A 144179-nucleotide genomic window follows, 5' to 3' on the forward strand; every position below is an offset into this window, starting at 1 on the left:
TGTATGCTCTCATGATGAACTAATGGATAGGTCATTCATACCGCACCCTGGTGGTGTTTACCCGTGCAGCAGCACGTCCACCATCCGTCTCGTGTCACAGGGAGGGGCCTTGGGGACGAGGAAGCTGGTGTACGTCAACCAGCCCAGCTGCTCAGCTCATCTGATATAGTCGGCCTACTATTCACGGCTGACTTGGCAAGTTCTAGCTTGAGGAAATATTGGGCACTCGCTTAATCGTCCGAAGAATTGTGTTCCTTGTGAAGGTATAAACTTCGTTCAATAAGACAAGGTTCGATAGCTTTCCCATTCACAAATGTAGTCAGACACATTCCCCAGTTACCATCCTAATCAAAACACTTTAACACATACACCCATATGCTAGTATTGGGCCGTTCATTGCATTTTCGGGTGGGTGGGGGTGGGTGGGGGTGGGTGGGGGTGGGTGGGGTTGGGTGGGGTTGGGTGGTGGTGTATAAACATGTAATCCATTGTACTGGTAAGCTGTAAAGCTTAAGGTCAATAAAGACTTGAATTGAATATGGGAGGGTAGCGATTATTTTTTCGAATAGTTGTTTCAGAAATGACATTTGAATGACGTAATTCTTTTCCTCAGTTTTAACCCAAACCAATGATTTGGCTAGACAAAATTGATGTCCTGAGGAAAACAACCCCAAAAGGTCATTGCATGCGTGCTTTGAGGCAGTGACTGAAAAATATCCTATCAATGACTATAATCCCAAAAAACCCTACACCGAACTTAAGCAACGTGTGTGACTTCCCTCCTCAAACGTACGTGCGTAACTTAGTGCCAAACCTGACGAAACATAAGCAACTTTGTGACAACCCTTCCCAAATACGTGTATAACGATCAATGACCCTGCCCAACGGTATAAGTTTGACTTTTAGTGGTGTCCCACCCGAACGAACATCACTTAGTGGCGTCCCCACTCAAACGTAAGTAACTTCATGGCGTCCGTACCCAAACGAAAGTGACTTTTTGGTGTCCCTGCCCTGAATTTAAATAACTTAGTGGCGTCCCTACCCGAACAAAAACAACTTAGTGGCGTCCCTACCCGAAAGAGAGTAACTTAGTGGCGTCCCTACCCGAAAGAAAGTAACTTTTTGGTGTCCCTACCCTGAATGTAAATAACGTAGTGGCGTCCTTACCCGAACGAAAGTACTTTAGTGGCGCCCCTACCTGAAAAAAAGTAACTAAGAGGCGTCCCTATCCCAAAAGAGTAACTTGGTGGCGTCCCTACCCGAACGAAAATTACCTAGTGGCGTCCCTACCCGAAAGAGAGTAACATAGTGGCGCCCCTACCCGAAAGAAAGTAACTTAGTGGCGTCCCTACCCAAACGAAAGTAACTTTTTGGTATCCCTATCCTGAACGTAAATAACTTAGTGGCGTCCCTACCCGACCGAAATACTTTAGTGGCGCCCCTACCCGAAAGAAAGTAACTTAGTGGCATCCCTACCCGAAAGAAAGTAACTTAGTGGCGTCCCTACCCGAATGTAAATAACGTATTGGCGTCCCTACTCGAAGGGAAATAACTTCATGGCGTCCGTACCCAAACGAAAGTGACTTTTTGGTGTCCCTGCCCTGAATTTAAATAACTTAGTGGCGTCCCTACCCGAACAAAAACAACTTAGTGGCGTCCCTACCCGAAAGAGAGTAACTTAGTGGCGTCCCTACCCGAAAGAAAGTAACTTTTTGGTGTCCCTACCCTGAATGTAAATAACGTAGTGGCGTCCTTACCCGAACGAAAGTACTTTAGTGGCGCCCCTACCTGAAAAAAAGTAACTAAGAGGCGTCCCTATCCCAAAAGAGTAACTTGGTGGCGTCCCTACCCGAACGAAAATTACCTAGTGGCGTCCCTACCCGAAAGAGAGTAACATAGTGGCGCCCCTACCCGAAAGAAAGTAACTTAGTGGCGTCCCTACCCAAACGAAAGTAACTTTTTGGTATCCCTATCCTGAACGTAAATAACTTAGTGGCGTCCCTACCCGACCGAAATACTTTAGTGGCGCCCCTACCCGAAAGAAAGTAACTTAGTGGCATCCCTACCCGAAAGAAAGTAACTTAGTGGCGTCCCTACCCGAATGTAAATAACGTATTGGCGTCCCTACTCGAAGGGAAATAACTTAGTGGCGCCCCTACCCGAACGAAAATAACTAAGTGGCGCCCCTACCCGAAAGAAAGTAACTCAGAGGCGACCCTACCCTGAACGTAAATAACGTAGTGGCGGCCCTACCCGAACGAAAATAACTTAGTGGCGTCCCTATCCCAAAAGAGTAACTTAGTGGCGTCCCTACCCGAAAGAAAGTAACTTAATGACGTCCCTACCCTGAATGTAAATAACGTAGTGGCGTCCCTACCCGAAAGCAAGAAACTTAGTGGCGTTCCTACCCGAAAGAAAGTAACTTAGTGGCGTCCCTACCCGAAAGAAAGTTACTTAGTGGCGTCCCTACCCTGAATTAAATAACGTAGTGGCGTCCCTACCCGAACAAAATAACTTAGTGGCGCCCCTACCCGAACGAAAATAACTTAGTGGCGTCCCTACCCGTAAGAAAGTAACCTAGTGGCGTCCCTACCCTAACGAAAGTAACTTTTTGGTATCCCTACCCTGAACGTAAATAACGTAGTGGCGTCCCTACCCGAATGTAAATAACGTATTGGCGTCCCTACCCGAAGGGAAATAACTTAGTGGCGCCCCTACCCGAACGAAAATACCTTAGTGGCGCCCCTACCCGAAAGAAAGTAACTCAGAGGCGACCCTACCCTGAATGTAAATAACGTAGTGGCGGCCCTACCCGAACGAAAATAACTTAGTGGCGTCCCTATCCCAAAAGAGTAACTTAGTGGCGTCCCTACCCGAAAGAAAGTAACTTAATGACGTCCCTACCCTGAATGTAAATAACGTAGTGGCGTCCCTACCCGAAAACAAGAAACTTAGTGGCGTTCCTACCCGAAAGAAAGAAACTTAGTGGCGTCCCTACCCGAAAGAAAGTTACTTAGTGGCGTCCCTACCCTGAATGTAAATAACGTAGTGGCGTCCCTACCCGAACGAAAATAACTTAGTGGCGCCCCTACCCGAACGAAAATAACTTAGTGGCGTCCCTACCCGTAAGAAAGTAACCTAGTGGCGTCCCTACCCGTAAGAAAGTAACCTAGTGGCGTCCCTACCCGAATGAAAGTAACTTAGAGGCGTCCCTACCCCAAGAGAGTAACTTACCGTGGCGTCCCTACCCGAATGTAAATAACCTAGTGGCGTCCCTATCTAAACGAAAGTAACTTAGTGGCGTCCCTACCCGAACAAAAATTACCTAGTGGCGTCCCTACCCGAAAGAGAGTAACTTAGTAGCGCCCCTACCCGAAAGAAAGTAACTTAGTGGCGTCCTTACCCAAACGAAAGTAACTTTTTGGTATCCCTACCCTGAACGTAAATAACGTAGTGGCGTCCCTACCCGAATGTAAATAACGTATTGGCGTCCCTACCCGAAGGGAAATAACTTAGTGGCGCCCCTACCCGAACGAAAATAACTCAGAGGCGACCCTACCCTGAATGTAAATAACGTAGTGGCGGCCCTACCCGAACGAAAATAACTTAGTGGCGTCCCTATCCCAAAAGAGTAACTTAGTGGCGTCCCTACCCGAAAGAAAGTAACCTAATGACGTCCCTACCCTGAATGTAAATAACGTAGTGGCGTCCCTACCCGAAAGCAAGAAACTTAGTGGCGTTCCTACCCGAAAGAAAGAAACTTAGTGGCGTCCCTACCCTGAATGTAAATAACGTAGTGGCGTCCCTACCCGAACGAAAATAACTTAGTGGCGCCCCTACCCGAACGAAAATGACTTAGTGGCGCCCCTACCCGTAAGAAAGTAACCTAGTGGCGTCCCTACCCGTAAGAAAGTAACTTAGTGGCGTCCCTACCCGAATGAAAGTAACTTAGAGGCGTCCCTACCCCAAGAGAGTAACTTACCGTGGCGTCCCTACCCGAATGTAAATAACCTAGTGGCGTCCCTATCTAAACGAAAGTAACTTAGTGGCGTCCCTACCCGAACGAAAATTACCTAGTGGCGTCCCTACCCGAAAGAGAGTAACTTAGTGGCGCCCCTACCCGAAAGAAAGTAACTTAGTGGCGTCCTTACCCAAACGAAAGTAACCTTTTGGTATCCCTACCCTGAACGTAAATAACATAGTGGCGTCCCTACCCGAATGTAAATAACGTATTGGCGTCCCTACCCGAAGGGAAATAACTTAGTGGCGCCCCTACCCGAACGAAAGTAACTTTTTCGTATCCCTACCCTGAACGTAAATAACGTAGTGGCGTCCCTACCCGAAAGAAAGTAACTTAGTGGCGTCCTTACCCGAACGAAAGTAACTTTTTGGTATCCCTACCCTGAACGTAAGTAACGTAGTGGCGTCCCTACCCGAAGGGAAATAACTTAGTGGCGCCCCTACCCGAACGAAAGTAACTTTTTGGTATCCCTACCCTTAACGTAAATAACGTATTGGCGTCCCTACCCGAAAGAAAGTAACTTAGTGGCGTCCTTACCCAAACGAAAGTAACTTTTTGGTATCCCTACGTAAATAACGTAGTGGCGTCCCTACCCGAATGTAAATAACGTATTGGCGTCCCTACCCGAAGGGAAATAACGTAGTGGCGTCCCTACCCGAATGTAAATAACGTATTGGCGTCCCTACCCGAAGAGAAATAACTTAGTGGCGCCCCTACCCGAAAGAAAGTAACTCAGAGGCGACCCTACCCTGAATGTAAATAACGTAGTGGCGTCCCTACCCGAACGAAAATAACTTAGTGGCGTCCCTATCCCAAAAGAGTAACTTAGTGGCGTCCCTACCCGAAAGAAAGTAACTTAATGACGTCCCTTCCCTGAATGTAAATAACGTAGTGGCGTCCCTACCCGAAAGCAAGAAACTTAGTGGCGTTCCTACCCGAAAGAAAGTTACTTAGTGGCGGCCCTACCCTGAATGTAAATAACGTAGTGGCGTCCCTACCCGAACGAAAATAACTTAGTGGCGCCCCTACCCGAACGATAATAACTTAGTGGCGTCCCTACCCGTAAGAAAGTAACCTAGTGGCGTCCCTACCCGTAACAAAGTAACTTAGTGGCGTCCCTACCCGAATGAAAGTAACTTAGAGGCGTTCCTACCCGAAAGAGAGTAACTTAGTGGCGTCCCTACCCGAACGAAAATTACCTAGTGGCGTCCCTACCCGAAAGAGAGTAACTTAGTGGCGCCCCTACCCGAAAGAAAGTAACTTAGTGGCGTCCTTACCCGAACGAAAGTAACTTTTTGGTATCCCTACCCTGAACGTAAATAACGTAGTGGCGTCCCTACCCGAACGAAAATAACTTAGTGGCGTCCCTATCCCAAGAGAGTAACTTAGTGGCGTCCCTACCCGAAAGAAAGTAACTTAATGACGTCCCTACCCTGAATGTAAATAACGTAGTGGCGTCCCTACCCGAACGAAAATAACTTAGTGGCGTCCCTACCCGTAAGAAAGTTTACTTAGTGGCGTCCCTACCCGAGTGAAAGTAACTTAGAGGCGTCCCTACCCCAAGAGAGTAACTTACCGTGGCGTCCCTACCCGAATGTAAATAACCTAGTGGCGTCCCTATCTAAACGAAAGTAACTTAGTGGCGTCCCTACCCGAACGAAAATTACCTAGTGGCGTCCCTACCCGAAAGAGAGTAACTTAGTGGCGCCCCTACCCGAAAGAAAGTAACTTAGTGGCGTCCTTACCCGAAAGAAAGTAACTTAGTAGCGTCCCTAACCGACCGAAATGCTTTAGTGGCGCCCCTACCCGAAAGAAAGTAACTTAGTGGCGTCCCTACCCGAAAGAAAGTAACTTAGTGGCGTCCCTACCCGAATGTTAATAACTTAGTGGCGTCCCTACCCGAAAGAGAATAACTTAGTGGCGCCCCTACCCGAAAGAAAGTAACTTAGTGGCGTCCTTACCCAAACGAAAGTAACTTTTTGGTATCCCTACCCTGAACGTAAATAACGTAGTGGCGTCCCTACCCGACCGAAATACTTTAGTGGCGCCCCTACCCGAAGGAAAGTAACTTAGTGGCGTCCCTACCCGAAAGAAAGTAACTTAGTGGCGTCCCTACCCGAAAGAAAGTAACTTAGTGGCGCCCCTACCCGAAAGAAAGTAACTTAGTGGCGTCCCTACCCGTAAGAAAGTAACCTAGTGGCGTCCCTACCCGTAAGAAAGTAACTTAGTGGCGTCCCTACCCGAATGAAAGTAACTTAGAGGCGTCCCTACCCCAAGAGAGTAACTTACCGTGGCGTCCCTACCCGAATGTAAATAACCTAGTGGCGTCCCTATCTAAACGAAAGTAACTTAGTGGCGTCCCTACCCGAACGAAAATTACCTAGTGGCGTCCCTACCCGAAAGAGAGTAACTTAGTGGCGCCCCTACCCGAAAGAAAGTAACTTAGTGGCGTCCTTACCCGAAAGAAAGTAACTTAGTGGCGTCCCTAACCGACCGAAATGCTTTAGTGGCGCCCCTACCCGAAAGAAAGTAACTTAGTGGCGTCCCTACCCGAAAGAAAGTAACTTAGTGGCGTCCCTACCCGAATGTAAATAACTTAGTGGCGTCCCTACCCGAAAGAGAGTAACTTAGTGGCGCCCCTACCCGAAAGAAAGTAACTTAGTGGCGCCCCTACCCGAAAGAAAGTAACTTAGTGGCGTCCTTACCCAAACGAAAGTAACTTTTTGGTATCCCTATCCTGAACGTAAATAACGTAGTGGCGTCCCTACCCGACCGAAATACTTTAGTGGCGCCCCTACCCGAAAGAAAGTAACGTAGTGGCGTCCCTACCCGAACGAAAATAACTTAGTGGCGCCCCTACCCGAATGTAAATAACGTATTGGCGTCCCTACCCGAAGGGAAATAACTTAGTGGCGCCCCTACCCGAACGAAAATAACTTAGTGGCGTCCCTACCCGAAAGAAAGTAACTTAGTGGCGTCCTTACCCAAACGAAAGTAACTTTTTGGTATCCCTATCCCTACGTAAATAACGTAGTGGCGTCCCTACCCGACCGAAATACTTTAGTGGCGCCCCTACCCGAAAGAAAGTAACGTAGTGGCGTCCCTACCCGTACGAAAATAACTTAGTGGCGCCCCTACCCGAATGTAAATAACGTATTGGCGTCCCTACCCGAAGGGAAATAACTTAGTGGCGCCCCTACCCGAACGAAAATAACTTAGTGGCGTCCCTACCCGAAAGAAAGTAACTCAGAGGCGACCCTACCCTGAATGTAAATAACGTAGTGGCGTCCCTACCCGAACGAGAATAACTTAGTGGCGTCCCTACCCCAAAAGAGTAACTTAGTGGCATCCCTACCCGAAAGAAAGTAACTTAATGACGTCCCTACCCTGAATGTAAATAACGTAGTGGCGTCCCTACCCGAAAGCAAGAAACTTAGTGGCGTTCCTACCCGAACGAAAGTAACTTAGTGGCGTCCCTACCCGAATGTAAATAACGTATTGGCGTCCCTACCCGAAGGGAAATAACTTAGTGGCGCCCCTACCCGAACGAAAATAACTTAGTGGCGTCCCTACCCGAAAGAAAGTAACTTAGTGGCGTCCTTACCCAAACGAAAGTAACTTTTTGGTATCCCTATCCTGAACGTAAATAACGTAGTGGCGTCCCTACCCGACCGAAATACTTTAGTGGCGCCCCTACCCGAAAGAAAGTAACGTAGTGGCGTCCCTACCCGAACGAAAATAACTTAGTGGCGCCCCTACCCGAATGTAAATAACGTATTGGCGTCCCTACCCGAAGGGAAATAACTTAGTGGCGCCCCTACCCGAACGAAAATAACTTAGTGGCGTCCCTACCCGAAAGAAAGTAACTCAGAGGCGACCCTACCCTGAATGTAAATAACGTAGTGGCGTCCCTACCCGAACGAGAATAACTTAGTGGCGTCCCTACCCCAAAAGAGTAACTTAGTGGCGTCCCTACCCGAAAGAAAGTAACTTAATGACGTCCCTACCCTGAATGTAAATAACGTAGTGGCGTCCCTACCCGAAAGCAAGAAACTTAGTGGCGTTCCTACCCGAACGAAAGTAACTTAGTGGCGTCCCTACCCGAAAGAAAGTTACTTAGTGGCGTCCCTACCCTGAATGTAAATAACGTAGTGGCGTCCCTACCCGAACGAAAATAACTTAGTGGCGCCCCTACCTGAACGAAAATAACTTAGTGGCGTCCCTACCCGAAAGAAAGTAACTTAGTGGCGTCCCTACCCGAAAGAAGGTAAATTAGTGGCGTCCCTACCCCAAGAGAGTAACTTACCGTGGTGTCCCTATCCGAATGTAAATAACCTAGTGGCGTCCCTATCTAAACGAAAGTAATTTAGTGGCATCCCCATCCGAATGTAAATAGCTTAAAGATTGGTGGCGTCCCTACCCTGAATGTAAAAAGCTTAGTGGCGTCCCTATCTGAACAAAAGTAACTGAGAGGCGTCGAACGAAAGTAACTTAGTGGCGGATTTTCCCCAAAGAAAGTAACTTAGTGGCGTCAATACCTGCATGAAGGTAACTTTGTGGCGTCCCTACCTGAACGAAAGTAAGTAGTTGGTGGCGTCCCTACTTAATTAAAAGTGGTAGGCCTATCCGTAACATAGTGGCTGACCTATCCGAACGCAGGTTAACCGTGGTGTCAATAGTACTTATCATGTACATCAGATTTTTACAGCGGACTCACTCTAAACCCTAAATACAAGCTAAAAACGTACTTTAAGCCAGCCTCCCATACTACAAAAAAAAGAAGTAAATTCGTGAGCAGCTTGGGCTCTAGCTGTTTCATAAACCAAGCGTCGCCCTTTGTCCAACATCAATCCTGTCAAAGGAGGGTGGTTATCGCCGAGCTTCTCCCAACCGCAATATTGACTCATTGTGTTTTAGTCGCTCCAAGCTTGCATATCATTGGTTTATATATCGACACGAACACATTCCCGCGCAATATGCTTTGTACATTCCCTTGCAGATATTGCTGACACTGGATCCGCTTGTCACCCACGACAGACCACTTTCATACCGCGTCTGCAGTCAACATAGACCAATCTGTTACCTGCTTTGTCGCCTAAAACAAACACCTCTGTCAACAGATAAAGCAACATTTATATATTTCTTTTTCGAGAAATGTTTTCTTAGCACTGCATTGTGGTAATCATATTTATTGACTCAGGAAATGACGGACATAAATGTGCGTGTTTGTTCAATAACAATGAGTATATTCATAATCATATTCTAATTCGCAACATGTAATTCACAAGCTGGCCGGTTTATAAGTTGATGACTCAGCATATTTTGTAAATGATCACAGACTTGAATTCCGATTATTTAGTTACATTTCTAAACAAAATGGTTCCTCAGATTTGAATATCGTTAGCAATGAAACCAGATGTCGAAAATATACCCTACATAGTTTATTACAGATTCAGATATGTATATATTTATTTGTATGATTAATTTATTAAGCATGGGTCTAAATAAAAACATTATAATATTCAAACGGGTCGAGACTGTATAGACACTTGTTTACAACAAGTCAACAATCTCAGGGAGTGACGTCATTTGCGTGTTATACATGTAGAACATCTGAATAAATTATCCCAGATTTTAGTGCACCGTGACCTGCTTAGCTTTGCGTAGGGCCAAATGCAGTTGCGTCGCGCCGATCACTCATGATAGTGTGTTACCCATAGTCCCTTGCGCGTACAACGTGAAGTAAAGAACAATGGCGGCCATGATGGTTTTAGCTTCTCGAATCTGTACCTGACGGTTTTTCACGTATCAACATTGTCACATGCGTTTAATCAGGTAAATAACGTGATAATTTTTCATCTATCGACTTATGGAGTGTATTAGATGTCAATAGGCACCTATGGCACCTTTCCTGTGACGCGTTAACTTACTGTGAAATTATTTGAACATATTTTTGCAAATTTTGCCTTTGAGAGGACCCACTCTGCGAAAATGTTTGTGGAATATGCATTTGTGAACGGATTTTAATCGAATTTGCGCCAAATTAATCCCTGATTTTTAATTCACCTTCTAGACCAACCTCGGGAGTGGATTGGAACAGACGAGGCACGTGATTGGAAAGGAATTTCTGCTCATTTCGCTTCATTGTTCAGTCTGCAGACGACGCCATGATGGAGCTCGTGTGCGATCCAAGATGAGCAAGGTACGACAGGGTGAATGTTGCTTGCTTGTGTCCCTCTTATTCATTTATGTTTTAGCTACCTATGTGTGTCGAAATTCATTTGTTTTGCTACCAGTTAGCACCAGGATTAGGCGTGACGCGACAAACTGCTTACTTGGCGGTGGTCGGCCATGATGAATTTTGACTTCGTCTGCAATGCTCTTCCAAGATGTGATTGTTTACTACTTTATTTTGGCGTTTTGGTGGATATTATGCTCATATTTGATTACTTCAATGTCTGTTTTCAACGTTACAGCGATTTTGGTTTTCTTGCCAGGGACTTCAGTTGAGAAATCTGGATTTAAACAAGCCTACCCCACCAAGGAATATTTCTGATATTTGTGGAGGGAATCATTGTTTACAACATATATTTGATCAAAATGTATCATAATTGATCGTGTTTCATGTTTATTTTACCTTCCAAGGCTTCACAGACACTGTGACTTTCAAATGACCTTGGTAGTTTTCATTTCTAAATGGGACCCATTTTTGCAAATTTTGACTTTGTTTGGAGTTAGACAGTATTGCTCTGCAATTCTCATTCTCCCCTCTTCATCAAACCTGTTAACTTTGTGTTTTTATATGAAACAGTCCTTTAGGATGTTTGTTAACAGCTTTGCAACAATATTGTATGGGTTTAGTGTAGAAAACATGCAGTATTGTTGCATATATTGTATTGTCTTGCAAATTTGATGATATTCTGTTGTTTTCAAATGTTGTATTAATGTACCTCTAACATCTCTGTTCACTAAATGTTAATAAGTATGTGTGCACACCTTCTGAGAGCATTTACAGGCATAAGTAAAACATATATACCCTCTCCACTTATTACTTGCAACTTTGAAATAGTTATAATGACGATCATATGTGACCCTTTGGTACATACGTGTAGGTGTCTTCATTACACTTGTAATGCTTTAAAGTGTTTGAAAACTCAACGCAGCACACTGTACAGTGTGTACATTAAGCTATGTACTAAATAGCAGCAGAAAACTATAATTTGATCTGCAACTTTATACCTGTTTTAGATAGACTGTTGTGATATCATTAATCAGTGCACCTGTTCTTCACCATAAGTTCATGTTTTGTTTGTGTGTTTTTGTGTGGGATGGGCCATTCAGAAGGACTAATGTCAAATATGCCACTCTACAGAATGTCAACAAAATACCATTTACAAAAGAGACATTATTTGTCCCATTTGTAGCACATTGAGGATAATAGTGATTTGACACCTTCAGAATCTGATCATGCAGACCTAAATGGCAGCTGTTTTGATAGTGGTGAAATGGTTTTACTTGTAAATACTTAATTATGTCTTTGTTTACTTAGATTCACTGATATGATAGTAAAAAATATCCATTGCTGATACATTTGCTGATCTAGCTTTAGAAAATCTGTATATGTGTTCTATGTCTACACATCTAGTGTCCTATTTACTAAAAAGTAAAAATCTTATTTATATGCTTAACTGCAAAGTTTTAAACATAGGAAGATGGTCATAAATCTGTATGTGCTAAACATGGTAAAGTGGCAACTGTTGAACTAAAAATGAGTACCATCAATGCACATATGCATTGGTTATTGCTATTTTCAACATAGGGGTTGTGTAATTTAACACAATGCTATATAATATTGAGATATCTGCAATTTTAGCTTTACCTTGAAAAAGGTTAAAATTATTATAGCCACAGTTATGGTGGACATACAATTGATCAATACAATTTGGATAACATCCAAGTGATTTCTAATGAAAGGATTAGTATGGCAAAAGAGAAAATAGTTCTAGATAAGAACTATTATGTGTAACAATAACGGCAGTTTACTGTACATTCTATATTTTCATATGTCATGTGGTAATTGTATGCATACACTACTTGAGTGGCACATTGATAAGCAGTGTATGTGATATTGTGCTTTGAACTAATTTTGAATGTCTTTGGCAAGAATGCCACAACTTATCAGAGATCTTGTCATTTACAATACAGTCCCATGGCCTTAATTGTCTTCTCAATCATATTATACAATCTACTCTATTATCACATGTTCATGTCATGTTTTATTACTTACACTAACCTCACTGGAGCCTTACCTGTTAGTACAGAGTGACATAATGTGTTGTGCGATCTTTACTTCTTCCTTTGATCAAGTCTCTTTCCTTATATGTGCTATACTACGAAGAGTTTCATTGGTTAAAAGGTTTATTGTTGTCAAGAATTCATGGTACTGAACCATACAGGAGAAATCATTTTCATTGTGCTTTTTCTGTTCCTTATACACATAGGGCGATGGGGTAGCCTAGTGGTTAAAGCGTTTGCTTGTCACGCCGAAGGCCTGGGTTCTATTCTCACATGGCTACATTGTGTGAAGCCCATTTCTGATTCCCCCCAGTGTGATATTGCTGGAATATTGCTAAAAACAATGTAAACCATACTCGATCAATCCTCATACACATTGTTTGATGTTGCTTCAGGAAGCGAAAGATTTCATACCAGTAAGTAATACTATTTATATTGGTTGTAGCATAGGGGTTTTCTTCCGTGCAAATGGTGCGTTTAGTGTCTTGTTATGTTGTCAGAAGCAAGTCCGGTATTTCTCTTTGAAGTCAGTTCCAAGAGATGTAATTTAGGGAGCATATAAATAGTCATGATTTGTAAAGGTTAAATTGAGTATACAATTGTCTAGCCCTTGTATCAGCAAATAAACATTTTGTTGACCTATAGCTTACTATGAGTACCAATGACATGTTAAGAGTGAATTATGCTTTTTCTTTGCAGTTTAGTTGTAACTGGCTTAATAAGTTTTTAGTTGACATTTTGAGTATTCCAAGTCCTTTTCCCCTGTTACATTGCAGTGCATATTGTCTAGAGACTTGCTAGATATTTTCTAGAGTTTGTTGCTGAAGTTATTAGTTGCAATCTGCTTCCATATGTGTATTCTATATCAATACACATAGGGAACATATTAACCTGACCTATTTCATAAAGATGTTACACTTGAATTACATGTGCTTTACCTTAGTGTAGCCTTTTGTCAGTTTTCATTATTTAATCACAGATATTTTGCTTGAGATTGTAGAAATCTAAGGGAGATAACTCTGTCATGAACTAGATTTGGAGTTATAATTTTTTTTTATCACAAATGACTGCTTACTGTAGTTAGTGTTGCATTTGTTTTGTATGGTATTGTTGATATTTTCTCATACAAATGACTACATTTATTTTGTATTTACTCACATTTGCTTATTTTCTTGCTCTTTTCTTAAAAATCTTGGATATGATGGGGACTTTTAATTTTTCACTTGAATCATGTTCTTTCCATTGATAACAATGGTCCTGGTCAAGGTCATAAGCACTGATTTGTAAGCCCATTTCACCATATATAATTAAGCATTTCATTATTTATAGGTATTTTATCTTTATTTCTTACAATGTACCTTGTTGGGTTTTCAGTTGTCCAAATAGAATTGTCAACAGACTTAGTTTTGCAGATCTGATGCAGGTTGAGGTTGTTATGGCAGATAATTAAGAGAACATTACTCATCATAATTAAAGGTGGACCATGTAAGTTTTGCTTAAAATCATTCATTCCATACATGTAGATAATAATTCAAGAACTTTCGACTTGACCTTTTTCGGACGCCAATGAGAAAACTTGTATTGTTTAAATCGACTGTACTTTCAGTGATCAGATATATAGGTTTAGCTGGCAACTTTTTCAAACTATGTTTTCTGTTTTATTTATGCTGTTTATCCATGTTTTATTACGTTATTCGACATCATTATTACTTGCTTGAATTACTCAACTTAAAGTAACTGTGCAAACTACTAAAATATGGTAAATATTAGCAATGTTTTCATGATTTGACACTAAATATATACTTCTAGCATGTCAATAGGGCTACATTTTGGGGGTGTTTGCAAAATTGTTTCATTTGTGATGCTTGAATAAACAGCATAAGCATCTCATTTTGAAATGTTCTGCATCTCAACACATTATTATGTTTTATTTAGATTTTTTATTTCTGGGTGATTATGTAATTTTAGGAAAATATTCTCGGTGTGAATTGAAATTAGATTGCAATGGCAATTATTTTATAAACTTTTTATTTAGTGATTATTAACATTATTTGTTGAACTGAAAGAAATTATCATTAGGTTGTGAAGACTGATGTAGATATAAGATTGATCCATTTATGTTTTTTTATAACATGATTATTTTAGTATCTGTACTGAAACACTGCGAGAGCACAAATTTCATGTTTCTAATTTGTTTCAATATATTTTGCAGTATGCATTGATTAATATATTTTGTTATGAGTAAAATACTATAACATGATAAGTTTAAGTGTTTACCAGTTTACAGTTTCCTTGGTAGTTTGTGGGGTATCCACACAACCAATACCAAGAACCCTGTTAATTGCTTCCCCTGAATTTAGTTACATGATTGTAACAATTTGCTAATATATTTAAAATCATTTGTAAGCAGTATTCAATTTTTGTAGTAAGTAACAACCCATCAAATCATTACTATGTGGCAGTAGTGTGGTGACAAGGACCCCTCAACCAACATGTTTAGTTTCAAACACAGTGCTTTCATTGGCTGAGGCCTTCCAATCATGATTGCAAGGTTAATGCAGTACATTTTGTAACTTAAAATGGATGTCTTTATGCAAAATCAAATGTTCTGCTGTATCAAGCTATTTCATATTGTATTCAGTTTTTACTGTGGTTATGATGGTTATAAGATCAGGGATCAATATTGGGTGTAATTCTACAAAGATGTTGCTTTACATTCACCGATGCTGCATTGATATAAAATCCAATGCGAGAACTTCATTACACTTAGGGGTGGCGGGGTAGCCTAGTGGATAATTTGCTCACCACTCCAAAGCCCGGGTTCGAATCCCCACATGGGTACGATGTGTGAAGCCTATTTCTGGTGTCCCCCACCGTGGTATAAAACCATGTTCATATACTCACTGATTACAAATGAGTGGTTGTGAAGTACGTCATACTGATCATTTCCGTGCATATCATACCAGAACTGATCAGTTCCACGCATATCATACCAGAACTGACAATAATACCGTATATCGCTGTGTATAAGGCGACCCCACGTATAAGACGACCCCCCTGTACACGCCTTAAAAATCAACCCAAAATCCTATTCTCCGTGTATAAGGCGACCTGGAATGAAACACATCACAAGTCTGACTGATATACCGGTAGAAGATTTAACGCGCTCTTGCCGACTGTAGCGTATTTCGCACACGGACATCACAAATTAGTTAGTTAGTTACTTTGGAGATTGAATGTGCGCTTTCCGACTGATGCGTATTTCGCACACATCACAAGTGCACACACAAACCTTATATATGCAATAAAAATATGTTTATCTTGCGTTGTTTTTTTTTCTACAATGATAGGTCGCGTGTGTAACTCCGGCACACGTCGCCATTTTGTGTTTACATTTATGAAGTAATAACATATAAGAGACAATGGTGAGTAATTTAATCGCCAATTAACTATGTTGTAACTAACTAGGCTTATGTTTGCTTCACATTCAGCGTTTTTATTCCACAATCACTTGTACACACCGTCTCTAACACTTGTTAATACAACTGTAAAAACAGCGGGAATTGATTTCAGCTTCACCGGTTATCACATGTTAGGTCACATGTGCAATATGCAAATGATTACCGGTACTTCCGGCTCTCTACTCACGGATGTTGATTGTTTTACCGTGTCAGCTGGTTTGACAATCTGCATCGAGGAGAGGGTCATTTCAACTTTATTTGCAGAAATTATTAAACTTTATTCAAGGAAAAGAGATACAAATCATGTTTATGTATGGAAATAGTTATTTGAACAGTTATTTAGGACGAAATGCGAAGTTTTATTGTCAAATGCTGGGCTGGCTATCGGACGCCGGTTGACATCGCCAGTGGAAAAAAAATGTGAGATCTTCGACTCCGTGTATAAGACGACCCCCCTTCTAAGCCCCCTCATTTTAGGTACGAAAAACTCGCCTTATACACAGCGATATACGGTAATAATAATAATAATAATAACACTAATTGGGTGTGAACAACACCTTGTACATCTTTTGAGAGGCAAAGTTCCGTCTCCATGTCATGAAGAAGACATAAGGTGAAAGGCGGGTGATTTAATAAAATCACATTCTTGTGAACTAAACTGGTGCTATCATGATGACACCCTTAAGAACTTCAGATATAGGGGACTAACATGAGCCAGAGAAAGACTGAATGTAGTGGTCAGCTGCTGATATTCATGCTGATAATGAGAAGATGAGCGCTATGAGAAGCAGTGTCTGCCCTGGCTTAAATTTTCTTGGGGTCACTTGGACCCATTCATCATAAAATCAGGGGTCCCCCAAAAAATGGAGGGGTCCAGGATATAGCATCATAATATAACATAAAAAAACAGAACACAATGGTTGTGAAAAATCAGAAATCTTTTCGCAACTGCAAAATATCAACAAAGACGAAAAGTGAAGAGAAAGGTTCACATCAGGGCACATCCTGCTCTCATAACCAAGAGGTTTACGTTAAGGGACAAACAATTTCTTAAAATGGAAATTTGATATTAATGAATATCTTAACACAAAATTATCCATGTTAATGTCTAACTTAGTAAATGATCTACCAATGATTTGAAGTTTATGGAGTCAGTCAAGTTCAGTGGCTGTTCTGATGCTACTGTACTGAGTAGTGAGTTCATGTCATAACTGTGACAATTACATCAATGAGTCATGACATAATTGGCATATCAAACGTTTTTAGTAAGAGTGTGTTCAGGATCCAGCATTTCCTTGATAAATCTGGTCAACATATTTCAGGTGCTTTAAATGTTTAAACATGTCAATTACACTGATAACTGTTCTGGCAAAATGCGTTTTGCAATTCTTAATATAACTAATATAGAATGAGTTATAAACAGCTGGATAAGTCTGTTGTAAAATAACTTAATATTCAGAGTGGATGTATGATATGCATGTGATTGCTTTTACGGCCTTCTATTCAACATGGGTCACCACTGAGGATGATGCAATCAAGGGGAGAGAACTTGTAGACAGCTAGACACTTGCTTGATAAGTAACTTATGTAGTATACAGGTTAATGGTCATGTGAGAGAAAACAGCAGAATAATTTTAGTTCTATTGTTAAAAGTGTTTTCGGTTAATTACTCCATTATTGTAATTTAATCACCTAAATAGGTTAATAAATCTTCTTGCTTCAGATTGTGTTAAATTATCATGACTAAGGACAGTATCAAACCACATGTCTAACTGGATATTTTTTGGTTGCGTTTGATGGCTTGTTTGATCAGTTGTATTTGTGGACGTTTCTGATATGTGAAAGTGGAATGGCCGTTATGAACATTTCACTCATACATAGTCCATGAACCTGATAAAGCAAGATAATAGAAATGAAACTCTAAAATATGTTGGATAGTTAGAAAAGTTCTGTTTTATAGATTAAATCCTTCACCCATCTTTCTCTCGCATGTCAGTTATTATCACTACCTGAAGGTAATTTTGTTCTAATTAAATATGGTTGATATAAAGTGTGTGTTTGAAAAAATACTTTGTCTCATGGCATTCTATGATATATCTTTTACCCTTATGTTGGTATTGCATGTTTTTCAGCTGTTTCAGGTAGCTGTTAAACTCATGTCTACATTGTTTGAATCTAGTGTTCACCAGATTTCATTTCATGTCATTTTTATACTTTTGTAAAAGGTGTTGGAAATCTAGTGACACCTTATAATGGACAGATTATAATGTTCCCCTGAATATATCCTTCACATGTATATATATATATGCATATTTAAATGCATGCATACAAACATGTGGTGGATCTGTTCAGGGGAAGTAACTCTTACCTTCCCCCATGACTTTGATTTGTTCTTTGTTGGACAGACATGTTTCTTTGTCTGCTGAAAGGTTTCCTGGTCAAACAAGTTTTGAAGATGAAGATCTTGTTTCTCTGTCTAAATCTCTCAAGATTTGTAAATGGTTTTGAATGATCCTGGGTTATTTTGTTCGTATTTTCATAAAGTTTGGACTTAGAAAAATTTCGAATCATTATTTTTTAGGTAAATCTTTTAATTTTTAGTTTATTTCTCTGTGTCTTGAATTGCTTCCATTGGAAAGTAATTACTAATTCACTCAATTAGGCATTTCAGCGTTTCAGATGTCTTGGAGACATCGTTAATTTTTTTTTGTTTTAGCCCTAAATTTTAAGTTTTTGTTTTTTTTTAACCTTAAACCAAAGATTACAAATTTGTATTAAAGTAACATTATAACTGCTGGACTACTGCTTTCTTTCTCGATTTTGTTTGTTGTGCATGTGCTCTGTATAATGGACATGGAGACAGTTCGTTTCAGTGTGGACGCCGTTAAGATATCATCACGGTTTTTAGACCAGCCATGCCTCTACTGACATGTCTGCTAAGAAGTCATCACTGCTTTTAACATCCACTATATGATGCAATCGTATGATAAAGTAAATATTATTTCAGTTGTTAAAATGAAATCTTGTGTTTCATTGAGATTTACAGGCAGAACTGTTTCACTCATGTGTCATATGGGAGAATGATTGTGGGTGGTGATGCAGAATGAAATCACCTTAAAAACAGGATAATTGAATGTGGACCGATCCTATTTATATTTATTTGTGTTGTACATGGTTTCACAGTTTCAACAATATGTGTAATTTGTGATTTTGAGGATGACGCCTTTTAGAAAAATAGAGTTTTTGTTGGCTGTGGTTAATGGGGTGCCGCAGCCTTATCAGCTTTGAGAATAGTTAATGTTTCCAAACCTTCACTTTAAGAAGGGCATTAGACAAGTGACCAAGGTATCTTTTGACTCGAAGGATGTTGCATCATATTTTGAATAAGAAATAAAATTGAATTTTGGACAACATAATATCATTACAATGTTACCAAGTTTCCGTGTTTTAATGATTTTAGATGCACAGTGTCTTGAATATTGGGTCAGTATTGAGTCACTACAACATAACAGGACCTCTATTATGCAACTAGTAATAAGGATACCTGTGGTCTGTAAGTTAGCTTTGAAATCATGTTGACAGTAGGAAGTTTCATTCATTAAAAATGTTGCTTCTTGGAGAGAAATGTTATTTGTTTGTTCCTATCTTGTCTTGATTATCTATTGTAACAGGATTTTCGCTAATGTAGAGTTTGTTAATGGTGTTGTATGTCAAATTATCCATAAGGTCTTCAGAATAAGCACAGTTTTAATTTGTTGTGGCTTGATGGACTACTCACCGATAGATAGATTAGGGTTTCCATTTTACTTACTTCATTAACATTCACACAATTTATTCATTTAGTTATTTTTCAGTACATCAGTGATTATTATGAATATTTTATTTTCAGATTGGAATATCCGGTCTTACAAAATTTGAAAACCCTGTGTTTGGGTCAGGCACCTCCTCCACCACTGCCACCACTACCAACAACAACACAAGCAACAACACCAGTGCACTGACAACAACATCTTTACCACAGACAGACTACCTGAGTGATGCCAGCTACAAGCACACATTGCCTCAATTGAGTAACGACAAACTGGAGAACGACGAAGACAGTGGGTCAGGGTCAGATTCGGGGTCAAGGTCAGTTGATTTTTTGGCATGATAGTTGATGTAAATATCAGAATGTTGTAAGCTTATTGCTTTCAAACAACCTGCCTCAACATATCTTTTGGCAGAGAAGACAATTCCATGTAGTTAACAGTTTGTCTGTTATTGTTATTCAGCCAAGTGCCGAGACAATTCAGTTACCTGGCTGGGGTTTAAGCCGGGAGTTCTTTCAAAGTCCTTTGGCAGCAAATTGAAACTATGTTTTCTTCCCAAATTGCTTATTATATATATACGAAAACCTGTGAAGATCTGGGTTAGAATTGGCCTTCAGTGACTCATCCGTGTCCTATAAGGCGACTAACAGGATCGCCTGGTCAGGTTCGCTGACTTCATTGATGAATGTCATCATATCCCAATTCTGTGGATTGATGCTCATGTCAATCACTGGATTGTCTGGTCCATACTCGATTATTTACAGACCACCATCATATAACTGGAATATTGCCGACAGTGGGGTTAAACAACAAACAATAATATACGAAATCTCTGTGTATCAGCATTCCCATATATATTCAGTTCAGTAATGAAAATTGTTTTAAGCCCTTTCTTATTTTATTAACCTTGTGATCATTGAAATACAAGTACTGTGTACAAAGTTAAAACATTTGTTGTGATTATAATAACCTGAGAAATTTCAGTTTCCTATGCAGGAATTCTATCAGCTGAAATTTAGTTAGTCATTGAAGGTTTATTCCATATCTTTCAGTGGGTCAAGTTCTGGTTCAGATTCTGATTCAGGTGGATCCAAGTCTGAAAAGTCCAAGAGTTCATCAGAGTCGAGCAATCAGTCCGACAATGATCAGGAGTCTCATAGTGAAGTTAACAAGAGTGACAGTGATTCCAAATCAAGTAGCCAATCAGAGAGTGAAGATGAATCTCCAAAGAAACACGAGCTAGAGGACCATAATGAACATGATGACCATGACGACCACGACGATCACGATGATCATGATGAGGACTCGAAGGAGTCACTCGGGGACACCGATTCCCAAGATGCCAGTTCAGGCAAGAGCAGATCCAAGAAGGAGCGCTTAAAGCAGGTCAGTGCATGACTAGATAGATAAATGCTTAAGTATTGATCATACAGGTTTTATTGCTGTGAATAAGTTCCTATGTGTTCCAAGGCCAAAATTCCTGTCTGCAAAAGAATACATGTTTTCTCTTACTCTGGACTGCCTCCGTAGCCTAGTGTCTGCCCACCCAGAGAGCATGAGGTAATAAGACAAGGGCTGGTTGGCTCGGAGTCAGTATACTTTGTCTGAGTGGGATATCCATGTTTAGCTGCAACGTATCTCAGTGGGCTAGCACTATGAAACTGGCATTAATCCAGACTAGCAGGGTTAGAAATTGGCACTAGTCCTATAGTCCTTGCCAAACTGCCCAATAGTAAAGGTATCCTAAGGACTAGTAGAATTTTGACATTTTTAAAGGTTTTGCTATATGCTATCATTATAAGGACTAGTGGACTGAAACTGTTAGTTTCTACCGCTGGACTAATAAAAGCAGGAATTTGGTATTTTTTTATTCATAAATGTTATGTGAAATTGTTCTTTAAACTTCAAAATCATGCGAAAATGTAATAAGAGCTAAAGTCAATCAAATATCCCAAATTGTGAAACTATAAAATATTTATTGAGTATATTATTAATATATATGCATCATGCTGTTGCAAATACTTGATCACATTCAGGAAAGAATGAATGTTATATTGAAACAAAATGTGTCACGCCAATTTTCGTGCACCTGTTGTGGAAGATGGTCATTGCGATATCTCTAGACTAAGAATCTATTGTGTCAGACAAAATTATCATGGTTAAAAAATCAGCATACCTCAAAGTTAGATTAATCATATTTTCATATTCAATGTAACATCAAGGTGTGATCCTTGTAACAACGTTACTTCAAATAAAAGATACTGAGAAACTTGCATGTGTCATGTTAATAATAATATGTCTACGACGGTTTCCGGGTCACAGGAGCATGCACGTTCAAACGTATTTAATAATATGACAATTATATAGTCAAAGTTATGGATGATTATTGATACTATGTACTGATTTGTGTTTATTCTCAGTGTGAAAGAAGAATTATTTCCAAATTCACTGTAAATATTTATTGTCCCCCGCGGGGGATATAGTATTCACGACCGTCCGTACATACGTCTGTACGTCCGTCCGTACATCCCAGCTGTTTGTTGCCGCGATAGCTCAAGAACTAATCGCAGGATTGTCTTCATATTTGGAACTATGGTGTATATTCAGACACCGCAGACACCAGTCGTTTTTGGTGACCTTGACCCCATTTTCAAGGTCACAGCAGGCAAATCTGCTTTAGGAGTTGGAAAACGGTGTTGCTGCGATATCTCAAGAACTAAACACTGGATTGTCTTCATATTTGGAACTATGGTGTATATACAGTTAATATATTTGGAACTTTGGTGTATATACAGACTCCTTAGACACCAGTCGGTTTTGGTGACCTTGACCCCATTTTCAAGGTCACAGCAGGCAAATCTGCTTTTGGAGTTGGAAAACGGTGTAGCCGCGATATCTCAAGAACTAAACACTGGATTGTCTTCATATTTGGAACTATGGTGTATATACAGACACCGCAGACACCAGTCGGTTTTGGTGACCTTGACCCCATTTTCAAGGTCACAGCAGGCAAATCTGCTTTTGGAGTTGGAAAACGGTGTTGCCGCGATATCTCAAGAACTAATCGCTGGATTGTCTTCATATTTGGTACTATGGTGTATATACAGGCGGGGGACATTTCGTCACTTTGTGACAAATACTTGTTAACAAAAGATTATCAGCAGACAACCCCTGTCTGTGAAATCACATCCGGTGACCTTTGCACTTACTGAAAATATGAAAAATTACAGTTTCATTTCCGTTTTCCTCTCATCATATTTAACTGAAAATGACAAATGAAACACTTGTTAAATAAGAAGATTGTCACCTTTTGCCAGTTTAGAAAAATTACAGACTTTGTCCGCTTTACCTCTGTATGTTTGAAAATGTTTGAAATATTTTTTTATGATACCGTATTTTCTTGAGTATAGTGCGCACTTTTTTTCCAAAAAACACAGCTGTGTAGAAGGGGGTGCGCATTATACACGAATTATGAGTTTGGATGTTTTTTTTCCCCCATGGAAAGACATTACCGTGAGCACGAAACACCGGAAATACCATGTCAACAAATCCATACTGAAGTACGCAAAATAATTATGTAATTACACTGTCTGTCTATAAAAAGTGTTCTTTGTATTTTTGGACTTATGTTTGTAACTTACTTTATTAATTTTATTCAAAATTCCTTATAATATTGTTTTTATTAATTTCGGCGAAATCGTGTGTGAAGCGATCGGAAGATCGCACAACTCACCGTTATTAACAGCAACCACGGTCAGAATACCGCTATTGACGCCTTGAAACGAACTTTAGTTGACAGAGAATGGATACATATATCATAAATGACATACTTTGACTCGTTAAAAGTCATATTTGTTTTTGTTTGACGATTCTATGTCAACATGAAATTCTCGTGCTCACGTGATCCCGTGCGCGTGAGCCTTGACGGTGACTGGTCAGACATGTTCCATGTAAAAAATAATACCCGGGAATAGCGATCAGCTGCTTCGCTTAGGGTTATTATTATTTTAAATATGTTTAGTAAAGGCTGCATTTAATTAAGAAAATAATGGAATATATTATTCCTGATAAATAAAATAGTTTCAGATACAATTGTTGCCGATCCTTGCATTAAAAATCCTATAAAGTTATATCATTGGGTGTGTCTTGACCGAATCACCGGTCGATTCCAAGAAAACGTGTGTACAGCTGATTGCTGTTTCCGGCTTAGTTTACGAGAAAATACACAAGGTAATCTTAATCCCTAGATATAAAACAATGCCTAGCAGAACAATCAATACTATTTAAACGGTAAATAAACATGTCTGGTGATTTTTTATCTCATAATTCGAATTTGTACTGACGGGAGTTTCTCAGCACCCGTTCGTTTGCCGGACTTCGCTGAAAGGGTACGGTTTAAATTTTTTCTGCGCATAATATTCAAATTTCTTTTTTTCCAAAATATTGAACCCGCTAGAGGGGGGTGCGCATTATACATGGGTGCGCACTATACTCAAGAAAATACGGTAATGTGTATTTTTCTATCGGTAATAAGATGACACGGGTGGCCCAGTCGTCTAAGGCGCTGTGATTCGCCAGCAAGAATTGCGTCCCATGGGCACACCAGAAACCTATGATTGTGGGTTCGAATCCCGGTTCGCCCAGATTATGTTTCTAGGTTTGTCAGCACCATACCCCTGCTCGTGGGTTACACCGAAGTGGTAAACATCTGAGACCAGCATCACTTCGGGCTTTCCTCCCACATTAAGCTGACACGCCGTGATATAACTGGAATACTGTTAAAAGCGGCGTTAAACCCACCCAACTCACTCACTCACTCACTATCGGTAATAAATGTACGAAATATAGGATCATTCGTCCCATGTTTAATGACGCCTCAACTGTTTGAAATCACCCACCCCATTGCACCTCACCTCAGAAAAAACATTTCTGGTGTCCCCCACCCATGATATTTCTGGAATATTGCTTAAAGCGAAGTAAAACCATACTCAGTCGCTGGGTTTCCAGAGGCTATTATTTACAGGCCATTGGATCAGTTAGAAACGGAATCTCATAGAATTATCCTTTTGACAGTCTGAGGACTGTTTTCAAAATTGATGTTTGCTAATTTTTCAGCTATTAAAATGTCCTGTGGTTCAATGGTTTTTTTTTATGTAAATCTGATTTTTGACTGTATCTATTTCTTTATCTGTGGTATATAAACCATACGGTTCTCTTTGTTGTGTTATACTTATGTATGTTGATGTTGTGTTGTTGTTTTTCCAGGAGTTGTGGAATGAGGAGCCAGATCTGTATGGAATTCGTAGGTCTGCAAGATCCAGGAAAGAGCCTGTTCGGTACAATGCTGCCAATGCTGTAAGTTGGCTGTAATTTAACTAGATGCTAGATGGGAAACTTTCTGCAATTTTTCCATTTATTGTGTATCTAAAAAAAAAGGTTTTAGACAAGCTATGAAAGTCAGGTCCTCATAAATAATGTACAAAATTTTGAGGCCTTGTCATAAGGTAGAGCACCATTAGATTCATGTTTTAAAACAGATATTGTGGCACATTGTGCAAGTAAGCTGGCACTGTACTGGCCTACCCCTGAATTGCAGAAGTAATTGTACAATCAGTGTGACTTAAGTGTGACTTCAGTGTGCCCCACAGCTGGTTTCTCTTGTGTTGTAGAGTGACAGTGACGAGGACCACCCTCGGTCCAAGAGGAGAGGAAAGAGGAAAGGGTAGGTGTTCTTCACTCTGTAACAAGACAGGAGATAGTTAGGGGGCCCCAGGTTAGAGCGCCAGCGCTTATTGCATGTTTTGGATGGCCGGACTTTGTGACTTTGTACCCCAATGGCATCAGACATTGCTCAATATATGAGGTGGTTGGTTTGGACCAGGATCCCGTTCCACAAAGCGATCTTAGTGCTAAGTTGGTCGTAACTCCCATATTTAATCATAGGCTTACGATCAACATAGCACTAAGATCCCTTTGTGGAGCAGGACCCAGGGCTGATTATTAAACAGGCTACTTTGTTATAGCTAGGATGTAAGAACTGCAGCTTAGGAAAACATACGCTAGTGACACACTCTTGTTACCTGTCTCATCAAGTCTTGTTTGTCCTGATACATTATACATTGTTATCTTTGTTAAAACAGTGAGAACTTATCACCAGATATATTGGGTTAATAATCTTTAATAATTTTCCATCCTACGAATTATGGGTCCGGTATTTTTAGTACCTATTCTTCCATCTCGTGTCATATTCATGCCATCATGTTTGTATATTGCAGCTGTACTTTACTGGTGTATGTAGTAATTGAACACTGAATGTTGCAGATCAACTGATTGGGGTGGAAGTGATGACAGCAATGAGGCCAGCTCAGGGGACTATAAACCAAGCAAGATTAATACCAAGTAAGGAGAATTATTGTCACATTGGCAGTATGTTTGTAGGGTAACTTTCTTTTTGTTTTTTAATGATAGTAGCTAATGATTGGCCACCTGTAAAGTTTTAAATCCACGGAATATGACAACAAAAGTAGAAGCAAGATGTCTCGAATCAATGCGAATGAGTGAGCTTGAGTTGGGTTTGACACTGCTTTAAACGGTATTCCATTAATATCATGGTAGGCTTCGCACACTGTACATTGTATCCATGTCACGTGACAAGCAAATGCTTCAACCACTTGCCTCCTCCTTCCTCTCTTTTCCCACCCCCAACTGCCCCTCCCCCACCCCCCCCCAAATGAATAAGAAATAAAGCCTTCAGTCTTGTTCAATGTCTGTTAACCTCTGTTAAAGTTTACTATTGTATGATGAGGTTGATACTTGCTGTGGTGGCACATGGACGCGTGTCCATCGTACATGCCACAAATCAGGTAGAGTTATGCAACATTTGTCGTAGAGGGTAGTTGGATGGGTGACCCATGTCAGGCAGCTTTGCTCCTGGTTTCTAGGGCTTTGGTTGTGCCCTGCATTGAAACACATGTTGTGGCGTCTCTGTGGGCAAGAAATTTTGTCCAGAATATGTCTCTGTTCACACAGCGGGACGGTGGGGTAGCCTTGTGGTTAATACGTTTGCTTGTCACAGCTTGTTCGATTCCCCACATGGGTACTATGTGTGAAGCCTATATCTTGTGTTCCCCATAGTGATTTTGGGGATATTGCTAAAAGCGGTGTAAAACCATACTCACTCTGTTCACCCAGCATTGAATGGGTACCCGGTAGGATGACTATTAACCAAGTGCCTTATGAGGCATCTTGGGTTGTAAACTCCCCAGGGATGTAAAACATGAAAATCAAGTGCACATTTATCCTTTGTTTGGGGTAATAATGCAACACTTTGAGCAGCTTTAGGGCATGGATGTGGCACATTATAAATATACTCATCATTGCTGGTTTCTGGACAAACACAACTCCTTGGTACTCATTGAATCTCTCTGTAGTCGGAGAGTCCGGATCAAACCTGTGCGGAGACCACCTCGAGGCTCCAAGTCTCCACGGAAACCAACCGGCACAAGGAAGAAAAGGTTATCATCTGGGTCATCTTCTGGGAGTGAGGAAGACTCGGATGAAGACAGGCGACATGTGGCTCGGAGGGCTGTGGCCTCAAAAGTCAGGTGAGGAGATTTTTTATCCTTTGCCAATACATTTTAATGACATGTTTAAGGGGGATTTATGGAAGAAATCATCAATCAAGTTAACTTGAGTTCAGTTTTATGGGTTACTTTCAACCAGTGGTATGATGTGCACTGTTGCATGTCAAATTACTTCCTTCATAATTTTTTAAGCTGCAAGTTTTGATGAACCCAAACTTTTCATTCCGTGGTGTTTTGTGGGCTACACTCTTGTAAATTTCAATTTGATTAATTGATGTCTAGGTGCAATTTCCAGACAAATAACTCGGCTGTTCCACAGGTTGAACTTTAAGTATCCAAGACATAAGAAATCAAGTTGAAATCACCATTTGTGGAACTTCAATCAAGTTGAAATCACTTCAAGCTGTTGTTGAATTGTTATTTCTTATATGCCATAAAATGAGGTTTAATTGTGTTGGAACATTCAGCATGTTCAGCATGCTGATTCATTGTTCTGTTATTTTGGGGAATGAGACGAATAGTTTATAGTTCACCCTTGGTGGTATGTGGTTATGTGGCAAGCATCAAATCAGTATGCCCAACAGGTATCCATTTTGTTTTGCTTAACGCTGCACTCAGCAAATATTCTAGCTATATGATGGTGGCCTGTTCAAATTCTAATCTGGACCAGATAGTCTGGTGACTGACATCATAGCATGCAATGAATGAAATGTTATCACCAAGTCACCATGCCTGACCACATGATCCATTTAGTTGCTTCTTATGACAAACAATGGTTTTGGGGACCTGGAAATGTGTTTATTCGAATAAGTGTAGCTTCATTTAGGCTTACTGGCTCACACCTTGTTTTGTTGTGAATAGCTGCATGTGTATTTGTGTGGCAGACTCGATATGTATTTTCAGAGTGATTAATTGGTTTATTTTATTGGTTTATATTTTTAGGTTTACTAAGTAAATTGTTTTGCGGTTCTTATTTTAATTCAGTATTCCTTGTGTATAATTTGGTTCTCATTAGTGGGTAAATGTTTTTATCATATGTCAAATATAATGACTGCGTTAAAGAGAACAATTCTCTATAGCAGGAACAAAACCTCTCGTGTTTCCAAGCGCAAGTCAACTAAACACGTTAGGTAAGATAGTAGTAACTTTATTTGTGGACTTACTCTTGAGAATTTCTTTACTTGATGTTGTATTATGAACCAAATATATCCTTTGTGTACAGTTTTATATTCTGTCTGCTGATATATATAGTCCAGGGGAGTCTGGCATGACCTTCAGTAATCAATTTGTTTATTGACATAATCTGCTTTTTATCAAGCAGCTTTGCAAACACATCAACCTTTGTGCGTCTTTGATAGTGATTTCTTAACTGAAGACAAATTCATCTGCTTTGGCCCTTTGATGTTTTGAAATTTCACATCATATCTTATTATTTTAATGGAACAAGATGAAATATTACTGATACCAGAGATGTGCTTGTTAAACAGAGCAGGACACATGCATATCTTCCTGAAATATTTCACATATTTTGACAAATTGATCTGGTTGCCTGTAATAGTTTATACAGGTGTTTCTGTTTTCACCTTTACTGGAATCACTAATGAATACTATTGAAAGCAAACCTCGGTTGATATCTGCCGTCAAATTATTATTGAATATATCATTAATATCAATAAACAAGATAAGAGGATTGGTGCCTTTTTCCCTCTGATTTTTTCATCTGTCTTTTGTGAAATTTTGCACAAGAGCTAGACACATGATCCAATTTATATTGAATTAAATTACTACAGAAGTTCATCGATAATTGATTATCTTGAGTGAGGATCTCCATCTGATTGTTTTTGGGCTGAGAAAATTTGCTACTATGCTGCTTTCCATTTTTAGACGCCTGGCACTTAGTATTAAGATCTTTGTCAGCTTTTGTGAAGTTTTGCTTTATGTGTATGAAGATATGAAGGTGTTGCCTACAGCCTTAGAGATTTGTCTTTTTACCATTATTTGACTTCTCCTCAGAGTTAGTAGCTATTCCTGCTTGAACAAGACAATAATGTTAACTATGATAACTATTTTCTGTCGGTTTTATTCAGTTCCAATTTGTAGCAAAATTGAAGCATTGGAATTGGTTCAGAAACATAGCCTTCAAATGTTACTAGTCATGAGGACTACCGTCACTGGATATTTGCTTGTCCTTGCCACAATTTAGTAGTCTGAGGCTAGCAGACTAGCATGAATTTCAAAGGCTGTGTCTGGTGTAGTGGTGCACTGCTCTTTCCCCTAGCACAGACATCTTTATCTGCATGGCTGCAGTGATCAGCAGGAAAGTATTACAATGTGTAAATTTCAATTTTTTTATTTTTTTTTATCTCACACTTATTCATCACAAGGTTGAAACTTTTGTTGAATTAAAGTCTTCAGTTTGAAATTAAAAATGGAAGTTTCTTCAATTGTTGAATGGTTTGTTATATGTTTATTATGTTGTTGATATGTCGGTGTTTCTGTATGGTCGTTCATGTTGTAGTGATAGACACGATATGTCAAACAAACATATGTGTCTGTAGTGTGTGCTTTTTTGTTTAGTTACAAGGAAGACACCGATGCGTCGACAGATTCGGACGACATTATGGAGGTGACGACCAATGCTGTTGAAGACGCGGAAGAGGACAGTCGGGAAACCCTTGAAAAGGTCCTCGGCACAAGATTAGGTGTCAAAGGAGGTAAGGACTTCACAAATTGCAGTTAATAAACACTAAAGATTCTTGACTTTAAAACAATTACTGCTTTTATTTACAGTTCATTTGTTACACTGTTGTAAGGTTTAATTGAATTTGGTGAAAACTTTGAATGTGATGTTGGTAGTCCTGTGTAATGATGCATTTGTTGTTCAGTGTTCCAACTGACCAAAATAGTAAGAATTTCTTCTATGTTTCAACTACTGCCTGTGAGGTAATTGCTTGTGTTAAATAGTGAAGGTACACTGCTGGTGAGAAGGGATGGTGATGGGTGGTGTGAGCTTGGCAGGAGGTTTGAATGAGCGGGAGAGAGGTCATGTCCACTGGCTCATGTCATGTCATGTCATGTCATGCTCACTCATGCTGTTGTGTATTTGTTGGTAGTCGCATTGGGCTGGGGGAAATGTCATGTGCTAATGCTTGTTTCATTTTGATTGTTGCCAAATTGTCAGAAATCAGTTTGGAGTTAAACGACTTGCAATTTTGGAAATAGATTTTGACATGGAAGATGGGGTTTTGTTTTTGCTTAATGTTTGTACTGACATAAATATTGTTGAATTGTAGATGCTATCTTCCTAGCTGACACTGTTCAGTGAGAATATCCCAATTGCTGAAATGTGTGGATCTAAACTGGTGTTAGCACAAACGCGTATGATAGCTGTGAATTGGGTTGTTTTGTGTATGTTTCATAAAGCTAGCTGCCTGCATGCCAACCATTGTCATGGCAACCTTCCATCACTTGTCATTGTCCTGACCCACCTGCCTGTATTTTCATCTCCTCATGTTGCAGTTCACAGTTTCAGTGGTATATGTGCAGCTACAGACAATTGTTGCTTCGCGACTTATAACAGCAAAGTCAGCCAACTGCTGGTGTAAATGTGTATGCTATTGATAATGTTGCTGTCAGTTGATGTAGATTTCACTGCAATGTCTGCAAGCTGTACACGTACCAATGTGTGCGAATTTCATACTGTGGTGATTCATGTGCGTCACATGTTCGTAGAGCTGAGTACTTGTTCCTGCATGTCGTTCAGGAACTGTTTGTTGGGAGTAGCAAGTGGGCCTTCACTCAACAGTGAACCATATGAATCACCTTCATTGCTTTTCATGATTTCATGAATCACTCAGCTGTGTTGTACAGGAAGGTCAATAATCATGATTCAAAGAGACACGAGACAAAACATTGATAGGAACTAATGTTTTAATCCACTTGTACTGTTGATGACATATTGCAAAACCCTTTAAAATGGGTCCTTAAAGTCCTTATGATACCGTAAATGTTCTGCAATTTGGCTAGGACTATAGGACGAGTGCCAATTTCTATCACTACAAATCCATTAATGCTAAAGAAAATGAAATAGAACAACTACTTGAAACTTACAAAACCCTTAATGTGTGTAATATGTTAATCACATTAATGTTATGACAATATGTTCTCAGGCAATGACTTGTCGAAAAGTAATAAAAAAAAACAATTTGCAAAATGTTGAACATAGACATGAAAGTAAGCTGTTCAGAATCAGAATTTGCAAACTATTGTTACCAAGCAAAAATTCATGCAGTGGTGTTTGGATAAGAACCAAAACTACTGAATATTATTTTTCATACCTTGACAGGGGTAGAAACTAACAGTTATAGTCCACTAGTCCTTACAATGATAACATATAGAAAAGCCCTTAAAAATGGCAAATTTCTACTAGTCCTTATGATACCTGAACTGTTAGACAGATTGGCAAGGACTATAGGGCTGGTGCTAATTTCTAGCGCTGCCTAGATGACTAAGGGCGCCTACCTTGACTGACAATTGTACAACACAGCAATGATAGCAGTAGTGTATGAGTGTAGTAGAGTATGGGTGTATGTCGTGCTTGATGTTACGTGGCTACCGTTCACTCTTTAGCTACAGGCAGCAAGACCACAGTGTACAATATAGCCACTTGTGGTGATCCTAATGCAGGAAGCAACCCTCCCTCAGCCACAGCACTGGATCAAACTGAGGAAGGAGAAGTCAGTGATGGCACAGAGAAGGTGGTTGTCAAGGAGATGCAGTATCTCGTCAAGTGGAAGAACTGGGCACACATCCACAACACGTGGGAATCTGAGGCCAACCTCCGGGAACAGAAGGTCAACGGCATCAAGAAGCTGGAGAACTTCAAGAAGAAGAATGAGGAGATAGCAGAATGGTATAAAGCTTATTATTGCTGTGGTAACCATTGTGGAAATATATTTGATTTGTCAAAAACCTTCCATAACCTGGACTGACGGGGGTAGTTAGTATTCTGACTTTTCAAATCTCATTAAAAATATGTAGCCTATTTTTGCTCTTGTAATCGTGGCAAACATTACTGCATTAGAAACTGTAATAAAATAAGAACTTTTAAATAGAAATGTACTCATCCAGAGGACAAAGAATTGCAGTCTTGATGGACACCTTGAACACTGGGTAGATATGAGAGATTTTACACTACAGTCATTATAGAACAGGCATGCCAACATTTCAGGCGGTTGACGGCATCTCCAGAAGACATAGAGTACTTCGAGTGTCAGCAGGAGATGATGGATGATCTACAGGGGCAATACAGGCTCTGCGAGAGAATAATTGGTAGGTGCCAATAACGGTGATGTCTGTGTCTTGAGTAATATTGGTCTTGAATCAGGATGGATTTAAAATTAAAACTACCTTAAGACGAGTGTCATATAACAGATTTAATCCAATTTGTTCACTTGTTCTTTTCTTTGTTTTGACCAAAGTGCACTGTCACTAGAGACAAGCTTGTGAGATTAGGAATGTTATATATTTTTAAGTTTGATTTAGTGACTGTCCCATGTGCTACTGATAGTGATCAGGCAGTAGCCCAGTGGTCTGTGTTCACTTGTGCTTAAAACCAATCCCAGCATCAGTATCATTCGACAGCCCATTCTCGGTGTCACCATCCATGATTTTGCTGGAAAAGGCAGCACTAGTGCATCTGCTATAGTTTAAAGAACATTGCGGGGCCGTCAGGTAGCCTAGTGGTTAAAGCATTCGATCGTCATGTCGATGACCCGGGTTTGATTCCCGACATGGGTACAATGTGTGAAGCCCATTTCTGGTGTCCCCCCGCCATGATATTGCTTGAATATTGTAAAAGCGGCGTAAAACCATGCTCACTCACTCACTTAAAGAACATTTGAAGTACAGCATTGTAATTATTAACTGTCAGTTTTATGGTCATAAAGAGCTGATAATTTGTTTGTATTCTTCCAGCTCACTCTAACCAGAAGCAAGCCAATGAGCACAATGGTTTCCCCGACTATCTGTGTAAATGGCAGGGGTTGCCGTACTCAGAGTGTACATGGGAAGATGGGGAATTAGTGTCCAAGCACTTCCAGAAATTTGTAGATGAGTACCATGCAAGGAACAAGTCACAGCGTACACCCTCCAAACTTAGTAAGGTAAACAGTGCTTTTACATGCTACACTTAGTGGCTTTTTTCTTTTTGAATCTCATAAAAAATTGTGGAACTTTGTTTTTGCCCTATAAATCAATTTTGATGAAAATGTTTTGAAATGATTGAGGGTGAGATTGAAGGGTTCTCTTCACTTCTATGTTCTAGGTACTGAAAGTCCGTCCAAAATTTTTACCTTTAAAAACTCAACCCAAATATCTTGGTGGCAGCGAGCACCGAGAGCTGCGGGACTACCAGCTGGAGGGCCTCAACTGGCTCATCAATGCCTGGACCAAGTAGGTGAACCACACTACTACACCACCCACATGTCTCCTATGTGTTTACAGAATGCCCCTCATGTTGTGTTATAAGTTTGTTTGTTTGTTTGTTTGTTTGTTTGTTTTAAGCCACAGCATTATTTTCAGCTATATGCAAGCAGGCCTGTTCATGATTTAGACTCGACCAGATAATTCGATCCACGACCGCGTCATACCAAAAGACGTTAAAAGATGGTACTTGTTGTTACCTTGTCTGGCGCTCGGCATCAAGGGGCTAAAAAAGGACTGGTCGGCTCGGAGTCAGTATACTGTGTCTGAGTGGGGTATTCATGTAAAACTGCGGCATGGTATCTCAGTGAGCTAGCACTATAAATCGGCATCAGTCCGGACTAGTACAAGCAGCCACACACGCACACACACATGCATGCACGTCGCTATATAAGTGCAATAATCTTGGACGCGACGTTAAACCCCATTTCACCACCACTCTAACCCGGAACCCACATAGGGCTGTGTTGTAAGACTGGTCCCTGGTAATTTTTATCTGTTTTGAAAGAAAAATGAAATAGGAATTACCAGACCTGTAGACATTCAATACAGATACAAAATCAGTTGTCTCAAGAAGTGTGATAATAAATAAATGTTAGCAGTTGGATTAATGAAAGCATTATGGAGAGAATAATGAAATATTAAATAAGTACATGCAGATTGGGAACCTGGGTTTGTTACCATTTCTTTAATAACGTTTCATGCTGTAACTGTTTAATTTAACCTAGGTGATATGATCTACCATGGTAGAGACATCCAATTCCACAGGATCGTCATGGGAACTCCATCTTGTTTCAGAGAGAACAGTGTGATATTGGCTGATGAGATGGGGCTGGGAAAGACTATCCAGATTATTGGCTTCCTGTCCCTTCTCTTCAACAACTACCAACTTTACGGCCCCTTTATCCTGGTGGTTCCCTTGTCTACAGTGGTTGCTTGGCAACGGGAGCTCCAGAACTGGGCGCCAGAGATGAATGTTATCACCTACCTTGGTGATATCAACAGTCGAAACATGGTATGTTATTATTCATGGCTGATATAAATAGTCTAAGGATTTTGTCTGACGATGAGCTCTATGAATCTTTTCTCATTCCATAAGTTCAAATTGATGCATTGACTATTTCTGCTTGGTGTTCAGTTATAGTTAAGATGTGATTTGTCATAGTTTGAACAATGGCTGTGTGGAGAATAGGGCTGCAACAAATACACTATGAGGCGAATATGATTCGTATCACGAATATAGGGTAATGAATACGAATACTAATTCACGAATACAATAATAAGTCAGCAGTTGATGTATAATTTGTCATATTCAGTGAAACATTAACAACATAAATTATTTGACATGGTTTGTTAATTTTCTATATTACACATTTATATGCTGCACTTGTCCAGGTACTTAGTCTTAGTATCTGCTCAAATGCTACAATTACCAGTGACCAAATTCCTGTCAAATTAAATATTATAAGAGTGTTGTCTTAAAAGAAATCTATGCATATCATATGTTCTTATGGATGTTTTAGGTACAGGTAAATGCACATAATTGCATATTCATAAATATTCCATTCTTGTGGCCACAAATAACGAATTCAGTTCATGAGTGGAGAAATGGTAAAATAAGATGATACTTGTTCTTAAAGATTCGGGACTATGAATGGTACCACCCCAACAGCAAGAGGTTAAAGTTCAATGTCCTGGTCACAACATATGAAATATTGTTAAAAGACAAGGTAAGAAATATATGAACTTTTTTCCCAATGATATATATGATTGTAAATGGTAATGTGTCATGTCAGTACAAATGAAGAAAAATTAGGATCATGAGTGTGATGTGATATAAGGGAGAGAACTCTCACTGTGAAGTGCTTATAATTCTATGTTAATACATGAATCCGATGTTTGTTTTGTTTGTTGTTTAATGTCTCATTCAGCAATAAATCAGATGGTATAAGTGTAGTATTGTTGTGTGATGTAGCTATGGTAATGTGTGAAAGTGATTAGAATGTGGATTATGTCAAAAACATTTACTTGAAGCAGCAAGTTCTGTTGTCTATCACTTAAAAATCATATGCTAATACTGTGCCCATTCACATTAGGGATCACAGCTTGAAGCCAAATAAATTCATATGCTAAAAGGATTAATATTCCATTTACACTATTTGACAAGGTTTATACAGGCTTGAAGAGACCCGTGAAGATCCGGGGTAGAATAGGTCTTCAGCAACCCATGCTTGCCATAAAAGGCATTCAGTAACAACCTTGAAATATCACCAAAATAGCTTGGAAAGCCTTGAATTTGAACAAAATGACATATACTTATTTATGAAAGAATTAAAATTTAGAACTTGTTTTATTATATTTGTTGGTTGTGAAAATGAAACTTGTAAAAATGTGTGATGTTCATATTGCTTTTTAGGTCTTAGGACTAATATATATTATGCAGGATTTAAAAAATATTGTGACACTAAGGCTAATAATCCAACTTAAAAACCTTGCAAGTGACAGTTGAAAAGCCTCGGAAAGGCCTTAAATTTTAGTGTTGATATCTTTATGAACCTCGTTTTAGGGTTGTCCTGGTACTGTTTTATGTGGATACTATGTATGTGGGATATATAATATTACAGCCTCCCCAGGATGTTCTCAACGCCAGCTACATCAGGATGTTCTTTGTTAAACCAGTCTTTCTTAGGTAGTCATCAATGGGCTTTCCTCGGTGTGGACGAAGCACATCGACTGAAAAATGATGACTCCATGCTGTACAAATGTTTAAAAGACTTCGACACAAATAATCGCATCCTCATCACAGGAACACCACTCCAGAACTCTCTCAAGGAACTGTGGTCTCTCCTTCATTTCATCATGCCTGAAAAGTAAGAACCAGGGAATCAGATGGAAATATTGTCTATACTTTTGCCAATTGCATCAGTTAAACAAGTTGTTGCAGATTGTTACCAGACTACCAATAAGAAATACTTTATATTTGTTTACAGTATCAACTGATTCACATGTGACAATTGCAAAATAACACTAGTTATTGATTGAACATGTTGAAAAATAATTAATGAAGTTTTGGCAGGTAAAGAGATTGGTTTTTTCATAGTTGTTCAGCTTTTAAGTTAGGAACCACACTCACTTTTAACAAGAAACATGTTGATCATTAGCCTATTGTTTCACGATTTCCTTAGGTTTGACCGCTGGTCTGACTTTGAGTTGAAGCATTCCAAAGCTGACAAGACAGGTTTTGCAGCTCTCCATAGAGAACTCGAACCCTATCTCATACGTCGAGTGAAGAAGGATGTAGAAAAGTCGTTGCCAGCCAAAGTAAGTTTAGAAACAGTGTACTATTTGAAATTGGTTTTTGGCTCATCTGAAACTAAAAGTGCTGATTATTTACATTGAATATTACTGTGTTGGTATTTATATCGTATCTTATAGATATTACTTGCATTGTGTTCCAAAGCCTGGAGGCCCGCGGAGATCCGGGGTAGAATAGGTCTTCAGCAACCCATGCTTGCCGTAAAAGGTGACTATGCTTGCCATATAAGGCGACTATGCTTGTCGGAAAAGGCGACTAACCGGAACGGGTGGTCAGGCTCGCTGACTTGGTGGATGCATGTCATCAATACCCAATTGCGTGGATCAATGCTCATGATATTAATCACTGGATTGTCTGGTCCAGACACGATTATTTACAGACCGCCGTCATATAGCTGGAATATTGCTGAGTGCGGCGTTAAACAACAAACCAACCAACCAACCAATCCAAAGCCTGGACATCCAATATGGTTAATTTATGTTCTAAAAATATTACTCGAAGTAGTACTTGGCAATTACTACTGAACAGATAACATGAACAGACATCATGAACATCCATGATTGTTAGGGGTCATGTGCGGCCAGATGGTACAGAATCTGTGGTGGTACAGATTGTTTAGCCGTGCCAGGACCGCTGATCGTTGGGTCAAATCCGTGGGTTGGTTCATTTGTTTGCCAGCACCATACTGTGTTCCTCCACTCACTCACTCACTCAGTCCCCTATGTTTGTTTCAGGTGGAACAAATTCTGCGAGTGGAGATGTCGTCAATACAGAAGCAGTACTACAAGTGAGCAAAACCTACACAAGGTGTTGTTAAAAAATTCACCTTCAAAATATTTTGACGAAATTTCCCATTGTTGAAAAGATTTGTTATAGATGTGAGAAATTTCCACACATATAGTTTATATTCTTGTGATTACGTCCAATTTCCTGCTATAGGTTCTGTGACACTTCATTTTATTTACAGATGGATTTTGACGAAAAACTATCGAGCGCTAAGCAGAGGTCTGAAGGGAAATGTTAGCAGTTTTGTAAACATCATCATGGAGTTAAAAAAGTGCTGTAACCATGCAGAACTGACACGCCCCCCAGAGGAAGAGGTTGCCCAAGATCGGTTGATGGTGAGTAATTAAAAAAATGTCAACAATATTCCAGATATACATTTGCTCTGGAGGCCATTTTAAGTCCTAAAGTAAGATGCATGTTGGAAAATTGCTGACCTTGCAAGTATACTACTTGATAGGGATCCACCTTGACTGAAGATGACTTTGATCCTGTGGAGATTTCTAGATGATTCAGAGAATATGATTTGAAATCCATACCTTGACTTGTGCAGAGACTGTTGCGGGGGAGTGGCAAGATGCTGCTGCTGGACAAGCTGTTGACTCGGTTGAAAGAAACGGGCCATCGGGTGCTGATATTCTCCCAGATGGTCCGGATGTTGGACATCATTGCAGAGTATCTGCAGTACAAGCGCTTTCATTATCAGGTAAGTTTTCCATCACTAGAGACTATTATGACATGGATCTTCAGATCAGCTGATAATATGTAACTTGGCGGCCATCTCTTGAATGCGATCCGCAAAGTGGACTAGGGAAGCCGGTATAACAGAGTCTTAAATGGATTGTCCCATGTACAATGCTGGAGCACACTACGACCTCACAAGGCTTCTTTACTGGGTTCTTAGATTTTTTGGTAGTCGTCTTCTTAGCCATGGATTTACTCTCTGAATCCTTTGATTTGGAATTCCTGGCCATCTCCCTACGCCGATAGTCACAACACTTGTGCGGGTCGGATGGTGAAAACATCTGTCTGCCAGGCAAAGCTGGGCAAAGTGTTTCTTTGTCGTCCATCATCACTTATTAGCATAGAAAACTAGATAGTTGTAAGGTAGTGAAACCACAAAAAAACAACTCTATTCTCTGAAACGCAAGTGCGTTCGTGTGGCGATTAGAAAGATAATGTTTTGGCAGGGGTAAGTATGTAAGCTTTGGTAGGTGACAGTGCACATGATTTCAGCACAGGGCTCTATTGTTAAGGCGTGACCATTGTGATCCTGAAATGTGTTTGGGTGAATTGTTTTTTAGAAGCTGAAAATTTTATTCAGTTTTCACAAGGATTTAAAGAAGGAAGAGATAGGATCAGTATCATAAATATATAATTTATTTTAACAGTTACAATTTGTTTTCTTTGGAAGTATTTATTTTGGGAAAGAGAGACTGAAATTTCGATATATTATTTTTCAGAGACTAGATGGGTCTATACGTGGTGAACTCAGGAAACAAGCCATGGACCACTTCAACGCAGAAAACTCTCAGGTGAGGAGTGGTGGTCACCTCAAACATAGACTTTACTCAGTCATATGTACAGCTTAATGTAAAAAGAAAATTGTTTAGAGAGATAAGAATTTTTTCTGTAATTTGATGTTCGCTGGTCCGATAACCATTGTGTATTGTTCCAGGATTTCTGTTTCCTGTTGTCAACACGAGCAGGAGGGCTGGGTGTGAACCTGGCAACAGCTGATACTGTGATCATATTTGACAGCGACTGGAACCCACAGAACGATTTGCAGGCACAGGCCCGCGCCCACAGAATAGGCCAGAAGAACCAGGTGAGGGATTGCATGATACTAGGCATCGGTTGTCAACATGTGTTGAGGACAGACATGCTTTTAAAACCCTTTTTCTCTTTTACCTGACATGCCGTGGACCTTGCATAGTTTGTGACATTGAAATTAGCTTAGTGATGTTGGTTTTGCCATGTGGGTGGGTGTGGCCCAGTGGTCCAAGCTGCTTCAGTTTCTGTGCAGCCTCCACTCATCGAGTGTTTGAATTTCGGATTTGATGGTGTTGATCCTTGGTGTATCAATATCTTTGTCTATTAACTCTTTCAACACCGCAGGCCGGTTATCCGGCCAAGAAGCATCGAGTCCCCAGACACCGTAGGCCGGTTATTCGGCCAAGCCGTAGTCACGTCAAAACAGTACATATTTTTATGGACCTACCTGTGATATCATTCATTTATTAAATCTATCTCATTTCACAATGTCTGAAATACGTATTCCATTTCAATTTATCATTTTTTATCGATGAATTAAAAAATTATTCACCATTTCCCGCGATGTTATTGAAAATAAAATTCTCGGACACACATTTCGACAACGGGTCCACATCGAACATGTCAAAGACCAAAATAAAGAGGTTTTAAACAAATCTTTAAATATATTATACAAAGTAATAAATAAAATCAACAAAAATATATCTAAAAGTAATCAAACTTACATCTAAGTTATTATTTCCATCTTTTCGTGCGATCGCGTTTAATGTAAGTCAAATGACATCTCGGCTTTTGTCGCCTTGAATTCTCGGCTCGGACAGGATGTTTAATGCAAAAATATATGCATGAAAAATCTTTGTCACAGCTCGTAACCTAGCACGATACATTCACGAAGTTCCATATTTTTAATATATATCGTGATTTCCTGCTCAGAATGTTCAAAATAACACGATTTAACAAAAATCTTTCGCCAACTTGTCAAAACAGAAATAGGTAAGTGGATTTTATGAAATCTTATATTTGCCGAAAATAGTCAAGTTTTCGCTTCCTTGGTCCCTAATCTGGACGTTAACAACGTGTTAGCTTACATTTTTTATTTACAACAAACTTAAATAAGTTGTAAATTCATTATTTTAAATAATGTGAAAAACATAACTTTCATATTTATAAACCTTAGGATCAGACCTTTCAAATGGTGTATAACATGTAGTAGCAAATATATTTAACAAGCAGATATTTTCTTTGATAAATGTTGGCTTCATCTATCACACAAGAGTCTCTGGGAACTCGGTGTCCCAGCAGTAAACACTTCTGGTTGACTGGTGTTGAAAGAGTTAACTTCACCCACTTTGTAAACAAGACCTGCATGGCATTGGTCCTCCCACATGAAGCTTGACCCATGATGATCCGGGTAGAGAATAGGCAACTGGCAACTATGCTTTCATAAGAGACGACGAATGGGATCGGGTGGTCAGGCTTACTGACTTTGTTGATATATGTCAGAATAGGACTTCAGCAACCCATGCTTGCTGTAACAGGTGAATGTTTTTGTTGTAAGAGGCGACTAACAGGATCGGGCTCACTGACTTGGTTGATGCAATGTCATTGTATTGAAATTGCGTAGATTGATGCTCATGATATCAATCTCTGGACCGGATTCGATTATTTACAGACCGTCGTCATATAGCTGGATTATTGGCAAGTGCGGCATTAAACAACAACCAGATCAAGATGAGATATCATGATACTACCAAAATATTGTTCGAAAAGGGAACTCACCCTTGCATGCATTCTGTTATTTTAAGGTTAGCGTGTATCGCCTGGTCAACAAGAACAGTGTGGAGGAGACTATTGTGGAGCGTGCCAAAAAGAAGATGGTCCTTGATCATCTTGTCATCCAGAGAATGGACACCACCGGCCGAACTGTGCTCAACAAGGGAGCTGCGCCATCTAGGTAGGAACACAAGGGATTTGCTGCAGTATCTGTACAACCTAGATAGACTTGAAGTCTTACGCAGTTAGTAGATCAGGAGAGATTCCAATTGTACCCACTTGTTCAGTCTTATTTTGTGCATCCTGGGTTCAAGGTTATCCTTTTCAAGAACCTACATGTGAAGACCAGGGTTAGAATATGTCTTCAGCAACCTAGGCTTGTCATAAGTGGTGAAACAGCATCGGGTGGTCAGACTCGACATCTAAGTTGATGCATGTCATCATATCCTAATTGTGTCGAGGAATGCTCATGATTTCAATCACTGGATTATCTGGTCCAAACTTGAATATTTGCAGACAGCTTGCATATAGCTGGAATATTGCTTAACGACATGACATTTCTGAAAACGGTCACTTATAAGGAAGTTTTTGTTTAGTTGCAGTAACTCAACCCCATTCAACAAGGAGGAGCTGGCAGCCATATTGAAGTTTGGTGCAGAGGAGTTGTTCAAGGAGATGGATGAAGATGAGGAGGAACCTCAGGTATATACACATCCGGATGTCAGTGCAAACTGAGCAGCTTGATGACTTGCTTGGGTTGGGATATTAATTTCAGCGTAAATTCCACAAGATGGATGAAGCGGGTGTATGAATGTTGTTTAATGCTCAAAATCGCTGGTGATCTTGCAACATTCATACACCCTCTTCATACAACTTAGTAGAATTGTATGTGATGATTTTATTTTGAAACCTGAATACCCAGATATAGCATGAACAATTATTTTATTTTCATCTTGCTAAAGAAAAGAAAGATTCAACTTTTTTAACTTGTGCAGTTGTCAAAATGATGTTGTTGATTGTAGGTGGACATTGATGACATCCTCAACCGAGCCGAGACACACGAGACTGACACATCATCCGTAGGTGATGAACTCCTCTCACAGTTCAAGGTGGTCAGTTTTGAAACAATGGAAGAAGAACAACAACCAGATGACCCAGGTGATTAAAACACCAACACACCTGTGCTGATAGTAATTTTCATGTCTGTCCTTCTGTTACCAATCTTTGTAATCCTACCATACGTACGGTAAGGTTGAACTTGGGCCCTAGTCCCTTCACCGAATGAAAGCAGTTATACTCAAGAGAAGTCGTCACGATCCACAATATTAATCTAGATGTTAAGCTTCTCAAAGACATGAGTGGGCATTTTGGACTTTCATCCCACCTTTCAACTCACACTCCATTATAAGACCTGCAATACTTGAGGCTGCCCTCCAAAAGACATCCAACACTCCCTGATATTACTGAGTACTGTCAAAGCAGGAATAAACCAAATTCACCTACTCCCACCTGTGAAGATCCGGGGTAGAATAGGTCTTCAGCAACCCATGCTTGCCGTAACAGGCGACTATTTTAGTCATAAGAGGCGTCTAACGGGATCGGGCTCACTGACTTGTTTGATGCATGTCATTGGAGCACAATTCCGATGCTCATGATGTCAATCGCTGGATGGTCGGGGTCAGACTCGATTATGTGAAGACCGCCGTCATATAGCTGGAATATTGCTGAGTGCAGGATTAAACAAAATACTCCGTCCCTCTCCAAGACATGTGGTTGATGGTTAGCATGTTCCTGTTGGCAGGTCGGGTGTGGGACAGCATCATCCCGGAGAAGGACCGGAAGAAGGTGGAGGAGGAGGAGAGGCAGCAGCAGCTGCTTGAGCTACATCTGCCACCGCGCAGTCGCAAGACTATACAGCAGGTCAGTAGGCTGATGACAGTAGATGCACATCCTCTCTAGCTCCGAGTACTGAGAATTAAGGGGTGTAAGCTCAACCCTGTGAAAAATAATCAATTTCATGAAGTTGAAATTGGTCATGCAGTGATAGAAATTGCCACTAGTCCTTTTGTCCTTACCAAACTGCCCATCAGTTATGTTTTTTTAAGGACCAGTTGAAATTTGCGTTTTTTACAGGTTTTACTATATGTTATCATTATAAGGACTAGTGGACTACATATATTAGTTTCTATCGCTGGTGATGTTGATGTTTTGAACTGTAATTTCTAAATCATCATAGTTCCATCTTTGACATCATGATTGTTTATAACAGTAATACAATGCCCTGCTTTGTTGCAGTGGTAGGAAGTAGATGTTTTAGTGTCGCCTAAAATGGCAGAAATTTTACCACTTTTTTTACCTTTCCATTAGACAAGCTAGGAGGTTCATCCAAATTTCTGTCCCGTCGTTGAGGATACTTATGAAATAGGAAAAGGCTACTACTGGTTTGATTAGTGGAAGACATTGACACTTTTATCAAGTGTTGACCCAGGTCATTCCTTTGGCTGTTGCAGCTGCAGATGGAGTATGATTCTGATGGAGAGAAGAAAAAACGGAAGAAGCGTGAGGTCGAGGAATCGGAGGGCAGTGATGAGGATGAAGATGAGGACAAACCCAGACGGAGAGGAAGACCTCGCACTGTCAACAAGGATGCTGTGAAGGGATTTACTGATGCAGAAATTAGGAGATTTGTTAAAAGCTTTAAGAAGTTCGGAGATCCCTTAACAAGGTAACAAGAGAAATTGTTAGTAACATTGTAGTTTACACTTTGATGCTGCCCTGCTTTCAAAGAATGTGCAACATTGTCAGTCTGATGGCCATTGGACATGTGTTCAGTATGGGTAGCCAGTTTTAAACATGATGCCACTTTTGATGCTATAATCATTTTTGATGTTCTTCAGAAATATATTTATACAATATCATAATATGACAGCATCATTAAACAAAGGTTGATTTTGTTTTTAGAATAACAATTGTTAAAAAGTTGTCACTGATTTTGGATAAGAGGACTAATTAGTGAACATGTCTTGATGATATGAATTATGCTTTTATGCTTTGTGAATACAAATTATTCATAACATTGTCTCACTGTTACTGTCTTCAGACTGGATGCCATTGCCTGTGATGGAGAATTGCAAGAAAAGTCTGAGGCTGACTTGAAACGTTTGGCGGAGATGTTGATCAAACACTGCAGTGAAACAATTGAGGAGAGCAAGAACAAGCAGGCTGAGGAGACACAACCTGAAGGTGAGGCTTGGACACAATCATCTCGCAGAAATATTGCTTTGTTTTTATCTCTTTAAGTATCCTACATCTAAAAGCTGTAGAGTACTGATATTTATATTTTCCTTGGTTGTTTTTTGTATGTATGTAGTACATAGTCTGTGAACTAGAGTATACTGAAGACTGGTATTGCAGGTGGCAAGAAGGCTCACAGCCGTGGGCCAACATTCAAGCTGTCCGGAGTGATGGTCAACTGCAACTCCCTGGTCAAGGCGCAGCAGGAGTTGGAGCCCCTGGCTAAGGAAGTACCTGCTGAGAAAGCAGAGAGGAAGAGGTAAGCTCAGACTTTCTTTGATAATTACAAAATCATGAATATTATGAAAGATGGAGATAACAGCTTTGGTTGAATGGGCTTGCCTGTATATGATTAATTAACAGATTAGTACTATGGGTTATGTGTAATTATCGTTTTTGAAATTTTTTGACAGAATTGATCCCCAGTACCCATGATTGTCTTAACAGTGGACCAAACTTGGAATCAGGATTTCACTGTGCATGCAGTGGTAGAAACTGGCATGTTTTGTCCACTAGTCCTTACAATGATAACTTATAGCAAGACCCTTAGAAATGGCAAATTTCTTCTAGTCCTTATGATACCTTAACTATTGGGCAGTTTGGCAAGGACTCGACTAGTGCCAATTTCTGATGCTGTGCATGGCCACTGATAGTGTGGAATGATGTTTGCTATCATCCACTTGTTTTTCACCAACTTGAATATTTACATGCCTCCACCATTGTGGCTGTATTGCCGACTGCTGGATGAAGACAACTGACACCCACTCCTGTAGTTACCCCTCTGTGAAGCCAATGTAGGCTGCTAGCCCGAGATGAGGACTGAGCATGAGATGGGGATGCTCTCTCAGTGAGTCGTGTTCCCGTGTTGCAGGTATCAGATGGACATGTATGTAAAGAAGGTGCACTGGGATTGCCTGTGGGACATTGAGGATGACTCCAACCTGTTGAAGGGGGTCTACGAATATGGCATGGGCAGCTGGGAGGCCATCAAGATGGACCCCGAACTCTCGCTCCATCAAAAGGTATGCCACAGTTCTACTGATGATATGAACATTGGATTTGGTACAGGAAGAACCTGTGCCTACCTGCTTCTTGGCATATTGTTGGTGCTGTAGAATGTTTTCCTGCCATGTCTTTGAGTATCATTTTAATCGAAGCTTTGGTGTCACATGCTTGATAAGGTTATGGCAGCTGTGCCAAAATGTTGCATTGAATAAAGAAGTTGAAGTCAACTTTATTTTTTTCCTTCATTTGTTACAAGCCAATTCACACTGATCCATTGACAACCGCCTCCATGGTCTAGTGGATAGAGCATCTGCTGGAGAGTGGAAGGTTGGTGGTTCAATCCCCGGCCTCGTCAAACCAAAAGACATTAAATGATGGTATTTGATGTTTCTCTGCCTGGCGCTCGGCATAAGGGGATAAAAACTGACTGGTCAGCTCAGCGTTTGTACACTGCGGCATAGCATCACTATAGAGCCGATACTGGTTTCAGACTAGTACTAGCTGCCACACCCAATTGCACATCCGTCGCAATATAAGTGCAATTATGATGAACTATGCATTAAACCCTGTTACACCTCGCCTCCCCTGATCCATGAAACAGGGTTATATTGTACTGCATGGAGCATGAACTGAGCGAGAGGTTAGTGCATTAAGATAACATACAACACTATAAGTGGTATTTCTGTAATTTGTGGCGGTTGATGATTGTATGGTAAAAGATCAAGGCTATTTATTGGTGTGTTTATGTTCCAGATTCTTCCTGGTGAAGACATGAAACCACAGGGCAAGCACCTCCAGACGAGAGTTGAGTACCTGCTGAAGATACTGAAGAAGAAGACGGAGAAGAACAATATTATTGTAAGAGTTACAGTACATTTGTCTTCTTTTCATTTCTGTTATTAGACCTTAATTCGTTTCAGACTACAGAATCTGTTTCTCAGGTCAATATCAATTACGGGGTGGTGGGGTAACCTAGTGGTAAAAGCGTTTGCTCGTCATGTTGAAGGCCCAGGTCCGATTCCCCACATGGGTACAATGTGTGACGCCCATATCCCTTTGTCCACTGACGTGATATTGCTAAAAGCGCCATAAAACCTCACTCACTCACTCACTCACTGTTATGATACTCTTCGTTAGGAAAATGTCTTGGTACAAGAACTTCTTTATGTACGATTTGGTATTTATGACAGTTCATGCATAATACTCTTCGTTTTCTTCCATTTGAATTCTTAGTAGTCTAGTTTGTTCAATGATTTATGTATAAGTAGTTATTCAGTTCACTCAATGGAGGTTCAAGAACTGAAATTGTATCATGCAGTAGAAATAAGTAAGCAGTGAAACAAATTTCACATTCCAGCCAACAAAAGCAAAAACAAAAACATCCAAACGTCAAAGGAAACCCAAATCAAAACCTGAAATCATAGAAAATGACTTCAGCAGCTCAGATGAGAACTCCATGAAGTCATCAGTTAAAGCTTTGAAGGAAGAGATGAATGACAGCATCCCTGCAAGTCCCAGGAAGGCCCACAAGGGCTCGGAGGAGAAGGAGGTCAAGCAGGTGAAGCAGGAGGCTGAGGGGGATGTCAAGAACGAGGAGGAAGACGATGATGAAGAGGTTGAGGAGGGGGAGATTAAGAAGAAGAAGAAGAAAGTCAAGAAAGAGAAAAAGGAAAAGAAAGAGAAAAAGGAAAAAAAGAAAAAGGATAAAGATAAGGAAAACCTGGAGCGACATGACCGCGAGAAGTCTGAGGACAAGAAGGAGGAGAAGAAGAGTAAGAATAAGAAGGTACTGGTTATGATAGAACAAATATCTTGGAGGCAAGAATTGTTGTCATTGACAAATTTCTTTGTGAGAGATTGAAGGCATTTGGTCATGTTGGTTGTTTTGAAATTGAAGTATATAATACATTGTAAAAATTACACTTCTCAATCATAAAAGTAAAATAAAAAATGCCTGTGTTACACAAGAGCAAGGGTCTTTTCTTAATCTTGTATGCGTAATGAAGTTTCGAAAGTGTCGAGTTTTGACTGAAAGTCACCTGTTAGTCTTTAGTGTTGATGCAGAAAATATTTGAATATCAATGCTGACACATAACATACTCTTTGTAAGCGTCTTTGTTGACACTTTACACTGTTGACTGCAGATGAGCTACATTTCCGTGAACAGTGTTATTATTTATTTGAATACAACCATGTAGGCCAAGGAGACATTTGTAGTCCAACTCTAGAATATGTGTTTGTTTTCTTTGCTGTTTGCAGAAGAATAAAGATGGGGCGGGGCCTATGCACTTCACTGCCAACTCGGAACCTATCTCTGTCTCACAAGATGAGTCGGGCCTAGAGCTCACAAAGGAAATCTTCGCTCAGGTTTGTATTCCAGATTTCAGGGAGAATATCAAGACATGTTTATTCAGAGAACAGCACCAAATGCTGCATTGTATGAACAGGACATTAGTACAGGAGGCTATCAAACAAGAAAATAATTTTGCCCATTACTGCAGCCAGTATTTGAGTACTGAATGAATTAATATAAACAAAACCTGATTACAGTGTAGGGACACAGTCTGTTGATTTGCTCACCAAGGAGTGCAGTTTGTAGAGTGGCATTTGGGGGTCAAAATGGTCTATGGATTGAGTCCAGCTCACGTGCTGTTTGTCCTCGGTGTTTTCAGTGTAAGGAGAAGATGCGACCGGTGAAGCGAGCCCTGAAGGAGTTGGACAACCCCGAGGAAGGCTTGTCCGAGAAGGAGCAGATCATGCATATGCGGCAATGCTTGCTGAAGATCGGGGACCAGATCAGCAAGTGTCTCGTCAACATGAGCAACCCAGAGATCATCAAGCAGTGGAGGAAGTAAGTTATCTGGGGGCAAGTGGGGGTACAGGGCCATGATTTGCTGTGGAGAGTTGTCCCTTGGGCACACCAGAAACCTGTGAGACGCCGTGATATAACTGGAATAATGTTAAAAGCGGCTTTAAACCAAACATACTCCCTTACTGGTGGCAAGTACATTTCAATTTTCAACTGGATCAAAGAAATATGTTTCCTTATGTGCATGTCTTGATGACTGAGTTATGCTGACCGCCTCCGTGGTCTAGTGGTAGAGCATCTGCCCGGAGAGTGGAAGGTCCAGGGGTCAATCCCTGGCCGCGTCATACCAAAAGACATTAAAAGATGGTACTAGTTGTTACCCTGTCTGGCGCTCAGCATTAAGGGGCTAAAACAAGGACTGGTCGGCTCGGAGTCAGTATACTGTGTGTGATTGGGGTATTCATGTTAAACAGCTGCATAGTATCTCAGTGGGTTAGCACTATAAATCTGCATCAGTCCGGACTAGTACAAGCAGCCACACACACACATGTGCATGCACATCGCTATATAAGTGCAATAATCTTGGACGCGATGTTAAACCCCATTTCACCTCACCTAACCTGAGTTATGCCATTTCAACATGTTTGTACATGAATGTAGTTCCAATCTCAAACATCTTCACGTTTTTTCAGCAATCTTTGGATTTTTGTGTCAAAGTTCACCGAGCTGGATCCCATCAAACTCCACAAACTTTACAAACATGCTGTCAAGAAGCGAGATGGCAACAAGGACACTGTGCCTGCAACAGACGAAGTGAGTGTTGTACGCTATTGATAGTACTACTTTGGACTCTCCAGCCATGTAGGTGCACAGTGCAGCTAGCATCAGTGACACCAGCAAGGAAGAGCATTTGGTTTTGGGAGACACTTTATGAAACGCCTTTCTAAGAATGTTTAAGGTTTATTAACACTTATTTTGGCTCTATTTGTAAATAAACAAGAATTATTCAGAAATATAGTCAGTTTCAACTGGAGACGAGGCCTACCATTCAGTATGAAATATGTGGGAGCATGAGGTTGGATTTAAATATTGTCATTGTAAAGCGGTGACTAGATCTGCATGTGATGTATTCCAGTTCCACCCTGAGAGTTCCAACTCAAATCTGTCTCAGTCATCCCTTGGAAACAGCCACAAGTCCAGTTCCAAGCGGCCGTTTGAGAAGCTTGGGGAAGCGGGAAAGAGAGATCAACCTCCATCTAAAAAATCCCATAGCTCAGAACAAAAAGACAAGAATAAGGACAGGTAACCATAACTTTAAAGAGATAGAAAATTCCAAGTAATGTGATTACAGGTTACTATTGATGACAAATGTGAACAACTTGATGAATCGACTGTTCATACTCACATCTGTAGGAGCCGTACTGTAAGATACAGTGCTTACCAAAGTATGGTCTGCTAGTGATATATTCCCACCTCACCCAGAGTTAAGCTCCATAAGAGATTTACGTTCTCTATGACTGTCTTTATATTGACAGCGTTGTACATAATGGCCCGAAGCACGGCAGCAGCAGTAGTTCCAGTCACACGTCATCATTCCGCAATACTTTCAGCAGTGTGAAGGAGTCCTCACGTGTAGAGAGTGGCAACTCGAGTCCCGCTGACAGGTGGCAGCATGCTAGTCCATTAGCTCGAGCAGAGGATGTCCCCAGAAACAGGTGAGTCTGGACATGGCGCCTATCGTCTTGCTGTCACACCTATCTACCTGCTTTACTCGAGAAAGCTTACATAAGGACTAGTTCTGGTCCGTGTGGAGTTCCAGGTTAGAAATGGTCTTCAGCAACCCTTGCTTGTTAGCTAACCGGGTCCAAAGGACCAAGGTGAGCTTATCCCATGCGTGGCGTCCGTCGTCTGTATGTCACATTGTCAGCAATTTATTCAAATGACTTTTTCTGAACCACTAATTGGAAATTAACAAAATTTGACTGGAAGCATCCCTAGGTGGTGGGGATTCAAAATTGTACAAATGGTGGTGCTGACCCTCCAAGGGGCTGAGGGGTGGGGCCAAATAGGAGTAATTTGGCTATATTGCTTTAAGCGACTTTTTCTCAGGAACTACAGGATGGACATCAATCATATTTGGTAGGAAGTATTCTCAGGTGATTGGAAATCACAATTGTAAAACGGGGGGGGGGGGGGGGGGGGGGGGGCTGCACTTGACTTGGACACAGTAAAGATCCCCACCGTACAACCACATGTACAATTGCTGAGTATAATGAGAGGAATGCACATATGCTACCAGGAATGGCCCTTCTATTCATCTGTCTGGCACTCCCAAGAGAGTTAGAACCTTAACCATAACATGCAAACCAATATTATCCCCACCCTATAATAAACAAATACATTGTATACATTTGTTTGTTATGAAGAGAATAATATATTTATGCCAATAGGATTCGCCTAGGGTCCAGCCTTGCCTCTGGAAACTTAGATCATGGATCATAACATGGAAACAGTTCAGATCTTTATGCAACATTTGTATCTTGAGTTATATTGCTGTCAGATTCATGCTGTCAGATGTGAATCCACCCATTTTAATAGTCAAAATTACTAAATATTTGCAGTATTATATACATGTACAATGTATATGTATATTTTGAGCGATACAGGCCCTTTGGGTCTCTTGTTGTAAGAGGCATCTTGCAGGATCGGGTGATCAGGCTTGTTGACTTGGTTGATGCATGTCATTGCATCCAAATTGCGTAGATCAATGCTCGATAGATCAATCGTAAATGATGTCAGTCACTGGATTGTCTGGTCTAGATATCAGGTCCAAGTTTGTGTAAGAAAAAATACATGTATTACCCTTGCTCTCACTCCAGAAATACTCGAAGTCAGACACTCGTTTCATAAAATCGGTATGACACGTTTGCTCGTATGATGATCTCAATAACCTCATGAGTCGTGTGAGCTGCAGGGCAATGTGGCTCTATTTATTGAGTCTTTGACTAGCATGTTTCAAACATAAATATGATACATGTGTAAGTCTGGAAGAAGATTGGCAACTGCAGTGTTAGTGATGCTGTGATTGGGTACATATATCAGTGGTTGGAATATTAATCTCTGTGGCTTTATTCACACTTTGAACCTTGACCGTCCTCACAGTTACATGATTTTTGACAGGTACAATGAAGGCAGCGCGAGTTCATACAACCGTTACAATGAACTTCATCGTCCGCATCACAGCAATGACAGTAAACAAGATGCATATCACAGGTAACATTTTCAGTTGTGTCAAACAAGTTACAGAACACCCACAACTGGAAGGCCATGTTTTGCAAAACCCAACATCCATGACAGATTAAATATAGTCATAACAGAAAATCAGTGTTCTTCAGCCTCTTTTGAGTGGTATACTGAACAAAAACTGTTAGGAATCATAAATATTTTTGGAGATTTGCTTTTGTAGTGAAGGCACAATTTCATGACAATATCTAAAAAATATCCAGAATCCATGACTTTTTGTTTGTTCCTTGTACACATATTAAATCTTAAATGCCATTATTGTTTTCTTCTATCTGAAATTAGGGTGTAATAATTTACTATCATATTTCGTATAACCAGCAAATTTCCTCGGGGACCGGTAACTTTCTGGTCAAATGGCTGCATGGAATAAAATGATGTTGCAGACTGTAGCATTATACGCTCACTCATCCAGTACAGCCACATCTTCAGATGCTGTGATTAACTGGAATAAACCCATCTCACTCCACATCCTAGGCTGACATATGGCGGATATTTCTCTGACACAATAACTGCCTGGTTTACATTGTAGTTGTCTGACTTCAGGTACAATAATGACCGGCACTCAAGCAGTGGGCGGAGCAGTCATCAAGGGGGATCAGGGTACCACCGTCATGAATGGGGGGGAGGAGGAGGCGGCGGCGGCGGCGATGGTCGCCAGTCCAACTACCGCTCAGACCACCACCGCAATGACCACTATCGTCCAGAATACGGCCACCACTACAGAGAACATGATGGTCACTACCAGAGACAAGGGGATGACTGGGGGACAAGGTCAGTTCAGCATTCCAGCCATATAAATTTATTTCTTTAAAGACTAGTCCAGAGGACTGGTGGAAATCTCATTTTGCTTTTCCTCACAATGTGTGGCTTGTCCTGCTTGAATGAGACAAATTATTTTACGATATTTACATCTATCAGTTTTATTCAGTTGGTTCCAAGTTATAGCCCTCAAATGCTACTTGTCGTTGAGGACTACCATCATTAGATTTTTACTTGTTCACAGCACAGTCTAGTAGTGCAGGGCTTTTATCCCTTTCATTTATTTTTGTATTTACCCATATATCTTGGGTTCTTCTCTAGTTGTAGTTATAAGAACAGAGTTCATCCATCAGCTTCTCAGTGGGAAAATGTTTCTCAAAAACTATTGAAGGTAGAGAAATGAGAAATTTTACACACCGATGTTACTGGTCATGATCTCAAATGAGTACGAAAATTGGTGTCTTAAATTCACACTTTACAGAGGTAGGGCCCTTGCTCCTTACTGGGCTGGGCTCCTTGCTTTTCAACTTGGCACTCGCTGCGTGAAATGGGGACATGTTTTCTCAGCAACTACTGAAGTTACATGAATGAAAATTTGCATGCTTATCTAAGAGATCGTTGTCAAGACTTAGTTTGAAAATTGTGCCATAAATTATACTTTTCCAGAGTTACATCCGTTGCTACATGTTTTTAGATGCACAGTTAAGGCCCTGGATGAAGGTTTTTCTATTTAGTACATAGTGTCTGCAATGTGGAAAGTAAAATCAGATTTTCTCATGACAAAAAGCCATCCCAGTGCTTGTCTCTTCTTAAGGATATATAGGACTCTTGTTTTATAGTAAACATTAACTTCCATGTGCCCTATAGCGGGGGGTAGTGATGACGCAGTTTTCTTGTTTGTAGTGTCCTTATACATTGATTTCGAAAATGCCAAGCAATGTATGACTTTTCATACCTGTCTACTCAAATTCTTTTTGTATGAGTTTTGATGTTTCTTCCCTACCTAGATTATTAGATGTTATTGGAAGTTATAAGATCACATGGTGATTGTACCAGCTATTGGCACCGACACAGTGTGTGTGTGTCAGAAGGTTTGGAAATATTTTTTCAAAGACCGACAGCTAGTAGCAAAATTACACATGAGCCTTGAATAAATTGAGTAAAAATAAGATATGCCCCAAACCACAGCTACCGTGTCCATTGAGACACCATTCTTTTAGGGCAAACACTGATGTATAAAATGTTGAACATGAGTTATTGAGTTTCAATAACAAGATGACTAATTTTTACAAGTGCTGAGATGTTATGGAGGCTCGCTACCAGCAGACTATTGATTTATCTTCTCCAATAGACCTTCAAGGTGTAGGTAGTTCGTAGCTTCTTCCACTCGTTGAAACCATGGCTGTTTTATCCTCCAGAGCGGCCTGGTCAATCAACAACCTTTTGTTACTAATGAGGTGAGATGTATCAGGATTACTTTAGTTATACTACCAAGCCTTTTGTTTCTAAACCTTGGAGCAAGGTTTTATTCACATGGGATTTTATGGATTTTGCTTTCATACATAGGGCTGAGATTTAAATTTTAAATGTTAAAAATCAGTAAACTCATTCTGTAGTGTCTCTTCTGCAAATTGTGTATTTAATCACTTTTAATCTGTCATATTGTTGGGTAATACCCAAGTTCCTACAGCCCTAAGTATGGAAATATCCGATTTTTGTCTTTGGTTTACCCTGTTTTGTTCAGAGGGCCTGGACTTGTGTGTATGGCAGGGAATATGGTGGAATGGTTGCTTTTGTTATCGTTGTAAGAATATCATAAATATGTTAAAATTCACAAATTTGTCATAACCTCATTAAAATGTCTCTGATCATAAGATCAGTGGTAAGCTGTGGAGGAATTTATGGTTACAGGGTTTTTAATACTGTGAATAAGGATAATGTGTAACAGTCTTTTTGTGGAGTAATACATACTTATGTGCTTGTTAATACACAAAATGTAAAATCCGAGCCAATGTTTCCTGGAGAGTAGGACCCAATACAGTTCCCTCAAATGTTTTCCTATGTTTCAGGAAGCGCAAGAGTGATGAGCATTCTGATCGACGTTCTCACAAAGACCCACGGCTTGACCAGAACCGTTCTTCCACCTCAGTGCACACTGAATCTAGTCAGTCCAAGCACTGATACTGGCTGTTGCTAGTAGATCTGACTCACAGAGCTGACTCAAGGACAGAGAACTCCGTGAGGAATGCCCTATGTCTTGTGCTATGTGAGCTCAATATGGGTTTCCCACACAGGGTGCTTCCATGGTCGGGATCATTTTCTACCACATACATTCCTGCGGCCATCATGAGAGAAAGCTGATGTCACTTCCTTGGAGGGTTTAAATGTTGATTGGTGTGGTAAATGCTGCCTTATATACAGAAACCAGTGAGAATGTGTCGTGCCTGTGTGTCGTGGGACTTGAGTTTGGCAGTGTCTTGACACCCGTGCTGTCCTCTCAGCAGCCAAGTATTCCTTGCTTCAGACTTGTGGACAATGTGTAGCAATTCAGCATCCAAAGATCTTCCAGTATTTTACTGATCACCTTTTCAAGAATGTCCATAATATACGAAGATCTGTTTAGAATCAGTCCCACACAGCATCTTCATTTGAATGTTCCCATGTTTGTGTTTTCCGAAGCCAGTACAGGGACTGTTGAAAGCTCAGAAGTTCTTAACACTGCCCATACTTGTATATTGAAACATAGATTTGACATGTCTCACGTCTCATGCCTACCTGTTCATGGAATGAGTCAGCTGCCATGCAGTAGGGGTGTCATTGATTGGAATGTTTAGTATCAATATATTGAGTCAAGCATCGCAATCAAAGTGTCTAGTATCCCTATCTTGCAGTGATCTTGGAACTTGAGTAAAAGGTCCTTAGATATGGTGAAACCTCAGTGGCCTGCACACCCTGCCTTCTAGACAATCTGGTTTGGAAAGTCTATTAGAATCCAAAGGAACAAGACACCCTATCAGTGATTTGGTCTTCTGGAACTGTGTTCATCCGCGAGGCTTCACTGTACCTGAGACAGATACACTAATGCATCTCTGTCCAGTTGTAATATGAGCTCACACACAGGACATTAACTGTTCTTCCGTTCTGTCGCCATGGCACTTAGATCCTGCATCAACGTGACATGGTGAGGGCTGCAGTCTAGCTCTTCCTTTGCTTGTAGTAGCTGGTCAGAAAGAAATGTTTTTTTCACTTTGCCAAAAAGCGCTTTATAGTGTTAAGTGTTACAAAGGCCAGAGATTGTTTCCAGACTTGTGCTGCAGATTCCTCACAAGAGAAATATTTCTCCCAGTTCACTTTTTTTTGTTAAAACATGTCAAGCAATGTGGTAAATCTTAAGATCCTAAAATAACTGATGAAACCAATATCAAAGATGTATTTTGCCTTTATGAGAAGTTATTGTATTCTCTTTTTATCTGAGGTCAAAAATGTAACTGCTGAGAAACAAGTCGTCATCACCTTTGTTGGTCTCAAGAGACTTCTTAAATTGTTTGAAAGATGGTGTTATTTTCAGGCACAAGCTAAGAACCAAGAAGTACATGTAGAATTCTTAACTTCAGAACTTGAATCAGATCTATCAACTTTCACGTCTAATTTTATTGTATCAATTACATCTGAGAGAAAACTATTTCACAGTTGTTTGACATACACTTGACCCCTAAGTCATGTTGTTTGCACTTCATTTTGGAGGGAGTTTGGGCTTCACAAACGTGCAGCTTGTGTTTCAGGAACTCATTTGCTGGACATATGTATAAGTTTGTTTTTATTTTTAGCTCACCTGATAGAAAGTCAAATGAGCTAATGTCTGGCCTGCTTGTCTGGTGTCAAGCATAAGTCATCTGGCTTCAACATCTTGTAAAAACAACCTATATTGTAAAAGCTATTTATGGCCATTTTTTTCCAAAATGTAATGAAATTTGGCAATTTTTTAGTTAGTTGGGGAGTCAACACTACAGTCTCCTTATGATAAATATTGTTCAAATATTGACTTTTGTTAGTTTTTTCTCATGCCAAAGTATTTAAATATCAACACTGAAATCAACTTTTGTTGAGTGTCTCTCTTTGTTGACATTTATGTGTCCAGGTGAGCTACAGTGCTGTGACACTATTTTTGTATTTGATGATTTGCAGGATAAGGCAGTGGTATTTAATGTAAGAGAATGTTCTGTTGGAAGGGAAAAACAATGTAGATAAAGGAGATTTATTTTTTTGAAGTTTTGGTCACACGGAAGATGAACGCTTGTCTTTCAGGCGCAATGGCTTTGTACAGATGTAGCACAGCATGACACAATGTGGACACATTGTTGCTGGTTGATTCACAGCAGCATGTGTAACAGCTTGTCAGGCTAGCTGAATAATTATCACTTGGAGCACTTCAGTAAAATGTTGAGCAATACATAGAGTGAGCACCCAGAACCATTGCATTTGAACATGGGATACGTCGGGTGGGAAGATTGAACAGTTACATCTCAGGGTGTTGGTCATTATCCGTAGTAACCGTTGCTGCACATGAGTCAACATTCAACAGTCTTTTGAATATAATGAAGACCTGGTTCTACAGTCTGTTCCTCGAGATATGTGTATGTCTTGTTACAAGAACTGTCTGAATCTCGTCTTGCATCACAATGACATTGAAGATATTCTTCCTATTTACATATGTGTAGCACATCATATCATTGTCTATGCAAAGCGCATATTTCCATCATCATCGTCGTCATCGTCATCGTCATCGTCACCGTCACCCGCCATTACCACCCATGCTCATGGCATTACTTAACTGTGGCCTCACAGGATGCAGTTCTTTAGTTGCCCTTTCTGTTTTGGTTACTGATACAATTAATGGAGTTAGATGTTAATGATTGTGTATCCAGTGTTAGGATACGAGGAACATGTTAGACAAGGCTAACATGGACTGAGAGTTATGATGTTACTACATGGGTAATTCAAATGATAGGTTAAGGTCAAATATTAGATCTTTCACAGATAATGTGTTGGAATATGTTCAAATGTTTGTTACCATGGTGACTGTTGATAGTGCTCAGGCAGTACCAACACAGGTATCAGGTTGATCCTGAAGACTGTACAGATGTACAAATGGCTTAATTTATGATCAGAGCACATTTACTCTTTTTCGAAGTAATTTTACCATGAAATGCATATCCATGAAGCAACCATTCCAAGTCATCTTCCAAGGCAAGGGAGTTAACGACTGTAAAACTCTAGTGGAAACTGGAGGTTTATATTCGGTTAATTCCCTTGCATCTGGAAGATGATTCCAAGTAAGTTCAAGTATTTTAATCCATGATCATCCCCATGTTTCCATGCATTTACCCAACACACCATGAATCATTTCCTGAATTTCACAGGCTTCATACATTGACATTGTTTGCGTCATTGTTGATCACATTGTCTTTCTCTGTACAATTTCAGTTGTTAAGTATTTGGTTTCTATATTTGATTTTGTTGACATCAGTTCCACTGTATGTTCAAATGCCTAAGAGTGAATTATGTTTGTGTATGAGGAAAGAAATGTGATAATGTATTGTGTGCTGTACAGTGTGTTAAATGACACAAAACTATCTGTAAATTGTATGTATGTATATAGTGTAAAATATGCAAAGTAATGAAAATAAAATTGTGAATTTTGTCCCTCTATTGTCTTCTGTATAGATGTTTGTTTCACAGTGGCTTCAAAGTTTATTCTTGGTATAGATTCAGGTTTGTTTTCATAAACGAAGGGATATATGGTATGATCGTGACATTCCAGGCTATCCTTCTAAAACAAAACACACAAAACCAGATTTTTGGCATGGAAAGTAACCGATTTACTGCACATCTGAACACTTGGTGAGTTATGCCACATTGGAAACAGGAAGGACCAGGGTCCTGAGAACTTGATATATCATCTGTCCACTATTTGTGTTTCTGGCTGGCACCTCTTGCTCATGGACGGGTACAGGTACGTTGGGTGGGGACTGTTACCCCCCCACCCCCCCCCCCCCCCCCCCCCCCTCCCCGGCTGCTGCTAGCTCATCTTCCCGAGGCAAAGAGAGTTAACTGAATGTATTATTCCAGTTTCCACCATTGCCGAACTAGGCCTTAATTTCTGGTCAATTAGATTCCACCTCTCATATCACTTGCATTTGCTTTATACTAAATGATGGCCCCCCAGTGAAGACGATCTGATCGATACCGTATTTTCTTGAGTATAGTGCGCACCCATGTATAATGCGCACCCCCCTCTAGCGGGTTCAATATTTTGGAAAAAAAGAAATTTGAATATTATGCGCAGAAAAAATTTACACCGTACCCTTTCAGCGAAGTCCGGCAAACGAACGGGTGCTGAGAAACTTCGTCAGTACAAATTCGAAATTTGAGATAAAAAATCACCAGACATGTTTATTTACCGTTTAAATAGTATTTATTGTTCTGCTAGGCATTGTTTTATATCTAGGGATTAAGATTACCTTGTGTATTTTCTCGTAAACTAAGCCGGAAACAGCAATCAGCTGTACACACGTTTTCTTGGAATCGACCGGTGATTCGGTCAAGACACACCCAGTGATATAACTTTATAGGATTTTTAATGCAAGGATCGGCAACAATTGTATCTGAAACTATTTTATTTATCAGGAATAATATATTCCATTATTTTCTTAATTATATGCAGCCTTTACTAAACATATTTAAAATAATAATAACCCTAAGCGAAGCAGCTGATCGCTATTCCCGGGTATTATTTTTTACATGGAACATGTCTGACCAGTCACCGTCAAGGCTCACGCGCACGTGAGCACGTGAGCGCGAGAATTTCATGTTGACATAGAATCGTCAAACATAAACAAATATGACTTTTAACGAGTCAAAGTATGTCATTTATGATATATGTATCCATTCTCTGTCAACTAAAGTTCGTTTCAAGGCGTCAATAGCGGTATTCTGACCGTGGTTGCAGTTAATAACGGTGAGTTGTGCGATCTTCCGATCGCTTCACACACGATTTCGCCGAAATTAATAAAAACAATATTATAAGGAATTTTGAATAAAATTAATGAAGTAAGTTACAAACATGTCCAGAAATACAAAGAACACTTTTTATAGACAGACAGTGTAATTACATAATTATTTTGCGTACTTCAGTATGGATTTGTTGACATGGTATTTCCGGTGTTTCGTGCTCACGGTACGTAATGTCTTTCCATGGGAGGAAAAAACATCCAAACTCATAATTCGTGTATAATGCGCACCCCCTTCTACACAGCTGATCAAGATTTAACTTGTAATAAAATGGGACTTATTTCGCGAAGTGCATCAAATCATTTGGAAAATATCTGTTGACACTATGTTAATGGAACACATGCTTTGACTAATCCCGCAATTGACCACATTCTGCATGGCAGTTTACGAACCAGATGTCGATTTGTTACCTGATTTTGATTGGACTAAGCATAGATTTGTTAGTCCAGCCAAAATATAACGCCATAATTCCAGCCCACTTCGGTTAAGGATGAAAACTGGACATTCATAGTCAGTTAACTCCCTTGCCTGGGAAGATGATGCAACATGGTATGAACACTTGCTGTTGAGGTTTTTGCTACAAGTGATGGAGATAGCTGACCACATCATTACCTTGCCACTGTCAAGGTTTTTAATCTCCTGAATGCACTTGGTGGCAAAATGTTCATGGCAGCGCACCCTGGTTCGATCTTGCAGAAATCGTTGCTCATTGCTGAACCAAGCAGTTCTCCATCACTGGTTAGGTCTTCTTCTGTATGCTTGACACCACTGGCGTGGCAATTGACAATGTTGGTGCGTTAAGACAACTCGGAGGCCGATCTCAAAGGCTGCTGATTTTGTGTACTCGTATCCAAGTGACTTAGTCCTATGAAGCAGTCCCGGACTCGTTGGATACCTTGGCTTCGGCCAACTGTGGTTCTGCAGCTTCCAAACGTGCGATGTAACGTTCTGTTGTGCTGCGGTCAGTCATGGTTTAGCAGCTGCTAACAACCTGTTGGAAACCCCTTATTTTTCTTGGCATATGCTTAATGTACATGTGCATCGATCCTGTTTTTCTGATCTTTTACATTACAGGTAGATTATGCATTTGGTCGTTGCTGCATTTTGATGATTCCAACGACGTTATTAATTTGCTTCCAGAAGACCTGTCCATGCTTCATATATTGTTTATGTGGTGATGTCTTTCGTACATGTATAACCGTGTCACCCAGTTTCTCTATGGGGTTTGTAAGTACAAGGAGTTGCACACAGTCAGTTCAGTCTGCTGGACATGTATAACCGTGTCTCCCAGTTTCTCTATGGGGTTTGTAAGTTCAAGGAGTTGCACACAGTCAGTTCAGTCTGCTGTACATGTATAACCGTGTCACCCAGTTTCTCTGTGGGGTTTGTAAGTTCAAGGAGTTGCACACAGTCAGTTCAGTCTGCTGGACATGTATAACCGTGTCTCTCAGTTTCTCTATGGGGTTTGTAAGTTCAAGGAGTTGCACACAGTCAGTTCAGTCTGCTGTACATGTATAACCGTGTCTCCCAGTTTCTCTGTGGGGTTTGTGAGTTCATGGAGTTGCACACAGTCAGTTCAGTCTGCTGGACATGTATAACCGTGTCACCCAGTTTCTCTATGGGGTTTGTAAGTTCAAGGAGTTGCACACAGTCAGTTCAGTCTGCTGTGCATGTTGCTGAATGCGGCATTTAACAACAAACTGTGTAATGTATATGAGCTAGTAGGTGTAGAAATAGAAATAGAAAACTCAAATTGAAATATTTATGATTTTTACATCCAGGGATTTGTAGTTGAACCACTAAGTGCAGTTTTGTAGTCAAGAGGAAAGTATTTGTCCAAAAACAAACAATGGAACATTCTATAAAGAACAGTTCTTAATGTCCTTTGCAAGTCCAGGTACCTAACAAGGGAGATAATTCATCCTTGTGACCACTGGGAAGTGCAAAGGTCATGATTGTGTATTTCCTGTTTCAGCCCTGGACCATGTGTCCTGATTGACTGGAGGAACCCATGGAAGAGTTGTTGGTTAGAGGAGTGCTGACTTCAACACAGACTTGCACAAGTCTCTAAGGCAATAATTATTGGTTTAAATCATAATTTCTATTTTATATAAATAATAAGAACAAGTTGTTCCTATAAAAGACTTGTGTACTGTCTGCTTATGAAGACTTGCAAATTATTAAGATAGAATTACTACACATCCATGGACTTAGCCTTGCTCCAAGGCAGTACGCTGAATGATAACTTCAACAGTGGTGACCACTACATTAGTCACTCCTACATGTCACACTTTGTGACATTGTCCCTTGTTTGGATCCCCTATCTTGAACAGGACATTACTCATGGAGACAATATCTAGTCAGGAAATGTCATTGAATTAATTTTCAGTCATGAGAATTTGCATATGGAAACATTTTCAAAAAAAACCCATCCAACCAGTTCAACATCAAGTTATTTTCAAACTTAGAAGAAGTACAGTTTTGAAAATTGCAAGTGAATTTAATGTTTCAGACTAATTACATGTACGTCAAATTACCATTAGTTCAGTGAGTAACCATACAGTGTCCTGTTTAATTATGAACTTTCATCATTGGTCTCTCATAATTACTAGCTAAACAAAACAGGTTACACTGGCATGGTTGGAGGATGGTTATATCAATGTTGATGGATTTCATACTTTGTTAAATTTTGAAGACAAGTTGTGTATACACAAGTTCAGCAAGTGACTGTGGAATTTATATATATTTTAATTTAAATTTTTACTAAATTCCTAGGCAGGTCGAGATCAAACTCAACCAAGTCTGGTTTCCTTGATTTCACAACTCCAACACTTGACCATAGATGTCAATTGCTAAGTTAGGAGGAGATGCTTTGTTACACAATGGTTTTGCTCAGTGATATGATCTGCATTATTTGTCCTCAAGATCATCTACCCCGACCCCTCAGCCCCCCGACTACCCTCGGCCCTCCCTTCCTTCACTGCTTCAAGCCCTTGGAGCAGTACATCAGAGGACCGTGGGACCTAGGCTAACCCTTGGTCTATGAAAATGTTTCTTTAAAAAAAAAATTCTGTGTGTGTGTGTGTGTTCCACAGTCATGGCGCAGGACTGGGAGATCTCACAGAGCAACATGGACATTGGATATGCAGGAATATGTGGTGCCATTTCTTATAAATAAATTGCAAATATGATGGAAAATAAAAACCAAAATCAAACCTCGAAAAGAAAACCATAAGTGTTCAAATACAATACGATATCAGGAAAATAACTAGCTTACATTCCATTTGAAATCTTGATGTCAGGTTTTAAACTCTTCCATATTTTATTAAAAGATGGGTGAATTTATATGTCCTAAAATTATTTTTCTCTGTTTGCTAGTCACGTGTTGGTTATTAGTCATCAGCTGTCACCATGTGGTGTGACCCAGGGTCAAGAACAGCAGGAGCCTGTAAATGGAATGTACTCTGGTGACTTCACACATCACAATCTCAAACCCAAGCAAATGGTACACACAGTTCCAGGGTGATAGTCATACTGTTACCATTACATCTAAGGGCAGTGCTACTACCACGGTTGGGACTAACAAGACTCGTTTGACTCCTACTGTGTTTGAAATGTTGTACATTTGTGATTTTCAAGGGTAAGGTGTCTATGATACCCATCAGCAATTGTGTATTATGCAAAAATAATTCTAATTTTAAAAATATTAAATCAAATTATATTTTGAAACAATAAAAGCATGTAGAAGTATTCTTTGAGTGCTGAATATTGCTGACTTAATATTTTCTATTGAAAATCAAACTGAGAAGTGTAGTTTCTTTTGCCCCCAAAATAATAATAATAATAATAATAATTATAATAGTGGTGGTGGTGGTGATGATGATGATGATGTGAGGTGAGGTGATATTGGGTTTCAGGTCGTGTCCAAGATTATTGCTCTTATATAGCGACGTGCATGCACATGTGTGTGTTTGTGTGTGTGGCTGCTTGTACTAGTCCGAACTGATGCCGATTTATAGTGCTAGCTCACTGAGATACCATGCCGCAGTTTAACATGAATACCCCACTCAGACACAGTATACTGACTCCGAGCCGACCAGTCCTTGTTTTAGCCCCTTAAAGCCGAGCGCCAGACAGGGCAACAACAAGTACCATCTTTTAACGTCTTTTGGTATGACGCGGCCAGGGATGATGATGATGATGATGATGATGATGATGATGATGATGATTTGTACAGCACGGAATCCAACCTTAAGCATGCTCAAAGCCCTAACATTCTTACTGGGTGTGCACACAATCTCCTTTCTCAGCTCCCTGGGGAGTGTACAACTCTAACTGCCTTGAGCTGTGCTAGATACAATAACATCTCAACCTTCTGGGATGATCCTGGGTCCAGTCAGACCACCTCAGGGATCAGGTTGTCGGATCCTTGTTTTCATGTATTGACCTTGTCAGGGGTAATTATTTGTAGCATTTGTGATCCCAGTATTGATACTGCCCACATAATTCAGATGCAGTATATTTGTTGTATCCTTAATAACTGACCGCCTCCGTGGTCTAGTGGTAGAGCGTCCGCCCGGAGAGGTTCGGGGTTCGATCCCCGGCCGCGTCATACCAAAAGACGTTAAAAGATGGTACTTGTTGTTGCCCTGTCTGGCGCTCGTCTTTAAGGGGCTAAAACAAGGACTGGTCGGCTCGGAGTCAGTATACTGTGTCTGAGTGGGGTATTCTTGTTAAACTGCGGCATGGTATCTCAGTGAGCTAGCACTATAAATCGGCATCAGTCCGGACTAGTACAAGCAGCCACACACACACGCACAGACATGCATGCACGTCGCTATATAAGTGCAATAATCTTGGACGCGACGTTAAACCCAATTTCACCTCAGCTCCTTTAATAACTCAATATTGTATACTAGTATTCATTTTGGCCCCAAGTTCAGTCTTTGATCTAATTTTGTCCCACTTCTCAACCAGTCATGTATGCATTTGTGTAATGTAATGTACAAGGTGTTAATGAAGTCAGGATATACAGTAAAGTATGGTTATTATAACAAACCCAAAGGGACCACTTTAACCGCTCGGCTACCTTTGTTTGTTTGTTTGTTTAACACCGCACTCATAAATATTTCGGGTATATGATGGCGGTCTGTAAATAATCGAGTCTGGACCAGACAATCCAGTGATTGATATCATGAGCATCGATCAACGCAATTTGAATACGATGACATGCATCAACCATGTCAGCGAGCCTGATCACCTGATCCCGTTAGTCGCCTCTTACGACAAGGATGGGTTGCTGAGGATCTATTCTACCCCGCCCTTCACGGGTATCAACATGAACCTCTACTAAAAGTAATATGTGATTGTTTTAGCTTAAGCTATTTTACCAGCCTGTCCATTGTACTTCATGACCCTCCCCAAGGACGCAAAAATTGGGGGATTCTGTACAAAGATTAGATATTGGTTTCAGCTACAGGTACAAAACTAGATATATTTGTATTTCTAAAAACTATTTAGAAATATGAGTCTCTCTATTTAAAGAATAACATCTGGAAAAAATGTGATTTTTGTGGCGGATGATTTCTTTTTTTTCCAGTCAGAGGCATAATTGTTTTATTCAAGAATTTTCAGCCACAATGTTTTTTGGTGATAAAATCAGAGCCCTCCCCACCCCGAAGATGAAATGGTAGGTCCCTTAGATACCCTCCCCACCCCGAAGATGAAATGGTAGGTCCCTCAGATACCTTCCCCACCCCGAAGACCAAATGGTAGGTCCCTTAGATAACCCTCCCCACCCCGAAGATCAAATGGTAGGTCCCTTAGATACCCACCCCCCGCCTGCCCAGCACCCCCTTCGTCGAATAAAGGGGATGCTCAGTTATAAAGTAACATCGTGTGTTTTCTGTGTGTGAAATAATTTTGTTTCTGTGTTGAAAGTTCTGTGGACTAAGGGAAAATTATCGTGTCAGACTTTGAATGTACGTTTGTATTGTATAATACACTGACAAAATAACATTCTGCCAGATGAAGTTAGATGAACTTTGGAGTTTAATCATTTCCAATCATATTTTCATTCCCTTAAGTATCTGCATGTATGGCCTTGGAAATATACCCGTACAGTTAGCAATGTGTTGTACGATCTCAGGGACGGGACGTAAACAGCAGGCATGTTTAGCTTCGCGTTATAAACCTACTGGCTGTTTGTGTAACTCGATATGGAGCTATTGAAATTGTGGTAACACCTCGCAGGAGGGCTTACAATCATTGTAAACCCTTGATAGAACAAAAACTACGAACAGCCTACGAGACGCACGTGCAGATTTCGTGCCATAGCGAGACGCACGTGCAGATTTCGCACCGTTGCGAAACCCACGTGCTGAGGTCACCGGTTTCATTGAACCGAGTTCACGACTGCAGGCGATATTTCATCTCCGATACAGGTTATACATTTGAGAGTTTTTATTACAGTTATTTAATTAAAAACGTTGTCTGTGCGATGAGTCGGTTTATAAGTTGGACAAACGATGTCTCCTCGAGATTACTAAAGATTGTGAACCCTCACATTCGGGAACGTTCCCTCATGTGAGGGTTTACAATCTCTAGTTATCCCTCGGAGATATGGTTTCTCCTACACTTATCTCCCTTTGTAACTTCCCGCCTCCTTGGACCCTGTGTGGAGTCTTTCCAGACAAAGCGAACACTACACGTGGCTGCTGTCCTTGCATCATGTCCTTTTTATCAGTTTCAGGATAAAAGGGATTTTATGAAAATATCGTGTATTATCACAATTAATACGAAATATCACCTGAAATATCTAAGTTAGTAGACTTGTTTGTTGCTTTTGTTTGAAAATGTCCGTGAAGCGTTATGGATCGAGGACACCAGAGTGAAAGTTATGGACTGGTTGTACTAAATGTGACTGGAGCTATGTTCAAGCATACTTACCTGGTACGGGAGGTTACCGTGATCCGCAAGGCGGTCCTCCCAGGGCGAGGCCTTTCCATTGCACCTCGGTTTGGCTGACCCCTGCGATCACCCCAAATGCGGGTGACTCGAGTACGTAATTTATATGTGTGGGGGTCTGCGTTCGCGCTAACCCCTGTTAAACAATCGAAAAATAGAACTTTTTATCTTACACTTACAATGAGGACTACTTACTGTTTATTTCCTTGATATTTGGTCGTTTTTTCATCACACCAGGGAAGTAACTGATAAATTAAACTCGAATGGGCGACACTTTTAAAAATGAGAATTTATTTATATAAGTACACATAGGTGGGCATGACCAATGTTGTAACAGACCACGTGTCTGGTGTGTAGGGGTCTGCGTCCGCGCTAACCCCTGATGATAAAAAAAAGAACAGAAGTCATTTCTACCTGAAATCGTGTTCCACAAGGGTTTCCCACTGATCAAGCAGTGATTCAATCATTTATTGAATTTAATCATTTTGTAACTATATATTAAATATCAAACACAAAAATGTACCTGAACCTCGTTTAATGTTCTTCACTATCAGTATTTTGTTTGGTCCTCAGCACACTGAGTATTCCAGCTTTGATACGATGGTCAATGAAATTATTCGAGGAAAAACACTTTTCAAAACCATTTATATAATATATGTTTCAAAGGGTAGAATTATGTCCAATTTACTTTAAATTACAAGTTACTATGTTCAATGACTTTTCATTGATAGCATCTGTGCGTAAGATAATTTGCTGAGAACGTCCTTTGTTCTGGTTTTAGGAAGTGTGCGGTAATTGTGTTTGGTGTTTGGTGTATGGATAAGACGCACCTGTATATAACGTGTTCTTTCGTCTCATATATTGACTACCCGAGAAGACCCGGGTTAGAAGAGGTCTTCAGCAACCCATGCTTGCCGTAACAAACGACTATCTGGTGGTGGTGTTATATTTTAAGGGTGACTTGGGTCAACAGAAGGCGTATTTACGCCCCAAAATATTGACTTAATAAGAATCAGAAAGTATTAAATTGCCAAACAAACAGCACGAAGTCGTTAGATAACATACAGGAGACGTCAGCATTTGGATACACGCATACATATACATGAAAATTAATGATGGGAAAGAGAAAGAAAAGACAGAAGAATAACCACCGCTTCATGATATGGATTAAAAACCTAAAGCAGACATTTTCATTTCTGAAACAAAAAATACTCGTTCAAAAAAAAAGCCCCAGATCAACATTAATGGAATGTTAAAAGGATTTAAAATCCTTCAACTAAATCTGTTTAAGCCATCTGAGGGTCTGTCTAAATGGCCTCATATTTTCCAGATAGAGTCATAATCTACAAGTGTCCGTTGCATATGACCTGTGACCTGCCAATCTAAGTGCCTTGCTGAAGTTACCTCCCTTAGACCGCAATACGGCCTCTTTCGTCAAAGTAAATACCAAATACAGTAGTCTTCTGGAGTCACGTGATATTGAAGCAGAAATTGAAATTGTTAAGAGGAAAATATTCTGAAGTTCTCGGTAAAAAGAAATTGTCTGCTACAAAAATACATTGTTCCAAGATGCTTTTCAAAAAGGTATATTTAGATTCATTTTTTTCAATGAAATATATCTTGCGAAACCCACGTGCTGAGGTCACCGGTTTCATTGAACCGAGTTCACGACTGCAGGCGATATTTCATCTCCGATACAGGTTATACATTTGAGAGTTTTTATTACAATTATTTAATTAAAAACGTTGTGTATGCGATGAGTCGGTTTATAAGTTGGACAAACCATGTCTCCTCGAGATTACTAAAGATTGTGAACCCTCACATTCGGGAACGTTCCCTCATGTGAGGATTTACAATCTCTAGTTATCCCTCGGAGATATGGTTTCTCCTACACTTATCTCCCTTTGTAACTTCCCGCCTCCTTGGACCCTGTGTGGAGTCTTTCCAGACAAAGCGAACACTACACGTGGCTGCTGTCCTTGCATCATGTCCTTTTTATCAGTTTCAGGATAAAAGGGATTTTATGAAAATATCGTGTATTATCACAATTAATACGAAATATCACCTGAAATATCTAAGTTAGTAGACTTGTTTGTTGCTTTTGTTTGAAAATGTCCGCGAAGCGTTATGGATCGAGGACACCAGAGTGAAAGTTATGGACTGGTTGTACTAAATGTGACTGGAGCTATGTTCAAGCATACTTACCTGGTACGGGAGGTTACCGTGATCCGCAAGGCGGTCCTCCCAGGGCGAGGCCTTTCCATTGCACCTCGGTTTGGCTGACCCCTGCGATCACCCCAAATGCGGGTGACTCGAGTACGTAATTTATATGTGTGGGGGTCTGCGTTCGCGCTAACCCCTGATAAACAATCGAAAAATAGAACTTTTTATCTTACACTTACAATGAGGACTACTTACTGTTTATTTCCTTGATATTTGGTCGTTTTTTCATCACACCAGGGAAGTAACTGATAAATTAAACTCGAATGGGCGACACTTTTAAAAATGAGAATTTATTTATATAAGTACACATAGGTGGGCATGACCAATGTTGTAACAGACCACGTGTCTGGTGTGTAGGGGTCTGCGTCCGCGCTAACCCCTGATGATAAAAAAAAGAATAGAAGTCATTTCTACCTGAAATCGTGTTCCACAAGGGTTTCCCACTGATCAAGCAGTGATTCAATCATTTATTGAATTTAATCATTTTGTAACTATATATTAAATATCAAACACAAAAATGTACCTGAACCTCGTTTAATGTTCTTCACTATCAGTATTTTGTTTGGTCCTCAGCACACTGAGTATTCCAGCTTTGATACGATGGTCAATGAAATTATTCGAGGAAAAACACTTTTCAAAACCATTTATATAATATATGTTTCAAAGGGTAGAATTATGTCCAATTTACTTTAAATTACAAGTTACTATGTTCAATGACTTTTCATTGATAGCATCTGTGCGTAAGATAATTTGCTGAGAACGTCCTTTGTTCTGGTTTTAGGAAGTGTGCGGTAATTGTGTTTGGTGTTTGGTGTATGGATAAGACGCACCTGTATATAACGTGTTCTTTCGTCTCATATATTGACTACCCGAGAAGACCCGGGTTAGAAGAGGTCTTCAGCAACCCATGCTTGCCGTAACAAACGACTATCTGGTGGTGGTGTTATATTTTAAGGGTGACTTGGGTCAACAGAAGGCGTATTTACGCCCCAAAATATTGACTTAATAAGAATCAGAAAGTATTAAATTGCCAAACAAACAGCACGAAGTCGTTAGATAACATACAGGAGACGTCAGCATTTGGATACACGCATACATATACATGAAAATTAATGATGGGAAAGAGAAAGAAAAGACAGAAGAATAACCACCGCTTCATGATATGGATTAAAAACCTAAAGCAGACATTTTCATTTCTGAAACAAAAAATACTCGTTCAAAAAAAAAGCCCCAGATCAACATTAATGGAATGTTAAAAGGATTTAAAATCCTTCAACTAAATCTGTTTAAGCCATCTGAGGGTCTGTCTAAATGGCCTCATATTTTCCAGATAGAGTCATAATCTACAAGTGTCCGTTGCATATGACCTGTGACCTGCCAATCTAAGTGCCTTGCTGAAGTTACCTCCCTTAGACCGCAATACAGCCTCTTTCGTCAAAGTAAATACCAAATACAGTAGTCTTCTGGAGTCACGTGATATTGAAGCAGAAATTGAAATTGTTAAGAGGAAAATATTCTGAAGTTCTCGGTAAAAAGAAATTGTCTGCTACAAAAATACATTGTTCCAAGATGCTTTTCAAAAAAGTATATTTAGATTCATTTTTTTCAATGAAATATATCTGGCGAAACCCACGTGCTGAGGTCACCGGTTTCATTGAACCGAGTTCACGACTGCAGGCGATATTTCATCTCCGATACAGGTTATACATTTGAGAGTTTTTATTACAATTATTTAATTAAAAACGTTGTGTATGCGATGAGTCGGTTTATAAGTTGGACAAACCATGTCTCCTCGAGATTACTAAAGATTGTGAACCCTCACATTCGGGAACGTTCCCTCATGTGAGGATTTACAATCTCTAGTTATCCCTCGGAGATATGGTTTCTCCTACACTTATCTCCCTTTGTAACTTCCCGCCTCCTTGGACCCTGTGTGGAGTCTTTCCAGACAAAGCGAACACTACACGTGGCTGCTGTCCTTGCATCATGTCCTTTTTATCAGTTTCAGGATAAAAGGGATTTTATGAAAATATCGTGTATTATCACAATTAATACGAAATATCACCTGAAATATCTAAGTTAGTAGACTTGTTTGTTGCTTTTGTTTGAAAATGTCCGTGAAGCGTTATGGATCGAGGACACCAGAGTGAAAGTTATGGACTGGTTGTACTAAATGTGACTGGAGCTATTTTCAAGCATACTTACCTGGTACGGGAGGTTACCGTGATCCGCAAGGCGGTCCTCCCAGGGCGAGGCCTTTCCATTGCACCTCGGTTTGGCTGACCCCTGCGATCACCCCAAATGCGGGTGACTCGAGTACGTAATTTATATGTGTGGGGGTCTGCGTTCGCGCTAACCCCTGATAATCAATCGAAAAATAGAACTTTTATCTTACACCTGAAATCAGGACTACTTACTGTTAATTCCTTGATATTTTGCCGTTTTTTGATCACACCAGGGAAGTAACTGATAAATTAAACTCGAATGGGCGACACTTTTAAAAATGAGGATTTATTTATATAAGTACACATAGGTGGGCATGACCAATGTTGTAACAGACCACGTGTCTGATGTGTAGGGGTCTGCGTCCGCGCTAACCCCTGATGATAAAAAAAAGAACAGAAGTCATTTCTACCTGAAATCGTGTTCCACAAGGGTTTCCCACTGATCAAGCAGTGATTCAATCATTTATTGAATTTTACCATTTTGTAACTATATATTAAATATCAAACACAAAAATGCACCTGGACCTCGTTTAATGATCTTCACTATCAGTATTTTGTTTGGTCCTCAGCACACTGAGTATACCTGCTTTGATACGATGGTCAATGAAATTATTCGAGGAAAAACACTTTTCAAAACCATTTATATAATATATGTTTCTAAGGGTGGCATTCAGTCCAAATTACTGCTAAATAACATTCTGCCAGATGAGGTTAAACGTACTTTGAAGTTTAATCATTTCCAATTATATTTTCATTCCATTAAGTATCTGCATGTATGGCCTTGGAAATATACCCGTACAGTTAGCAATGTGTTGTACGATCTCAGGGACGGGACGTAAACAGCAGAACGCATGTGACATGTTTAGCTTCGCGTTATCTCCCTTTGTAACTTCCCGCCTCCTTGGACCCTGTGTGGAGTCTTTCCAGACAAAGCGAACACTACACGTGGCTGCTGTCCTTGCACCTTGTTCTTTTTATCAGTTTCAGGATAAAAGGGATTTTATGAAAATATCGTGTATTATCACAATTAATACGAATTATCACCTGAAATATCTAAGTTAGTAGACTAGTTTGTTGCTTTTGTTTGAAAATGTCCGCGAAGCGTTATGGATCGAGGACACCAGAGTGAAAGTTATGGACTGGTTGTACTAAATGTGACTGGAGCTATGTTCAAGCATACTTACCTGGTACGGGAGGTTACCGTGATCCGCAAGGCGGTCCTCCCAGGGCGAGGCCTTTCCATTGCACCTCGGTTTGGCTGACCCCTGCGATCACCCCAAATGCGGGTGACTCGAGTACGTAATTTATATGTGTGGGGGTCTGCGTTCGCGCTAACCCCTGATAAACAAATAAAGTATAGACCTGCCTTAACTACTGTAACTGCTCGCCCAAGAAGAAGTCTACAGGGAATGTCTTGATGTCTCCTTCATATTTCGCCCAATTTTGCTATGCGCGTACCAATAAACTACCAATTCAATAGATGACTCACTTTTAAGAATGAGAATTTATTGATACATGTTTAAGTACTTATAGGTTGGCATAATGTGTTGTTACAGAGTCAATATGTATGGTATAAGGTTGTAAGCTGTTAAAGCCTTTCTACCTGAAACTCTGATCTCGTACAGTATTCTTCATCCAACTGTGTTCCACAAGGTTTCGCTTCATGTACAATATTGCTGAGTGTGGCGTTCAACAAGAAACAAACTCATACACACTGATGAGTCTGGGATACGTTTATAAAATAAAATAAATAAACATTATAAAATGAATGAGTACTATTTTTGAACTTCTCAACTTACTTGTGCTCCCAATGAATACTGTGTCTCCATGTAAAGTATTGCTTGTGTCGAGTTCGTAATTAATGTTTTGTGGTCTGTTTCAGTTGATACATCAGTTGAATACGTGGCACGGTCGATCTCTGTAGGACATTTACACAACCATGCATACAAAAAAAATGCAAATAGACTTTGTGCATTGTCAGCACACTTACCTGATGATCTAGCTGAAGATTCGAATCGCTCTCGAGTTATGGTTTCATCCTAATTAAATTCAAATTAATTCCGGCCTTTATTACCAAAAAAAATGTAGTTCGTTTGTTTCACTTCAACATAGGCCGTGACAGATAATCTACATCTGTTAAGAGTACAGCCTTTGCTTGAAGTTTTATTGGACAACTATGACCAATCTGATATGAACATCCTTATCCTCGTAAAATGAACTAACCGTGAAGACCCGGGGTAGAATAGGTCTTCAGCAACCCATACTTGCCGTTAAAGGCGACTGTCCTTGTCGTAAGAGGCGACTAACGGGATCGGGTGGTCAGGCTCGCTAACTTGGTTGATGCAAGCCATCGTATCTCAATTGCGTGTATCGATGCTCATGATGTCAATCACTGGATTGTCTGGTCCAGACTCGATTATGTCAAGACCGTCGTCATATAGCTGGAATTGAGAGCGGCGTTGAACAACGAACAAACAAACCATTCGTAAAATAATATCAGGTGTAATATTACTTTGGATATTAAATAATTTCGCATGGAAAGATGTCACCAAAGACAACGAGGAACAGCTTGTATATAAGCGAAACATGGACATTTTAGAAACAGGACGAGTCATAATTTCATCTGGCGTATGTTGCGTTAAATGGAGTTGTCTCCCCTTGACCACAAGTTTTCACGAGCAGGTTTTCAACAGCTGACGACCATTTTACATTAACGATAGTTTCCCCGAGTTACAATTAGTACACTTCGGATTTATGCATTTAAAGTGAATTATTACAGCTAGTTTCAATTATCCTATAAATCGAAGAACGTGCATGCTTATTAATGACGTATTATTTTCAAAGCTAGGGTCTCGGTGATATACGAGGTACACGTGAAGCGTCAACATTGATGCTTCATGGCATTCTTACCAGTGTCACAGTTTGCATGAAGTATGACAGTGAGGGTTTGTCCTGCCAGCCAGGACCTCTATGGAAGCACATTGTTCAACGTCAAGTGTCTTCCATTACCAAGCAAACACCAGAAACGTCAGTGGAAGCAACGCTCCATAACAGGACGCTTTCTCAACAACTCATTTACAACGGGAACATGTAATTTGCAGTTTTATCAAAACATAACAGATCTCGTAACACGCTGTTACAATAACCATTTCTAATTCAATTTTTCAGAACAAATGGACGCGATGAACAATCTAATTTATTTGTTTTAAAAGACATAAATAAACGGTATGACGGGTTTGAAATCCTCAACCGCCTCTCGGCCCGCGTAATGAGGCTGAAGGTTCCACGAAGGCTGTTTTTTATGGCCACTCTTAGGGACAAGTCAACATTCGACTATCATTATAGACCATTAAAAACACTGTTCTCGCAGATTCCTTCGGCTAATTGGGCAGTTTGTTTACTTTTCCAAGTTTTACAATTTAACGAAGCGTTTAAAAGTGGCAGATTTGAACTTCACTGGTCTCTGCGTGAGGTTATCAAAACTACAAGCTCTCAATTCCGCGTGCATCTCGTGCTGGGCGAGATAACACGACTGAGATACAACAGCTTGGGTTGCTATTGACATTATCGGTTCGTGGTCGTGACGCGATGACAATGTATTGTAAATACACAAATGTTTACCAATTTGAGACAGATCAGACATTTTGAGAGACACCATTGGCCATTCAAAAGATTTAAGTTCGTCAAAAAGGATTTGAGGCACAATGCCATCTTCATCGCAAACATCAATGATGCTGAGCCGTCAAATCAGTAACTAGTAGTGTCTCATCCTCTAAAGCAATGGCTGGTCTTCGTATCCCTTTGCTTGTCGATGACATGTACTAACCCAGTTTTTGAATCCTTGGTGTTATAGGACGTTCATCCATTGATACACGTTCGTCTTTTTCTAAAATGAACTTTGAACAGTATATTAACCTATAACACGAGGCAGGTGTTTATAAGACGCCCAAAGTGACGCAGGTATTCGGATCGAGGCACGACTAAGGGCCACAACTCTATAAGCGTGTACTTCATACTCTCATACACGTTATTCACTGTAATTTAAGGAATGTACAGTCGCCAAGTCTTGTATGTTCACTCGGCGGCCGGAGATAATGTATGTGGAAATCAGATGAGATGAAATGAAACTCGATGTAAAGTAAAGCAACAAGACTTCAGAACCCGAATGCACGCACAGTGTTATTTCTTGGCTATTAACTTTCACAACCACACTCATTACTTCAGAACCGCCGTTATATAGACCTCCGTCATATAGCTGGAATATTGCTGAATGCGGCGTTAAAACAACACCAAACAAAAAAACATTACGTAAGACTTTTGGTGTATTAATTGTAGTGTTATGTGAACGTTACAAACCATCTATTTTGGAAGCGTTCCTGTTGCGGAGACCTCTTGAGGTGGGTTAAGATGGTGGAGAAAAAAAGGACTGACATTATTATGTTAACACATTTATACAGCTCGTGTTTTAAGTCATTGTAAATGTTAAAGTTATGTTAATCTTTGCCGTGTATCTGTGTGGTGTTTGATATTATGTAAATGATGACAAGTTTTAACATACAGAATTTTCTTGAAATACATAACTGAAATTGCAGGGGCTATTTAAAATATAAACGGACTCCATCAGACAATTTGGCAGTATATGTTAGTCATCCTAAAGTTTGTTTTGTTTTGTTTCGTAAGATATTAGGTCAGGCCAATTATGCACGTCACCCGGTGTCAATGAGTCAGAACACGTGTGACCCGTATTTCATAAATGTATCAAGTTCATTCTCGTTTCTGTCAGGGGGCACGGTAGGCCCAGTCGACTAAGGCGCCGCGATTTGCTGAGTTGCGTCACTCGGGCACGGCAGAAACCTATGATTGTGGGTTCGAATCCCGGTTCTCCCCGATTATGTTTCTAGGTTTGTCAGCACCGTGCTCGTGGGTTTCACGGAAGTGGTAAACGTCTGACACCTGCATCACTTCGGGCTTTCCTCCTACATTAAGCTGACACCCCGTGATGTAACTGGAATACTGTTAAAAGCGGCGTTAAATAACATCACTCACTCTCGTTTCTTTCGGATGTGATAGTATGAGTACGGTTTTACGCTGCTTTTAGCAATATTCCAGCCTATATCACGGCTGGGGACACCAGAAATGGACTTCACACATTGTACCCATGTGAGGAATGGAACCCGGGTCTTCGACGTGACGAGCGAACGCTTTCACCACTAACGCTACCGGATATGATAGAACGTTTGATCTATATTCTGTATGCATAAGGTGCTCAGGTTTTGTCTTCGATCCGTTAAATGAATGATTTATCTTTTCACAAAATATCAGGTTCCACATATTTTGTGTTCAATCTGAAAAAAACAAACACGCATGATGCATATTAAAAAAAATTGGTCTCCACACGCTGTGTTAACGACGTCCATCCCTGTATAACGGTATTCCATCCTATGTGTTGTATGTAATAGCATGTTTTGTGTGGTTATATCCCGACATCGCGTGTTTATCTGACGTACGTTTGTTTACTGCTTCATGGCATCTTAAACGCTTGTTGTGATAACAGTAATCGAGAAAGTTCTAGTCCTATAATACTGTGTGGTATCGCATGTGTTTGATGTCATAACTACCACGTGTATACTTACCACTGCAGCTCGCCCTACATCTCCATCAGTGATCATAACATCCACATCTTTGTTGATCTCTTACATTCTGTTACCACATACGTTTTGCACTCAATCACACTTTAAACATTCTCAGCACATCCGTATTTTATGTATTTCATTTTTATATTATACTAAATTATCATCATCATTATTATTATTATCATTATCATTATTATTATACTGTGTACTGTTTTCATAACCCCATACGTAGACTAACATTTAGTCTCTGAAATCTTATATTACACAATATCCTTCTTTACTCTAAAAATAAAATAAATTCCCTATGCAGATTTCAGAGACAGTGGAATAGAGCTAGCTTGAGCTGGCTAGACTTGCTTTTGTATGCGTTTCTAGATTTTTTTTTTTTCATAAAATAAATATATTCCACGGTCATGGTGCAGGACTACCCCATACGTTGTGAACTGTCACTGCAATGGGCACGGATGTGCGCGCTGTGAAGAGTTGCGTCCCTTGGCTGGTTGTTAATCTTCAGCCTGTGATACTTTTGGCGTTCTTTCCTCAACCATTAAGAGGGACAGATGGTTGTTTCTCTTCCAGTCTTGCCCGAGTTGTAATTAGTGCTATACGCGAGACTGAGACATAGTCTCTATTCATTAAGGTTATCATTAATTGCTAGATCCATATAAATTATTAATCTACGATGACCAGCGAGCCCGACACGCCCTGTGAGCGGACAGACTACAGCTGAAATACTAGTCTGTCTTACAGACCCTGATACAAATATATATCAAATACAGCCCATGCAAGTCTATAATGTTTGGCAAGTCTAGATCACTGCAGTATCTGAAAATGAAGAGAGTCACTGGGCTCCTTTTTATTATATTTTTATTAAGATAACTGAACAACTGTTTTTTTATGTAAGATGTGTTCATTTCAGAGACTAGATGTTAGTCTACTGAAATACTGTGACTGTTTATTGTTTATTTGTTGTTTAACGCCGCACTAAGCAATATTCCAGCTATATGACGGCGGTCTGTAAATAATCAAGTCTGGACCAGACAATCCAGTGATTGACATAATGCGCATCGATCCACGCAATAGGGATCGATGACATGTATCAACCAGGTCAGCGAGCCTGACCACCCGATCCCGTTAGTCGCCTCTTACGACAAGCACAGTTGCATATTACGGCAAGTATGGGTTGCTGAAGACCTTTTCTACCCCGGATCCTCACGGGTTTGAAATCCTGTGACGTGACGTGGAAGCGATCTCGGGACTTTTTCCATATAAAAACAACTCACCTAACATTGACCACTTAGTCACTCACGTCCATAGATATTAAGTGAACTCAGCTGCATTCAAATTGAAGACCAGCAATATGTGAGCATGCACAAACTTCGATAATCTGTCAACTCGGCAAATTAAAGAGGTGAGGTGAAATAGGGTTTAACGTCGCGTGCAAGATTATTGCACTTATATAGCGACCGGCATTCGCGCGCGCGCGTGTGTGGCTGCTTGTACTACTCCGGACTGATGCCGATTTTTGTGCTAGCTCACTGAGATATCATGCCGCAGTTTAACATGAATAACCCACTCAGACACTGAATACTGACTCCGAGTCGACCAGTCCTTGTTTTAGCCCCTTTATGCCGATCGCCAGACAGGATAACAACAATTACCACCTTTTAACGTCTTTTGGTATGACACGGCCGGGGATCGAACCCCGGGCTTTCCGCTCTCCGGGCGGACGCTCTACCACTGGACCACGGAGGCGATCTGGCAACAGAAGACTAAAGGTCTGTCTCATGGCCACGACTTAAACTGGCCTTTGTGTGATAACAATAATACATTAAGTATAATGTAATTGTTGTTGTCCGAATTGTCCTTATACCATCATCACAATTTATAGACTGTCTCATGGTCTATGAACCGTATTCTGTAACCCTAAATAAAGTCTAGAGTTTCGATAGGTTCACGTCCTTGAAAACTCTCATCTCACCGCAGTTCCTTTTCAATATAAATAAAGTTGCTTGTTTCTATCCAAATTATATATTTTCAGAAAGTAAATGTTTGTCTAGGAAACAAATAGAGCAACCACCAGCAATCGTCGATGTAAAGGGAGGAGAATAGCTGTGTGCCTGAGACATTGTCAGTGCAGCGTTAAATGTAATCCAAGTCACTAAAGTATAACCTCAATTACTGAAACATGTGAATTAAATATAGGTTAGGTGAGGTGAAATGGGTTTTAACGTCGCGTCCAAGATTATTGCACTTATATAGCGACGTGCATGTACGTGTGTGTGTTTTGTGGCTGCTTGTACTAGTCCGGGCTGATGCCGATTTATAGTGCTAGCTCACTGAGATACTATGCCGCAGTTTAACATGAATATCCCACTCAGACACAGTATACTGACTCCCGAGCCGACCAATCCTTGTTTTAGCCCCTTAATGCCGAGCGCCAGACAGGGTAACAACAAGTACCCTCTTTTAACGATGTTGGTATGACGCGGCCGGGGATCGAACCCTGGACCTTCCGCTGTCCGGGCGGACGCTCTACCACTAGACCACGGAGGCGGTCGAGTTAAATATAACCCCAGTCACGAAAACATGGGAGTTGAAGATAACCCCAGTCACTAAAACAAGGGAGTTAGTTATAACCCCAGTCACTTAAACAAGGGAGTTAAATATAACCCCAGTCACTAAAACAAGGGAGTTAAATATAACCCCAGTCACTGAAACAAGGGAGTTAAATATACCCCCAGTCTATAAAGCAAGGGAGTTAAATATAACCCCAGTCTATAAAATATGCGAATTACGACAGTTGTAGCGGTATGATCGATTTATGAAATGAGACTAAATAAATTATAATCCTTGGATTCTTGATGCCCTATGAACTGTACTGTATTAAAAAGACATAACATCATTCCCTTTCAAAAGCCATTGCCATAATGCTGGAAGACACACAGCTAGACTTGCCGCTTTGGATCCTTTAGACTTACTAGACTGGAATACACAATACAGACATACAACAGGCAAGGTAACGTTCCATGGCCTCAGTCTGCCCTGGAGTGAATCCCGTCTGTATAAGAGTTAGTATTCCTGGGATCTATTCTATCCCTGCTATTAAGACAACCTTGGAATGAAATGTGTATAACTACATATACACATCAACAGCGTAAGCGACCTTTCTAAAGGCCAGATAGCATGCCTACTTTATTTGGAATCCAGCAGTCGCCATTTTAAAAAGCTACGAGCAAGATGCGCACATGAATCAGTGTCACGGCCCCCCTAGCTGCCAGGTGTTCCCCAACTCGCCCTGCCCCCACGGCTACCCGCCACGTGCACAGCGGAAGGGGTGGCAGCGTTAATACCAGACATTCTACACACGTGACCTTTAACACCCGAATCATCGTAAGTGGAGTATGCTAAACACAACGAAACTTACAGAGCTCGGCGGGGAAATTTAGTATGTTTGCGATCAGGTAAGGTCGTGGATCTCACGTTCTCGGAATCGACCTATATAATGATGAAGTAAGGCTTGGTGTCGGGAGATTACTACGGTGGTGGGATAGACAGGATGGAGAAATTAAACGATGTCACGCTAGCCCATCAGATAAGACAGATATTGATGACGTCTTGCTCATTTCACCAAGGTTTGAAGTCCGTGAGCATTGAACTTAACCTTTCTGAGCGATTATTGCGGGCGAAATATCCGCGTGTGGTGTCTTTATGCGACTACGGGAATCTACGTGTAGTTACAGAAACGTATGTGAGTTTCATTTAACGCTGAGACCGCCTCCGTGGTCTAGTGGTAGGGCGTCCACCCCGCCGCGTCTTACCAAAAGACCTAAAAAGATAGTACTTGTTGTTACCCTGTCCGGCGTTCGGCATTTTAGGGGCAAAAACATGGACTGGTCTGCTCGGAGTCTGTATACTGTGGCTGAGTTGTATATTCATGTTAAACTGCGGCATGGTATCTCGGTGGGCTAGCACTATCAGTGCCGTAGCCAGCCGGGGGGCAGCAAAAAAGTTAACTACGGCCTTGACTATCTATAAAATCGCCATCAGTCCGGCTACACACACTGCCACACACACACACACTGTGATATCAATGAAATACTATTCAAAGAGGCGCATTACTCACACATAACGGGTTACTCACACATAACGTTAGTTTTTATTCATTCATGCCATTTTTTCATCGAGAATCACCTCTAATCCAAACCAGATGGGGAAGTACGAACGCTGAACCAGTCCGTTCTAATATACCTTTGGCGTGGCGGCACGCTCACGTTAATCTGTTTTACACACTCGTGCGGGTCGTGCGCTCGCGGACACACGTCGCCGACTGCGATACGATCGCCAGAATACCGCAATGCACGTGCGCATTGCTTTGAATTACGCATACACGTGCTTACCGCAGCAGATCTTCGCTTTTCAAAGATTAAAAATGAAATTTTGAACAATCATTAATGAAACAGATACCTACTGAATGTGACACAACGTCACGAGAGCGGCATCACTGACATATGTTTTACTGGTGAAAGAATACTACCGGTACAGCAACTGATTACAAGAACGTCGCAACGTCGGGCGACGCGCTGTGACACGGGTAAATCCACTCCTAATTATGACGTATCGGGGTGGTATTATAATATTGACGTGTGTAGAATGTGTGTTACTGGTGATACTTGTAATCACGACCTTTCAATGAGAGCATCGAGATCATATTCTGATAATGTTTGGGCAAGCTAAAATGTCAGTTGGTTTCTTGCATTGTTTGTGGGATTTCGGATAGGCGTGATTGATCGAACATTGTTTACCCCTTGTTATTATCATTATTAGAAGTATATAGAACGTGCTCGTTGTGACACTTTATCCTGTACAGATTCCGGATGAGAAAACGTCCCAAGTGGGTGGGGTGAGGTGAGGTGAAATGTGGTTTAACGTCGCGTCCAAGATTATTGCACTTATATAGCGGCGTGCACGTATACTGACTCCGAGCCGACCAGTCCTTGTTTTAGCCCCCTTATGCCGATGGCCAGGCAGGGTAACAACAAGTACCATATTGTAAATTCTTTTGGTATGACGCGGACGGGGATCGAACCCTCGACCTTCCGCTCTCCTGGTGGACGCTCTACCACTGGACCACGAAGGCGGTCGGATGAGGTGAAATGGGATTTAACGTGCGCGGAGGTTTGTGTGTTGGCGAGTGCCTAGGTGTGTCTTTGCCTCGGGAAGATGTCGCATGCCGCCCTCAGCAATATTCCAGCTTTGGTCTGTAAATAATCAAGGCTGGACCAGACAATCCAGTGATTGACATAATGAGCATCGATCTACGCAATTGGGATAGGATGACATACATCAGCCTTACCACCCCATCCCGTTAGCCGCCTCCTACAACAAGCATTTGTTGCTGAAGAAAGGTTGGTTGGTTTGTTGTTAAACGCCGCACTAAGCAATATTCCAGCTATATGACGGCGGTCTGTAAATAATCGAGTCTGGCCCAGACAATCCAGTGATTGATATCATGAGCCTCGATCCACGCAATTGGGATCGATGACATGTATCAACCAAGTCAGCGAGCCTGACCACCCGATCCCGTTAGTCGCCTTTTACGGCAAGCATGTGTTGCTGAAGACCTATTCCAACCCGGAATCTTGTTGCTGAAGACCAATTCTAACACCGATGTTCCTGACTTACGCTACTTACTGTTATACTTCTTATTCCTTTTGTCATAATACTCTGTGTAATATCAGTGACATATTTAGTGGATGTAGTTTATTTTAAACATAAGATAGCTACGCGATAAATCGCAAATAACAATGAAGAAGGAAGCATTGTTTATTTCTTGTAATTGGAACATGCGCTCACAACTTGATGACGAGGTAATTTGGACGTTATTTTTTATAGGGAAGTGTCTAGTGAGTTGTTCCCATAACTGGGAAATGCAATTGCCGAACGATCTCTTCCATGGAATTGACATGAAAATCGTTACTGGGAGAAAAGGTTACAGTTAATCGACGTTGAAAATTGTGTGAAAATATGCGGGAAATACCAAATTTAACCCCACTGTTCATAAAATGGACTTGTCCGACATTTCCGCGGGCGGATTCTATCCAGGGAGTCATCATTATTTAAATACGGGTAAATATTTTTAAAGCGTGTACTTTTTACTAACATCCTTAAAGAGGCTGTACGTAATGTTGATATCTTTATAAGAAATAATCGACTCGTGGTCGTTGTTTACCGTACAATAAAACACTGCAGGGAGAATAAACCATGAGGAGCTGCGCTGCAGTGTTTTATTGTACCCCTTATGTTTTATAATCCCTGCAGTGTTTTATTGTATGATAAACAACTCCCACTCGTCGTTTATTTCTTAAATGCTGTGACCGAGTGACCTCTTCGGTTGTGTTTGCGGCACCCTGGATGGTCGGGGCATCGTGTTCTCGCACCAGCATCGCGGCCCATGTGTTGACGAGGATGAGGAAAGGTGAGAGGGGGTTCCGAGAAGGAGGATGTTGAAATTGGGATCACATCATCATCTGCCGGAGGAAAAAATTAAAAGAGATCAAGTTATTAACAGGCTGAGACTATCTAAATAAAAGGGTAGAGGTAGAATTTACAAAAAAATAGGCGTCAGAGAAACGTAACCGAAACTACCATGACTCAGTGAAGAAAAAACAACAATAGACGCGCGGTGAGACCCTAGGGAGATAGGGGCAGTTTTACGGGATAAAAACTATTTGAATTGTAGGGCCTCTTGGGGCATTCCGGCCCCTACGATGTGGAGGCACATTGATTATCAGGAAATGGGAAACATGTTGCAATCGTGTTGTCGGCCAGAATAGTCTGAAGTCACTCGTTAAGTGCAAAGGACAAGCATGTGGGAATCTCCACCGAGTAATGACCGCAATGTAAAATAATGAATAGTGACCTCACTCCACCCTGGCTCTTAAAAGACGAAAAGAAAATGTTCCCAACTTGTTTCGTTCGTAATTTGTAACTGATACTGAAAACTCAATCACAGCGTTTATCGTAAGAGAATTGGCAGTAAGCTTGTTACCGGTGTTCCTCCCCACTGGCTCCTTGGCGGTGTGTCTCGGGGTTCCTGCAGCCTTTGGGTAGAGTGGTCGTGCATCTTTCACACGTCAATCAGCCCTGCTCCTGCTTGGCCGTCACCAATTTGCAGGAGAGGTCTGGTGCCTGGGGACACGGGAGGACGCAGGCATCACCTCTGGTTGTTGTGGGAAAGCCAGACTGACATTTAGTCCCAGAAATAAAGTTATCTTATTTAAAACATTCCTCTACAAAAAACAATAAATAAAATCCGAATGGAGCCCAGAACAATTTTTAATTTCAGAGCTGAGGCCATCTAGACTTGCCTAATCATTCTAGACTTGAGTTGTACTCCTTTTTTAATATATTGTCTTGGATCTGGGCGACAGATGATGGGAAAGTCCATTATGGATGTGATTAGAAAGAAATTGAAACATGTTAACGTGATAGTTGTTGAGAAAATACTTACACGTTTGATTCACTCCTTATTCGTGTTACTAGAGGCAACTTATTTCAGTAAGATATCAGCGTTGGCCCGGTTTAACAATGATGTGCTATAGGTGATCTCAATGAAGGATTCCCCTTCACTCACCCTCCCTCTTTTTAAAAATAAAATAATATAATGGAGGCCCCAATGAAAACATACTTGTTTAATGAAATACTCAAAGCTTCTCTCAAACACGCACACACGCACGCATGCACACGCGCGCACACACACACATCACTCCTTTTTAAAAAAAAATCCAACATGCTCTCTGGTGTTCCCTCCAGTAAAGATCTATATGCTGTGTCAAGTCGTGTGAGCCATGCATGAGTAGTCCAGTGGTTGTTGTGTTCGCTCGTTACCCTCAAGACACTGCTAGTTCGTTTCCCCACATGGAAACAATGTCAAGTCTACTCTCGGTGTTCCTCGCCGTCATATTCAAGCGAAAGCACTTACAACAGAGCTAGCACTAACAACAGAGCTATCGCTAACAACGGAGCTAGCGCTAACAACAGAGCTATCGCTAACAACGGAGCTAGCGCTAACAACAGGGCTAGCGCTAACAACACAGCTAGCGCTAACAACAGAGCCAGCACTTACAACAGAGCTATCGCTAACAACGGAGCTAGCACTAACAACAGAGCTAGCGCTAACAAGGCCAGCGCTAACAACAGAGCTACAGCTAACAACAGAGCTATCGCTAACAAAGCTAGCACTAACAACAGAGCTATCGCTAACAAAGGAGCTAGCACTAACAAACTAAGCTAGCACTAACAACAGAGCTAGCTTATTTAAAGCTAATACAGAAACACGATTTCAACATCTCCTCAAACTGCTTGGCGCTGTCACTCGCCTCTTTCCGTCGGGCAAAACACACAGTCGTCACCATGCGCATGATCGGTGTACTACACAGCCCATATGTGTTATAAACATGTCACTTCAAAGACAACAAAACAATCACGAAGCATGCAACACGACCCTTAAGTCCCACTCGTCACGTGATGCACATTACGTGCACGACATTCACATGCATGACGGGTAATTTGTGCAGATTATGTGTTGATGGGTGGTAGTTGAGAATCTGTATGTTTTTTACCTTATTGTTGACACGATGCTGGTGCACGAATCAGAAGCGTTCCGTCACGAATGAGGCATGTTTTTCAAATGGTGCGATCCTATCGTGAATCTTGGATAATAGAAACAGCTCAGGTAATCAAAGTATCTTTTATAAATCCGTACATTTTTTCACCCTCGTTTATCATGGGCCAGTGCTCGGCTAACCACGCAGATAGCTGAGGTTCAATTCTCGTCTTCTTTTTTATTCTAAAAAAGTACATTTTTAACTGCATGGAGAGAATGACATTCTCTCCTTTACCAATTCGTTTGCCAAGTTAAAGTTTTCGAGCAATACATGTTTCTGTCAATTGGTATTCGTGTCCGAAATGGAACAAAGTTTGTTTTTTTCGTCAGTTTTTCTTCTCGGTCCAAAAACAGATTAAAATTTGATCACACGGTCGGAGGAAGGCGCCTATACAATAATTAATATTGCACCTTTGCAATAATCTTGAACGTGATGTTAAACCCCACTTCACCTCACCTATATCCACGTTATCTCGTCGCTATATGGCTGAAACGATGCCAATGCGACGTTAAATATTAACTCACTCACTAATCCATGTTACACTGCGGCACGGCCTCATTGGACCAACACTAAAGCTTGCATTAGTGAGTGAGTGAGAGAGTACGGTTTCACGCCCCTTTTAACAGCATTCCAGTTATATCGCGGCGTGTCAGCTTAATGTGGGAGGAAAGCCCGAAGTGATACAGGTCTCAGGCGTTTATCAGTTCGGTGAAACCCACGAGCACGGGTATGGTGCTGACAAACCTAGAATGATAATCAGGGCGAACCGGGATTCCAACCCACAATCATAGGTTTCTGGCGTGCCCAAGGGACGCAATTCTGCACAGCGAATCGCGGCGCCCCCCCCCCCCCCCCCCACACACACACACACACGCAGTCCGTACTTGTACAAACATACACACTCACGCACGTCGATATATGAACCATACCGTTACTCTTTTGAAATATAGAAGCGTATATATTTACCGCAGCGTTCAAACCAGAACACCGACGCAAGTGGATGAAGATTTTAGAAGGAGCCCAGTCAGATGCGCACTAGATCTTACCCGGGCTCAGGGACGTTCATAACATCCGCCTTGCCCTTCCGTGCCAAACATCTCATATGATATGTCACTTAATCATCGGAAATAACGCTTTATAATTTGCAGCAGATAGAACAGTAACATCAGAACTAATTTGATTGATCACAATATTGAACAAGACTCTCCTACAAGCATCCATAAAAGCTATTAGGACAATGACAATCCACCCTCCCAGGCAACATGAGCAATTGGTAAATGCGGTTTAATGTCGTGGGAATATTAGTTGTGATGGCCACGATATATGGTTTCAAACACGAGCCTAGTTTTACATGCTTGATTCTAAGTTTTCTCTCCCGTATTGAACCCCATTACGTCAAGTGATAGTACGTCAAGTTAAAAGTAATTATTTCTCAGCATGACTGTCGGGATGAAAGCAGAACGGGCAATGATCACTGGCTGCGTAACATTTACATTTCAAAGTGTGTGTTGAAGATGTTTAAGTGTTTGAAAAGGTAATAAACCACATAATTATTGTGATGTATAAATATTAAATAACGCGCCATCGTTGATATCGTAAGACTGTAATAATGTATAATGTGTATAATTGGTATCTGTACCCGGCCCCTAGCGGGTTTTTATGTTCAATACAATTTATCTTTATTAATCCATTTACCTATATTTTTCAACACGATTATCATACATCGGTGAAGCTTCAAAAAACAACGTGCCACTTTCCGGTTCACAAAAGCATGGCGCATCGTACTGTCCCAGTATTTATTATAAGCTTTCAAAGCGAACTTTATTACCGGACCTTTATATATAAGAGGGGCGGTCGGGTAGCCTAGTGGTTAAAGCGTTCGCTCGTCACGCCAAGACCCGGGTTCGATTCCCGACATGGGTACAATGTGTGAAGCCCATTTCTGGTGTCCCCCGCCGTGATATTGCTGGGATATTGCTAAAAGCGGCGTAAAACCACACTCACTCACTCACTCACTTTATATAAGAATGGGTGCTGTCCCTCCGTCCGTTTGTCACGTTTCATTTCCGGAACAGAACTAAAAAAACATGAGAGATACCATAACCAAACTTGGCACATAGATAGGCCTAGTGGTCAACTGGTGGCTTTTGATAGTTTGGGATTTTAAAAAAAATATATTTTTCGAGTTTCCATGGCAACGACTTTGACTTGAAAATGGCGGTAGCCCTCCATTCCGGAGCAGATCTTGAAAACCGTAAATATTTCTACACCGCTAGTGGCACATAGTGAGGTCTAGTGGTAAACTGGTGCCTTTTGATAGTTTCAGATTTTTGGAAAAAAATATTTTTTCCGGTTTCCAGAGCAACTGGACATGATATATTTGCGGGGGACATCAGTAGTTCATGCTTGTTTTGTATGAAAAATGGATGAGGCGCAATAAATGCCATGTTGCGGACAGCTGCAACATTGATGACACGGTGTAAACAATATTAACTAAAACATCATATTCAAGAAATGTATTTTGTTGAATGGGTGTAACAGCCTGGAGATCAGTACCTATAAAGTTGGTATCCTTTAAGTTGCCCTTGTTTGCCTGAACCAGGAACTGAACATATTAAAGTATTAGGCCAACAATTTGAAATTATATTATGAAATGTCAATTGTTCATTAACGAAAAGTTAAAAAAAAACTATTCTAAAACATTGATATTGGACTAGCTGATCAAATATGGAATCTTCCAACTTTCTTTTTACATTTTATACTATTTAATGTTGTCGTTTTGTGTGTTAGTATAACAGGATATATGTCTGGTAGCCTCACTTCAGTTAATGCGTTATTTCTGGAATATGAAGAAATAAAACAACAACATTTCTTCAATACTTTTTATGACAAGAATTATACGGTGAAGGTGTCATTCAATATAGTATCATTACAATTTTGTTAATAATCGACCCTCACCGATATACACGTTCCGGGCATTTTGGTGGCACGTGACTCAGCCACACCCTGCGCGGACGTGATAGAAGACAACATTGTACTCCGCAGGCACGCCTGATGCACGTTTTAACCGTGCTTGTTTGACAGGGGAATTATAACACTCTGGTTTAATGCGAACTTTGACGGATGGTGGGCTTATTGTTGGCTGGATGTGGACCTCGAGTGCCATTCAGTCTGTGAAATATTTAACATATGTTGTGCATACTTCACTATACAGTCTTATTTATTGTTATGAGAAGTGAATGTTTCTCTTGATGAACTTGATGAATTAGTTTGTGGTGAGTTACACAGCGAGTACATCTTGTAATGGGATGTCCTGAGATCATTTCCACTGAGCGTTACTGGCCACAAAGATGCCCGAGGTGCGTGCGTGCGTGCGTACGTGCATGCGTGCGTGCGTGCGTGCGTGCGTGCGTGCGAGCAAGCGAGCGTAGAGTTTATCCCAGCAGCACGTCTTAATCGTCTGTGAAAAGAACATAAATCAGCAATTTTAAAGTATGTATTCAACAACTTTGCTTTTAAAACTTTTTAAGGTTCACTTTGTCTGTGATAACGCACGTGAAAGCAAAGTATTTGAGAAACATTTCCGGCATGTAGTAGTGCGAAGACCCCTTGATCGGGTGGTCAGGCTCGCTGACTTGGTTGATGCACGTCATCGTATCCCAATTGCGTGGATCGATGCTCATGTTATGAATCACTGGATTGTCTGGTCCAGACTCGATTATTTACAGACCGCCGCCAAAAAGCTGGAATATTGCTGACTACGACGTTAAATAACAAACAGTCGCCTTTTACGGCAAGCATGGGTTGCTGAAGACCTATTTTACCCCGGATCTTCACGGGTCAGTCAAATCATTGCTGTAGATGAATCACATAATCGCAACCAACACGAGTGTTTTTGAAAGCCACAGTTCTCGTCACGGGATCTCGTGCAAATTGACTTTAACCGTGAAAGTTTGATGCACGTGCAACACCATGTTATTTGGACACTTATCACCAACGAAGACCGATATCTGCGCGCCATACACCCGAGGAACAGATTCGTCACAGTGACGTACGTCATCGTCCGCAACTACCTTTGGACATCCTGCCAGAAAGAACTCTATCGAGGTGACTACGGCAACATGGTACTAGTGCCTCCAGAACGTACCGCGGATAGCCTTGACGCCTCAACATCGGCACAAAAGATTGAGGTGGGCACTGAGCGTCAGCTAATGGCAGATCAGACACTGGTAACGGGTACCCTTTTTCTGACAAATGTCGATTCCAGCTCTTCAGTCCTGATGGCAGAGTGCGTATTCACCGCGAGAGCGTACCGCGCGTTGTTCCATTCAGGATTTCGTGCCATTCGGCGGTGGTAGTCATGGTTTGGGGCGGTGTCTGTGGACGGATGTCGTAACGCCAATCTCAATAGTAGTAGTAGTAGTAGTAGTAGTAGTAGTAACTGGATATTTGTAATGCAGTATAATTCATCACATTCTATCGGGTACCCAACCCATTCACTGCTGGGTGAACAGAGACATATTTCGAACAAATTTCGAACCAAATGTGCTACAGTTTGCGACATGTGCTTCAGTGTGTACAGTACCCGTGATGATCCGGGGTAGAATAGATCTTCAGCAACCCATGCTTGCCGTAAAAGACGACAATGCTTGTCGTAAGTGGCGACTAACGGGATCTGGTGGTCAGGATCCCTGACGTGGTTGAAGCACGTCATCGTATCCAAACTCCGTGGATCTATGCTCATGATATCAACTGTCTGGTCCAGACTCGATTATTTACAGGCCGACGTCATATAGCTGGAATATTACTGAGTATGGCGTTACACAACAAACAATCGAACAGTGTGTACAGCGTATAATGTGAACGTCTCGACATGGCCAGCCAGGTCCACTGACATGTCTTCAACAGAACATGGAATCATCTGGGACGTAAAGGGGGCACGGGTGGCCCAGTCGTCTAAGGCGCCGCGATTCGCTGTGCATAGTTGCGTCCCTTGGGCACGCCAGAAACCAATGATTGCGGATTCGAATCCCGGTTCGCCCCGTTTATGTTTATAGGTTTGTCAGCACCATATCCGTGCTCGTGGGTTTTACTGAATCGGTAAACGTCTGAAACCTACATCACTTCGGGCTTTCCTCCCACATTAAGCTGACACGCCGCGATATAACTGAAATACTGTTAAAAGCGTCGTTAAACCCAACTCACTCACTCACTCTGGGACGTAAAATTAGAGCAAGACATGTTCCTGGAGTACCCCTGCACCATGACTGTGGAATTTATTCATTTTATGAAAACAAAACTAAGAGTCATATAAAAGCAAGTCTAGCCAGCTCTGTTTCACTATGAAATCACAATAAGGAACTGTTTCATTATTTGTAATTGTTTTAGAGGAGAAATGTATTGTGTGATATAAGATTTCATAGACTATTTGTTAGTCTGAGTTTCTAGTGGTGACCAGCTGAAAGTTTATTGCAAGCACTGGAAGTGGAATGGCGCCATATTCCACCTCAAGTCATTCGACGTCTGACGTACTCCGCTCGTCGTCGAGGGAGAGCCTGTATTGGTGCCCAAGGCGGTTTTGTCTCTTCTTTCGTTGATCGTCATAAACTTCGTAGTGTTGGCAAATTTCGATTTTATTACTACTTTTTATTTCCTGCTGATTACTTACTTCCTCACTCACTCACTCACTCACTCACTCATTCATTTACTTACTATTAGAGATTTAACGTGCGCTTTCCGACACCTTACCTAACCCGGACTGTAACCACGTGATCAAAACTCAATGACGATGTTTATCGCTAGCAAAATGGATATTTCTTGAAAATATCGTGAATGTTTTGTCATTAATGTAAGTAATATTCCTTATCGCCGGAATGTTTTATAAATATTTTTTTTATAAGTATCAGCACACATGCAGCTATCTCAGGTAAATAATAATTGCGATATTTCGTGATTTTGTTTCAAGTGGCGAGGAGCATAGATGCTACCGAGAGTCCCCGCAAGTACGCCCAGCGTTGACAGGATTAAAGCAAGACAAATTGGGAACATTTCTTCAACTATGACAACAGTTACAAAGTCTGTCCATGTATTTATACAGCTGTACCCTAGTTGTCTTCACTGAGAGCTGATGATACATTGACAAATGTCTCCCGGTAATCCCCCTTGTTCCCGACACGTGCCACCAGATGGCGACACGAGGGTGACCGTGAAAACTCTGTGAGTGACAACCCTGATTTTTTGTGTCATAAAAACTAATTGTGGCCTCAGCAATTATTGCCATACCCACAGCATACAGCCACGTGAAGGAAGACATAGTCACGTGCTCTACATTTCAAGTTTGTTGACATATCAGGGAAAGGTTATGTTATATCATCTCCACGTAGTTATGTTATATCACTTCCATGTAGTTATGTTATATCACTTCCATGAAGTTATGTTATATCACCTCCATGTAGGTATGTTATATCACCTCCATGTCGTTTTGTTATATCACCTCCTTGTCGTAATGTTATGATCACTTCAATATAGTTATGTTATATAACCTCCATGTAGTAATGTTATATCATCTCCACGTAGTTATGTTACATCACTTCCATGTAGTTATGTTATATCATCTCCATGTTGTTATGTTATATCACTTCCATGTAGTTATGTTATATCATCTCCATGTAGGTATGTTATATCGCCTCCGTGCAGTTATGTTATATCACAACCATTTAGTTATGTTACATCACCTCCATGTAGTTATATCACCTCCATGTAGTTATGTTATATCATTTTCATGTAGTTATGTTATATCACCTCCATGTAGTTATGTTATATCACATCCATGTAGGTATGTTATATCACCTCCATCTAGTTATGTTATATCATGTCCATGTCGCTTTGCTATATCACCACCACGTAGTTATGTTATATCACCTCCATGTAGTTATGTTATATCACTTCCATGTAGTTATGTTATATCACCTCCATGTAGTTATGTTATATCACTTCCATGTAGTTATGTTATATCACTTCCATGTAGTTATGTTATATGACCTCCATGTAGGTATGTTATATCACCTCCATGTAGTTATGTTATATGACCTCCATGTAGGTATGTTATATCACCTCCATGTAGTTATATGTAATGCCACCTCCAAGTTATGATGTTATTTCACCTCCATCTAGTTTGAGAGCATCCATTTGATTTCTAGAGGGGCGCGGGAGATTTTTTATATGAATAGTTTGTTTGTTAAGAAATATATAAGAAATGTACTTCCTAGTAGTTAATGTGCACAGAATTCATCTCAGCTTCGACATGAAAACATCTCCGTTTATCGTACAAAATGTTTCCTAACTCCCCTGGAAGCTCAGACAGCGTCCAAATGAATGCTACTGTGTAAAGAAGTGTTGAGTTGATCGTTTGATGTCAGACTCGAATTCGCTTTTTCTGCAGCTTTTTCGCGTGTAGAACTTGGTAAGTAAACCGTGTACACGTGTAATCGTATATTCGGGGACCACAAGGTGCCACTGGGATATCCGTTCAACGAAAAACTCCTCACTTCCGGTCCCCACTGATTCAGAAATAATACTAATGATCAGACAGGACCGCCATGTTTCCAGCATCACACTACGCGGATGGCGCCGGTCCAGCCCCCCGTTACCCCTCTCCCGCCATTTCGACTCGCGTTAGTGATAATTTGTTCCTTTGCCGATCCTGTTCCGTTTCCGATAATCCAACTTTTGCCCTTAGCTTTACGCCAAAACCGGTGTAAATTTCGACGTGTTCCTCTCAAGTCGATTTTACGACAATTTAATATTTGATATACGATTCTATAATTGATTTTAATTCAAAGGAGCAGAATGAGGGGCGATATTTGCAGCGTCGGTTCGAGTGCACAGAACGCTAATGGAAAACACGATCGCTACACGTCTGCAGACACATATTTGCAACTCAGTGAGATATAAAAACGAACTGGATTTATTTCCTTGGCAGTTAGACCGATTCAGTCTCATAATCATGGAATTTTTCTGTTATATGGAAATAGTATTTATTTTCAGGATGAAAAGATCTCTCTTTGATAGTAAAACATTTTAAGGACTATACGTGTGTCACATCCCACTTGACGATAAGAGTGAGTGAGTATGGTTTAACGCCGCCTTTAGCAATCCTCCATTAATACGGGGACACCAGGAATGTTGACGGTAAAGATGGCCCAGTGGTTCAAGTGTTCGCTTGCCACCATGAACACCCATTACCGTGGTAATCACGCAACACACTCGTGGGTTTCACAAATGTGGTGTGTTACTCACACGTGAAGCTGGCGTTCCCTGTTGCAACTGAAAACAGCGTCAAACCCAACTCACTAATTAATTTTATATGGGTTGACTTCATGGAACCAACTGATCACCATGCTCCACCCCAACACGTTATATGGTAGCAGTGGAATCTTCACCTGCCTACTCTGACGGCATGGATTGTTGCTCATAATATCTTGCCTTGACAAAATATACTATCACTCACTATTTTGCTAAGCACGGGTACGGTATGCATAAACCACGAACACGGGTATGGTGAGGACATCTACAAACACGGGTATGGTGAGGACAACTACATACGCGGGTATGGTGAGGACAACTACATACGCGGGTATGGTGAGGACAACTACATACACGGGTATGGTGAGGACAACTACATACGCGGGTATGGTGAGGACAACTACATACACGGGTATGGTGAGGACAACTACATACGCGGGTATGGTGAGGACAACTACATTCGCGGGTATGGTGAGGACAACTACATACACGGGTATGGTGAGGACAACTACATACACGGGTATGGTGAGGACAACTACATACACGGGTATGATGCGGACAACTACAAACACGGGTATGGTGGGGACATCTACAAACACGGGTATGGTGAGGACAACTACATACGCGGGTATGGTGAGGACAACTACATACACGGGTATGGTGAGGACAACTACATACGCGGGTATGGTGAGGACAACTACATTCGCGGGTATGGTGAGGACAACTACATTCGCGGGTATGGTGCGGACAACTACATACACGGGTATGGTGAGGACAACTACATTCGCGGGCATGATGAGGACATCTCCAAACACGGGTATGGTGCAGACATCTACAAATACGGGTATGGTGCGGACAACTACATACACGGGTATGGTGAGGACAACTACATACACGGGTATGGTGCGGACAACTACATACACGGGTATGGTGAGGACATCTACAAACACGGGTATGGTGCAGACATCTACAAATACGGGTATGGTGCGGACAACTACATACACGGGTATGGTGAGGACAACTACAAACACGGGGATGGTGAGGACAACTACAAACACGGGTATGGTGAGGACAACTACAAACACGGGGATGGTGAGGACAACTACAAACACGGGTATGGTGAGGACAACTACATACACGGGTATGGTGAGGACAACTACAAACACGGGGATGGTGAGGACAACTACATACACGGGTATGGTGAGGACAACTACAAACACGGGTATGGTGCGGACAACTACATACGCGGGGATTGTGCGGACAACTACATACACGGGTATTGTGCGGACAACTACATACACGGGTATGGTGCGGACAACTACAAACACGGGTATGGTGCGGACATCTCCAAACACGGGTATGGTGCGGACATCTACATACTCGGGTATGGTGCGGACAACTACATACACGGGTATGGTGCGGACAACTACATACACGGGTATGGTGCGGACAACTACATACACGGGTATGGTGAGGACAACTACAAACACGGGTATGGTGCGGACAACTACACACACGGGTATGGTGAGGACATCTACAAACACGGGGATGGTGCGGACAACTACATACACGGGTATGGTGCGGACAACTACATACACGGGTATGGTGCGGACAACTACACACACGGGTATGGTGAGGACAACTACAAACACGGGTATGGTGCGGACATCTACATACACGGGTATGGTGAGGACATCTACATACACGGGGATGGTGCGGACAACAACATACGCGGGTACGATGCGGACAACTACAAACACGGGTATGGTGAGGACAACTACATACGCGGGTATGATGCAGACATCTACAAACACGGGTATGGTGAGGACATCTCCAAACACAGGTATGGTGAGGACATCCACATACGCGGGTATGATGCGGACATCTACAAACACGGGTATGATGCGGACAACTACATACACGGGTATGGTGAGGACATCTACATACACGGGTATAGTGCGGACAACTACATACACGGGTATGGTGCGGACATCTACATACTCGGGTATGGTGAGGACAACTACAAACACGGGTATGGTGCGGACATCTCCAAACACGGGTATGGTGCGGACATCTACATACTCGGGTATGGTGCGGACAACTACATACACGGGTATGGTGAGGACAACTACAAACACGAGTATGGTGCGGACAACTACATACACGGGTATGGTGAGGACAACTACATACACGGGTATGGTGCGGACAACTACATACACGGGGATGGTGAGGACAACTACATACACGGGGATGGTGAGGACAACTACATACGCGGGTATGGTGAGGACAACTACAAACACGGGTATGGTGAGGACAACTACATACGCGGGTATGGTGAGGACATCTACAAACACGGGTATGGTGCAGACATCTACATACTCGGGTATGGTGCGGACAACTACATACTCGGGTATGGTGCGGACAACTACATACACGGGGATGGTGCGGACATCTACATACTCGGGTATGGTGCGGACAACTACATACACGGGTATGGTGAGGACAACTACATACACGGGTATGGTGAGGACAACTACATACGCGGGTATGGTGAGGACAACTACAAACACGGGTATGGTGAGGACAACAACATACGCGGGTACGATGCGGACAACTACAAACACGGGTATGGTGAGGACATCTCCAAACACGGGTATGATGCGGACATCTACAAACACAGGTATGGTGAGGACATCCACATACGCGGGTATGATGCGGACAACAACAAACACGGGTATTGTGCGGACAACTACAAACACGGGTATGGTGAGGACATCTACAAACACAGGTATGGTGAGGACATCCACATACGCGGGTATGATGCGGACAACAACAAACACGGGTATGGTATGGATAACCCACGAACACGGGTATGGTGCGGAAATCTACAAACACGGGTATGGTGCGGACAGGCCTAGAAATATAACCAGGGCGCTGAGCTGGGAGTTTGGTTTGAGACGGAGTCGGCGCTTCAAGATATTTTTGTCTTCGGAAAGGAGAAGCCAAATAATCTTTTACCCATAACACCCAATTACCCCATTATATTTTCAGAACAGCCAGCAGGTCCAGTGTCCTATTTTAATTGATAAAACTTGAGGTCAAATTAGAGTGAGTGTTGTTCAACGCCGCAATAAGCAATTTTCCAACTATATCACGGCGGCCTGTACATTAATGGAGTCTGGACCAGGCAAAACAGTGACTGAAAATAATCCAAACCGTCGGGGACGATGACTTGCAAACGGCAAAGACACCGAGTCTGAACAAACTCGATCCCATTCTTTTCTTTGTTTGTTGTTTGACACCGCACTCAGCAATATTCCAGCTATATATGACGGCGGTCTGTAAATAATCAAGTCTGGACCAGACAACCCAGTGATTGACATCATGAGCATCGATCCACGCAAGTGGGATGCGATGACACACATCAACCAAGTCAGCGAGCTTGACCACCCGATCCCGTTAGTTGCCTCTTCCGACAAGCATTGTCGCCTTTAGCTCATTATTAATTATTATTATTATTATCACTCACTCACTCACTCTTACTGTAAACAACAAGATGTCTGTGGAGCCCCTTATCACTGGTAAATAACATCCCCGGATCGTTTTACAATGGGTGCGACTGTGAGTCCGTACACATTCGGAAGAGTCAACAATAATCTTGATATACGGTGAAAGAAGTGACCCCGTCATCTTGGAGGGCATGGGGCTCTCGCGTTTAGTGATAATCACCCAGGTCGCGCTGAGGCTTAGGCAAACAGGCTGAAACTGTTACCAACAGAAGGCTAAAGGTTAATTGTGACACAAGCATGCTGGGAAATTCTGTGTTTATGAAGTCGGAGCGTTTCTCAAGTCGCTTGTTCCAAATGCCGGCAAATCTGGCGCCATCCATGCCTCCAAGTTTAGCCTTGCGTCCCGACTTCCGCGCTAGAGCCGCTCCGTATTTTGACAAACGAACGTGAGTCCGTCAGTTTTTGCGAGGCACTCGTTTCCATGTAAACAAATAAACAGCTTGGCGGAAGGTCATTCGCACCTCTACGGTAAACACTGGAGGCTCCTTCTCTTTGAATAAACATAGTGAGGTGTGAGGCTACCAGCAGGGGAGGTAACTCACACCGAAGCCATGTATGTATACACGAAAGATAATTTTGAATATTACATCACTTTTGCGTGGAAGTTTGTATTACCCATAGAATTTTTCACGAAACTTCTTTCTATTTTGGTCACATGGCGGGCAATGGGCATTGATTGGCGAGTCACGTTTCGAATTTCGGTTGAATCAATTAGTGTCTTTACAGAAAAGACAAAATTATAACATTCAACTAAATCATCTTTGCATCTAACGCCGTACTACTTATGAATGTGAAATGTACACGCATTAAATAACTTTCCCTGCTAGACAATACATAATCAAACTGTTCTGTACATACAGCATACGGCATCGGGTGAGAGCAAGATTACGTTATGTTATCGCCAATGGAAAATGGTTAGGTCGTACACTTATTTCGATCTGATTCAAAATTTATTTAAACACCCAGGCGCCAAAAATTCAGCCAAGCACAACAATGATCGAAGTATTGTATTAGGTTTTAGGTGTCGATAACTTTCGAGCCAGGAATTGAAACCTTCTTGAACAATATTTTGGCCGGAATTCTTGTCCCTATACATTTTAACACTCATACACTAAATGCAATGTTGAACGCATGAAAAAGTGAATCCAAGTTTGTAAACGAGTTAAAATCAATAACTTGTGGAACTCCCCATGCAAACTATGTATTTGTATGAAATTCACACCTCGTCTGACCTGCAGGAGAGCTGGTCTCCCTGGTCCCTTTTTTAAAACATTTTTTTATCTAAATGTACTGTTACAATTAAACCCCTTCATCCGGCCTGCCGTGGTATTTGTTCTTAAGACATACGCAACTTTACATGGTTCAGTAAAATCCTACTGTACTTAAAGTTATAGATACATGAAAACCATGGCGTATATGGTAGCAAGAATAGTTCATTTAGAGACCCTTTGTTACAAGAAAACGCATCTTCAGACTGCGAAAGGTACGATTAAGCATGATGGAATACAACGGCTTGCATACATTAGCTTTACTTATTTTATTCAATCTTTCCAAGTGACCTTTCAGGTGTCAACCCGCACACTTTAGGTATACGGCATACCACTTAATTTGTCTTGACATCCAATTTAAGACGTCTTGAGTCATAGTGTTACCCGTGAAGATCCGGGGTAGAAAAGGTCTTCAGCAACACATGCGACAATGCTTGTCGTAAAAGGCGACTAACGGGATCGGGTGGTCAGACTCGCTGATGCATGTCATCCATCCCATTTGCGTGGATGCCAATTACTGATTGTCTGGTTCAGACTCGATTATTTACAGACCGCCGTAATATAGCCGAAATATGGCCGAGTGCGGCGTTAAACAACAAACAAACAAAACTTCGGTATCACGAGTCCATGCTTGTTAATAAACAAACAATTCATATCTGTGAACAGAGCTGGTATAAGTAAATTAGATTGGAATTTTCACATACAATGCATGACCATGCTATTGGCACCAGAGTACCCGATAAACATTTCATGGCGTCCTGCTAGGGCTGGGACGGGTAACTCGGGTACTCGGGCCAGGTGGGTCCTGAGTAGGACCCGGGTACCCACAGTACTACCCGGACCCGTGGTTAGTCACTTGATATATTTAATGGCAAACACTGACTGGTGGACACACTACAAGTCGCTAATGTTCCCATTTCATTTTGACAATGCATACATTCCTTTTGACTTGTATATGTTTGAGTAAAGATTAAGCTTCAGTCAACTTCATTGTATGAATGATCTGATCGTTTAATACATGTATCTAAACAGAATTTGCCAAGGCTGCCGTAAAACAATTCCCATTGAGACATTTTGTACCCAACCGGGCTACCCCAGCACTCCTACTAAGAAGGAAAGCAAACACCACAACGTCTCTCATTACACGAGTTATAATCAACACAAAGTACCCTGACAAACACAACAAAACATCAAACCACACTTTTAAATATATTAAACCTTTAAACATATTATAATTCGTGCGTATTTTCCAAAATGCCCGCTGGTGACGTCTACGGTCGTTTTGCCGTGTGGTCCAAGACGCACCCAACGTTTAACCTCACGAGGACAAGCTCGTTGCTGCAGCTGCACGAGAACTGCGTGGATCTGTCACCAATGTTTATCTTTCCGAAGTGTCAGACCCACCTGGGAATAACCGGTCACTGCAGGTGCGCTATCTGTTGATGAAAACCCGGCGAGGGCGGGCACATCAAAGGCCCCGGGTGTTGATTTTCGCGCACGTCTGCTATATTACGCGCTGAGGTGAGAAATAGCGGTAAACAGACAAACAAACTTCATGCAAGAGGTGTAAAAGCCCGATGGATAAACCAATCTTGCTTTTTGGTCGTTGTGACATTTAATGTAGTGTACTTAGAATGACATGTTGACAGATAAATCTGCTCATCAGGTAAAGACATCCCTGGTATGACGTCATTCGCAATACGCGTCTTATCTGTTTGAAAGCATTGTACAGGTGTTGAACATGTTTGAACAATTCTGAAAATAACCACACCCGAAACAGACCATGTGTTTTGAACACTTAAGCGAAGGAAAATAAAAGATCGTGTATAGACTGAGTATGCACCTTGTGTGCATTAAGAACAGAAACTCTATATGCGTAATAAGGTAAAGTTTTAATTTTGGACCTCCCAGAATTTAAACTCAAGCATTAATGTAATGATTTTGTTGTTGTTGAATATATAAACAACATGGACAAAATTAAAAAAAATAAAAATCCGTGACAACATTTTAAAAAATAGATTGCAACATTGGCTGAATTCAAATATTAAAAAATACTTTTATTTTATTCGAACTTATAGGAAGCCATCTCAATCTTACGTCTTCTGGTGTGAGCGCTTTTCAATCATTGAATAGAGGTTTACTTGGATATGGTGCTTAATACGTACTGCAATATGTCGTAGAAAGATAGATGCATTTGACGAGGTGTTTGAAATAGTGTTTCACATTACCTATGTGTGTTATGCTTCTGAAACACCACGTTCCATAAAAATCGATTTGTAACTTGTCATGATTATATTTTCTAATCATATACATATTTATAACTATTACAACTGTTTTGCAATACGTTTTACTCAGGGCAATCCAGTCAGCGATTTTCCAAGACAAATAACCAAATGACAAAAAACATCCTATAATTTTTGTCTGAAGATCCCCAAATACAGTGTTTGTGTAACACCGATTTGTTTCTTGAATTTCTGTAAACAGGATACGACAGAAACATAACTTTTATCCTGCCAAGATGAAACAAACGCGGACGCTATTTTATTACTGTAAAATTACGTGCATTCTCTCCCTTTGGTCCCGTTCGGTCATAAGGGCCGCTTGAAAATTCGCCATGCGGATGTGACAGCTTAGGAGCAAAACTGCAGCAAACTGTCAGTCCCAAACATACGGAGAGCTGCTCAATGATCACAGTGAAACCAAACTCTAATCTGTATGAGAAATGTTGTCCTACGGGCTGAGGCCGTTCGTAGCAGATGTTATGCAAACGTGCCGATGTCGACGTTTCACGTCATCGCTGTTGTCAAAGACAAGTGTACTTGATGAGCTTACTGGTGGATTGAAGGCCAAGACTCGCAATCTGGGTAAAATTGTCAAATTGCAGTTACGACGACTATAGTAAAACGCCCGGACGGGGTCACTGTTGTATAATACAATGCCCATGCGTTATGACGCGTGTTGTGAAATTCAGCCACGTCCCTTGGTTATCTGACAATTAGAATGTTTATTATTAAGTGAAAATCATTACAATATAAATATATGAATATCAGATATAAGTATCGTAGGCAGTTTGGCAGAGTATAGGTTTTATCAGGGAATATATATATGTCTTATATATTCCCTGAGTTAAATAAGTTAAATATATATATAGATAAATATTCACATCGTTGCCCAAATCAAATTATAACACCAGCTGGGCTGTTATTACTATGGCCAACAGCACAGAGTCATGTGCAGGTCAGTGGCTCCTAATTAATGCCAGAGAATGGCCGGTTGGCCACTGAAGCTTAACCTTGTGGATGAGGTGCGGGATACTGCAGGCTGACCATGTATGTAACATAACACGATACATTGCAGTCTGACAGTGAGGGTTAAAGATAGTACGCTTTCTGTTAGTCGGGACTTGACCCTCGGACAGCGGCTAGGCAGGTTGGCTCTCTGACGCCTCTGATATGCTGCCTGGCCATGTCTGTCCCATCACCACAATCGTGATTATGCACATGCAGTAACTGTTATATCACAAATAAAGTGTTGTGGACCCACTGATGGACTCCTGTGTTTGAAGGACAGATATCCCAAACTAACAGCCCGGGATACATGGTGGAATCCAAGATCTCGGAACCTCTCTGCAACAACGTTCGTGAGCGAAATCTCCCCACAAGTCAGGCGATATCCATCCATCCTGGGTCCACATCACAACTCACGTCAAAACAGCAACTATCATCGTGAATTCGGAGAACAGTTGACCACACTGCCTTTCAACTGTGCCACGGAATCCACAATTGGGACGCTTTGCAGCTTTGTGAAAAGGTTTCCGTCACATCTAACAATAGTGACGTCTTTTTACGGCAAGTGGGAACAACAGCAAGAATTCTGTGAGTTCCTCACCATCCACAACTGCAAGCAACGAATGCACGTACAACGGCCCCTATACGTGAATCCTTTGTGCGGAAACAAATAAAAAACAAGGACTCCATCAAGGCAAAGAATTTCAACTAACTCTGTTTCACCTTGTGTCAGTGACTTTGTGATTTTTCAGTGGCTATAGTGATTGTTCTGTAAGTTTTAGTTAATCTTTCTCGTAGGCAGTTTGGCAGAGTATAGGTTTTATCAGGGAATATATATATGTCTTATATATTCCCTGAGTTAAATAAGTTAAATATATATATAGATAAATATTCACATCGTTGCCCAAATCAAATTATAACACCAGCTGGGCTGTTATTACTATGGCCAACAGCACAGAGTCATGTGCAGGTCAGTGGCTCCTAATTAATGCCAGAGAATGGCCGGTTGGCCACTGAAGCTTAACCTTGTGGATGAGGTGCGGGATACTGCAGGCTGACCATGTATGTAACATAACACGATACATTGCAGTCTGACAGTGAGGGTTAAAGATAGTACGCTTTCTGTTAGTCGGGACTTGACCCTCGGACAGCGGCTAGGCAGGTTGGCTCTCTGACGCCTCTGATATGCTGCCTGGCCATGTCTGTCCCATCACCACAATCGTGATTATGCACATGCAGTAACTGTTATATCACAAATAAAGTGTTGTGGACCCACTGATGGACTCCTGTGTTTGAAGGACAGATATCCCAAACTAACAGCCCGGGATATAAGTTTTAGATACGTGATCGTTTCCCACTTGGGTACAATATGTGAAGCCCATTTATGGTGTCCCCTGCCGTGATATTACTGGATAATTGTGAAAAGCGGCGTAAAACGACACTCACTCACTATAGATACATATTAATCAGTGTACCTCATACAAAAGTGAGTGAGTGGTCTTTGAATCTGTTCCTGGTAATGTTCAGTTCAGGCAATAACGTCAGAGTTATGAAACCGTTATCCGACTGATCATTAAGGAATCCTAGACGGTCTAATATAGGCGTTCTAACGGTAATTGGAGGCAGACTTTCACTGTAGTCCTACGTCAGGGCTGCCTTCGGATTTCCTTCGAGAAAACAACTGGTTTGTGTAGCTCGACATTGCGTGTCGAATGTATTTTCACCTCCGGTGTCAACACGAATTGTTTTCTGTTTACTTATATTTGAATAATGTTATAAAGATCAAGGTTTTCTCCACGTACGAAGAGCATGAGGCAATGGCGTTATTCGTTACGTCCCGTCGATGTGGATCACGTTGAAGTTGACGTCGACGTCTGCTGCCCACCCGAAGTTACCGAGACTCCCGGAGTCAACACAGCACACAGATATACCTTCCAGCATCAGACCCCAGTAGCTGGACCAGTCCATCTACTGACACTTTGTCAACTGGGTGGAATTGTTTGACTTTCATGACAGCCATGATCATTTACCTCTTATTAGAAAGGGGGCGGTCGGGTAGCCTAGTGGTTAAAGCGTTCGCTCGTCACGCCGAAGACCCGGGTTCAATTCCCGACATGGGTACAATGTGTGAAGCCCATTTCTGGTGTCCCCCGCCGTGATATTGCTGGAATATTGCTAAAAGCGGCGTAAAACCATACTCACTCACTCACTCACTCTTATTAGAAAGTAACAACCCCTAGTTACCCAAAGTGATCAACTAGTTGGATTTATAATAGACAGGTTATTAGCGATATTTCTTCACATATATCTTTTAATGATATCCCATAGCGATATCTCCAATATTGGACAAAAATAAAGTTTGTGTGCGCATCACTTGTAGGGGCGGTTTAAAGGGTTCACTCGTCACGCCGAAGGCCTGAGTTCGATACCCCACACGAGTACCCTGTGTGAAGCCAATTTCTGGTGACCCCCGCCGTGGTATTGCTTGTCGTAAGAGGCGACTAACGGGATTGGGTGGTCAGGCTCGCTGACTTGGTTGATGGATGTCATGATCTCAACTGCGTGGATCGATGCTGTCGTAAGAGGCGACTAACGGGATCGGGTGGTCAGACTCGCTGACTTGGTTGAAGCATGTCACCGATCCCACCTGCGTGGATCGATGCTCATGATATAAATCACCAAATTGTCTGATCCAGACTCGATTATTTACAGACCGCCGTCATATAGCTTGAATATTGCTGAGTGCGGCGTAAAACAACAAACCAACGAAACCAACTTGGATATAGCTAAACGTGACACACTCACTCACTTATAGATGAATACGTCTCAGATCAGACAGTTAGAAAACCTCATGGAGATGACTGCACAACTAATCTCCCAGTGTGGTCCATCAGTTGAATCAGACTATGAGACAAGTTTATATGGCTCTATTTGATATTTAGAGCAAATCAGGTATTATATATTCGCTTTGGGTGATATTTTGTATAGGACCACCAGGTACTAGATTCAGTTATTAATTTCAGTTGTTACATGGGGTACACTTATTACTTGTGTATTTCATAGACTGGATGCTTGGGAGACATGCCACAAGAACGCAGTGATTGAGTATGGTTTTACGCCGCAATATTACCAGAAATGGATTTCACAGATGTACCTATGTGGGGAATCAAAGCTGTGCCTTGTCACAACAAGAGAATGCGTTAAACACTGTCTTGGACCACCTCTCCCCGCTGGCCACAAGGCAACCCACGCCACCCCAACCTGTCTTCGACCACCTCTCCCCAGTGGCCACAAGGCACCCCACGCCACCCACTCCTGTCATGGACCACCTCTCCCCAGCGGCCACAAGGCACCCCACGCCACCCACTCCTGTCTTGGACCACCTCTCCCCAGTGGCCACAAGGCACCCCACGCCACCCACTCCTGTCATGGACCACCTCTCCCCAGTGGCCACAAGGCACCCCACGCCACCCACTCCTGTCATGGACCAACACTCCCCAGGGGCCACAAGGCACCCCACGCCACCCACTCCTGTCATGGACCACCTCTCCCCAGTGGCCACAAGGCACCCCACGCCACCCTCACCTGTCTTGGACCACCTCTCCCTTCTCTGGCCACAAGGCACCCCACGCCACCCACTCCGGTCCTGGACCACCTCTCCCTTCTCTGGTAACACTGCACCCCACGCCACCACTACCTGTCTCGGACCATCTCCCCATTCGCCCGAGAGCACTACATGCCAACCCCCTGCTGGACCACCTCTCCCTAGTGGCCAGGGGCACCTCACAAGTGTGCTGTAGTCTCATCATGATGTTGTGCAAAGCGAGACAACCCTGCACTGACGTGACCCCTAAAGGTTTATTTGTACTCACGTTTTCTTTAAACATCTCTGGTTGCCATCTCCCTGCGAGCCATCCCCCCGTCGCTTCACACCCATTCCCCCTCGCATCACCCCCTGTCCCCCCATCGCCCTACCCCCAGTTACCACCACGCATCACCCCTAGTTACCACCTATCTTCAACACCTACCAGCGTCGCTTCATCCCCTGTCCCCTCCCCCCCCCCCTCCCCGCTTCACCCCTAGTTACCACCTAGCTTCAACACCTCCCACCGTCGCTCCACCCCAGTTTCCCCTCGCATTCCCCCAGTCCCTCTCCCTCTCGCTTCACCCCCAGTCCCCCCGCTTAACCCCGAGCCCCCCTGTCGCTTCACACAGACACCCACCTCTCGTTTCACCCTCACCTCTATTTCAGCACCCTCTTTAGGCACGTTTCCACAGTGCAAACCATGCTCTGTGCTTTATCCTGCGTGGCAAAATATGCATACCTTTGTCGATTTGTTTATTTTTATGATTTGGATAATCAAGTTATGGTGTGACTTTAACCACACGTTGCGACACTGTGAGAGTGAATGTTGACTCATGTGAAAAAACAACGTGGGCCGCTTGAGGCCAGATGACGCTTCGGAACCCACCCGCCATTGTTGTCGTCGGGGTCCATGTAAACGTACCCGGGTACGGGGGATGTTACAACAACATGTAATCATTATAACGCTGAGACGGTTACAAATGGCTCGGCTCTCGTGGACGGGACAGATATTCTACCCGAGTTCGGAAGCCATACACTTCTTGACAGGTTGTAATAATTGTCATTAAGTTACCAATGCACTGAGATGTCTGCTTGTAAATTAGCAGGTCAGTGTTTTCACGGAAAGGCAGACCAAAACCAACTGAATGGTATCGAGATGCAGTGTGGTTAGACAGGGATGTTTGCTGGTTCCATACAGTTAATGGTAACTTCTCAACAACTCATTCATGATATCGACGTCTTAACTCTGAGGACCGCCTCCGTGGTCTAGTGGTAGAGCGTCCGCCCGGAGAGTGGACGGTCAGGGGTCCGTCGGCGTCATACCAAAAGACGTTAAAAGATGGTACTTGTTGTTACCCTGTCTGGCGCTCGGCAATAAGGGGCTAAAACAAGGACTGGTCGGCTCGGAGTCAGTATAGTGTGTCTGAGTGGGGTATTCATGTTAAACTGCGGCATGGTATCTCAGTGAGCTAGCACTATAAATCGGCATCAGTCCGACTAGTACAAGCAGCCACACTCACACATATACGTGCATGCAATAATCTTGGACGCGACGTTAAACCCCATTTCACCTCGCCTTGTGGTTTAACACACACACACACGTACATGCACGTCGTTATATAAGTGCAATAATCTTGGACGCGACGTTAAACCCCATTTCACCTCACCTCACTAAACTCTGACCCTGCCTAAACAATATGCACAGAGCACATGTGTTCCCGTTCTTGGTTTAATTCAAATAACAGTTTATTTATAATAAGGACATACTGATAAGCTTAAACCAATAGACAGAGAAAAGTGAAATGATGAGCATGTATTTCAGCGGTCAATTTCCAATTCTCGCCTTGACATCGTCATGTGAATGTCTGAATATAGTTACCTTGTTTGTGAGTGAGTGAGTTGGGTTTACCGCCGCTTTTAACAGTATTCCAGTTATATAACGGCGTGTCAGTTTAATGTGGAAGGAAAGCCCGAAGTGATGCAGGCCTCAGACGTTTACCACTTCGATGAACGCCTCGAGCACGGGTATGGTGCTGACAAACCTAGAAACATAATCGGGGCGAACCGGGATTCGAACCCACAATCATAGGTTTCTTGCATGCCCAAGGGGCGCAACTCTGCTCAGCGAATTGCGTCGCCTTTGACGACTGGGCCACCCGTGACCCCTACATTGTTTGTAAATCCCAAGCATGGACTCGCGATATCGAAGTTTTGTTTGTTTGTTGTTTAATGCCGCGCTCAGCAATAATACAGCTATATGACGGCGGCCTGTAAATAATCGAGTCCGAACCAGACAATCCAGTGATTGACATCATGAGCATCGAGCCACGCAATTGGGATACGATGATCTGCATCAACCAAGTCCGCGACCCTGACCGGATCCCTTTAGTCGCCTTTTACGACAAGCATTGATTGCTGAAGACCCCAGAAGTAGAATAATGATGTTCTTTATCGATGTGAACTCAACATCCTCATCCTCTGATTTCATACTCCTCTGAAATGTAATGCTTCAAAGAAAACAGTATCAGAAAGTAAAGCGGTATTGTACTTAACTTCCTGAGTGTCGACTGCAATCTGAACACAGAGAATATGATACATGTTGCATTGTTTGTTTTCCAAGAACGGGCACATGTACATTTGTCAATTATTTCATGAGGGCGCGCGGGTGCATACGTATATACATCGGGTAATTAGTAACCGTCGGATTAGTATACATAATAGAACACGAGAAACCAAACACATCGCACAGGTCACAATAAGGTAAGGTTAATCAACGATGATCAACGACCGCGCTTCGGCAGCCTGGCTCTTGGGAGTTTCTAGGGCTTCGGTCCTGCCCACACTGAAGCACATGTAACACATGTGGTGTCTCCTTGGGCAAGTGGCTTCGTTCGAAATGTGCCTCTCTTCACCCAGCAGTGAATGGATACCCGGTAGAAAGAGATGGAATGAGATGAGATAGTTGTTTACCTTCTAACGCCTATCAGGCAGCTTGGGTTGTATACTCCCCATGGAGTTGAGTTGAGAATGATTGTCGAGTGCACACTGATCCAGTGACCGGGGTAATAGTAAGGCTTTGCGCATGTCCGTGGCTGGTGTGGAAATATGCCCAATATAAAAGGCCTATTGTTATTACAAACTTGATGGTCGAACATCTTGAACAAAACTAAGATTGTCAATATACCCTAGTCCCCACAAAATGTGATTTACCGTGCTATACTGCCCAAAGCAAACTCACTTACCCACTATTACTTAAACTGAGCCAGATTGGCTAGGAGAAATAAACGAACCATTTAAATCAGTCTCTTCCCAGGCCATCATTGCCTCTTCCCCGCCCTTTGCCCGGCCCCATCTGTCTGAACGAGCATTGCCCCCATCTACGGTAACAAAGGACACTTTGATAAACTGTTCATTACAATAAAATGGCATTTAGCATTATTTTAGTAACTATACAAAGATGGAACTGAAAACCATGTCTTTCTGTATGTCTAATTTGTGACGTGACAAATGTAGTAAGAAAGTTGCCGTTTGTTGGGCGTTTATTGTGATGCATCGCCTGCCCCGGAAAGCGAACAGGCGCCGTATTGATAAGCCACGGGAAGAGGGATTGTTTCTTTAACGTTGCTTATACGTCAGTTTGACAGTTACTTTGATAGAAAAATTATTACAATATTGATTGATGTTTGTTGACTTTCGTATGTTCACCTAAATCATGCCCAATTGGACTTGTGGTATACGCAACGCTCAAGTAGATGTGGTGTACTCCGGCAAACTCGCAAGTTGGAAAACAGCTATCAACGTGGACCATGGTTATGTATGTAGCATGGATTGGGCAGTGCGTGGCACGTTCTGGGGACTATCCTGTTGTTTGAATCTAAATGTATAACACACACGTAAATGTATTACCGTTCAAAATCCGAAGTGTAAAATGCCGGACAAAAGGAAATATACACTAATGTTTAATAGGGCCTAAGAATGAAAAAAAAAGAAGATAATATTATGGTGATTCAATGGCGATGTATTTGATACGGGGATAGTAGTGTTTGGGACCTTAAGTTTACAGTGTTTCGGCCAAGTAATGTTTTGATAACGTTTGTTATATTTTTGTCAAATGCACTTTTCAAGTGCATACTTTCTTTTTTGCGCTGCAGTTTAGCTCTCATATAAGGTTTCGCATTTTCACAATATATTTTTAAGCTGCACCAAGGGTTTGAAATGAGCATAATTTGTGTATTAAAGGCAATTCTTACTCCATCTTCAATTCCTGTTCGAACCCGTGAAGATCCGGATTATGATTTGGTCTTCAGCAACCAATGCTTGTCGTAAAAGGCGACAAACGGGATCGGGTGGTAATGGATGGACATGGTTGATGCATGTCATCGGATCCTAATTGTGTCGTTATATAGCTGAACTGTTGCAGAGTGCGGAGTTAGCTGTAGTACTGTGTGTACTTCAAGGTGTCAAGCATACATACATTTTACCCTCATGTATGCTGAAAAATGAAAAGAGATATTTTGACTTTAAAAGAGTTTGTGCATTAATCAAATCAGGCCCATCCCATCGTTTAAACATGAAAACACGATACCACGACCGACACTGTCAGCGGTGTCCCTCATGTCTGTGTCTCACGTCGTCAAGAACATAAAAAAAACGTCTTTAAAAAATAATCACAGGGTCGTGCTCATAACAGCAACGCGCATCTCTTCACAGGTGCAATTGTATTGTGAAGATAGCCAGGCCGCTCTATCCAGACGGGGATCTGGCTTTTAACCAAGAAACTGTTAAATTTCAATGATGAATTTTTAATCGACCTCTAAATGCTAGCCACCGCTTGCTCAATTCCCTGGCATGTTGGACGCAAAATGTGAAATTACTCTAATAACATCACGCAGTCACCCAGTGCAAGGGGCTTTAAAAGACAAAGAAAAAGCGTCCCAGTAATTACTCCTGGCCATTATGGGCCATGCCTGATGTTACCTCACAGATTCCACCGCTTCCTTGCTCGGCTGGGAAACAGTAGGAATTCTCTTATTAAAAATAACCTATTGGGAGACTAAACAGAATGAAACTTGACAATGTCCACGTTCGCGAGTCGTATGCATAAGTGCTGAAAATAAAATAATTATTCCCGAGCCCCGTTTCATAAATCGATCGCACCGCTACGACTGTCGTAAGTCTATGTTAAAGTATGGGAGTTGCGATCATCTTCGCTCCACTATCGCTTTGTAGAACAAAACCAGGAACTATTGGAAGAACTAAAGCTCAAAGAACTTATCAGTGCCATGCTTGATGTCAGCTGTTGAGTTCGGCGCGACTATTATTATACGTTGATTTAAATTACAAACGTTTTTGATTGTTATTGATATAGGGTATGTAAGTAATAAATGTATTATGAAAGAACTAAATACGTTCAACCATTACTTCGTATTACCTTAACTGGGGCTTTGGGGTAGCCTAGTGGTTAAAGTTTTCGCTCGTCACGCCGAGACTCGGGTTCGATTCCTCATACGGGTACATTGTGTGACATCCATTTCTGGTGTCTCCTGACGTAATATTGCTATATTGCTTACTAAAGGCGGCGTAAGACCATACTTAATAACTTATTATCTTTACTATTTCGTTTGCATAAACTGCAACACCAAGAGCCAACACCCCCCACCCCAACCCCCACCCCCACCCCCACCCCCATACACACACACACTCCAGCTCCAAGGGTGTGGTTGCAATACATTTCTGCAAAATTAAACTTAGTTTGTCGGGGCACACATAAAGATGTAATCATTAAAATGTAAGATAAAGTCGGACAATCATCTAATCACAGCCTTATGTTCTATCTCGCGGCATGTCGCCCGGGTATGTCGACACGAATTGAGCGACTTATCCGATGGTAAGAGTTCAAACCAATCACATCTAAAGTTTACTGCGATTTTAAAGCGGACGGACCCTTGTAAGTACTTACTAAGTAATGAAAGTCAGAAAAGCTGTCCAGTGTCCTCTTCCGGACAGTCACGTGAAACGAGGAAAGAGGTCAACCACCCCTTACATCGGAAACAGATACATCTGAAATGACCACGCACCTGTTCGTGAAGTTGACCAGAGTGGACCTGACATATATGTGACCACAAGAGTCGGCGTTATTGCCGTGTTATCAAGACGTCCTTAGCTTTACGTGGTTCTGGTTTTATTGGGTTTTGATAACAAAAGTAAATCAATGTTTAAATATGTTCCCATACGTATCCCGTTACAGGGTACAAACAGACAGCATTTATGTCCAGGGATTAACACCTATTTACTACCGTAATCTGTGTTTCACGAGTTTCAGGCAAAGCTTGCACATGTCATAGGTGGTTGAGAAAGGTCATCCCAGTGGCAGCTGTAGAGGAGGTGTGAGATGGTTTAGCGCCGTAGTCACCGATGTGTGAACTGACCACGGCGATGTAGGGGACACCTGATCCTGGTCGGTCACTCCAGGTGTCTACATAGGAGCAGTGAGCCATGCTTTGGGGTGAGACGACTCACATGGGGACCGATCAGTTAACAGTCACTAACAAAACTAAGACTGCCAATGTGCCCAAGTCTTGTCCTCACTAAATGTGATACACCGTGGTTTACTGCCAAAAGCAAACCCACTATTAATTCATCTTCCCAGGACCGCCTCCGTGGTCTAATGGTAGAGCGTCCGCCCGGAGAGCGGAAGGTCCGGGGTTCGATCCCCGGCCGCGTCATACTACAAGACGTTAAAAGATGTTACCCTGTTTAGCGCTCGGCATCAAGGAGCTAAAACAAGGAATGGTCGGCGCGGAGTCTGTGTCCGTATACTGTGTCTGAGTTGGGTACGCATGTTAAACTGCGGCATGGTATCTCAGTGGGCTAGCACTATAAATCGGTAACAGTTCGGAATAGTACAAGATAACACACACACACACACACACACGTGCATGCACGTCGCTATATAGGTTTGATATAGCGCTATAATTTTGGACTCGACGTTAAGCCCCATTTCACCTCACCCGGCTCATCTTCCCCAGACAAGGGAGTTAACTGACCATATACATCCAGTTTACACCCTTGCCGAAGTCGGCTGGAATTTTTGGGCTCGATCGTAGCGCCACCAGTGGCTATTATGTGTCATGACCCTTCTCCGCCCCTCCTATTGATTCAATCAGATTCCGTCTCTCACTAACATGTTATCAAACAAAATGGCGGCATCCAGTCAAAACGATCTGACCGATAATCAAAATCTTTATTGTGATAAAACGGGTCTTACTTCGCGAAGTGTATCAAATCACGTGAGCATCTTAATTGAAAAATATCTGTTGATGCCGAGTAAGTGAAACACATGCTTTGCAAATCTGCAATCGACCGAAATCTAAACGTCAGTTTACGAACCGGATGTTGATTGCGTTACGCGATTTTGATTGAACTATACATAGACTCGATAGTCCAGCCAAAATATAACTCCTCAATTCCAGGCTAATTCGGCAAGGGTGGAAACAGGACATTTATAGTCAGTTAACTTCCTTCCCTCGGGAAGATGCAATTAATGAAACTGAGTCAGATTAGCCAGAAGAAATAAACGAACCATTTAAGTCTCTTCCTTCATGGCACCATTGCTTACTAAGTAATGAATGTCTGAAAATGTGACCAGTGTCCTCATAAAGGGACCAATCAGGGAACAGTCACAGCTTCAAGACATGGAATATGGCACTCAAAAAGGAGGAAGCGATCAACAGTCTTTTGGATTGTTGGACATGAAAAAACGTATTCTTTTTCAGCATTATCTTGAACATTTAAAAAAATATCAGTTAAAGTAGACAATCAAAGACTTGCCCAAGAGATTAATCGGAATAGAGTAGACGACGACGTCGACCTTGATGATGAGAACGAGGACGACGACGTTCATGGACGAAAACATTGATGCGATGGTGGTGATGACGTTGATGAAGATTATGACTAAGACAACGACCTTGATGATGACGATAATATATTATGAGTGTGATTCATTTGTGTTATTATTGCAATTTCTAGTGGTAATCGCGTGTTGTCAATACGGAAACTCACAGCGCTATTTGCATATAAAAACTTACACAGGGTGTACCCCGAAAGCCATACTATTGCCATTACATTACGAGTACTTCAGTGAGACTGTATTCATGTTTACGTGAACAGGAAAGCTGAACCGCGTTGGTTGAATTTCAGGTGTTCCAAGCCTGATGCTGATCCCATGAAGTCATGTTTTGTTGAGTACAGTACAAACCGCTATCACATACACTCGGGCCGCGCAATCCGAACACATTTCCCCCACGTTGAACTGAATGTTATTATTATTACCATAAGCAACGTGCACCGATTGTACTGTGACGTCATGCCATAATCCGATACACGTGTATTTTACGACATCTGCTGAACATTGGTCGTTATAGCTGCCACCTTACACAACTTACTATTTATCCCCGAGGCATTGGGTTGGCCTCGGTTTGGAAAAGTGGTAAATAGTTATCATTTTTAGAAAGCTTTCTGACGCACAGCTCATATATCTTGAAGAAACAAACTATATATAACAATTATAAAAGTATACAAAATTCTTAATATATAACAATTTGGGGAACTGAAATGAACTCCACAAGCAAAAAATTATTTGTTTTGATTTTTAGAATTGAATAAATAATTATACAGGACCAAACACAACTATTTCCTAGTGTTTACTTTTCAACATTAACACATTTGTACGAGTACCACACCAAACTCTCATAATTCACGTAGCATGTATGTATGATTGGGTATGTATAATTAATATGTTGATAGGTGAGTTGTCCGTCACTTTCCCATACCATGTCGGGAACGTCATCATGTTAATTTTACAATGGGAATCGAACCTGGTCTCACTTGTCTGACACACCGTCCACACGCCTACAAGTGTTGTTTGTTGTTTAACGCTGTATTCATCAATATTCCATCTTTTCAAAAGAAAAGCGAATACCATATATGTTGGTCATTATATGAATATACTCATATTGAGAGATATTAGATGGGTTCGATGCACTGCTATGTCCGTGAACCGACGTTCGCGAACGCATCACATATGACGTCATAGATCCATGACTGGAGATGCACCATTTGTCTAGTGCAGGATTAGCGTGTAAAGTTTGGAAATCACGTGCAGCATATCGTGATAAAAATAAAGACACTATGTGGTGACACTTGACTGATTGTTAGTTTTGTCATTAACTGGTACACATTGTACACATCTCTTCTTAACATACATACTCCGTATGTTTCCATGGTTCGCGTTTCTTTTGGGAGTGAGTATATATGCACGTGAGACGTCACACTATGGTGGAAACACGTGTAAAAGTGGGGAGAACACACGGAGTATCAGGATAAATGTTACCATTGTTGACAACGGGTCTCCTTCATCATGTTGTGGATCTTATACGCAAACCACCATAATGTGAGGAACCAATTCCGCAAATAAAGCGACAAATCCCTTTCCATATCCAATAGCAATATCTGCATAGAGCAGAGTCGATAGTACGATTCCGACTGTATCATGAGTAATTATGTCCTTATTTATTAAAGCTTTGTTACAATACTGTGTTTTCTGTTTCTGTTAGTCAAGCTTTATAAAAGACACATTGAAGCATCAGAATCTTTATACATACAAACATGTATGGATGGAACTTGGCCACTGGTGCTAGACGTTAACTACGGAGGATGTTTGGTACACATTTATAGTTTGAATGGGGGGCACGGGTGGCCCAGTCGTTTAAGGCGCCGCGATTCGCTGTACAGAATTGCGTCCCTTGGGCACACCAGAAACCTATGATAGTGGGCTCAAATCCCGGTTTATGTTTCTAGGTTTGTCAGCACCATACCCGTGCTCGTGGGTTTCACCGAAGTGGTAAACGTCGGAGACCTGCATCACTTCGGGCTTTCTTATCACATTAAGCTGACACGCCGCGATATAACTGGAATACTGTAAAAAGCGGCGTTAAACCAAACTCACTCACTCACTCACTCTGTTAAACAAAATGGAGTATATTGTGCATCTCGCTGTCATCAAAGTATCTCCTACAGGTCCATTATCAATCGTGAAAATTTACGTCGTTGAGAAGGAGACCCAGCTGATTGTATTGAACTATTTGTGACCATGGTTGACCCTTGGGTTCACCACCATCACCCAGAGACTAAATCAGAGCCAAATCAGCAGGAACATCTAACATCTTCTCCGAAGAAGGCAAAGTCTGGCCCGTCAGATGACAAGGGGGTAGCTTCGTTTATCTGGAATTCCAAATGAATCCTATTGATGGACTACCTCCCGAAAGGTCAGACCACATCATGCTGATCTCCTTAGGCAACTGCATCTGTTGTTGCCATGGCTACAATGCATGATAGTGGATTTGAACTCATTGAACATATTCCGTATTCACCAGAACGGGCACCTCCAGATTCCTACCTCTTCCCAAACTTGAAGAAAGAACTCTGCCTGACAAGCATTATGCAAATGCTGATGATGTCATTTCTGCCGTGGAGGAATATTTACACCGCCAGGAGGGAGCCTTCTACACCACAAGCGCTGTTGGCAGAAGTGTGTGGACCTCGGGATTATGGACCTGCAAACTAGTCAGCACAACCAACTCCATCAACGCAGTTCAATTAGTTAGGCTCGGAAGCGTTCAGCCACCACTCGTCTATGTCTTGCTCCAGGTGTCATCAACAACTCCCCTTGACACATACACTTCTTCAATATCAAGTATATTGGTCAATTGACTATGAATATGTAGCATCAGAGAATACTATCATTCACTGCTTTACCGTTTACATCATTCACGCGAAGATTTTGTGTTGGAATGTCTACATAGATATATTCAGCTGCTTCGTTTCTTTTTCTTTTTACGTGGTATCGTCACGGGTCTTTCGGTGTATTCGAGAAACATGACTGTACGGGTAATTAATCTACCCGTCTAAACTCCGGGTTTTGATACTTGGATGGTATCTTATCTTCATACCGAAGGACCTGTGGAGATGCGGGTTAGAATCGGCTTCAGCAACCAATGCTTGTCGTATGGGGATCGGGTGGTCAGGCTCACTGACGTGGTTGATGCATTGCTATCTTAGATCGATGCTCATGATGTCAATCACTGGATTGTCTAGTCCAGATTCGAATTCTAAGTTTAGCAGGACTACTTCAACCCAGTATTTTGGTGACGCTCACGCAATCGTCTATCATCCACACTTATTACGAGAGAATTTATTTCCTTAAAAATGAAAAACGATGAACCGATATTATTTATGAAGTTATGACCAACGTGTGCACATATAAAACATGAAATATTACACATATAAAAAGAACCACCAATCGCCGTGTCCCTTCATTACATGATATATGGACATTTGTAAGAAATTTCCGGCATTTGATTGATGCAGATTAAAGACACTGTCAAGGTATCAAGGTACGTTTATCATATATTCGCCCTTAAAGTTACACCATTTTTTACGTTAACACAGATGCCTCCCGTGACATAATAATCCCCATGTGGCTGATAAACGGGTGTGGGGAATCCCCTTCGTTCTAATTTTAGATAAGATGACATAAATGCGGAAGGAATAATAGTAGACGATCAACTATTAACTGTGACATTGTTTCAGCAAGTGATGGAGTGAATGTTTCCTCTGAAACCTAACATCGGTGTGCGAAATTGTGTTGCTGTCACGCTGAGTTTAGAAAAATAAGAAGAGATGCTCCCTGAAATTTTTTCAGCAAAAAATAATTAAAAGTTCCACCTTATCCTTTTGAAAAATAGATATTAGAAATTGAGAAATTGCAGCCTTTTGGTACAGCCGAGCACGCTCTTTCTATTAGTGTTTGTTGTTTAAATAATTGAGTTTATGCGAGTGTCATCTCAGATTTCAAGATCTCTCAAACTAGATATTAGTTATTATTCCGGATACACACAATGTCTCAGTTTGAAAAACGTCACTGATTAACTACGTGAAGACGTACACTGCACATAGCCCTGTTTTAGACTTGGGATATTTCATGCGTAACACAGTCATAACGAGACTATTACTATTATCGATTTACTGTTTCATTTATTGATTCAAAGGAAGGTTCGATCAGGTAGTTTTATTTGGCTTGTTTGAGTGAGTGAGTGAGTGAGTGGGTGGGTGAATGGGTGAGTGAGTGAGTATGATTTTACTCGCCTATTTGTAATATTTCACCACAAATGGACGTACGTCACACCTTGCAAACATAAGGAGGATCAAACCCCGTAATTAGCAAGGCTACCCAAGGAAGACAGGACGGACGAGGTGAAGCAACATCAAGGTCTTAATGAACAGAGCATGACAACGCACCAGGTGAGGAGCACACACACCAGGTGAGGAAGTGCACGATTACACACCCGTATATAACTATACTTCCTTCTTTGATGTTCAGGGGGCATTCGCTGGGGGCGATTCACTGTGCAGAGTTGCGTCCCCTGGGCACCCCAGAAACCTATGATTGTGGGTTCAAATCCCGGTTCGCCCCGATTATGTTTCTAGATTTGACAGCACCATACCCATGCTCGTGGGTTTCACCGAAGTGGTAAACGTCCGAGACCTGCATCACTTTGGGCTTTCCTCCCACATTAAGCTGACACGCCGTGATATAACTGGAATACTGTAAAAAGCGGAGTTAAACCCAACTCACTCATTCACACTCTTTGATGTTCACCCACCCAACTCCTGTCCACACACAGAATTCACTGTGGACATCTGACCCCAGACATTCGAATCCACGAAGGGCCAATGCACTTAGATTTAACTCCATCTCTAAAACCAAATGTTTTGTTTGACTGAGAACTACAGACTGTATAGGAAATGACATAAACTACACGATACCACATCTACACCAAGGGATATAACATATTATAACTAGAGAAACGGTATAGTGAGTGAGTTAATGCTTTACGTCACATCGGCAATATTTCAGCCATATCGTGACGAGAGAGAAACCGTATAACATTTTACTATGTTTGTTGTTATACGCCGCACACAGCAATATTTCAGCTATATGCTGGTCTGTAATTAATCGTAATCGTCTGTAATAATTGACATCACGAGCATCGATCCACGCAATTGGGATACGATGATATGCATCAGCCAAGTCAGCGAGTCTGACCACCCGATCCCGTTAGTCGCCTCTTACGACAAGCATAGTCGCCCTTTAACGGCACGCGTGGGTTGCTGAAGACCTATTCTAACCCGGATCTTCTCGGGTTAACATATAACTAGGAGAAGAGATATAATATATATATGGGGAGTATATATAACATATAACTAATGGCAGGGATATAACGTAAAACCATAGTAAGGGCGGTAGCATTTAAATGATATAACATAACTTAAGGAAAAGATATAACGTAACTGGAGGGAGGGATTTAACTAAAGGAAATGATGTTACTATAGAAAAGGATATACCATATAACTATTGAGAAATGTTATAACATATAACTATTTTTGTTTCATTTTACCTACCTTCAAACATGAGTGTATAGTTTCCTTTGTCCGGTATTGTATTCTAGATTAGCCAGGATGCCAGCAGCTTAATGAGATTTTTTTTAGTAAAATACAGTCAAGTCCCGTTAATCCGACATGGTTGGTTGCATATGATTATGTCGGATTAACGAGAATGTCGGATAAACGAAATTTAGTATCAACGTTCGTGATCGAAAATCGGACAACTACACGATAGATAACGTTCGATACAAACACGTTGTAATAAAAAAAATTGCGATATTTACCTAACGGTCCAATACATATTACGATACATTTTGCGTAGATCTTAAATATGAGTGACCTCCAAAATGTACTATTTAAAAGTCAATCGTTAGTTGAGGTGCTCCATCGCTGATCTAATTACTAGGTGAGCTTTAATAGGATTTTATATCGGCTTATAGTATGATTTCATCGTGATCTAATAGTTACACTAGTGAGTGAGCTTTTAAAAGTATTCCAGTTATATCGCGGCGTGTCAGCTTAATGTGGGAGGAAGGCCCGAAGTGATGCAGGCATCAGACGTTTACCACTTCGGTGAAACCCACGAGCACGGGTATGGTGCTGATAAACCTAGAAACATAATCGGGTCGAACCGGGATTTGAAACCACAAACAAAGGTTCCTGACGTACCCAAGGGACGCAACTCTGCACAGCGAATTGTGCCCACATGTGCCCCCAGTTACACTAGTAGTTGAATCTTACACACCCGTGCATGATACAATAGTCATGATACACGTGCCACTGTGTGATGTATCTTTACATTTAAAATTGTTTGAATTTATTTCAAAGGGTACAAATTGTTTCTCCCTCAAGAAACATTGGCGCCTTGTCCAGGGATTGCCAGTCTCGGGAAGAGTGTTGTGTTTGTGACTATCCCTTTCCCACACAATGGACTCTCAATGGACTTAATTAAATTCGACACCATCTTGGTGGCACAAAGTTCCACTATGCACGATAATTTTGCTGGAGCGGGACAACTCCATTTCCTTTTTGTAATTAATCATGAACTCTTGACACAGCGTGTATCACGATAGCCACCGCTAGTTCCCTGTGGGGAGATATCATGCTGAGATGCATTTTTTCCGGTGTGACGAAATTACCCGCCGGAGCAAATTCCCCCTACACCGTACATCAAGAAAAAGCAGTCTCATTTCACACGGGGAATATATTTGGTGATTTACGTTCTCGCTTGCGAGGCTATCTAGTTAACTTCTTAATATCCACTTGAATATAAAGTGTGATTTCGTCGTCTAAATCACTAATGCATGAGTCTTAGCCGCGACAACGGTCTGATCTATAAGGTCCGGTCTCAGTAGAGCCTATTTAACCTGACACCGGTCCTTTGAAGTTGGTCGGCGAGGCACAGAGGATGTTCTTCCTAGTTACAGCCTTCTTATTATCCGTTTGAGAACTGTGGGAACCAAATGACGAAAACATTCATTAGGGCCTTGTGACGCTGATCGCCAATTATATCCAACAGAACGGTCGACCATCATTGTCGTCTGCAACGTTCGTCTGCCAGCCGAGCGGAAATACCCGACAGTGGTTACGCCACAGTCGGAACAATGGTGACGTCACCAAGGCGTCTTGCGGTATTGGGAATGGTCTTTAGAAGTTTAATCGTTTATGACCGATAATTTGTGAACACATCCGATGGTTTTAATCTTTTGATGTGGTGATAGAATAGCTGTAATCAAGCATCTAGCTTCACCAATCAAGACCCGCTCGCGATATATAATGTGGCGGCGACATCAGTGCAAATCCAGTACTACTCCTAATGCTATTATTTGGTCTATTGTTTGATTTTTTTTGTCTTACACACGTCTTTGTGTCACCATAGAGAGTTCGTTAAGTGTATGCAGAGAGAAAGTTTCATCAAAGAAATGAAAAAAGTTTCATAACGAACTGCTTTTTTTCCTTCGTATGAAAATAGCATACGTTGATGGCAAAGTGACCTAAGGTGCCGCAATTTGCCGTGCCAGGATCCGCTGATTGAGGGTATCAATCGCAGATGTGACCTGATTATGATCCTTGGTTTGTAAGCACCACCCTGCCCTCCTGCGGTCTGAGAACTGAACTATTCAATATGGCGTTAAACCCAGCTGCCTACCAGGGCATCGTATAGTGAATGTTGATATGATAGACTGGATCTGACCTTGAATTAAACCTATCAACATATCACAGTTGGATTTATATTATAAGTTTATATTTGATGTGACTGATTATTCTCTGGCGTTCACGTTTCATATTTATATTCATATCACATCCTTGTCCCCTTTCAAACCCCATCCTCCTATCCGTAAGCTGAACCCCAACAGCCAGTGGCAACCGTTTCGCATCCAACTCCTACCGTATATATCCCAGTTATACATGTATCCCCTTATGTTATCCTTATACAATTCTGATACTAAGTCAAGTTATATCCTTACTGGCAATGTCCAGATCTCTACTAAAGAGGCGATAAAGGTTTGATCTCCTACACCGCCCACCACCCCAACTATAATTGTCAAAAGTTCACTAAAACTGACTAAATTAAATATTGAAAACTCTTATCAGCACAACTCTGCTCGGTTAAGGGCAAACAGATGGCCAATAAACTGAGGGCTTTCTATTCGAAAAAGATTGCCACAACTTTACCAGGGATTTGGAGGCCATAATGTGTAACATGGACTTTTCGTCGTATGTGCATACATAGTTGACCAACTGGTTGACTAACTAGTTGACTAACTGGTTGACTAACTTTTTGTCTAACGAGTTGACTAACTGGCTGACTAACTGGTTGACTAATTGACTAACTGGTTGACTAGTTGACCAACTGGTTGACTAGTTGATTAACTGGTTGACTAGTCGATTAACTAATTGACTAACTGGTTGACAAGTTGACTAACTGGTTGACTATCTGGTTGAATAACTGACTAGTGGTGTACGACAAGGTCGTGTTTTAAGTCCCTTTCTCTTTGCCATGAATATAACAGAATTCCATGTCATGCTGCAGAACTCTGGCATTAGGTGTATATTTCTAGGCTCTAATTTTCCGGATTTGTTTTTGTATATTGAGGATCTTAATTTATTTAATGATACTGTCATTGGTTTACAGAGAAAGATATACCTCTACATAATTATTGGAAATCTCCGGATCGAAGTAAACATGGATAAAACTGAAGTTTTGATTTATCGTAATGGTGGCTTTCTTCGTTTCTATGAGAAGTGGTTTTATAACGGTATACCAGTTAAAACAGCAACTTGCTCTAACTATTTGGGCATTTTATTCTCAACTTGATTGTCGTGGGCAAAGTCTACTCCTACTCTGGTTAGTAAAGCTAGTAAGGATCTCTTTCCATTAAAGAAACTGTTTATTAAATTACGACTATGCCTGTAAGTGAAATGTATAAGTTGTTTGATAGAAAGGTCAAGCCTGTGTTGTTAAATGGGGCAATTGCAATCTGTCACGCTAACTTTTGTAAATATATGCTTGGTGGGGGAAAGCATGTTTCCAGTAATGGTATTTTGGCCGATTGTGGTCGATTTAATATTTGTGTCAGTTGTCATGTAAAATGTGTTAGTTACTGGTGCAAGTTGTTAATGATGTCTGAAGATCGCTACCCTAAACAGTGTTATTCACTTACGAGGAAATTAGACCTGACTGGAAGAGTTACCTGGGCTACATCTGTTAAATGTTTGCTGTGTTCCTACGGTTTTCAATTGGTTTGGTAGTCAGGATGTTGGTAATATTACACAGTTTATTGCTACTTTTAAGAACAGAATAATGGACTGTGAAGAGTAGCGTATTCTTGGTAACATCAATCAGTCATTGCATCTAACATATTATAGAGAAACTAAATCATTATTAAATTTTGAATGTAACGTAAGCTTCATTAATCAGACGAATGTTAGAAGATAAATATGGTTACTTAGATTACATGCGCTGTCACTAAAGTGTATCATGAGAGGTAAAAGGGTAAATACGACCTGAAAAGTGTGTGAATGTGGTTCACATGAAAACGAAATCCATATGTTTGAGTGTAAAGCCTATGAAGCCATTGTAACACATATTTGCCAGTCCATGGACAAATTAACAATGTTGATAAATATTTTAAATTAATCAGCAGTAATTGTACACACATTTTTAGAAACTGTACATTATGGAAGCATTAACTCAACGAAAATCTGTATAACAAATGTCACTGTCTAAAACATATTGTCACTCAAATCAAATGCTACTGTGTGAAAACATAAAAAGTATATTTATGGTATACAAGGGCTACTGGCCTACACAACCGAAATAAAATTGAATTGAATTAACAATACTGTTGTCAATCTATATTGTGGCTAGATACTTACAAATATAATTTGGTGTTTGTGTTATTGTTATAAATTATCTGAAAGAAAGATAAATAAATGTAATGAAATAGTAGAAACGCCATGGACCAATGTTGTCTACCAATGGTCGGTCTGGTCCAGACAATGTCCGCTAAGCTGTCCTGGTCCATCACAATATCCACCGGTTACTTCTGATGGTTATTTCCCCAACCTATCACATCCCTAGGAAATTGCCAGCTTCACCAGTTTAACATTGTTCTCACCCCGTTGTGATGTCATATTCTATTCTTGTCTCTCTCCATCAACCATCTCTTAAACCATCTCTTAAACCATTTAATGCTGACTGTGCAATTCCTCCACCCACTTCCTGAACACTCACCCATTATGCAACTTCTTCCATTAATCTAATTATCCATTCTGTCATTAATCCATTTAACCTAACAAATCAGGTTACACTCTGTCTTTATGTTCTCGTCGCGACCCTTTAGATTTAAACGAATGATAATTCGTTAGTTTGATTAACTAGGTTCTGTTAGACTCTGTTACCAGTCTATTTTTTCTGTTAGAAGTGAAATCGGACATGTTTTGGTGAAACTGCATTTAAACTATTCTCATTAGGACAGTATTGCCTCCCGACAAGCGTCTTGATTAAGAGGTTTATAGTCCAACTAATCCTGAACTTTTTCCACAATTAATTATTGCTTGGCAATTATTTTTGCCTTTATTGTACTGTAAACTATCGAGATATGGACTTAGACGTGTGTTTGCATCTGCGAGGCAATGTGTAAACAAACAGGTGCCCGTTGTTACCGAAATACATAAAGTATCTATCTATAGCATTTTGATCGTTATATGATATCAAACCACTCGAAACGGTCAATTCTCTTTCATAAATGACAGGGAAATATCTACAGTTTACAATACCGCATGCCATACGCCCCCTTATCTGTTTGCACCCAGAAATTCCAGATGATTTGGTACGGAATTGATATCATTTGCCTACACCGTAAATCACATCATTGGAAACTTGAGTAAACCTATCTCAAGTGAGCAACATAATTAATACTGCTTGGAAGCTGCAAACTTTATTGTTACCATTCCTGTACAAGCCACGATCGAGTGTCGGTTTATTACCAATCTGGAATCTCCCCCATCCAATTCTGCGTCGCCTGGTGCGGGGAGCTACTATCTGATTTACAGCCACAAAGAAGTCAATTGCGGCCCCTCTACCATTTAATCATCTTTCATTTCCTCTTATGAGCCTCCAGTCATTAATCGTAATATCCCGATCGCGTAGTCGATATTACGGGAAGGGCAGTTCCCAGCGATAAATTCAAGGCGAACCCTCGACCCAGGGCCTCCCTTGACATAATCCAAGATGGCCGCTAGCCACCGGATCGCGATCGCAACAAGTGCAAATTGTGGGTGTTCTGAAAGTCAGTGACTCGACTTTGCAAACATTGGAAAGCTATTGAAACACTGTTCAAACGCCACAACCTCAGATAAACTGGGTTTTTCAATGCGATACGTGTGGCGGGAGATTTACAACTACTTGAAATCCTGGCATTATTTCATGTCGGTATTTAATAACGTGTGGGTGATAAAGACGCTAGAAGTGTGAACACGCCGGACTATGATAGGTATATGACATGAGTTTGGAGCGAATATCATGTCAATACCGTGTAAACAAGCAGCCCCTATTGTCTGAATTAGCGAAGTTCATACACAAAGGATTATTAATGATCGTAAACGCCGTTTATGATATGAACTCGTTAAGAAGTTGGCAGATTCATGCCTCTCAATCTTTTGAAATAAGATTAGTGATCAAAAGGAATTGATGCCCTGAATGTATTTGATGCCATGCTATTGGTACTGACAGCATATCATGGTCTTGTTTTCACCGTATTAACGTTGCTTTCCCCTGACGCTTACCCCAGACAGAGGACCCTTAGTATTTTCCTTCACAAAGCCTATGTTGATTTGTACACGGACCAAATGAAGACAATAAATGGAAACCTTTTTTTCTCGTAAATGTTTTGCTTTTGTAAATGAGGACCCTGGGGTCTAAGACGCCGCATTTCTCTGTACAGAGTTACGTCCCTTAGCTGTACCAGGCTTGGCTGATCGTGTGTTTGAATCCCAGATTCACCCCCGTTAGAATGTCATATCCGTCTTCGAAAGCCAACTTTTACTCATACCTATACTTATTCAAAAGAATGGCAGGAGAGATCGTAAAAATGAAAGATTCGGGTGGTCTTTAACTTCTTTTGAGAAGCGTATATCTTCATTTGGTGTCTTCAACCGCCCACCAATATAAAGGTAAAAGTATCAAATTCAAGCAGTTATTCCACCTGTGCCAGCCTGATTCATAGGCGTCGACATCAGCGATTTGGATTTAACGCCGCTTCAAACAGTAAAAAGGTTACATCACGACATATCGATATGTTTCTATATTTCAGATTAAAAATACACATGTAAGTTGTGAAGGGAAAGGAATGTTCATTCATTTTTTTAAAACCTAAACCCATCATTTCTTATACAGATAATTTTTTGTATCATGTGGTCATTTGTTCACTATAAATTGAATGTTGTCGCTGGTTTGTGCGGATCTTCAAAACCACGCACAAGGTTCCCGTTTAACGTGACGAATCAGTACAAGGTTCAGATACAGGTGACGAATCAGTACAAGGTTCAGATACACGTGACGAATTGGTACAAGGTTCAGATACACGTGACGAATTAGTACAAGGTTCAGATACACGTGACGAATCAATACAAGGTTCAGATACCCGTGACGAATCAGTATAAGGTTCAGATACATGTGATGAATCAGTACAGGGTTCAGATACACGTGAAGAATCAGTACAAGGTTCAGATACACGTGAAGAATCAGTACAAGGTTCAGATACATGTGATGAATCAGTACAAGGTTCAGATACATGTGATGAATTAGTACAACGTTCAGATACATGTGATGAATTAGTACAACGTTCAGATACACGTGATGAATTAGTACAACGTTCAGATACATGTGATGAATTAGTACAAGGTTCAGATACACGTGAAGAATCAATACAAGGTTCAGATACACGTGACGAATTAGTACAAGTTTCAGATAGATGTGATGAATCATTACAAGGTTCAGATACACGTGACGAATCAGTACAAGGTTCAGATACACGTGACGAATCAGTACAAGGTTCAGATACACGTGACGAATCAGTACAAGGTACAGATACACGTAACGAATCAGTATAAGGTTCTGATACACGTGGCGAATCAGTACAAGGTTCAGATACACGTGATGAATCAGTACAAGGTTCAGATACATGTGACGAATCAGTACAAAGTTCAGATACATGTGATGAATCCGTGCAAGATTCAGATACACGTGAAAAATCAGTACAAGGTTCAGATACATGTGAAGAATCAGTACAAGGTTCAGATACACGTGACGAATCAGTTCAAAGGGGGGGGGGGGGGGGGGCGACTCATTGAGTCACGTGACATATTTATATCCTGTTTTGTAATGAGAACAAATATGCTTATTTCACATTTGAAGATATTTATAGCCCATCAGAACAGTTCTCCTCTCATAAGAAGCTATCAACGTTCATGTTCTGCTCCGTTTCCATATTACAAGTTTTACATCTCACATGAATCTATGTAACACCTAGGGACAGTGAATAACACAGCTGAATACCAACTCCACATCTGTCCTGTGAAGTACGTGTTGCCAGAGAATCTTCGAGTGTTTACCTGTGTCTAACTACCTGTTTCTACCTCACCTGGGACAGGTAATTTACGACAGGTAATGAAGATAACGCGCCTACTTCTCATTGTTCTGAAGAGGGAGGCAACACCGCCAGACGTATTTCTCCAGCCCGCATTCCAAGATTTTCATCATGATTCAATGGTTACTATATTTTAACAATTACCGTTACTAGATATTTTTAGAAATATATCTTTTATAAAAATAGTGTTGTTAAATAATACACAGAAATAGCAAAAAAATGTTGAATCATAAACACACGCTTAGGATATACTGGGAATCGTATAATGGACAATGCTTTTAGCAAATATTTCTAATGATTCTCGAAATGGTTTTGTCGCTTTTATCTAATAGATGTTTTCCTATATTAAGAACCCTGAATGGTTTCATATGCAGTTAAATGCAACATTTGAGTATTTCTGGGTCTCTTGGGAAACCTTTGTCGTGTTTCCTTCGCGTGTGTGGACTTAAAACGCATAAATACTGAATTAGAGCCATAAGCTACTTACTAATCTATGCGCTAGGGTTAAATAAAGTACGGTCCTGACATCGTTGCTTTATATTTACAAGGCGGTACCAAGGTCTGATCCCCGAAATGATACACTGTCCAAGACACACCAGACACTAACCAGATAAGCCTATCACTAGAGAATACCCAAGAAGAACAAGTTGTTTAAATTCCATTTAATCACTTATACTCACTGACAGTGATCGCTTTGTGTGATGTCGCTCAAAGTATACATGAGTGATTATGGCTTTACTGCGCATTAAGCAATATTCCAGAAAAACGGAAATGGGCTTCAAACAGTGTGTGGTATCGAACTCGGGCGTTCGGCGTGACGAGCTAGCACTTTAGCCACTAGGCTATCCTACCGCTGCCTAACGTACGACTAGGATTGCGAGTGGTGATTCATATACATTAAGTTCTGTTCACACGTGTGTTTAAACTACAGGCATGTGTTTTGTAATAAATAGAGCCTGACTAACTATGAAGCCTACAGACCTCTAGTATAGTAATAGAGGTTACAAATACAATGCGTCTCATCGTTAACATGAATTTACGTGTGTGTGTGTGTGTGTGTGTGATTACTACACACGCACGCACGCACGCACGCACGCACGCACATACATACATACATAGGGGCGGTCGGGTAGCTTGGTCGTTAAAGCGCCGAAGACCCGGGTTCGATTCCCGACATGGGTACAATGTAAATAAATTATTTGTCTATTTCTTTCCTAATTTATGAAAGTTTGTTATTTCAGACTTAATGCTGTCTATGGTTTCTATTGAAATTATAATATGGGCATTCTGATATATAAATACCAAGCGTGGACGGCAACTTGAATCAACATTGTTTTAGATACCGTTTACAATATAACTAAAGTGAACTGTTATTTAGGGACAACATGGGGGCACATTTCAGACTTGGCTGTTTGGTCTCGGAGCTTATGGTATTTATACAACCGGTCAATGTTGTCCGGTAAATCTTCAGATAACACAAGGCTAGGGACCTTGAGATGGTCATTACTTATCACAATGGCCCCATGAAGATACTGCCCCCCTCTCCCCCCCCCCCCCCCCACCCCCCCCCTCCCCCCCCCCCTCCCTCCCCCTCCGAGTAACCGTGTAACACAACACACGTGTTCCTTCCCCACAAATCAGTGTTGGGGATTACTGTCCGTCCCCACGGAATTCTAAACATTTGGTATCGGGATTTCCTTCTTTAACTGCGCACACGTGTGGTGGAGGGAGACTAGGGCGGTTTCTACATCTGATGTGTTTCAGTCTTTTTGTGGAATATAATTGGCGGCAATCGATACATAGTGTACCTTTAATTTTGCTGATGACGACCAGATTTAAAAAAAGTGTTGCTGGTCGGTGGGTCCGGGAACAGAAGTTAGAGATACTTGGTGATTGCTTTTTATCCAATGTCTGTCCACGTGCTTCAGTCATTTCAATGTCCCAACGCCGTTCCTTCACCAACAATACGCATCCATCTCCACCATCACCACACACACCCTGCTACACCTTCACCGCCCAACTGACACATCCTGCTACACCTTCACCACCATCTGACACACCCTGCTACACCTTCACCAACTAACACACCCTGCTACACCTTCACCACCATCTGACACACCCTGCTACACCTTCACCAACTAACACACCCTGCTACACCTTCACCACCATCTAACACACCCTGTTACACCTTCACCACCATCTAACACACCCTGTTACACCTTCACCACCAACTAACACATCCTGCTACACCTTCACCACCAACTGACACACCCTGCTACACCTTCACCGCAAACTGACACATCCTGCTACACCTTCACCACCAACTGACACACCCTGCTACACCTTCACCACCATCTGACACACCCTGCTACACCTTCACCGCCAACTGACACATCCTGCGACACCTTCACCACCAACTAACACACCCTGCTACACCTTTACCACCATCTGACATACCCTGCTACACCTTCACCACCAACTGACACACCCTGCTACACCTTCATCACCAACTGACACACCATGTTACACCTTCACCAACTGACACACCTTGCTACACCTTCACCACCAACTGACACACCCTGCTACACCTTCATCACCAACTGACACACCCTGTTACACCTTCACCAACTGACACACCTTGCTACACCTTCACCACCATCTGACACACCCTGCTACACCTTCACCACCAACTGACACACCCTGCTACACCTTCACCACCATCTGACACAACCTGCTACACCTTCACCATCTGACACACCCTGCTACACCTTCACCAACTGACACACCCTGCTACACCTTCACCACCAACTGACACACCCTGGTACACCTTCACCACCATCTGACACACCCTGCTACACCTTCACCACCATCTGACACACCCTGCTACACCTTCACCACCAACTGACACACCCTGCTACACCTTCATCACCAACTGACACACCCTGCTACACCTTCACCACCAACTGACACACACTGCTACACCTTCATCACCAGCTGACACACCCTGCTACACCTTCACCACCAACTGACACACCCTGCTACACCTTCATCACCAACTGACACACCCTGATACACCTTCACCACCATCTAACACACCCTGCTACACCTTCACCACCAACTGACACACCCTGCTACACCTTCACCACCAACTGACACACCCTGCTACACCTTCACCAACTGACACACCCTGCTACACCTTCACCACCATCTGACACACCCTGCTACACCTTCACCACCAACTGACACACCCTGCTACACCTTCACCACCAAATGACACACCCTGTTACACCTTCACCACCAACTGACACACCCTGCTACACCTTCACCACCAACTGACACCCTGCTACATCTTCACCACCAACTGACACACCCTTCTACACCTCCTCCAACTGACACACCCTGCTACACCTTCTCCAACTGACACACCTTGTTACACCTTCCTCGCCAATAAACACAACGTGCTACAGTATCAGAAACTACAACGACACACCATGGGCACCCAATAACACGCTCACACATCCCACTCACTGCAATGGCACGACCAGGCCGTCAAATGACAACCTAGCCATCATAAGACATAACCCGTCCAACCATATGACACACCCTGGTCACGTCACCCAGTGACCCAACCACCACCATCCCACACGCTACAAACACACCCTCACCATCGAATGACCTAACCCGACCATTTAGCGACACGCAACTCACATCCCATCTGACCATCCAATGCCACTCTCGCCACCACTACAACACTCCCCTGATTATCCACTGAAACACCCACCGGCATCATCGTCAACACTTTCTACATCCCCGAAACCCGACATCGCACATCCCCACACAATCCCCACACCCTCCACATTCCCGTCCGTGCCTGTTTTTACAGTTTGTTGCTAACATGCTCGAATTCCACCCAGCTAATCGCGTTTTATTGTTTTCTATTTATACAGTTGCACAAAAATATCACGGGAGCTCCATTCTTACCCCGTGCAGACATCGGAGACGAGTGTTAAAGGGAAACACGTTAAGTTCAATGCGAGATCTCCAGCTCCACCCAGGGACGGCGGGGTTCGCTTCTTCATTATCGCTCTATCCAACTTGACAGTGTACACCTGTGCATGTGAGCCCGATCGGGAGACGAGGCGACTGATGATGTGAGATTAGACTCATAGTGTAAACCAGACTGTGGACTGGTGGACATCGGGATGACAGACGCCGGACACATGGTGTCAAAATAGCTGAAAACTAAGAGTCACGGCCTGATACAGCTTTCACGCCTTGCATGATTAAATTTTGTGTTAACATGGTGGAACTCAGTTTGATTAATGACTTGCCCTTATTGTGTCATCTGCAGCATTCATGTCGAAATTGTTTAATCTGCAGCAGTTATGTCGAAATTGTTTAATCTGCAGCAATTATGTCGAAATTGTAGGATCTGCAGCAATTATGTCGAAATTGTAGGATCTGCAGCAATTATGTCGAAATTGTGGGATTTGCAGCAATTGTGTCGAAATAGTGGGATCTGCAGCAATTATGTCGAAATTGTGGGATCTGCAGCAATTATGTCGAAATTGTATGATCTGCAGCAATTATGTCGGTTTGTGTGATCAGCAGCGGTGTGATCTAAAATCGATATAACCACTACATCATGAAACATAGTGGATAAACCGGTAGAACATTACGGCAGACACAGTTCAAACGTCCCTAACACCTGACACCCAACGCCCACCAATGCCTATCACACGACACCCGACACCCGATTCCCGACACCAGACATCCCACACCAGACAATCGACTCCCGACACCAGACTCCCGATAGCGGACATGTCACACCCGACAATCGACTACCAACACCCGACACACGACAATCGACTCCCGACATCCGATACCCGACACCGGACATCCCACACCCGACTCCCGACACCGGACATCCCACACCCGACAATCGACTCCCGACACCCGACTCCCGACACCGGACATCCCACACCCGACAATCGACTTCCAACACCCGACACACGACAGTCGACTCCCGACATCCGATACCCGACACACGACAATTGACTCCCGACCCAATACCAAGTATTAGTTATCCATCACTCATCTCCAAACACCGTCTCTTACTCCCACCCACCACGCTAAACCGATGTCTGAAACTGGACACACCGTAGATCACCTACCATTCTCCGCCACCAAACACTAGACACAGGGCACACCGTAGATCATCCACCACCCGCCCATCTTCCCGAGACAAGGGACTTAACTGACTTTATAAATCCAGTTTCCACCCTTGCCGAACTAGGCTGGAATTACATCCTGTCTAACGAGTCTATGCATGGTCCAATCAAAATCGCGTCACGAACTAGACATCAGGTTCGTAAACAACATGAAATGCAAAGTGCAGATTTCGGTCGACTGCAGGATTTGCAAAGCATGTGTACCGCCAATTCCGCGTCGACAGATATTTTGCAATTTTGTTCATGTTTTTCATGGATATGCTCAAATGATTTGATGCACTTAGCGGCGTAAAACCCGTTTTATGACAATATAGATCTTGATTATCGACCAGGTCGTCTTGACTGGGCGCCACCATTGTGTTTGAAGCAAATGCAAGTGATATAAGAGTGAGTGAGTTAAAATTTAATGTCGCATCGGCGTTATCGCAGCCATATAGCAACGAAAGTGATATAAGAGGTGGATAGGAGGGACATAGAAGGGACATAGAAGGGACATAAATCGTAAAAGCCACTGGTGGCGCTACGATAGACCCTGGAAATTCCAGCCTAGTTTGGCAAGGGTGGAAACTGGACTTTTATAGTCAGTTAACGCCCTTGCCTCGGGAAGATGCCACCCGCCATCCCACAGCCGATACCCAGCACAGGGAACACCGTACATCACCGACCATCTAACACCTACAACAGACACAGGACAGTGGGAACACTGTAGACCAAACACCAGACACCAGACAACCACAGACCACAGACCACCGACCATCCAACACCTACATCTGACACAGGACAGTGGGAACACTGTAGACCAAACACCAGACACCAGACACCAGACAACCACAGACCACAGACCACAGACCATCCAACACCTACAACAGACACAGGACAGTGGGAACACTGTAGACCAAACACCAGACACCAGACACCAGACAACCACAGACCACAGACCACAGACCACAGACCATCCAACACCTACATCTGACACAGGACAGTGGAAACACTGTAGACCAAACACCAGACACCAGACACCAGACAACCACAGACCACAGACCACAGACCACAGACCATCCAACACCTACAACAGACACAGGACAGTGGGAACACCGTAGACCAGACACCAGACACCAGACACCAGACAACAGACAACCACAGACCACAGACCACCGACCATCCAACACCCAACCCCACCTTAATCCTAAAACATGAACTCTTGTCGCCATAACCTTGTCATCTACGTGTTCCGATATCTGAGTGTATCACTGATTATGAACCACTACATTCATTTCTTCAAGGCATGATCTACAACCTGCACAGTTCAACAGCCACACCTTCTCCGACTGTTCGCTAACCAAGCCACATTAACTCCGTCGCCGTGTAGTTGAGAAACGTTGACGCGTGTGGGGTCGTCAAGACGCCGGGGATTCGTGGAGATGGGCTATATGTCGGTGTAAACTAAACAATCTGGTACAGCGCGTCTTCAACATTAACCATCTGTCACGGCTACGGTAAAACATAGAGATGCAAGCATCAAGAAGGCTGAGAAAAGAAGATATGGTTGGATAGTTATGGGTTTAGATGGCCAAGGAGGTGAGGTGAAATGGTGTTTAATGTCGCGTCCAAGATTATTGCACTTATGTAGTGATGTGCATGCACGTGTATATATGTGTGTGTGGCTGCTTGTACTAGTCCGGACTGATGCCGATTTATAGTGCTAGCTCACTGAGATACCATGCCGCAGTTTAACATGAATACCCCACTCAGACACAGCATACTGACTCCGAGCCGACCAGTCTTTGTTTTAGCCCCTTAATGCCGAGCGCCAGACAGGGTAACAAGTACCATCTTTTAACGTCTTTTGGTATGACGCGGCTTGGGATCGAACCCCGGACCTTCCGCTCTCCGGGCGGACGCACTACCATTAGACCACGGAGGCGGTCAGATGGCCGAGGAGAGGTGAGGAGGTGTTTAGGTCTGAATGAATAGATATTGGTGAGATGAAATGCTGTTAATGTTGTGTTCAAGATTATTGCACTCACAAACCGACGTGCATGCACAAAGTATACTGACTCCGAGCGGACACGTCCTTTGTTTATCCCCTCAATGCCGAGCGCAGGCAGGGTAATAACAAGTACCATCTTTTAACGTCTTTTAGTATCCGATCTTCTGCTTTCCGGGCAGACGGCCAAGGAGGCGATCCACTGGTTTTAATACCCTATGTAGGCGGGTATTGATAGTAGTGTGGATGTACATGTGCATGGGTTGGCGTAGCAGGTACTGATAGTGGTAGGAGTTGTTGATAAGGGTATTGTAGACACTGGTCCAGAGCCTGAACAAAGATATATCACATCTATGCAAATCTAGTTTATTTATAATCAAATATAGATTTTTTCATTTTCTTGAAGAGATTAACAAATCAATATTGGATATTTTCATTTGAGTTACTTAATGTAAATATTAGTTTTCGGGCAATGTTTCTGTGATTTGAAGGGAGTGATGGACAGGACAGATATTTGGGTATCTGGGTATTTGGGTATTTGGGTATCTGGGTATCTGGTACAGGTATAAAAGGAGGATTTGTTTGATCTGAATTAGAAGGCACCTTTGTGGAAAAGTGTCAATTAGCAGCAATTATAAACTAGGGTCTCATCAAATACCTAGCATTTCCAACCAGTCCACGTGTTGTCTCGTTCTCAGAATGTATAAGCGCTGTGAAGTATTGCTGAAGAAGTGTAAGCGTGTGATATCTCTGTAATCCTGTAGCCACGGAGGGCGTCCCTGCACGAGGGAGGGCTTATCGCCGCTCCCCCACCAGCGTCTCCTACGTGGGGGTCTGTATCACCGCGCCACCTGGCGGAGCTAGGAGAAGGGATACACCTGTGTATGACACGTGTGGATGTGTGACTCTGACTCGAGCCCAGCTGACTCATCGACAGAGGGAGATGAAGTTTCAGCTTTGTTCTTGATGTGGGTGGTAATAAGAATAAACACACTGTCTGCAGGGGGTTAGGTTCAATACTAGTGGGTATGTCTTGTTTGGTTGGGTTTTGATTAGAGGATTTATTGGTATGATTAGGTGGGGGTTGACATTTTGTGTAATGAGATGCGACATGACGTGATGCAGATAGGCACGTGGTAAAGATGGTATGGAATGAGTGAGTATGGTTTTACGCCGCTTTTAGCAATATTCCAGCAATATCACGGCGGGGGACACCAGAAATGGGCTTCACACATTGTACCCATGTCGGGAATCGAACCCGGGTCTTCGGCGTGACGAGCTAACGCTTTAACCACTAGGCTACCCGACCGCCCCATATGGTTTGGAGCTGACAGGGGTGGAACGGGTGGATGGTTAAAACAGTTCGGTGACCCCCGAGGATGGGGTAGTGGGCGGTGTATGGTATGTGCAGGATGGGTCGGTTGGTGGTAGTCGGGGGTACAATATTTGTGGAACGGTGTATGATATGTGTAGGTGGGGTAACGGGTAAGTTAATTTATATCTAGTGTACATGCGACCCTGTGTATAACGGGATCGAGCTTTAAAAAAACGAAAAAAAACCACCAACAACAACAAAACATACAATGCATATAACCTGGTATCGTGCGAAACTGCCATGGTGACGCTATCGACATACAGCTCGCAGAGCCTTCTCAAACCACGAACTGTTCCGATCATAGGCGCGTCCCATTATGTAATGTGTTTAGGCCGTGCTTCGCTTTGATAGAACCCCCACCCTCCCCAACCGCTCACCCTCCCCAATTCCCCACCCCTCTGCTTCCCCACTCTTCATCCCATATCTCAAGGACCTTCTCAACATACACCAGCTATCACAAGGGGGGCTGTTTTAATTACAGTCCGACGATAAATTACGTTCTTAGTTTACAAGCGTCTGGCTTTCCCTGGCTGGCTTGATAACGACACCACCCACCTGTGATTAACGTAAAACCCAGCTTACTCGATTCTCTCCTGGAATCACTTGGACTCACACTGCCTCCGCTTCCCCTAGCCCTGTGTCACATATACATCAGTGGTCGGGTAATCCACCGTCGGGTAGCTGCAGTTAAACTGCAATTACTCTGATCGCTGGCTTTCTCCAATGCTATAATTACAAGGCGGCATCGTAGGCCGTACCAGAGACCATATATCGGTATATTGTCTCTGGCCGTACGCACATATATTGTATGTATTATTTTCATGTTATACTTGTATTATATACAACTAGTGACACAATAATATAATATTATGTTTCTTCTTCTTCTTCTTCTTCTTCTTCTTCTTCTTCTGGGGCGGTCGGGTAGCCTAGTGGTTAAAGCGTTCGCTTGTCACGCCGAAGACCCAGGTTCGATTCCCCACATGGGTACAATGTGTGAAGCCCATTTCTGGTGTCCCCCGCCGTGATATAGCTGGAATATTGCTAAAAGCGGCGTAAAACCATACTCACTCACTCACTCTTCTTCTTTTTCTTCTCCTTCTTCTTCACCACGATTGGGCATCACGGGGGCTTTAGTGTGACCAGTCATTGCTTACATACTCAGCTATTCCAACCCATAGTCTTAACACATCATTTACCAGTCTAACTGTTCAATAGCTTGTAGACAGACAGACAGACAGACAGACTGAGAGACAGACAAGTTTAATTTTGTCTCCCTCGTAGAATACACTTACAATACATCAAGAGAAGTATAAACATAAAATTCTACAACCAGTCGCTAGATGACTTACGAGAGACAATATGTCATTGGAACAATCAGTAATACTTAGCGATAAGATATATACATATATACATCAATGATATCAAATGGAACGTCGCTTTGCTAAAATGTTTTTGATTCGGCGGCATGGACCAAAAACACCTTGAGTGAGTGAGTGAGTGAGTGAGTATGGTTTTACGCCGCTTTTAGCAATATTCCAGCAATATCACGGCGGGGGACACCAGAAACGGGCTTCACACAGTGTACCCATGTGGGGAATCGAACCCGGGTCTTCGGTGTGACGAGCCAACGCTTTAAACACTATGCTACCCGAGCGCCCCTCCTTCCTGAATGATATGTTTAATCGTCCAGGGACAAAGACAATGGATGTAGTGGTAATGAATTGACACTCTCCAATTCCGGTCTCGCAATATGAGAAGATCACAAAGAACGAAAGACATTTAAAGGGTCGTTAAGGTTAGGAAGGACATTAGCAGGTCATGTCAAAGTTTTTTTCCATTCTAACTGTTTCAAGCTATATTTACTTTGGTGTTAATGTTGTTTGTTGTTGTCTTTATTGTTCTCCGATAATAAATAAATGTCTCATGTCTCATGAAATGGGGTTTAACGTCGCGTCCAAGATTATTGCACTTATATAGCGACGTGCATGCACGTGTGTGTGTGTGTGCGTGCTTGCGTACGTGCTTGCGTGTGTGTGCGTGCGTGCGTGCGTGCGTGAGTGCGTGCGTGTGTGTGTGTGTGTGTGTGTGTGTGTGTGTGTGTGTGTGTGTCTGGTTGTACTAGTCCGGACTGATGCCGATTTGTAGTGGTAGCCCACTGACATGAATATCCCACTCGGATTCGTTAGTCATGACAAATTAGTTAGTTGTTCGGAACATTGTCTTGTCAAGGGCCACGAGGATATGGTGACATTGTACCTGGATCCGGGGATAGGTCATTAGCAACCCATGCTTAGCGTAAAAGGCGACTATGCTTCTCGTAAGAGACGACTAACGGGATCGGGTAGTCAGGCTCGCTGACTTGGTTGATGCATGCAATCGTATCCCAACTGTGTGGATCGATGCTCATGATGTCAATCACTGGATTGTCTGGCCCAGATTCGATTATTTACACACCGCTGTCATATAGCTGGGATATTGCTGAGTGCGGCGTTAAACAACAAACAAAAATTCGGACTTTAAGAACGTTACATTCTTGACCAATAAACAATGAACATTTTCTTATGTCCTAATGCTGAAATGCGGCTGACAGAACAGAACAGAACCAATGGTTGATAGCATGGACATGCTCTCGGGGCACCATGACCCAGAGGTCTAAGGCGCCGTTACTTGCCATGTTGCGTTCGTGTCGTGGGTGCGAATCCAGGATTTCCCCTGATTATGATCCAAGGTCTGTGCTTACAGCTTTCATCCGAGAACGTCAACGGCCTGAACATCTTCGGGCGTTCCTCCCACATTATAAGCTGACACACCGTGATATAACTGAAATATTTTATTTATATTGTGTAAACACAACTCACTCACTCACTCTGTGCGGATGGCATTGATGGAGGACATTGCTACAACCATCAACCAATCTGCTTCCCAATTGGGAGATTCTCACATTTGTAATTGTTACAATAGACACAAGTCCTTGCAAACAAACTGCAGACTAACTAGTGCCAATGTTACAAGTTTTGTTGAGTAAGACTCCTAAAGATGAAGATGAGAAAGACTGAACGATAATTAAGCTTGAAATAAATTAGCACCCAGAGAGGCATTACGGATTCTGTGTTGAGTGAGAGACGATGCGTCCCTAGCAGGAACTTTGCAGAACTGGCAAAAATATAACTGTTTCACTCTAATCCGAATATGCCACACTGAAAGAACACAAACAAGGCCGCCTCAACTAAACTAATTTACATTTTTATCCAATGGTTTCTCCCCGTGAATGAATGGCAGTGGCGCCAGCTGGCGGCGATCACCGACAACTCAAATCGAATTATTCCGTTTTTGTGTGTCGTTGAAACGAGTAGAAGCGAGCAAAGAGTCGTGTCACACGTTACAATGTAGAACCCGGCGGAAGGATAAGCTATGTTACTGTTATATGTCTATCGCACTAACACAATAAAAGTAGATCCAGCATTAATCTAAATACACCATGACGTGCCGGGAAGACAATCCTAAGTGATTTAATTGATTTCTTTACATTTCCTAGATATTTTCTAGCTAAAAAGATTGAGATGATATGTTTTATTTCGGTTTCTCTAAAACAAACAACGTTTTTCCGTGTTCGTATACACGTGTAGCTAAAAGCGCCTTGAAAAGGTTAGGTTTTTCTTCTCTGAAGATAAAACAATGGCATGTGACACGACAGATAAAGAGTAGAAATGTAACTTTTTGTGATGATAAATCGGCTGGCATTAGAAGGCGGTTTACTGCGGAATTCTGTCGCAATAGTAATTTGAATTCCAAACTGACAAGAGCTTAGAGAGGTTTCTCGAATGTTCGACTCTCAGCGGTTGGTCGTGCTGTTGCACATCCATACCATGATCAATACCGCCGATACTGTTCCGAGCTAGTCGTGTCAACTGTGTAGAACCTTTTCTTTATGAAACTGTTTATACATTTCACTAAGAATACACATTTCTTTACAGGGGCGTTGGATAGCACGTACGGTGGTTGAATGTTCGGTCGTCACGCTGAAGATCGGGGTTATATTCCTCACATCCTTTCCCATGTCGAAACACTATTTCGAGCCATTATGTGTCCACCGTTGTATAGTGTTGGAATATTGCTTAAGCGGTGTACCACTCACTCACTCACTCACCCACCCACCCATTCACTCACTCACTCACTCACTCACTCACCTATTCACTCACTCACCCATTCACTCACTCACTCACACACTCACTCACTCACTCACTCACTCACCCACCCACCCACCCACTCACTCACTCACTCACTCACTCACTCACTCACCCACCCATTCACTCACTCACCTCACCTCATAAGAAAGACCTCATCTAATGACCAGTGCTGTCGCTTATTTCGCCGCCCAATCTTCATCCTTTACTCCAGTAAAAGGACTCCAAGAACGACCAAAGGGTCGTCTGATTTCAAAGGCAATGCTATCACAGTACTTACACCATTAGCCATGGACTATGCAACCCTCCCACATCTATGTAAGTGCATGACGTATGCAGTTCCTGGGTAGGCACATGTCGCTGACCAAACACACTTGTTAATAGCTGCGCTAATTTGATGAGTCCGTCTACAGCCGGTGTTTGTCCAACATTAGTCCGTCTAGACTTGCAGTTAAATTGAGCTGAATTAGTGTTGGTCTTGGAGGAGTCTGTTCTGTGTAACCCGATGTCTGGAGGCAGTGATAGGCCCTTCTCGTGGAATAATCACCGAGGTCCTCAGATCTACGCTGAGCTGCCGGTCAACCAGGGGGTGTTTTAACAGAGCATCTGTGGCTTTAGGCCGGCTCCTGCTGTCTGTGTTGTGCAAACTATCGGCCATCATTGATCAGTATTTACCATTTCAGAACCTGAACCTGCACGGCACCACTCCTCGTGGTACACATATGGAAGATAGTTCCAAATGAAGCGCATCAGTGACAAAAATGCATTTCTGATGCAATTCGCTACTTTGATTTGTACCATATGTTCACGTGGTTATTTTAGTGAACATTTGACTTGCCTTTGCATGTATTTGTGACGGGTGCCACAGGTGAGGAAAAATAGGCTCACCTTTTCGTAAACACGTGGTGTCATCACTTTTTGATAATCTTCCACAAATGTTTAATGCAATAACACAATGGACTCTGAGATTTCTAATGATTTTGGAATGGCTTTGTCGCTTGTATTCAACATTTTCTTCACTAGCATTACAGGTCACGCATTAGTCTGTCTTACAGACCCTGATACAAATATATATCAGATACAGTCCATGCAAGTCTATAATGTTTGGCAAGTCTAGATTACTGCAGTATCCGAAAATGAAGAGCTTCACTTGGCTCCCTTTTATTATATTTTTATTAAGATAATTGAACAACTGTTTTTTTCTGTGCGATATGTTCATTTCAGACACTAGATGTTAGTCTAGTCATGCATTTGAAAAGGACTTACACTTAAATGTTATTGTATTGTTTAATCAATTTCTTAATGTTATTGTGGAGTGGTCGAATCTGTGATGGAATCTAAATTATAGTGGCGATCGTGTGGCAATGTCCTCAAGTTAAGAAAAGAGTGAGCGAATTCGGTTTTACGCCGCTTTAAGCGATGTTCCAGCAATACCACGGCGGGGGATACCAGAATTGGGCTTCACACATTGCAACCATGGGGGGGGAGGAACAAACCCGGGTGTTCAGCATGACGCGCGAACGCTTTAACCACTAGGTTTCTCCAGCATACCCGTTAGGGTAAGAACTCATATGGAACGTTTACTTTGATAGACTCGTTCTAGTCTATAAACTTGTTGATGGAATCACCAGTACTCCATGGAAATGCATTGGGACAGAATAATGTTTGTTTGTTTGTTGTTTAACGCCGCAGACAGCAATATTCCAGCTATGTGACAGCGCATTCGCCACCACTCGCCCCTTTCCGTAACCTGCAATACACGAGTTGGTCACGAATGATGACAGCGGTGTGTAAATAATGGAGTCTGGACCAGACAATCCTGTGATTGACATCATGAGCATCGATCCACACAATTGGGATAGGATGACATGCATCAACCAAGTCAGCAAGCTTGAGCACCCGATCCCGTTAGTCGCCTCTTATGACAAGCATCGCCTTTTACGCTAAGCATGGGTTGCTGAAGACCTATTCTACCCCGGATCTTCACGGGTCGGACAGAATAATGACACAAAATCAGTCGTCAGTGGCATTGACAGCTTACGGGAGGATAGGTCGCCATGGTCCCGTCGGATGGGTCGGCTCGGGTGTGTCTCCAATATCCCATGTTTGTGGGGGCCACCTAGATGTGAGATCGCGTGGTCAACATGTACACAAAGAATGGCTGATTTGTAGCCATGTCATGGACCCGCGTCCCTCACCGACTTTGGCTATATTCTATGAAATCCGAGAAGTGACATTGTTGCGTTGCCCCCTTACAAACACAAGTACAAAGTGTCGAAATTAACCGAAAAGTTGTCGAATCGTCGCATTGTCGCTCTTCGAATAACATTTTAATTTTATTTTTTTACCACGACAAAGTGACATTTTTCAAACTGCGCGACTATGTAATGAAAAATTGTTTATTTTAGTGTTACATGCACCTATATATGTAAATTATTCATTATATACAGTGCGTATAATTAATAGCCTTAATTGGTTAATGAGACACTACAGATAGTACACGTGTAGGATACATTAAAATAGAAATATATAACACCTTTAATATGAAATGTGTAATGTCACTGTTTTTCGTATTTTAAACATCTTAAAAATTGTTGAAGCTTAAAGACTTTTAAGTTTACTATCATTCATAAGAAATATAAACTTATCATCATTAAAATAATAAATTAAATGAATCTGTTCAAAAAGCGTTTATAAAAGCATTGATAGATGACATTCGTCTTCTACTATATACTACTTCTACTTCTATATACGACTCGTGGTCGTAGTTTATTGTACAATAACACTAAGTCGCAACAGCATTGCTTTATAAGTAAAGGTTGATACGTCAGTTGAAGCCATCGTAATACTAAACTTGTATGATGTAGGGTACAAATATAATTTATGTGGTATATATTCATATCTCAAATGGTGATTATTGATTTTTTTATATTAATAACATTCATCTTCTACTTGACCCTGGTAACAAGCCAAACACAATTAAATCAGCTGCCGGGCTTAAGAAAGTAAGCCCTTATGTTTGATGGTGTCTAACAATGTAACGAACAAGAAACGTCATTCGATGGTGATGTAGTTGATGCGGGTATCATAGCTGTGTTTTTGGACCTTAAGTTTGCAGTGTTTCGGTGACTGTTTTCAGCCTAGTAACGTTTTGATAACGTCTGTAATTAATTGGTCAAATACAATTTTCAACTGTATTTTTTCTTTTGCCGGTCAGTTTATGTCAAATTCCTTTTGTACACGTGACCTCCCAGGAGGCTGAATCAAGACTACCTATCTATATCAAATATCACAATCTTACAAATAATCATTATACAGTCAGATATCTATTTGTTAAAGAGTTACCAATACACTATTATATCAGTATATTAGGTGAAGTAAAATGGGGTTTGACGTCGCGTGCAAGATTATTGCACTTATATAGTGACGTGCATGCACGTGTGTGTGTTTGTGTGGCTGCTTGTACTAGTCCGGACTGATGCCGATTTATAGTGCTAGCTCACTGAGATACCATGCCGCAGTTTAACATGGATACCCCACTCAGACACAGTATAATGACTCCGAGCCGACCAGTCCTTGTTTTAGCCCCTTTATGCGGAGCGGAGCGCCAGACAGGGTAACAACAAGTACCATCTTTAAAAGTCTTTTAGTGTGGCGTGGCCGGGGAACTAACACCGGGGTGCCCTCCAAAAACACCTACATGCCAAAACACCTACAGCTTATAGCAACAAAGTGATGTAGGGATGCTGTGGAATCCTTCCAGATTGTTGTTTGTTCTCGGACCTATCGTTGAGTGATGGTTCCACAATGGCAGCAGTGTCTTCCATGTAATTTACTTACTTACTTACTTACTTACTTACTTTGGAGATTTAACGTGCGCCTTCCGACTGATGCGTATTTCGCACACGGATGCATGTCATTTTTTGACAACGCTTATATACCACAGCAAACGTACTCTTAATACAATTGGTTGAAATTGGTTCATTTAAATACTTTAGGCACATTCATGCATCAACCTTTACTCGGTTTTATACCAATTCTGTATTTCCCAGTGTTATAATAAGCAAACCTGCTTGTTCACTAATTCAGGTTTCTTTAGAAATATAATATGTTTAAACAAACCAATCTTAAGTTAATTAATATAATATTTTACTCAGTTTCAGTCAATCTTTCCAAATGTCAATCCAGCTTATCTTTACTTCATCCTTTACTCTCATGGATTAATTAGTCATTGGGACTGTTCCATTGTAAGTAGGTAAAATCCCTTTGTTATCCCAAGTGTATGGGTACTGGGCTGTAGGCGTTTTGGGAGATCACCAACACCGGACCTTCCGCTCTCCTATCAGTATATTAACGCACCTAATGAGCGAATAGAGTATTACAGTAAACTACGGTTATAACGAACTCAAATGGACTACTATTTTTAGTTCGTTATAACCGTAGTTCGTATAAGCATATATAAGTATAACTACATCAAA

The 144179-nt window shown here is 41.6% G+C and overlaps 1 protein-coding gene and 4 non-coding genes across 11 annotated transcripts; all 5 read left to right on the plus strand.

Moving 5' to 3' along the window:
- The first annotated feature begins 9764 nt into the window (after positions 1–9764).
- Positions 9765–58167, plus strand: LOC139441508 (chromodomain-helicase-DNA-binding protein 1-like). Of its 7 annotated transcripts, none has more exons than XM_071222379.1 (42): positions 9765–9856; positions 10095–10223; positions 19667–19905; positions 20639–20972; positions 24852–24941; positions 25256–25308; positions 25908–25985; positions 27017–27190; positions 28249–28299; positions 29747–29883; positions 31799–32081; positions 32400–32500; positions 33146–33333; positions 33495–33622; positions 34451–34667; positions 35293–35382; positions 36332–36522; positions 36838–36973; positions 37703–37755; positions 37936–38089; positions 38305–38457; positions 39215–39286; positions 39430–39579; positions 41330–41478; positions 41894–41999; positions 42320–42455; positions 43099–43217; positions 43808–44022; positions 44398–44540; positions 44712–44850; positions 45463–45613; positions 46350–46454; positions 46954–47382; positions 47856–47963; positions 48269–48447; positions 49098–49218; positions 49541–49707; positions 49941–50120; positions 51586–51678; positions 52252–52479; positions 53886–53924; positions 54537–58167. In XM_071222379.1, the coding sequence occupies exons 2-42, from the start codon at positions 10215–10217 to the stop codon at positions 54646–54648; spliced, it is 6000 nt and encodes a 1999-aa protein (XP_071078480.1). In that variant the 5' UTR covers positions 9765–9856; positions 10095–10214; the 3' UTR covers positions 54649–58167. The 7 variants fall into 7 exon arrangements, with proteins under 7 accessions (XP_071078480.1, XP_071078757.1, XP_071078821.1 ...); XM_071222656.1 differs by having other exon boundaries at positions 50016–50120; XM_071222720.1 differs by having other exon boundaries at positions 50019–50120.
- Positions 58168–66478: 8311 nt separating this feature from the next.
- Positions 66479–66643, plus strand: LOC139480017 (U1 spliceosomal RNA). Its single transcript, XR_011654379.1, has one exon. It is a non-coding gene; the product is annotated as a U1 spliceosomal RNA (small nuclear RNA).
- Positions 66644–68701: 2058 nt separating this feature from the next.
- Positions 68702–68866, plus strand: LOC139480081 (U1 spliceosomal RNA). The gene has a single exon (XR_011654393.1). It is a non-coding gene; the product is annotated as a U1 spliceosomal RNA (small nuclear RNA).
- Positions 68867–70924: 2058 nt separating this feature from the next.
- Positions 70925–71089, plus strand: LOC139480094 (U1 spliceosomal RNA). The gene has a single exon (XR_011654397.1). It is a non-coding gene; the product is annotated as a U1 spliceosomal RNA (small nuclear RNA).
- Positions 71090–72128: 1039 nt separating this feature from the next.
- Positions 72129–72293, plus strand: LOC139480098 (U1 spliceosomal RNA). Its single transcript, XR_011654398.1, has one exon. It is a non-coding gene; the product is annotated as a U1 spliceosomal RNA (small nuclear RNA).
- The last annotated feature ends 71886 nt before the right edge of the window (positions 72294–144179 follow it).

This window comes from Haliotis cracherodii, unplaced genomic scaffold (genome assembly GCF_022045235.1).
Source record: "Haliotis cracherodii isolate W230 unplaced genomic scaffold, xgHalCrac1.p SCAF_1, whole genome shotgun sequence".
NCBI lineage: Eukaryota > Metazoa > Mollusca > Gastropoda > Lepetellida > Haliotidae > Haliotis > Haliotis cracherodii.

Bases quoted from the DNA above. Each gene is read 5' to 3' on its own strand.
- LOC139441508 (XM_071222379.1), top strand. The intron at 27,191-28,248 runs GTGAGGAGATTT...AATTCTCTATAG, and splicing joins GCTGTGGCCTCAAAAGTCAG to CAGGAACAAAACCTCTCGTG. The intron at 48,448-49,097 runs GTAAGTTATCTG...ACGTTTTTTCAG, and splicing joins ATCATCAAGCAGTGGAGGAA to CAATCTTTGGATTTTTGTGT.